At 41.0% G+C, this 139,530-nt stretch overlaps 16 protein-coding genes, 1 long non-coding RNA gene and 1 pseudogene across 56 annotated transcripts; 11 read left to right on the forward strand and 7 right to left on the reverse strand.

Annotated features, from left to right (window-relative positions):
- The first annotated feature begins 5,915 nt into the window (after window positions 1-5,915).
- Window positions 5,916-9,193, forward strand: LOC4342550 (heat stress transcription factor A-2b-like). Its single transcript, NM_001403026.1, has 2 exons — window positions 5,916-6,748; window positions 8,072-9,193. Exons 1-2 carry the CDS (start codon window positions 6,416-6,418, stop codon window positions 8,855-8,857), a joined length of 1,119 nt encoding a protein of 372 aa, NP_001389955.1. The 5' UTR covers window positions 5,916-6,415; the 3' UTR covers window positions 8,858-9,193.
- A 790-nt stretch (window positions 9,194-9,983) lies between these two features.
- On the forward strand, window positions 9,984-11,202 carry LOC4342551 (low molecular mass early light-inducible protein HV60, chloroplastic). Its single transcript, XM_015789635.3, has 2 exons — window positions 9,984-10,467; window positions 10,548-11,202. Exons 1-2 carry the CDS (start codon window positions 10,315-10,317, stop codon window positions 10,995-10,997), a joined length of 603 nt encoding a protein of 200 aa, XP_015645121.1. The 5' UTR covers window positions 9,984-10,314; the 3' UTR covers window positions 10,998-11,202.
- Window positions 11,203-12,500: 1,298 nt separating this feature from the next.
- On the forward strand, window positions 12,501-13,611 carry LOC4342552 (low molecular mass early light-inducible protein HV60, chloroplastic). Its single transcript, XM_015789636.3, has 2 exons — window positions 12,501-12,896; window positions 12,992-13,611. The coding sequence occupies exons 1-2, from the start codon at window positions 12,762-12,764 to the stop codon at window positions 13,433-13,435; spliced, it is 579 nt and encodes a 192-aa protein (XP_015645122.1). The 5' UTR covers window positions 12,501-12,761; the 3' UTR covers window positions 13,436-13,611.
- Window positions 13,612-17,734: 4,123 nt separating this feature from the next.
- On the reverse strand, window positions 17,735-22,813 carry LOC4342553 (ruvB-like protein 1). The gene is made up of 12 exons (XM_015792047.2): window positions 22,534-22,813; window positions 22,199-22,387; window positions 21,021-21,152; window positions 20,708-20,857; window positions 20,248-20,403; window positions 19,474-19,608; window positions 19,298-19,363; window positions 18,967-19,073; window positions 18,736-18,835; window positions 18,567-18,658; window positions 18,278-18,347; window positions 17,735-18,125 (listed from the first exon to the last, which is right to left on the reverse strand). The coding sequence occupies exons 1-12, from the start codon at window positions 22,612-22,614 to the stop codon at window positions 18,036-18,038; spliced, it is 1,368 nt and encodes a 455-aa protein (XP_015647533.1). The 5' UTR covers window positions 22,615-22,813; the 3' UTR covers window positions 17,735-18,035.
- Window positions 22,814-22,949: 136 nt separating this feature from the next.
- Window positions 22,950-29,083, forward strand: LOC4342554 (pentatricopeptide repeat-containing protein At4g20740). Of its 17 annotated transcripts, none has more exons than XM_066312445.1 (6): window positions 22,950-25,194; window positions 26,578-26,736; window positions 26,832-26,960; window positions 27,077-27,105; window positions 27,775-27,849; window positions 27,944-28,185. In XM_066312445.1, the coding sequence occupies exon 1, from the start codon at window positions 22,982-22,984 to the stop codon at window positions 25,163-25,165; it is 2,184 nt and encodes a 727-aa protein (XP_066168542.1). In that variant the 5' UTR covers window positions 22,950-22,981; the 3' UTR covers window positions 25,166-25,194; window positions 26,578-26,736; window positions 26,832-26,960; window positions 27,077-27,105; window positions 27,775-27,849; window positions 27,944-28,185. The 17 variants fall into 17 exon arrangements, with proteins under 17 accessions (XP_066168542.1, XP_066168549.1, XP_066168550.1 ...); XM_066312452.1 differs by having other exon boundaries at window positions 27,953-28,185; XM_066312453.1 differs by having other exon boundaries at window positions 27,975-28,185.
- Window positions 29,084-31,976: 2,893 nt separating this feature from the next.
- LOC112939621 (uncharacterized) lies at window positions 31,977-33,461 on the reverse strand. 2 transcript variants are annotated; one of them, XR_010742668.1, is made up of 3 exons: window positions 33,106-33,366; window positions 32,707-32,952; window positions 31,977-32,638 (listed from the first exon to the last, which is right to left on the reverse strand). It is a non-coding gene; the product is annotated as an uncharacterized lncRNA (long non-coding RNA). The 2 variants fall into 2 exon arrangements; XR_010742669.1 differs by having other exon boundaries at window positions 32,178-32,638; window positions 32,795-32,952; window positions 33,106-33,461.
- Window positions 33,462-42,135: 8,674 nt separating this feature from the next.
- On the forward strand, window positions 42,136-48,147 carry LOC4342555 (peptidyl-prolyl cis-trans isomerase CYP63). 8 transcript variants are annotated; one of them, XM_066312244.1, is made up of 14 exons: window positions 42,136-42,364; window positions 42,448-42,569; window positions 42,685-42,739; window positions 43,266-43,354; window positions 43,622-43,646; window positions 43,735-43,773; window positions 43,888-44,005; window positions 44,561-44,715; window positions 44,796-45,123; window positions 45,213-45,325; window positions 45,986-46,133; window positions 46,546-46,854; window positions 46,935-47,015; window positions 47,584-48,147. In XM_066312244.1, exons 1-14 carry the CDS (start codon window positions 42,178-42,180, stop codon window positions 47,942-47,944), a joined length of 2,130 nt encoding a protein of 709 aa, XP_066168341.1. In that variant the 5' UTR covers window positions 42,136-42,177; the 3' UTR covers window positions 47,945-48,147. The 8 variants fall into 8 exon arrangements, with proteins under 8 accessions (XP_066168341.1, XP_066168342.1, XP_025883068.1 ...); XM_066312245.1 differs by having other exon boundaries at window positions 45,989-46,133; XM_026027283.2 differs by having other exon boundaries at window positions 42,471-42,569.
- A 291-nt stretch (window positions 48,148-48,438) lies between these two features.
- On the reverse strand, window positions 48,439-51,826 carry LOC107277102 (2-methyl-6-phytyl-1,4-hydroquinone methyltransferase 1, chloroplastic-like). Its single transcript, NM_001425704.1, has 3 exons — window positions 50,266-51,826; window positions 49,134-49,440; window positions 48,439-48,946 (listed from the first exon to the last, which is right to left on the reverse strand). The coding sequence occupies exons 1-3, from the start codon at window positions 50,793-50,795 to the stop codon at window positions 48,791-48,793; spliced, it is 993 nt and encodes a 330-aa protein (NP_001412633.1). The 5' UTR covers window positions 50,796-51,826; the 3' UTR covers window positions 48,439-48,790.
- Window positions 51,827-51,951: 125 nt separating this feature from the next.
- LOC4342557 (phosphopantetheine adenylyltransferase 1-like) lies at window positions 51,952-54,782 on the reverse strand. Of its 4 annotated transcripts, none has more exons than NM_001422000.1 (8): window positions 54,588-54,782; window positions 54,271-54,452; window positions 54,071-54,142; window positions 53,915-53,974; window positions 53,147-53,241; window positions 52,840-52,909; window positions 52,621-52,735; window positions 51,952-52,430 (listed from the first exon to the last, which is right to left on the reverse strand). In NM_001422000.1, exons 2-8 carry the CDS (start codon window positions 54,412-54,414, stop codon window positions 52,387-52,389), a joined length of 600 nt encoding a protein of 199 aa, NP_001408929.1. In that variant the 5' UTR covers window positions 54,415-54,452; window positions 54,588-54,782; the 3' UTR covers window positions 51,952-52,386. The 4 variants fall into 4 exon arrangements, with proteins under 4 accessions (NP_001408929.1, NP_001408931.1, NP_001408930.1 ...); XM_066311957.1 differs by having other exon boundaries at window positions 51,979-52,448; window positions 54,588-54,751; NM_001422002.1 differs by having other exon boundaries at window positions 51,952-52,735.
- A 3,045-nt stretch (window positions 54,783-57,827) lies between these two features.
- On the reverse strand, window positions 57,828-61,908 carry LOC4342558 (uncharacterized). 3 transcript variants are annotated; one of them, XM_015789341.3, is made up of 4 exons: window positions 61,788-61,908; window positions 61,320-61,503; window positions 59,365-59,705; window positions 57,828-58,856 (listed from the first exon to the last, which is right to left on the reverse strand). In XM_015789341.3, exons 3-4 carry the CDS (start codon window positions 59,683-59,685, stop codon window positions 58,089-58,091), a joined length of 1,089 nt encoding a protein of 362 aa, XP_015644827.1. In that variant the 5' UTR covers window positions 59,686-59,705; window positions 61,320-61,503; window positions 61,788-61,908; the 3' UTR covers window positions 57,828-58,088. The 3 variants fall into 3 exon arrangements, with proteins under 3 accessions (XP_015644827.1, XP_015644828.1, XP_015644826.1); XM_015789342.3 differs by lacking the exon at window positions 61,320-61,503 and adding an exon at window positions 61,504-61,707; XM_015789340.3 differs by lacking the exon at window positions 61,320-61,503.
- Window positions 61,909-66,154: 4,246 nt separating this feature from the next.
- Window positions 66,155-68,171, forward strand: LOC9267926 (uncharacterized). The gene is made up of 6 exons (XM_015790880.3): window positions 66,155-66,292; window positions 66,411-66,506; window positions 66,821-66,994; window positions 67,185-67,235; window positions 67,353-67,496; window positions 67,730-68,171. The coding sequence occupies exons 1-6, from the start codon at window positions 66,200-66,202 to the stop codon at window positions 68,069-68,071; spliced, it is 900 nt and encodes a 299-aa protein (XP_015646366.1). The 5' UTR covers window positions 66,155-66,199; the 3' UTR covers window positions 68,072-68,171.
- Window positions 68,172-82,516: 14,345 nt separating this feature from the next.
- On the forward strand, window positions 82,517-88,930 carry LOC107275522 (uncharacterized). Its single transcript, XM_015790391.2, has 2 exons — window positions 82,517-82,774; window positions 86,810-88,930. Exon 2 carries the CDS (start codon window positions 86,838-86,840, stop codon window positions 88,722-88,724), a length of 1,887 nt encoding a protein of 628 aa, XP_015645877.1. The 5' UTR covers window positions 82,517-82,774; window positions 86,810-86,837; the 3' UTR covers window positions 88,725-88,930.
- A 4,640-nt stretch (window positions 88,931-93,570) lies between these two features.
- LOC4342561 (uncharacterized) lies at window positions 93,571-97,164 on the reverse strand. 2 transcript variants are annotated; one of them, XM_015792538.3, is made up of 2 exons: window positions 96,884-97,164; window positions 93,571-95,919 (listed from the first exon to the last, which is right to left on the reverse strand). In XM_015792538.3, exon 2 carries the CDS (start codon window positions 95,897-95,899, stop codon window positions 93,896-93,898), a length of 2,004 nt encoding a protein of 667 aa, XP_015648024.1. In that variant the 5' UTR covers window positions 95,900-95,919; window positions 96,884-97,164; the 3' UTR covers window positions 93,571-93,895. The 2 variants fall into 2 exon arrangements, with proteins under 2 accessions (XP_015648024.1, XP_066168681.1); XM_066312584.1 differs by having other exon boundaries at window positions 93,571-95,869; window positions 96,884-97,074.
- A 6,196-nt stretch (window positions 97,165-103,360) lies between these two features.
- LOC107281572 (uncharacterized) lies at window positions 103,361-103,848 on the forward strand (annotated as a pseudogene).
- Window positions 103,849-106,901: 3,053 nt separating this feature from the next.
- Window positions 106,902-119,711, forward strand: LOC112939608 (protein ZINC INDUCED FACILITATOR-LIKE 1). Of its 7 annotated transcripts, none has more exons than XM_066312274.1 (17): window positions 106,905-107,214; window positions 108,431-108,471; window positions 114,995-115,055; window positions 115,193-115,295; window positions 115,379-115,481; window positions 115,563-115,616; window positions 115,706-115,768; window positions 115,851-115,900; window positions 116,006-116,081; window positions 116,414-116,614; window positions 117,165-117,252; window positions 117,357-117,442; window positions 117,524-117,631; window positions 118,040-118,084; window positions 118,172-118,260; window positions 118,483-118,526; window positions 119,054-119,435. In XM_066312274.1, exons 1-17 carry the CDS (start codon window positions 106,986-106,988, stop codon window positions 119,083-119,085), a joined length of 1,473 nt encoding a protein of 490 aa, XP_066168371.1. In that variant the 5' UTR covers window positions 106,905-106,985; the 3' UTR covers window positions 119,086-119,435. The 7 variants fall into 7 exon arrangements, with proteins under 7 accessions (XP_066168374.1, XP_066168371.1, XP_066168376.1 ...); XM_066312273.1 differs by having other exon boundaries at window positions 106,907-107,214; window positions 118,970-119,711; XM_066312277.1 differs by lacking the exon at window positions 117,524-117,631 and having other exon boundaries at window positions 106,902-107,214.
- A 1,191-nt stretch (window positions 119,712-120,902) lies between these two features.
- LOC9270736 (heterogeneous nuclear ribonucleoprotein Q) lies at window positions 120,903-126,334 on the reverse strand. Of its 4 annotated transcripts, none has more exons than XR_010742489.1 (11): window positions 125,356-126,334; window positions 124,699-124,788; window positions 124,370-124,603; window positions 123,280-123,501; window positions 123,097-123,202; window positions 122,037-122,101; window positions 121,888-121,981; window positions 121,708-121,787; window positions 121,578-121,618; window positions 121,351-121,411; window positions 120,903-121,265 (listed from the first exon to the last, which is right to left on the reverse strand). XR_010742489.1 is itself a non-coding variant. In XM_026026883.2 (11 exons), exons 1-11 carry the CDS (start codon window positions 126,256-126,258, stop codon window positions 121,196-121,198), a joined length of 1,908 nt encoding a protein of 635 aa, XP_025882668.1. In that variant the 5' UTR covers window positions 126,259-126,334; the 3' UTR covers window positions 120,903-121,195. The 4 variants fall into 4 exon arrangements, 3 of the variants coding, with proteins under 3 accessions (XP_025882668.1, XP_025882669.1, XP_015647170.2); XM_026026883.2 differs by having other exon boundaries at window positions 120,903-121,224; window positions 121,888-121,964; XM_026026884.2 differs by having other exon boundaries at window positions 120,903-121,262; window positions 121,888-121,964.
- Window positions 126,335-130,075: 3,741 nt separating this feature from the next.
- LOC4342563 (large ribosomal subunit protein uL4z) lies at window positions 130,076-132,471 on the forward strand. Its single transcript, XM_015791525.3, has 2 exons — window positions 130,076-131,240; window positions 132,145-132,471. The coding sequence occupies exons 1-2, from the start codon at window positions 130,137-130,139 to the stop codon at window positions 132,256-132,258; spliced, it is 1,218 nt and encodes a 405-aa protein (XP_015647011.1). The 5' UTR covers window positions 130,076-130,136; the 3' UTR covers window positions 132,259-132,471.
- Window positions 132,472-133,744: 1,273 nt separating this feature from the next.
- LOC4342564 (pyruvate kinase isozyme A, chloroplastic) lies at window positions 133,745-138,387 on the forward strand. Its single transcript, XM_015792258.3, has 6 exons — window positions 133,745-134,403; window positions 135,596-135,686; window positions 135,769-135,962; window positions 136,252-136,373; window positions 137,129-137,607; window positions 137,784-138,387. The coding sequence occupies exons 1-6, from the start codon at window positions 133,855-133,857 to the stop codon at window positions 138,083-138,085; spliced, it is 1,737 nt and encodes a 578-aa protein (XP_015647744.1). The 5' UTR covers window positions 133,745-133,854; the 3' UTR covers window positions 138,086-138,387.
- Window positions 138,388-139,530: the final 1,143 nt, after the last annotated feature.

A 139,530-nucleotide genomic window follows, 5' to 3' on the forward strand; every position in this document is an offset into this window, starting at 1 on the left:
TTCATGCTCGGTATCCTTCAAGGAAACAAAGTCAATATGGATGTGATGAAAATAGTTCTTCATTTCTTCCCATAAAAAAATAGTTTCTTTATGTTTTATGTAGGCACGATTTGTTTATGGTGTTAAGCAATACTTCTTAATTTTTTATGGTACAGATCAATGTAATCTTTAGAAATAAGTGAGGTTGATCATTAAACATATATATAGCTAAGCAAACATGTGACTGTGACAATCTTCAGAGTTTGTATTTTGACAAAGATCTATATTTTAGCATCTGGTTTGTTTTTCTCACCTATTGTTCATAATTGCAAGAGACACCTTTACTAATTCTAAATGTATTTATTTTTTTCAAATTATTTATAATAACTAATTTGTTGAAGTGCAGTTATAGTTACATCAGTGGGATGTTTGACGTACATTTATCAATTATCACTTATGCCCAACATATTATAATTTCTCAATTGTAAGAAAATATATCATGAGTAGGTTTATGTACATGTTATAAGATTGTTCATTTGTTACCAAACCTATTTCACAAAATAACAAATGTAAATGACCATAATTTTTGTGATGGATTAAGGAGTTGTATTGTAGCAACATCATTGCCTAGGCATACCTATCAAATAACTCTGAAAAATACAATAAACAATTAAGAATCTTAATCTCACAAAAATTAAAATAAAGTCAGATATAATTGACAAAACATAACGTTGTTTCATTTTCATGCACGTAGATTTCAGTTAGTGTTATATAATTATCAAGTGATATTTGACCATAAAATATAATATGAAATTATTTCAAAGATTATCATAACATTAATTATTATATGTCACACAAATTATTTGAAAAAGTATTTTTATATTAAATTATTATGTCGGCTCCATGTGTTGTAATGTATTTAGCACTATAATATAACTATGATAAGTCATCAACATTTGATTACACCTTATTATAAGTTGACTATATAATTAAAAATAATTTTAAGAAAATGAGTGATTAAACACATTTAGTTTGTTTTTATATTAAAATAGTTTAACCTGCATATTTATCTTTGGAGTAATGAATTTTATTTTATAGTATAGAAAATCCTATTCTGAAGAACATCTATATTTTTTTAAGGTTCTACCAACTTATATATGTATTTTTTTAGGGCTTTATGGCTTCATTATCGTATGTACATATGTTTCTTTGTTTTTTTTTTCAATCGAATATCCGGTACATAGTTTCTCTCATATACACATGACATTAAGAGGAAGCGGGCTAATTATCTAATGATCTAAAATAATGGGTCCATTATTTCAAATGAAAGTTGACAGCAGAATTATAGACTGCCACGTGGCGGTCTAAGAGTGCTTGTAGAAACACCACATGATCATATTTGTGGAGTAATAAATTTTATTTTTATAGTATAGAAAATCCTATTTTAAAAAGACCGTCTATTTTTCTTTCTACTGACGTACATATATTTTTAAGATTTTATTGCTTTTCTTTTCACTCCTACATAAGTACGTACCTTTTTTTAAGTGAACAATATCTAAAGTTTTTTTGTTTGATGGTTTTTTTATCGTACTTACGTACTCTTATACATGTATTTTTTGGGCGTTATAGATTTATTATCGTATGCACATATATTTCTTTCTTTGTTTTGTTTCAATCGAACATCCGTAAACAATCTCTCGTATACACATGAAACTAAGAGTAAGCGGACTAATCTAATAATCTATAAAATGGGTCCATCATTTTAAATGAAAATTGGCATACCATGTGGCGGTAAGGGTACTTGTAAGATCGCCACATGATCATATCTATGGAATAAATTTTATTTTTATTGTACGGAAAATCCTTATTTTAAAAAGATCAATGTCTATTTTTTTCTACCTATGTACATAAATATGTGATAATAAATGAAAATATTATTAATAGGAAAACATCAATAAACATATTTAAAAAATATTCAAAGGCTCTTTTCTTTTTTTTTGTCTATATATATATATTTATATTTTTTCAAGTGAACAGTTTCTTTTTTTTTCTGTTTTATAGTTTTTTATCGTACGTAACTACAAAGTACGTTCGTTTTTTTTAAAGGAACATCAACTAAACGTACCTTTATTTTTTTTTCCAAGTACATACCGACGGTAATTTTTTTCCCGGTATAAATGGCATTATGCACAGGACAGAAAGCAAAGCAAATAGATCTAATCTAATCTAATGGTCTAAAATAACGGGTACACCAATTTAAATGAAAATCGACGGTAAGATTATAAAATGCCACGTGGCGATCTAGGAGCGTTTGTAGGAGCGCCACATGGTGGCTTAGGAGTGTTTATAGGAAGATTAATGGACTTTTAGTATATAATAGATAATAGAAGATAATAGATAGATAGATAGATAGATAGATAATAGATAATTAATTCCCATGGTAGCACAAATTAATAATTAATAATACATGTTGGAAATTAATCCCCATGATCACTAACCAGAGCTTTGTTGCAACTGGGGAGGCCAAAAACACGGTTCATATTACATCAACGTGCAAAGCAAATTATTTTTTCGAACGACTCGCATAAGTCGGTGTAAAGTTCTATTGATATAGCAGGAGAAAAATTACAAGGTTACAACCCGGAAAGGTCGTAACCAGGAAAAGAAAAGGTATACCATAAAAGATAAAAGAAACACGACTGAGATCACCCAAATCCTATACCTTACAAACAACACAAAGTATATTACGTGCAAAGCAAATTATTTATATTCAGGAAATTGAAGAGCAGAAGTACGTACTAGAGGTGTACGGTCGTCGATCTAGAGATGCAGCTCGAGGTCCAGCTGGTCGTCGCCGGCGCCCATGGAAGAGACGGCGGCGGCGAGCACCATCTGCATGCCCGCTGCCGAGAGCGGCCAGGAGCTGGATGCCCTCGGCTCTCGGTGAGGAATGGATCACCGGAAGGAGGTGGTGGCCTGCATAAACTCTAATAAGGTTATTGTTTAGGAAGTAGAGAGATGATACTACCAGTAGAACTAATCTGAACCGTTTATTTTTTTAGGTAGATTGGTGCTAAGACAGATTTGGGGTAGATTTGACACTTAATTTATTTCTCCATGTGGGTCTCATGGTTAGCGTCGCTCGGAATCCTCATCTATCGCAATCGAGCGGAGGTGGAGAGCGTGACTCCTTCCGCCGGTGCCTCGACTCCTTCTACCGGCGGCGCTTGTGCATCGCGTTCCCTTCCGCCAACGGCGGAACTCTCCGGCGCCCCTCTCCTTCCGTTCCCCTTCTCTGCTGGCGTCTAGCCGCTTCCCCACCGGCCTGCGCGCAGGAGCTTCTGCTGTGGGATGTTTTCCTGTTCATGATTTTGTATGGGTTGCGTTTTGCCTGAATTCTGGTGTGAACTGAACAGAGAAGGGAAAACGTTAGTTGGAAATTTATCTGAAATGCTGCAGTTCGTTTCATAGATATATGGACTAATCCATGTTAGTACTGAAGACCAACTGATCATCAATTGTTTGGTTTAGTTTTCAACAGTAACTGATCCTTCTGTTTGTCTCTGTCTGTTTGGTTAATTGACCCTACTCCCTGCATGTATCTGAATTCTTCTGGATATGAAGCAATTCGTTTCAGATATGGATGTGGATTTAATACCCTAGTATGTCACAATGTGTTGAATTCTTCTGCATCTGTGGCATTCCGTTTCAGAGATGAATGGGCTTATCTGAAGAATCATGCTTTTAACTTGCAGGGCTAGTTGAACTGTTGGATCGCTTGCATGAAGTAAATATTTTGCCCCCAAGCTGCCACTCTTATGCTTCCTCCATTTCTAAATATTTGACACCGTTGACTTTTTAATACATGTTTGACCGTTCGTCTTATTGAAAAACTTTTGTGAAATATGTAAAACTATATGTATACATATAAGTATATTTAACAATGAATCAAATGATAGGAAAAGAATTAATAATTACTTAAATTTTTTAAATAAGACAAACGGTCAAACATATTAAAAAAAGTCAACGGTGTTAAATATTTAGAAATTGAGGGAGTATATTTAAGTGAAATCCCAAGCTGCTAAGTTGTCATTCTTATATATTTAATTGAAATCCCACTCCTATGTACTCTTATATAGCAAAACCGTTTTACTGTAGACTTGTTCGATGGTCGCAAAATGCATTGACAGTGATATGCTATCAACCATAAACTCTGGACAGAAAGTTAATTAGGGTTGATCAAAGAATAGTTTGTCAGGTTTTGCTGCTATCATGCTTCTTCAGCAAGCTCTCCCTTGGTCTGTTCAATGGTATACGCAACCAACTTCGTATGTGTCAGAAAAGATGCAAAGCAAAATGCTCAATTCAGTAGATTGTCGACAAGATTTTTGACGACATCGAGCAATGGAGCAGCTGCGGGCAAATGTGCTGGTGCATTTCTCTCAGAGAGCTAGATAAACGTTGGAGGCGGCGGAGGCGAGTGCGTCGGGAGGCGGCAGACGAGGGCGAGGGTGGCGGAGCAGGCGAGGTCGGCTGAGGCGGCGGAAGGGAGGAGTCGCGAGGGAGGTTCTCTCGGCATGGGCTCCAGATGCAGGCGTCAGTTCCAGAACGAAAGAAGATAGGGTAGCTATTGTTATAAAGTGAAAGTGACGATTATATCCCTCCGTAAATAATTTTATATAGATAAAAGTACTCTCCACAATTCTACTACCACTAAGTGAGGTGGTAATAAAAATAGATCTGAACCCTTCGATCAAATAAGATCAACAGTTCAGATTTTTTTTCTACTACAAGTAGAAAGCATCGGAGTGAGGCTTTAGTAAGTATATACTGTATTAATTTGACTGGCCTGTGAATACCAATGTTATATGTAGTGTGCATGAACACCTGAAGTTATTATTTCCTTTTTTTTATGCTCCTTTAACATCATTCTTTTTTTTCCTGAAGAAACAGACAAGAAGTATAATACGTCCGCGCAAAAAGAAACACGCAAGGTTAGCCCCAAATTTCCAATCATTACACATTCGCCATTGCAAGACAGCTACAGTCCGCCCGCAAGGTGCGTTGGCGGCGGCGGCTGCTACTACGGCGGGCCATGGCGCCACGCAACACAATTGCAGCCTCCGGCGGCCGTGTCGCCGGAGCGAGATTACGTCGGCCAAGTGCCAGGTGCAGCCCAGCCGCCGCGCGTGTGTCACCCGCTGATTGCTGTTAGAAACGATTAAGACTTAGAATTTGGTTCTAAAGCAGAGATACTGATGTTTTAAGTGCTTCTCTTTTTTTTCCCGCCTTTGATTTGCTATACTAGAGCATTTTGTTTTTCTCCTTTCAGCTTTCATTTTATCCTGGAAATGTAGAACAAAAGGCAGACATGTTTGCAACACATCTACAAATACATATAAGTGCTTTGTATCATCATCCGATGTAACTATATTTTTTTTTCATGTCAATAAAGCTAATGGCCTGTTCACTTTGATGCTATTTTTAACCTTACCAAATTTTGGTAAAGTTGTCAAAACAAAAAAAAAAGTGGCTACATTTAGTTTGCTACTAAATTTTGGTAACTATATAAAAAATCCTGCCAAAATTTTGATAAGTTGTCAAAATTTTGACAACTATACCAAAATTTTAGCATTGTCCAAAATTTAGTAATTTTTTTTAACATAAAAGTGAACAGCTCCTAAGCCGAATGGCACTCCCCGTAGGCACCACCCCCAAAAAGAAGAAAAAAAAAACGAGCTACTGTTTGAGCGTTGGTTTTGGATCGGACGGTGCACAACCCATCCATTTCCTGTGCCAGCATATCCCCCTCCTGATCGATTCGGATTCCTCCAGCTACCGACACGCCGACACTTGTCACCCACACAAGGCCCATGTGCGGCCCAACTAGGCCCACCCTTCCGACACGTGTCCCTCCCCCACCCTCACCGACCGGCAGTAGCATTCACCTTCTCCGCCCTCCCCCCTCCGCCGCCTCCGCCGCTCCCCCACCTTCCAGAACCTTCCTTTCCCGAAATAGCCACCCCTACCCTACCCTACCCTACCCACCCCCGCCAAGATCCCCGCCGCCGGCGAGCTCGAGCCCTTGGTGGTGCTCCGGCGGGCGTTGTCGCGGTCGGATCAGCTGCTGCTGGTGCTGGTGATGCCGCTCTCTCTTTCTTGCGTGTACTTCCGGGTGGGAGGTTGATGGCGATGGTGAGGTGTTCTTTGGCGCGGTTGCCCTCGCCCCCACTCTTATCTCCTCTCCTCGCCCATGCTACCTACCTTCCTCCCCCGCCGGAGCTGCTCTGCTGCTCGTACTAGCGTGGGAGCTGCCTCTTCTTGTTGAGCCATTTCTTGCCTACAAGGACAGGGTGCCTCGCCGTCGCCATTGCCGGCGTCGGAGCCGGACAAGGAGGTTCAGTGTACTGTACCGTGGTTTTGGGCCTTCTGAGCTATGGATGATCCAATGCTGAATGCGGTGAAGGAGGAGGAGAGCCACGGGGACGGAGGAGGGTTGGAGGTGGTGGCGGGAGAGGATGGGGCGGCGGCGGTGGCGGCGGGGGTGGCGCCGAGGCCGATGGAGGGGCTGCACGACGCCGGGCCGCCGCCGTTCCTGACCAAGACGTACGACATGGTGGACGACGCCGGCACCGACGCCGCCGTGTCGTGGAGCGCGACGAGCAACAGCTTCGTGGTGTGGGATCCCCACGCCTTCGCCACCGTCTTGCTCCCCAGGTTCTTCAAGCACAACAACTTCTCCAGCTTCGTCAGGCAGCTCAACACCTATGTAAGCCCATAGCCACAGCTCCCTCCCCCTCCCTCTATATTTTGTCCTGCAATGCACTTGTTTGCAACCTGGTTCAGTTCTTGATGTTTCGCCGCTAGCGCCGATGAATGTAGCTGAAATTGTTCTTGTTCTTGGTTGTTGGAACAACCCCCACAATTGCAGTATAAACTATATGTTGTGGAGTAATAAGTTGGTGTAACCATCCAAATTGAATTGTCATTTGTGGTCATTCAAAGTTTAACAGAGGAAATTAGTTAGGCATTTAAGGTTGCCGGGTTCTTTTCAGTTGTTATGGTTGAATAGTAGGGATCTCAGATCTTTTTTGGTGATAAGGATATTTAATCTCTGGGAAACACTTACTATGTCTCATGATATTTCATCAGAGAAGCGAACTAACTTACACAAGCGCATATAAACATCTATTTAGAGTTTTTGTTTTTAAAAGCACAAAGAAATCCTAGATTTGACATACTTCTGTGGAATAACAAGCAACGTATGGACAAATGATAGTTGAATGGCAGTTGTCCTAGATCTGAAAATTTGGACTTTTCTCATTTTTGTTGGGCCACTGTCATAATTGTAAGAAAAAGGCTGTTAACAGAAACAAAAGTCGCTCAGGGGAAATGATTCGATGTTTGTTTGGATGGATGCAGCATTGCCCTACCTGCATGTGCTGTAGTACTGTATTTCAGGTCTTCATATCTGGACTCCATTTCCCAAAGTAATGGAGATCCATTTTCATGCTGTGCCTGGTGTCCCCATCCTTTGAACCTTTTTTTTGGGCATGTTACGGTTGTGTACCAACATCTTTTATGCTATGCGTCACCGTCAACTACTTGAACTTCATATAAGCATCACGTTGGGCTATTTTTAAATAGTGTAAATAAGATCAATATGTTTATGTTTTTTAATAAATATCCTCAATTCTTATGCTAGAGTTGATAGTTAACTTGTGCCCTCTGGAATGGGGCAACAGATGACTGAATTTGTAATTTGCCCCAACTTATGAAATCGATGAAGATTGAAGGAGAAACTTGATGAATTTAGTGCAGAAAGAACTGAAAACTGCACAAACTGAAACCTTGCAAATTGAACTGAAACGCATTCCAGAAAGGTACACAAAAGATACTTCTTGTAGCTTCATCTTTGTTGGTACTGCTGCAACTTGTGATCTTAACAAAAAAGCAAAAAAAAAAAAGTGAGAGAGAAGTATTAGTGTGTAATTCTCCCCCTACCAAGAAAGAAGTAGCATCCTGTTGCATACTTGTCTAAGATGTCTCTTGCAACTAACATTTCCCTGAAGAATTGTTTGTTTGTTTTCAGGGTTTCAGAAAGGTGGATCCTGATCGGTGGGAATTTGCAAATGAGAATTTTCTGCGGGGACAGAGACATCTTCTCAAGAACATCAAGCGTAGAAAACCACCTTCCCATACTGCTTCAAACCAGCAATCCCTTGGGCCATACCTTGAGGTGGGCCACTTTGGATATGATGCTGAGATAGACCGGCTGAAGAGAGACAAGCAATTATTGATGGCTGAGGTGGTGAAGCTAAGGCAGGAGCAGCAGAATACAAAGGCAAATCTGAAAGCCATGGAGGATAGGCTGCAAGGAACCGAGCAGAGGCAACAGCAGATGATGGCATTCTTGGCGCGTGTCATGAAAAATCCTGAGTTCTTAAAACAACTTATGTCCCAGAATGAGATGAGAAAGGAGCTCCAAGATGCCATTTCAAAGAAAAGAAGGCGTCGCATAGATCAGGGACCTGAAGTTGACGACGTCGGCACTAGCAGTAGCATAGAGCAAGAGTCACCGGCCTTGTTTGATCCCCAGGAGTCGGTGGAATTCCTCATCGATGGGATTCCCTCCGATCTTGAAAACTCAGCTATGGATGCTGGAGGTCTGGTGGAGCCACAGGATTTCGATGTCGGCGCCTCCGAACAGCAGCAGATCGGGCCCCAGGGGGAGTTGAACGACAATTTCTGGGAGGAGCTGCTGAACGAAGGGCTTGTTGGTGAGGAGAACGACAACCCGGTCGTCGAGGACGACATGAATGTGTTGTCGGAGAAGATGGGTTACCTCAACTCAAATGGCCCAACGGCTGGGGAATAGCTAATTTCATTCAAATTATACCACATTGCTGTCAGCTTTCGCCATGTGAATTTAACTGAATTTTAGTTGAATTTCTGCTTGCTACTGGCATGCCTCCCTCCCTGTGTTACTGACCGTAGTGATTTGTTCGTTGTTAGGCCATATAGCCTGCCAGTCATGTAAAATGAGTAAAGGTGTTGATGATCCACAAATGTTCTGTTCCGTGTTGTCAGATGGTCTGCCTGTATTTGTAGTCGTGCTTAGTGTGTGCAATGTTGTAATGATATCTAATATTAATCTGTACTTCTCGTAATGACATCTGATCTTAATCTGATTGCAGAAGTGCTTTGAATTGCATGAGAAAAGAGAGTATAGTTTCCATGAGGTGCATATATATGGTACTGAACTTTGATTTAAATAGGTTTAAACTTTTCAGATTTTGATCGGCAATTAGTCAAACTAAAAAGAGATTTCGAACTTAAAGACTATACCAATACATTCATATTTCAAAGTGAATCCATAACAGTTCAAAATTGTCACTATAAAATATTCATATTTTTAAAGAAATTGTATTGCTTCCGCTCCAAAATATAACAGTTCAATATTTGTTCCCAAACACAATAACTTTGGCATCTACTCCCTCATGTCAAACAATCACAAACTTCAGTAGTTCAATTATATATCTCTTCCTAGGCCATGTTTGCCACGACTCCGGATGCTAGATTTTGTAAAGCTGAGTATTCCTAGCTACAAAATCCATGAATTTGGATATGCGAATTTGTTGATAACATTTAAATGGATTGTTTTGTTCCTATTTTAGATGAAATATAAAATTTTATAACAATATAATTCAACATAAAAAATTTAAATGTAATATGTATATGGGATTTGGAGTTGTGCCAATTAATAGAACCTTAACCTCCATAAAAAAGCCCTAGAAGTCTCATTATCCTCTGAGACGAAAGAAATATAAATTTTACAATCAGCACAAATTTGATCACAAGTTCACAACCACATATCACCAATCACTGACACGTGGGCCCACAAACCGCCACCCTTTCCCGCGACTACTGGCGCGCGCCTTCTGGATTCTTCCTCAGCCCTTTTTGGCGGGAAGCCCACCCCACACCCCGACGATGCACGGTGCCCTGGACGTCCACGTCGACCGCCACCCGCAACCTCTGACCCCCTCGCCCTCCACGTCGCCGCCTCCCACTCCCCCCGCCGACGTGGCCGCTGCCGCCGCCACCACCACTCCCCGCCTCGCCGCGCGCCCCCGTGACCTCCTCCTCGATGATCCCCCCGCCTATTTATACTCGTCTCGCCACCCGCACCATCATCATCAGCAGCAGCAGCAACAGCAGCAGCAGAAAGAGTGATCTAGCTAGCTCGCCTGAGTTCTTTGCTTCTCCAGATCGATCGTTTCGCGCGCGTCTCCGCGTTCATCTGCTGTGTAATTTGAGTTATTATTAGCAACAATGGCGGTTGCTACCATGGCGCTGAGCTCCTCCTTCGCCGCCGCCGCCGCTGGTAGCGCGCCATGGCGTGGTGTCGTCGCCGCCGGCCGCGCCGCGGTTGGCTTCCCGCCTCGCCGTCGTGCTGCCGCGCTCGTCGTCAGGGCCCAGGCCGAGGTGAGCTGAGCGTTCTTGATTGGTTTCACTGTGTGTGTTCTGGTGATTTGCTTCGTGTGCTAACTTGGGGCGATCTGCAGCCGGAGGTGGAGCCGACGAAGGAGGAGGCGGCGACGTCGTCGTCACCGACTCCGACTCCGAGCCCCGCGGCGGCGGCGCCCAGGGCGAAGCCGGCGGCGAGCACGGGGCTGTGGGACGTGCTGGCGTTCAGCGGGCCGGCGCCGGAGCGGATCAACGGGCGGCTGGCGATGGTGGGGTTCGTGTCGGCGCTCGCCGTGGAGGCGTCGCGCGGCGGCGGGCTCCTGGAGCAGGCCGGCAGCGGGGGCGGGCTCGCGTGGTTCGCCGCCACCGCCGCCGTGCTCTCCGCGGCGTCGCTGGTGCCGCTGCTCCGCGGCGAGAGCGCGGAGGCGAGGAGCGGCGGCGTGATGAGCGCCGACGCTGAGCTCTGGAACGGCCGCTTCGCCATGCTCGGCCTCGTCGCGCTCGCCTTCACCGAGTTCCTCACCGGCTCGCCGCTCGTCAACGTCTAATTAATCAATTAAATTAAATTAAATTAATTAAGCTGCACTGTACACGTGTACGTACAATACATTCATGTACTTGCGTATGTACTGGGTAGCTAGCTAGGCCGGGTTGTGTGTGTGTATACACTGTAGCAAGTAGCAAGCTTGATAGTGCTTGGTGTACTACCTTGGAATTTGAGAAGGGATTCAAAATTTGGAACTCTTGCAAAAATTCTTGAGAAATTTGGATGTTCGACGCAGATCCATATCACATAGAGGGAACCACAACCATATTTATGGACACTATAATTTAAACTCCGGTGGATATATAAAAAGAAGTGTACATCGTCTCAATTATTAATAGGTTTGTACAGAGAAAATATGCATAATTAGAAAGAGATAAGTACACTTTCGACAGTTCTGACTGCTTACATGCAATTGTTTTCTTCTCTCCACTGCCTCCTCTCTTCTGTAGCCTCCACTCTTGCTAGTCTCTGTCCTCCTCCTCAGTACACTCCATTCATGCTTGTTCCTTCGTAACTACATATGTTCGTAACTACATATGTTGGTAAGCATATGTTTAACCACACCATATTTCACCGTTACTATATGAAATCTTATGTATGTGTACTACAAATAAAACTACCATTATTTCAGCCTTTTTTTTCATTTGTTAGATATAATATTGGCCATCTATATAAAAATAAAACATCGCATGAACAACTAATAAATTGCAACTTAAAATCACTACAAATTAATTATAACATTAATTAAATTTTTTACCATATAAATTAATTATGTCTATCTATTTTTTAAACCTAAATCGACTCTAAGTCATAGCACACAAACTACCTCCATTACCATTATCCTACTTAATAATAATATACTACATTATAAATATTTTATATTTATTAACTTCCTATGTTACTATTTTTGCATGCGACGTATAAAAATATAATGTAAAAACTAATATATACCTCTAATTTTCTCCGACATAATTAATAACAAATATTTACTATCACTAATATAAACCACATGAACTAATATTTTCTAAATCCTTCACCCTACAAATTTTTACTAATCAACTTACGTGTAATTTATTTCTTTTATCCACTGCCTCCTATCTTCTGTGGCTTCCTCTCCCCGTGGCTCCGACGCCTCGCCGCCCGCCCGACCCGCCACCCACCGCCAGGCTACCGCCTCCCCTGGCCATCCCTCTAAGCCGGCGAACTCCTCCCCTTCCCTCCCCCTCCCACCCCCACCCCACTCCGGGACCCTAACCCGTAGGGTGTCACTAGTGCCGGAGAAGAAGAGAAGGTCGCCGGAGTTGGAGAAGACCTGGAGCACGAATCTCAAAGCTCATCTGGTTGTCCAAAATCTGCAAGATTTGAGGATACAATTTCTATCGACAGGCGGTTAGCAAATCAGAAAAAAAAATACTGATTCCCGCGACTACTGGCGCACGCCATCTGGATTCTTCCTGAGCCCTTTTTTGGCGGGAACCCCACCCCGACGACGCACGGTGCCCTGGACGTCCACGTCGACAGCCACGCGCAACCTCTGACCCCCTCGCCCTCCACGTCGCCGCCTCCCCCTCCCCCGCCGACGTGGCCGCCGCCGCCGCCACTCCCCACCTCGCCGTCCTCCTCGATGATCCCCCGCCTATTTATACTCGTCTCGTCACCCGCATCATCATCAGCAGCAGAAAGAGTGATCTAGCATTCTAGCTTTGCTCGCCTGAGTTCTTTGCTTGTCCTCACTAGCGGTGTTTGACAGTTTGAGTTGTTAGCAATGGCGGCCGCTACCATGGCGCTGAGCAGCTCCTTCGCCGCCGTCGCAGCCGCCGCTGGTGGCGCGCCATGGCGCGCCGCGGTACGCTTCCCGCCTCGCCGGCGTGTTGCGCTCGTCGTCAGGGCCCAGGCCGAGGTGAGCTGAGCGTTCTTGATTGGTTTCACTGTGCGTGTTCTCTGGTGATTTGCTTCGCGTGCTAACTTGGGGCGACGTCGTCGTTCGATCTGCAGCCGGAGGTGGAGCCGACGAAGGAGGAGACGGCTACGTCGTCGTCACCGACTCCGAGCCCCGCGGCGGCGGCGCCCAGGGCGAAGCCGGCGGCGAGCACGGGGCTGTGGGACGTGCTGGCGTTCAGCGGGCCGGCGCCGGAGCGGATCAACGGGCGGCTGGCGATGGTGGGGTTCGTGTCGGCGCTCGCCGTGGAGGCGTCGCGGGGCGGCGGGCTCCTGGAGCAGGCCGGCAGCGGGGACGGGCTCGCGTGGTTCGCCGCCACCGCCACCGTGCTCTCCGCGGCGTCGCTGGTGCCGCTGCTCCGCGGCGAGAGCGCGGAGGCGAGGAGCGGCGGCGTGATGAGCGCCGACGCCGAGCTCTGGAACGGCCGCTTCGCCATGCTCGGCCTCGTCGCCCTCGCCTTCACCGAGTTCCTCACCGGCTCGCCCTTCGTCAACGTCTAATTAATCAATTCAATTAAATTAATTAAGCTGTGTACAAGTACAGTATGTATATACTGGGTAGCTAGCTAGGGTTGTGTTTGTGTGTGTATACATTGTAGCAAGTAGCAAGCTTATAGTGCTTGGTGTACTACCTTGGAATTTGAGAAGGGATTAAAATTTTAGAACTCTTACAAAAATTGGTGAGAAATTTGGATGTTCAGCACAGATCCATATCACATAGGGGGAACCACATGCAGTGGTAACCATATCTATGGACACTATGATTTGAACTCTAGTGGATATATATATATAGAGAGAGAGAAGTGCGCACCATCTCAATTATTAATGGGTTGTTCAGAGAAAATATGCATATTTAGAAAGAGACGAGGACACTTTCGGCGCGTCTGACTGCTTACGTGCAATTATTTTCTTCTCTCCACTGCCTCCTCTCTTATGCGGCTTCCTCTCCTCCTCAATGCACTCCGTTCTTTCTCTTTCTCTACTACTCAGTATTGTTAGTGAGGACCATCTCCTCTCCTTTCCTTTTATAAAACGGCAACATTGGATTTGTATGAAGAGAGTGGTTATTACGAGCTGAGTAATGGTGGCCGACATGAAATGACGGCACTAACGAAAATGATAAAAGAGTGCACAGAGGTATTTCACCCTGTGCAAAAAGAAAGAGATGGAAATAGTAGAGGGAAAGAGTGGTCATGTTACTCAAAAAAAAAGGTGTGATTGCATGGTTCAGGTGAGGCCGGTGTTGTCCTCGAGATATAAGAGCATGAGTGGAGGTGTTGGTGGCGTCGGTCTCGCACTTCCAAATAGCGATACCGTAGCCATCCTTAGCACCAACAAAAAAAATTCGCAAGACCCACAACTAAAGCCGGTAACGTGCTTTGAAAGAGTGATACCAACGATGTTTTCGCACTTTGAGTGTGCGATACCGCGGGCCCACTCTCCAATCTCCGTGCTCCTCGGTCTCGCGCATCGGGAGTGCAACACTGATACGGTATCGCGCTCTACGCGTGTGATACCGCAGGCCCACCCACCTCCCTCTGTGTCCCGGTAATGCGACAACGTGGATCCCAAAACTCTCTCGGTCTCGCGCTGCGAAACTATGAGACCGTTGGGCCCACCCGCCATACTACCCTCCCAAATCGCCAGAACGGGTCAGTTTTTCCACGTGGCGCTCTCGCTCTACGAAAGAGCGATACCGCAACGATCTCGCTTTTCCCACACACGATACCGCCAACTCAAATGCACCCTCGCTGATTGATAGAGCGATATCGTGGCGCTATCGCACTTTCCCGTTGCGAACCTCGGTATCGCTCTTCCATCCTGCAATACCGATGGTATATTTGTGCAAATGATTCGCCATCCGGTATATTTTTGAAAAAGAAAACGATGAACAGTATATTTTCAAATTTTTTTTCTGCAAACTAACAGCTAAGATAAACAAATTTCAAATGACACTACTTAGGCTTGCATCTTTGCCTTCGTTTTCTTCTAGAGCACAATACTTCCATGGACCTTTTTCTTTAAAAAAAAATTCAAACCTTCTATGGCTCCAAGAAATTAATTTTTATCTAAACGCTATAAGTTTCATGAAAAAATGGAAATAAAGAAGGTAGACTGTAGTTAGTCAGTTATAAGATGTTACGCTCATGAAAGGGCATATAGTCTAGTGGTTGCAGTGACCTGAGTAGCACCATAAGATCCTGAGTTCAAAGCTCCATAGGAGCGAATTTCAGATTGGGTTATAGATTGGGTTATTTGAAGGCTAAGTTTCCTGCTTAATAGGCTAAGTTCCTGATTTAAAAAGGCTGCATATATATATCCGGTTGGTTTACACTATGTGTAAAGCAGCAAAGCCCTGCGATTAATTAGTCTAATTATATACAAGGTGATTCCCCACGCTTTGCTGTGGGAATTACTAAGTAATTTTTAATATATATTTTTTCGTTACAATCAAGCTAGGGGCAAAAAGAAAACAAATGAAATATCAGGGCTTATCAATATTTATCATGAAACAGACAAATGAAACCCACACTTTAATGTGTAACATATATATATATATATATATATATATATATATATATATATATATATATATATATATATATATATATATATATATATCCGGCTGGTTGTATATATATAACTATGTGTAATGCAGCAAAGCCCTGTGATTAATTAGTCTAATTATATACAAGGTGATTCCCCACGCTTTGCTGTGGGAATTACTAAGTAATTTTTAATATATATTTTTTCGTTACAATCAAGCTAGGGGCAAAAAGAAAACAAATGAAATATCAGGGCTTATCAGTATTTATCATGAAACAGACAAATGAAACCCACACTTTAATGTGTAACATATTGATAAGTTTATGTTAAATATTATAAAATGGTAGATAGATTTGTAAAAATATTGTGAAAATGATGTGATGTGTGATTATTGGATATGTTTGCATGTTGATTTGTAGAATTAAATAGATTATAAATGATGTTGCATGTTTTCACGAGGTTGAATATATAATTATTGCTAGTGGGTGATGATATAGCATGGTTGTATGTTAAGCTTTACAGTTAGTGGGTTGTAACTTTATAGAAGTATAAATAAGATGACTTGTTTATACTCCCTCCAACCAAAAGTTTATAGCATATTTCTTGTTTCACCAAGACCAAATAAAAAATTAACTCATTCTATATATAACAAAGAAAAAAAATATGCATTCATGCAACCAGTGTTAAGATGCTAATTTAGCACTTCATTCAAATCTTATATGCATATGGAGACTACAAATATGCATATCTCATTTTCTTTTCAGAAAATAAATAAGCTTTAAGACTTTTGGGTGAAAGGAGCAACAAAAAAACTTTTACAAGAGTTTTAGACACTTAAATTGAAAAACAGTAAAAGATCTCATATATAACATTCCATCGTTATAAAGAGACCCCAGTTTTACACCCTAGTAGCTTAGGTTATCATAATCAAGTTAGTAGCATGCACGGCTGGTATTTGAATCTCCTGAAGATGAATATAAAGATAAATATTAAATGTTTCACGTAAAATGAGGTGGTAATAACGTGTGATTAATTGAGTTTTAATTATTATAAACTTGAAAAATGGAATAATCTGATATTTCAGAGAAACTTTTATATAGAAAGTTTTCAGACGAAATACACCGTTTAGTAGTTTGAAAAACGTGCCACGAGTATCTAAAATTTTATCCTATGCTTCTAGAAGAAACGAACAGGGCAGCTAAAGAAAAAAATGATGGAACAAAACGCCAAACGGTCACTAACATTGCTGTTTTCCCGTCTCATCTCGAATTGTCGTTCTTGCATGCTGAAAATGCTGCCACTTTGTTGGCCATGGAGATGGAGGCTGCTAACTAGCCACGCCGGGGGGCTGCCTGACCTCTTCACGGTGGCCTCGATGTCCACGTTGAGTATCCAATGAGCAATGACCCCAATCACCCAAGCTAGGCTCTATGGGCAGTTTTGGTTTGAAGCTTGTCATAATTTTGTTTCTTTAAAGATGATGGATAGAAATGAGATCTTCAAACTCATTTTGGTTTAAAGCACGTCATAATTTTGGTTGTGTCGCGAAGCGAGCGTAGCTCAATGGGCTATGTTCTTTTTTTTTAAATCTATCCACTCTAATTTAGTTTAAGTTCTAAACTTAGCACATATACTTGTATTTAGTGATAGATGTTAATTATAGTGTGTACGTTTATATGGTCAGTTTGAACAATTTTTTTTTAAAAAAGAATAGTTGTGTCAAATCTTAAGCAAACTTTTAGGTAGATTTGCCCCCAACTTCATAGTCATTCCAATCGAAATGACTAGTCTATGAAGTACAAGAACTGGCAAAAAAAATAAAATAGCCCGATGCGGCGTGACTGACCCAGCCTCACTCCACGTCGCTGGACACCACGTACGATAGTTGATTGTTCATTTGTTCTATCAACGATAGCTCGGTAAAATCGTATTACCACCACGACCAATAATTTGCACAAAACAATAATTTGAATTTCGATCGTTATTTCTGTTTAGAAACAACGACCATTATTGGCTTAAATACAAAACATTAGTAGACTCCACTCTATTATAAATCTTGTGATACAACTCTGATGCTACATAATCATATTACTTAGAAAATGTCATGAATAAGTGAAACCACTGTGTAGCTAGCCGTGATCAAGATAGGTAGTACCAGAGGGCATGACGCTATTCTGGGTATTGATATTTGATAAATATGCAGCGTCTCCTCACAATTCAAGTTTGAGAGCATTTCCCTCTATATGAACTGAATGATCAAGAACCGACATGAAAATGCTCATTAGATAAAACAGTATCAAACTACTGGTTAGCATGGACAATTAAGAAACACGATAATTCCATAGGAGATCTACTCAGCAAACAGTAGTTTGAACAAGCAATACTTCGAAAATGCTGCTATTCTCTAGAGGCTGCCTACAGTGCAGGGGTACATTGTTCAGTTTCTACATTTCTGCAAAAATCAATCAAGTGTGCTCCTGAAAGAGTCTTCGCACCTGTGTACAGCATGAATAGGGACAAATTCTCGAGTTTATCGTCATACTGCAAGAGAAATTTAAGTAATGTATCTTCCTTGCTGCTCCTGAAGGAGACGAGCCGATGATTTAGCGTCCAAATACAGAGCACTGACTTCCTCAAGATCGGCCTGATTAAAAACAAGGTCATGGGTTCAGCATACATAAAACTTGCAAGAACAATATCAGGCTAACAAGTGAATGTAGCAGCCAGCCATAGCCCATACGGCAAAAAAGACAACAAGAGGACGTTACAATATCCTGCTGGAATTTCAACACATACCTTGCTGATCTTCTCTCTCCCATTAGCCTTTGCAACTACACTGGCGGGTGATAGCAACTGAATAGCATGCCTACATGAGATTCAACATGTGTTACAATCGTTCATCTTCGCTAGCTGCCTCAGTAAGATGAGCTTGGTGGTTATAAAACTAAAACTACAAAATTTAAAATGCTTATAGAACACCGAAAGTGGGAAATAAGATCAGTCCACTTAACATAACTCCCTACTGCATAATTTCCATCTTAACTCTCTTTCTCAAACCTGTCGGTGTAACAACCAAGAATCGTACCTCAAAGATGTCTGTTGTCCAATCTCTCCTAAAAATGCGAGACTTTCTTCATCAATGTCAATCTCTTCCACCTGCGCTCTAATAGCAAGTATCTGTAGAGGACAATGAGCAAAGATCAAACACATTTCTAAACAGGAAAGCCTAAGTGATATAAGATCCAAAATCAAACCTGGATCATCTCAGTGGGACCATATGTTTCTGTTCGAATAATCACCAATCTGTCTAGAAGATCAACTGGTATACCATGTGGACTTGTCATATCAGTTCCTCTGGACACAAGCATAACAAGACTTTGTAAACTTTAAGGAGCATATGGTAATAAACAAACTGACAAACACATGATTAGTCTGGTATTATAATGTAGCGCAGAGTGCTTCGACTGGTAAATCAAACTGTTTACCTTACGTTACATATTCCTCTGTTCGTAGCAAGTATCACAATTGGTGATAATGGGCTCTCCAAAGCACGATTAAGATAAGAGAAGCATTCAATGTCTAACATGTGGACCTGCGATTAAAGTTCCTCACAAGTAACTAAATCAAACCACATCAAGATTTATACCATATAGTAGAGAAATAGCATGGCAGTATGGCACTGCCCCACAAGGACAACCCACTGTATGTTTGACAACAGACAAACACACCCTCATTTGTATTTATACCTTCTGACTCCAAAATGAGCCACTGAGAAAATTTCCAATCATAATTCGTAAGGATGAAATAATAAGATACCTCGTCAATGAACAGAACACCAGGTACAAGCTCAGCAATTCCTTCATCAATATATCTGTTAACCACCTAGCAACATACAGTATAGATGTTAAAGATCATATGCCAATCCTGACATGTTTATTAAATGTGGTCCACTTTTAAAAGCAGCAGTGCTGCTACATGGGAAATTTGAATACCTTATTGATTTCTTGTCGTAGCTTCTCAGTGATTTCAGTTTTCCGTGGCTTCATCATCTGTCCCATAAGGGACAAAATATCTTGGCCTCCTTGTGGTTGAGCATTTGCAGCATCAAGGTCATGAAGCGTAACATCCTGTACAAAATTGATAACTGAAGTTTCAGCTCTTTAACTAACATCCATATAACTTGAGAATCATAAACAGAGAGCCTGTATATAACACACTAATGCTGTATAAGGGAACCCATTTTTTTATGCCGGTAGACAGGAATATAACAGTTGAGGGATAAAATAGAAGATAAAAAGGACAAATCTTCCAGTGGGACCTAATTAATCAAACATAATGAACTCCAAGGGTTATAATAATGTAGACTGATGGTCATGAATTTATTATTTAGTAGTGTTTGATTTGTGAACTGTATAAACCATTTATCAAGGGAGGTGTATTTACAAATGTGGATAGAAAAGGGATTAAGACCAATCCTTTTGGCTTTGGTAGGGCGGTTAGTTCAATATCACCTACAGGCCTGAAAGAGTTGGTTCTAATCTGGTAATCCATATCTATTCAGACAAGGTGTGATGGTAACAAAATGTCCCATAGCTGACAGCTCTACTTTCAATCTTCAAGGCATGAATATTTGACACTATACTTCAAATTTGTAAAACACGATCCATTCATTTCTTTAATTATCACCAACATAAATTCATAGATAGTACAATGCAAAAAAGACTTGCCTGTGCAAAAATCTTTTAGGCTAAAATTCACCAAATTACCTGCACTATTTCCTTCTTCTTATGGACCTCCCCTTTGGGGATTGGAACATACTCCTCAGCTTCAAGATCGTATTCTGTAGCAAAAGCATCACATCTACCAACTCTTTTGACCGCACCACTATTAGCTTCAATGTATATAACATCACCCACTGACACCTGCATCCCATGTATCACTGATGTAATGAAACAACTAGTGCAAAAAATGGAAGTAACAGAAGTGAATCTCAGTATCAAGGCATCTAATCAGCTTCACGATGACAAGTTATGAATTTCCAATCATGCAATTTTTTTTTTACAATTAACATTCTCCAAAGTTTACTTTATAGATTAAATATTCACAACAAGACATTCTTCTGAATAAGAAATGAACAATCATCCAACTATTACTAAAATTTCAAAAAATGCACTTAGTGTATTCTAAAATATCCAGCACAAGATAGGAGGGCGAGGAGCAGGATACCTTTTCCTTTATTAAAGCATCATAAATTGTAGGATCTAGCTTCAGTTGCTTAGTCCCTTTTACAGTCTTCAGACCTATGATTACATGGCTAATGCTTTTTCCATATCCACCTGTTGTACTCTCAGCCTCTTCTGGGGAAAGTTCAGTAACCTAAAAGGCAATGAAGCACAAATATATATTATTTTAGAAACAGACAGTGAGAATATCATATCAGTTATAAATGTGCTAATATCAAGAGAAAATGAAATAATGCACAAATTCAAGAACAATATCTTAGTGCAAACTTAAAAATTAGCATATATGGTGTGCTTACCTCTCCTTCGTAGACCTCTTTATTTTCTTTTATACGCAAACCTATAGCTCTACGGAAATTCTCCATTAGCACCTCAGTTTTCTTGACCTCTGAGGAATACACTTCTGATCCTACCATAGGACAGAAAGGGACCTGTATAGTAAAATAATAAGATAACACATAAGATATTCTCCATCAACATGAATGAAACATTGGAAGTTTTACCAAAAATGAAGCAGATGTAAGACATTGAACGAAAAATCTTATAGTTAACACAAAGAATTTCTCATATAGATTGTGAGGTATAAAGTAAAAAAATGTACAGGTATCTAATAAATTGACATCAAATTCCAGTGATCCACCATTAGCAGAATTATTTTCAAGGAAGGGAAACAAATATATTGAACCAGCAAGCAACAGAATCCAAGCCTAAAAGAAATGTTGAAAGCCAAAAACATAGAAAAAAACATGCTAAGTCGACCATTTCTTTAGAATAGCAATTTAGTTAGGTGAATCTGAAATTTAATCCAACCATCCTCCCAACAGTTGAACTAAAAAATAATAAGGCATAGGTTCTCAAATACCAGAAGCTCAATATGAATGCCTTTCTGGAGCTAGATGAGCCCTTATAAATGTAGAATTACTTGTTTACACTAGCTAATGAACAAAAAGGATTCAAACTTACAAAGAAATGGCTTATTATGAACAATTGTCCACGGTGCCCTTATTGCACTTAAACACGATTCATCAGTTTTTATTGGCCACATGCTTTAACTCCATTCAATCTTCAGTAAAGAGAACTATGAAATAGAAGTAAGACCTCTTAAACTAAGTCTATGGTATGAAAGGCAGGAAACATAACCCCTCTATGTAGAAGTGAGGCTTGAACACACACATGTATAATATGTTGTTGAAATGAGGCTTAAAACCAAGGTATTCACAACCTTGTGCGGCCACCATTTCACCACGCTGAGGGCCATCGCATCGACCTCTTGACGAGCGGAAGAGCAAAAATCCCCAAAAGGCAAAACACTTTGTACAAGCTTACGGTGAGCATATGTTGCTAATAACATGGCTTGTTCATTATGAAGCCTAAAATCTAACCTCCAAATTTATTTACAGCAGAGTGTACAAATCATCTAGAGCAGTGCTCAAAGGGTGTTCGAGAGGAGAATGAGGGAGTGGAGGCACCAACCAACCTTACTACCGAGCTCCTGGGAGATGCCGAGAGCGAGAGCCGTCTTGCCGGTGGCGGGCGGGCCGGCGAGAAGCAGCGCGCGCCCGGCCATCTTCTTCTGGCGAATCATGTCGACCACCAGCCCGGCAGCCTCCCTCGCCGCCCCCTGCCCCACGAACCCCGCCGCCAACCCTATCGCCGCCCCATTCGCCTGCTCGAGACCACCAAACCAAGCCAAGCCATGAGAAAATTTTCTCTAAAACCCTAGGAGAAAAACCTTTCCCCACTGCAGCAGCAGCAGCAGCAGCAGCAAGGTGGGGGAGAGAGCGGAGGAGCAGGAGAAGCGCGGGGACGCACGTCGAGGCCGAGGCCCTTTATGTGGGTGTGCGTCGCGATCCTCTGCTTCTTCGTCGTCGACTGCACCTCCTCGATCCTCATCGCCGCCGCCGCCGCCGCCGCCGCTTCCTGTCTCTCCGCCTCCCTCCCTCTCCCCCACCGCAACGACGGTGGCCGGCCGGTGGCGCAGCGACGCACGTGCGGAGCTACGAGCGAGCGGCGGCGCGGCGGCGACCTGGGCGGCGGCTGGTGAGCTGCGACTGCGAGCGAGCCACCGGCGTCGAGAGGGAAGCAGAGGAAGAAGAAGAAGAGGAGGGAGGGGGCCGCGCAATCTAGGGTTCTTTTTTCTTTTCGGGCCCACCTGGTTCGGCCCATTAAAGCCCATATAGGCCCACGACTTAGGACTTAACCCGGCCTGCTAATCCTACGCTATAGCCAGTGCAGCGAGTGATCTCATCTCAAACTCACCATGGCCTCGCCGCCGCCGGAGCGGGCGCCGGCGGCGGAGGCTCGCCGGCGCAGGACGACGGTGTACCACGGCCACCGCCGACCGTCTCCGCACCGCCCCACCGTCCGAGGCGGCGTATTCTCCGACCTCCGCGCCACCACCGCCGCCTCCTCCCAACCGAGGCCTCCCTCCTCCTCCTCCTCCTCCGCCCCATTCCGCCTCGCCGACTGGGACCCCTCCTCCTCCTCCTCCTCCACGCCTTCTCCTTCCGCCACCGCGGCCGCCCGCCGCCTCTCCCCGCTCGCGCGGTTCCTCCTCGACGCGCTCCACCGCCACCAGCGCTGGGGCCCGCCCGTCGTCGCGGAACTCACCAAGCTCCGCCGCGTGGCCCCCGAGCTCGTCGCCGAGGTCCTCAGCGCTCGCCCGCCGCCGCCCCCGCCGCTCGCGCTCCCGTTCTTCCTGTGGGCGGGACGGCAGAAGGGCTTCCGCCACTGCTTCCCGGCGTTCCACGCGCTCGCCTCGCTCCTCTCCGCCGCTGGGCTCCCCGCCGCGGCCGACCAGCTTCCCGACCTCATGCGAGCCCATGGCAAGCCGGTCTCGCATTCCCAGCTCAACCTCCTCGTCAGGCTCCACACCGGCGCGCGTCGCCCGCTCCGCGCGCTCCACGCCCTCCGCCGCTTCCGCCACGAGTTCTCCGTGCAGCCTGAGGTCCACGCCTGCAACCGCGTGCTGGGAGCGCTGGCTGCGGCTGGGCATGTTGATGATACCCTCAAGCTGTTCGACGAAATGTCGCACTGCAGTGTGCGGCCTATGCCGGTGACATTCGCGATCATGGTGCGTGCGCTGGCGCGGGCGGGGATGACGGATAAACTCCTGGAGATGATTGGGAGGATGCGGGCTGAGGTGTGCAGACCGGATGTGTTTGTGTACACCGCACTGGTGAAGACGATGGTTCGCTGGGGGCATATGGAGGGTTGCATCAGGGTTTGGGAGGAGATAAGAAGGGATCATGTGGATCCAGATACAATGGCTTACACCACAATGATAGCTGGGCTATGCAATGCGGGAATGGTGGAGAAGGCAGAAGAATTGTTTGGGGAGATGAGGAGGAAGGGTTTGCTGGTGGACAGGATGGTGTATGCGTCTCTCATTGATGGGTATGTCTCCACAGGAAGGGTCAGCGATGGTTGTAGAGTGTTGAAAGAGATGGTGGATGCTGGTTACCGTGCAGACCTGGGGATCTATAACACACTGATTGGCGGGCTATGTGAGATAGAGCGGGAGGATAAAGCACACAAGATGTTTCAGATTGTCGTTCAGGAGGATCTAATACCAAGCTCCGAGACTGTTTCACCATTGCTGGCTCGTTATGCCGATAAGGGCGAGATGGTTAAGTTTTTTGGATTGGTTGATAAACTAGTGGAGCTAAGCTTGCCTATAGTTGAAATTTTAGTGGACTTCCTGAAGCTCTTTGCATGCAAGAGTGGCAATGAATTGAAGGCTGTGGAAGTTTTTAATGCTTTCAGAAGAAGGGGGCATTATAGTGTTGGCATTTATAACATTCTCATTGAGAATCTGCTGAAGATCAAGGAGAGGAAGAAAGCACTTGTGTTGTTCGAGGAAATGCAAAGTTCAGATGACTGCAAGCCGGACTCATGTACATATAGCCATATGATCCCATGTTTTGTGGACGAAGGAAATATTGAAGAGGCTTGCTCGTGCTACAACTTGATGATGAAGGCAGTTTGGATACCAAGCATTTCAGCCTATTGTGCTCTTGTGAAAGGGTTGTGCAAAAAAGGAGAGATAAATGCAGCTATTTCACTTGTTAAGGATTGTCTTGGGAATGTGGAAAATGGGCCAATGGAATTCAAGTACACCTTGACTATTCTTGAAGCTTGCCAATCAAAAAGCCCAGAGAAGGTCATCAAAGTGGTGGACGAAATGATTGAGTTAGGTTATTCCATAGAAGAAATTATATATTCTGCTATTATTTATGGTTTCTGCAAGTATGCAAGTTCAACTGAGGCAAGAAAAGTACTATCTACCATGAGAGATCGCAATATTATTTCAGAAGCCAATTATATTGTTTATGAGGATATGTTGAATGAGCATTTGAAGAATGTCACTGCAGATTTGGTGATATCTGGATTGAAATTTTTGGATCTTGAATCTAAATTAAAATGGAGAAGCAGAGATGATTGAGAAATCTTTGTACAGTTGCTACATACTAGGTACAACCTGCTTCACTTCACTTGTGATTTGTGCTATTTAGATATTGTATTATGTGTTACCTCTTGTGAGTTGAACATTGCATTATGTAATAAATAGTCCTAAACACTTCTAGGGATCTCATAACCTGGTTATTCCATGGTATGTTTAGCTAGAGTTGATATCCATGGGCCTCTGGTTTGTACCAAATTATGGATAATTCATACTTCATACTGATCCTGATCATTTTTCTCAAGTATTTTTTTTAAGAAAACACAAATCTGGTATTCCACCAAAAAAGTCAACATGTGGGAGTGGACGTGGATGAGTTTGGGAACCCTTGTTGTGCTTATCCCTCCATAGATTTATCATGAGAAAATTTAATGATACTGTAGTATGTAGAACATAAGTATGTATGTTACTTGACAGACAGTTATTTGGAAAATTCATGCCTGCATAATGTTGTGTAAATTCATGCCTGCATAATGTTGTGGGCATATAGGAGATATTGAGTAACCAATGATGGTTCTCACAGACTCACACAGTCACACTAACGAATGGGCCTGATCACTTTACATTATTGGTGACATTATGCAGAGAAAGTAGGTAAAGGTAGAAGTATACAAGTTCTCTAATGAGCAACGACGGCACTACAGATGAATGAGCCTTACAGCATAGGTGTTTTTTGTTTACACAATTTGGAGGAACAAGCAGTGTATACAACCAGTTCCTTCTGAGTTTGTAGTTTGAGCAGGCCAACTTGGTCTGAGGCATGTTAGAACTTAGAAAGATGTGAGTTGCAAGCTGAGAAAATATGATTTGAGTACTGATTAGCTAACCTCAAGCAGCTTGGTTCTTGCCCTCCCATATCAAGTCCCGATGCTTAATAAAAACAGAGTGCATGGTTTCCTGCCGTTTAACATTCATTGTTTATTTATCTTCAATTTACGAGCTGGTGTTGAGAGCCTGAACTAATGGACTAATTTTGTGAGTCAACTCTTCCATGATATGTCCTCCGTTTTAGTATTTAGGATTCGACTGGACCATTTATGCAAACACACAACACTGACACCTATGTCCCCAGTTGGCCAGTCACTTGGTTAATGGTTACATAAATCCATGCACACCCTTGCTTGTAGCTAAGTATTATTTCATTTTACTTTTAAATTCAAGATTGCCAATCTTTTGTGTAATTGCTAATAGCAGTACTGTATTTTGACATAGCAGAGATAATTAAAGCAATTTTCATCGTTTTGTTTTATCATGTCTCAATATTTTATGCATGTATGGTAAATGGTAATGTGCCTTCATCCCTGTATCCTACTACATATGTTGTACCATTAGCAAGTTAAAGAAACACGCACACCAAAAAAAAAAAACTGACTCGGTCCCTATATATGGGCAAGTGGTACTCAAATGAAGTAGTATATCAGTCCCAACTTCTTTCAGGACGGTAATGATAGCGTTTCATTTTACTGGGGAGCTGATTCTTATCAGTGACATGACACTGTTGAATCTTTAAAGGGTGTGGAATCTGGATCGCTTCCTCTCTACATTCCTTTAAGGTACACACTACCAATCGTGCAATAGGATCTGCAAGTATTGTTATAATTAGGTATCTGCTCCTTATTACCATGTTAAACCTCAGTAACTTGATCAGGTTTCTTCTTCACAACCACCCCTGGAGAACTAGCTTCCTTAGATGAGGTGAAAAAGCCAATCCAGCCAACTGGTCGTACAAGTGAGATCCATCTGGTGCAGCCTGGAAGGTTGATGGCTTGATACAGAGGTAAACTAGCATTAATTCTTATAGTTAATCTTTTCAGCAGTACTCCGTTATTCTGTCATCTACCCTATAGTTCACCAACACAGTGTTACATTCATCATTCCTCATTGATCGGTCAGGATCGTCTCCCACAGATCCGATGCCCCAGGTCGCTCCCACCTCCCTCACGGCCTCACCCCATCAATCATGCGTCACAAAATGTGCTCTAGCGAGAGATCATTAGACTAGAATAGTTCATTTCGGTCATGGAACTGTACTTCACCTTCTATGTTACAGTGGTACTTTGATTATCAATTCCATTTGGTACTCATGCCGATCCAGATTTGGTGCTTATCATTTTCATTTGGTACTCATGCTTCAATAATTCTTGCTTTGATGAATTGTTGCTGATCCACATCTTTCATGATTAATGTAACATAGTCTGTAGTAGCAGTTTAAAACTGAATCAGTAGCAGTTTAAAATTGGAACCAAGCGCATTCTCCATGGGATGCCTTAAATGACTGATTAGTGCATGAAGTAGGCTTAAATTGCAGTCAAAATCAGTATAATGCGTTAGAAGCAGATGATTTCTAGATACTTTATTTAAGGCCACTATTACAGTTTAAACCATATAAACTAATAGGAAACCATTTGCTCTGAGTTGCCATGTCTTATAAGAATGCGTTGCTGTGAGATGCTCCGGAAAAAAAATCTTTAACCTTTCGGCATAATATATTTTTAACTGAAATACTTTACACATGCATTAGTTATGTCCTCTAAGATCATGAAATTCAGTTTATTACTGTCCATTTATGAATATTCCAACTATTTTGCCAGATGATGAAAAGCAGCTTGAGGTTTTGAATCTATGCAAGTTTGTTCTTACTGTTCTGATGGTACACCTTATTTCAGGTACCTAAAATTGTCCTTTTATTCAGTAGTCCTTTCATTAGGTCAATAAGCTCCTTTTTTGTGTTGCCACTGAGTGTCCTTCATTTGTTGTTAGAGACTACAGTCCGAAATTTCTGATTATTTAGGCAGTTAGAAGTCCCGAGCAGCGGCAACCGGGTCTCGCCCAGCCTCCGCTCCCAAGCTTTGAGATTTGAGAATCCCGGGTAGGGGCAGTGGAAGCCGAGGGTGCCACCATCCATAAATTTCTGTCTGTAAATTATCACACTTTTTAGGACTAAAACTTCGGTATTGTGAAGGAAAACAAGAAATGATATTTATTTTATGCCATTCTTTAAATTTTGGTATCTAATATGAAGCTTAAAAAACACGTGCGTGATGTATTTTAAATTGTATAATCTATATTATCATATATTGTTGTCATAGCGTTAGCACGAGCATATTACTAGTCTTAATAAATTCATGACATGATCTTCCCTCTTCTGAATATGTAGTTTTTCTTTCTTTCTTTCCTTTTCTTTTTTCTTACTTCAAGAGATAAATTGTAGGAGTCAGCATTACATTGCGTCTCGTCATCAATGATATGTATTCAACCCGTAGATGCGCATGTCTTGTGTTTTTGCAATCCTATTCCAAGTCGATCAATAACTGCCTAATAAGAAACCAATAGATAGGCCAATCATAGTGCTATTTAGCCATCGCTGTGATATAATTATAAATTATGCTTTCTTGTTGCTTGTCTGCTTTGCACTGCAATTAAGATGTCATTGTTGGAACAGAAACTTGTTTGCCGGGGCACACAATAATTTAGATATGAAAAAAAAAACATGTGTCTTGTCTTGTTCTTTGCAGTGTGATTTCATTTCAATTCGCCGACTATATATTTCCTGAAGCCAAGAGGGGCAATCAGGCGCATGCCAGACATGGGCATAACTGTTGGCATATGGCGTTAGGTATAACCGTTAATGCATCCTGACGCCGACGGGTTGCTGTGGATGTCTGTGTACATTCCTCTTGATTGTCACCAATTATTTTCCAGCATGGGGCGTCCTGATGTGTAAGTGGCTGCATTGATCGTTGATGCATGCATGGACTTTGTTTTGTAGTGTTGGATAAATTTAGGGGCTATCTATGCATTTGTTTTCTTCTGCATTTTTTTTCTTCTTTTTATGTTTGTGTAGGCCTTTATGGTTGGAACTTTGAAATGTTGTGATTTATGTTGATGTGTTTTGGAGCACCTTTCAGAATTATAGGAGCGGTGACTGACAGGTGACGAAGAAAGTACTTTAGGTTCAGGTGGATGAGATGAACTGACCTTAAATAGATATGTAGACCCCAGTGCATTTTCTCTCCTCGTAGTTTCATTTTTCTCATCGAGGCTATATTTGGAACACAGGAACTCCATGGAAATTTTGGGGGGAATTGCATATATCAGCTCATTTCCTATAGGAAAATGGGATCAAAACCTCACAAACACATCATTCTAGTGGGTGATCCATAGTAAGCTGAAGTTTTATGCTTCTGAAAATTGGTAGAAATGCGACATCGATGCATTCTCAATAAGAATTTCTCGATTTTATTAGTTTCCTTAGTATATTGAGTGTATGTTAAAAAGGAGCCACTTTTGCTTGTGTGCGTGGTAGAGTGTGTGCATATGTATTTGTCTTTCATGCAATGAAGAAATGAGGGGAAATGGCCAATATTGTCCTTGAAGTTCCATTCCAAGGTTAGTCTAGTCCTTAGCGTTTTTATATTATCCATACAAGTGTTTAATATTTATCATATGACCTAATATCGTCCTTAGGCCCACATAAATGACCACTTGCGCGTACCATATATCCTCCCATGCGAAAAATGATGATGAAATGAAGTAAATTGGACCCATCATATATAGATTTTGTATGGGAGATGATAATGTGATATAACCGTGGTGATTTCGATGGCGCAAAGGGTTATATTATGTGTCATGATAAATTTATCGGTTCATTTGGATAATATAAAAGGCTAGCGACTAAATTAACCTGAGCTGGGACATGCTATTCTCCCAAGAAAAAAAAAAGAGTCGATGACAATACACTATTTTACTGCAGATTGACAAGATATCAACGTTAACTACAAATGCAGCTAAGGGTTCCTTTGGAACGTAGGAATACAAAAACACATGAATAGAAAAAAAATGTGGGAATCGAGGTGACATGTTAATTGAATCCTTTGGAATTGTAATCTATAGGGATTGTTAAAATTTGCTGTTTGGGTCCATAGGAAAAGTATAGGATTTTAGGAGAGAGGTTGACATAACAAAGTTCCCGATGAGGTCCAACCTTATTTTAGAAATCCTTCAAAATTCCAATGAATCAAGCCACTCCATATGAATTTTGTAGGATTCTCAAATACCCTTCCAAAGGAGCACAAAGGAAAATTTTCCAGGGGTTTCTAATCCTACAAAAATCCTCTATTTTTCCTTTGTTCCAAAGGAGCCCTAAACAAACGGCATGGCTGGTGAGCTGTATACACTTTAATCGTCCATGGATGTACGTACGTTTCACCGTATTTCTACTTATTTTTCTGACAGGACACATGTACGCATTCAGTAGAGTTATAAATATGTACTTGTACAATAACTCCATGAGTGCTATACTAGCTCACGAGAAAGCTCGAAATGGTTAGCTTGACCAGCTAGCTAGCCTTTTTGTCAGTTTTTTCTAGTATGTAGTCCCTCCGTCCTTTAAAAAGAAAAACCCAACTTAAAACTTGGATGAGATAAAATCTAGCATAACGAATCTAGACAGGCTTTTAGGTTGAGTTTTTTTTTTGGACGGAGTATATAGCTAGCTAGCTTTAAATTGTGCCAGCCCATGCTGCTGTACATACTGTTTGTATATTCAACACTCCTTGTGCATAAATTAAAAATGCAAAAAAAAAAAGCAATCTTGATTCCTGTGAGAAATAAACTGAAATTTGTAGATAGAACACATGAATTTCAAGGATGAGTTCTATTTATAAGGTTGGGGAAAAAATCATACGGCCTTAACCCTAAACCACATTATCCGTCGACCCATGTTCAGCGATGTAAATAGGTCAACCCATGTATCCGTAAACCACATTAGTATTTTTTTTCCTTAGTTATATACTAAGAATACATGATTTTATAAATATTCCTTTTGTAAGGTATTTTTGGGGCCATGGGTTATAAAAGCCAAAGACACATAACCAAAGCAATAAAAATAATTGTCAGGTAAGACTTCTATACTTCTACTCATAATGGTCTCAAAAGCCAGAGAATTGGATCACAAAAGTGATAAAAAAAATAAAATTAATTCTACAATTAGCCGTGATTTATAAGCTGAATTTGGAACCAGCATGACTACATTATTCATGACATAATAATACAACAATTAGTTTAAAATTGGAACATGTACTTCTTCCCCAACATGTTTCCATCCTAACACCATATGACGGTTAGGAACTCAACTTTTCGCTTATGATTATGCTTATCAACCAGAATTTAAATTCTTAACCTTAAATTTGAATTTGATTTTGAGGTTTTTTAATCGTAGTTTATTTTTCAGCTTTTACTTTTAGATCGTTTAGAACATTTATATAAAAATTTTATTCACAAATTATTTTTTATTTGCAAATATGTCGTTTGGCTTATTTCACCAAACATCCAAACGATGGGACTGTTAGTCTTTTTCCAGCTTAATTATTGTGTGAACCAACAATAATTACACGTTTTTACGGCACCACAATTTTTTCGATTAAGATGTATATAAACAACTGGATGTAGTCAATAGCCGTACCTGTACGTGAGCTACCCCTACCGCAATTAAATTATTCTCTTCTAGCCTTTTCTTTTACTATATCTTTTCTCCTCTCGTTAGTTATGGCTCTTATTGTTTTGCTTACGTTTTTACTTATAAGTTAAATTTTGAATTTTAAAATTGATTTTTTTTCATCGTAGTTTATTTTACAACATTTGCTAATATACGATTCGGATAATAATGTTTACTCATAAATAAATTTCTGTCTTTTAATATACGATTTGGATAAATATATGAATAAGCGAAAGCTCTATTTATTATATATAGTATATATGCGACGAGTAGTGGCACATCTCACACAGATCTTCACATGCAATTGAGTAGGACTGGCATAATGGGAAAAAAATTAAGAATGTACACCCAACTTTCGGCTGTAATAGACAGGGACATAGAATCTAATGTATTGTACACTCAAATCAAATGGTTAATCGATATTCAATCAATCATCGGTTAATCAATTAATTAATTAATTATCCCCTCTAGCTAGTTACTCCAAAAAATCTGCTGATGTGTATCGTCAAATCTGGTCATACATTAGTGTAATCTGGTCTCAAAAAATATATCTAAAGAGAGATAAAGTAATATAATTACACAATCATAATTTGCCCAACTAATACATCCGTAGTGACGACGATAGTGTGGACTGGTCCCACATGTCATTCAGGCGGTACTCGTAATAATTTCAGTAAGATAAAATATCTGCGGTTCACTTCGCCATGCATATCACAAACCTTGCAAGTTGCAATCTTGTATACTATAGTATGAGATAAAAACAAGAGAGAAATTTGCAAGATTAGTATTTATTTATGACTTTGTTACTTCTCATTATCCTGGCTAGCATCAAAAGCTTGCAGAGATCAGACCCAAGATTTGTCTAGCTGGCTGCTCCAGACTGATGATAATTAATTGGCTCCATATAGCTAGCTAGCTTCTCCTGAACATGCTAAGCTAGCAAGAACACCCTACAACACCTGGACAACTGGATATCAGATTTTATTGATTGAATTAAAGACAAATTAAGAAGTTGGAAGAAACTAACCATTCATTATATATATATTTTTAGATAATAACCATTCATTATATATGTTGATGATGCAAAGAAAGAACTCCTTATTAGTCTCTCACACCTGTTCATCTTCAGATCTTGGCTTGCTAGCTCATGTGATCTTCACACCTGTTTCATCCTCAGTTCTTGACTCTTGCTCATTTGATCTCCAATTAATTCATGGATGCTCAGCTCCCAAACAAAACATCTAAGATTTGATCGATCCTGCAAGATTAAAATCTGCACACAGAAGAATATATAAATTTGCATGTAAGCCTCACACCAACATATATATATGAATACAATCTGGCCCTTTAATTTTGTGCAGCCACAAGCAGATGAAACTGCACAGCATGATCTGATCTTTGTTTTGGCAGTCAATTCTGCCCTCACCTAATAAGCACTCATCAGATCATGCTGGCAGCTTCAGCTCCTAATGGTTGCACCTCAACAATCAAGGCTGTGTTTAGATCTAAAGTTTGGATCCAAACTTCAGTCCTTTTCCATTACATCAACCTGTCATACACACACAACTTTTCAGTCACATCATCTCTAATTTCAACCAAAATCCAAACTTTGTACTGAACTAAACACAGCCAAAATTCACACACACACACACACACACGAGAGAGAGAGAGAGAGAGAGAGAGAGAGAGAGAGAGAGAGAGATATGAGAGGAAGAAGAAGGCTCTGAGAGGCTTTATATAGCAGTGGCTCCAAATTACTCTGACCGACCAGTACACACTTTGATATAGGTGGTTATATATATGTGTATATATGTTTGAAGGATATATATATAATACGGCTTAGTTATCTCTAGCTAGATTGATGTAACAACTAACTAATGTGGTGGTCCCATTGCAAATTTGCAATACACTGTGTCACTGTCAAACACACACTAACCACCACCTTTCAGTTAGGGTTTCTAAAATATATTTTCTGTATACATGGATATAAATGCATATATATAAACAATATTGGCCACATGAGCTCTATGATTTTAGTCTATGCATTTAGGGCCATATTTAAATTTTTGGAAGTTTTTTTCGGGTCCCTAGTGCCAGCCAACCACCACTTGAGATCTTAATCATACATAGTACTTTCTAGTCTTTTGCTAAGCTATTCTCATTTTGTAATAATTTGTTGATGAGCTAGCTTTTGTACCATTTTGATAATTTTGATAATTAAGCCAGGGCCATGTGTAAATGGATGCTGCTCCCAAAGTATCAACAGGTCAAGCATTTGGATCTTGCATGGAAAGGTCTTGGTGATTTGATATAATGAAAATGTATTTAGTTTTTTATTTGTCTGATTCCTAAGAAATTGCTTTTGAATTATTATTAGCATTGTCTTGACCATATATATAATTAAGCAAACAATTTTAGCAACAAGCTAGGAAAGCGAGATGCATATGCCTGTGAAATGAATTCTATCACCTGTCTGGTAGCTGGCGTATTGTGTATCGTGTGATCATGCATTGCACACATACATTAGAAAATTTAATGAATACAGATTAATTAATTTGTAATATATAGCTGGCATGTAGTACACTAGTACCTTGCAGAAACAAAAATATGTATATTAGTATATAACATGTGTGTGCAGGAGATCTACACGTAGTACATGGCGTGCAAGGCTTGCACTACAGTTTTTATCTTAACTAAAAGGTATAAATTATTGGAGATGCATGCATGATTTAATAATTGATTAATTAGTGGAGTAGTTGATTGGATCACTCTTTAAAATTATACTGTATGTAGGATGTACTATACGTATATTAACAGTTGTTATGTTGTACTAATGTACTATATAATGGCACCAAATTTGGCACCTCAATTCTCATAGCATGTGCTTGTGTGAATGAGTTGTCTCTCGATCTAGCTAGCTAGGAGTACGAAAAATACTCCCATTAATTAACATCGACAAAATACTCCCGTTAATTCACCATCTACAGGTTATACTCCATCCATTCTAAATATAGGGTGTAGCTATATTTCTTCAATAGTAATATAAGATATGCATCCATGCATACAATTAATTAGTATTTCTCCTCTAAATTCATTTCTTTAAAAATTCTCTATGCTCTTGATCTCTAATCCCAGTGGGGACATGCATTATAGGACATGCATTATATTTAGAGAACTTTTACGGTACAACATACTACCAGTATATACTGGCAGTATATAGAAGGGCATGTTAAGAATTTGATAGAAAATAAAATAACACTTTAGTAATTTTTGGTTCAGATTGAATTTAATTGGGAGTAGCCGGTCCTGGATCTTATCGTGCACTAGGGGAGGAGCATCTTGAGCGCCATTTGATGATGAAGCACGTGACGATAGCACGATTTGATGATAGAATAACGAAGAAAAGATAAAATTACCCTTTCAAACTTTATACTGCTATCTAATTAACTAAAAAATCCAATCAATCTACACTGTTAGATCATATATACTAGCAGTATATTGTACCGTAAAAGTCCTCTATATTTATTGGGGTGATAATAATTATTTCTTGGTCTTTTAACTCTTTATGTTAGTAGTAACGTCATATATTTTGGAGTGGAGTGAGTATTAATTAAGTATGTATGTATGTACACTAGCATATATTCAACAAATATAATCAATCTTAATGCAAATGATAAACTAATCCGAAGCTGTTCAAGCTATTCTTAACTTTGATCAAACTACTATATCTTTTACATGCATATATACATGCAGACAAATATGTATATGGCTCAAATTCTACTACACAACAAATAATTAAGCATAAGTCTATGCTGACTGAGAACAAAGAGGACAAGTAATCCCTTGGCTGCATGTGTGGATCAAGAGTACACACTACAACAAAGTGAGGTAAAAAGAATAAATATACTGCAGCTTTGCAAGTATTGAAATATATACAGTGCAACAAAGTGAGGTAACATGTACTTCATCTATTCCAAAATATAATCATTTCTAGATTCAAATGTGTACACTTGTGGGGTGTTGATTAATTTCAATGCATGAAAACATATACATTTTCAGTCAGTAAGATGCTTGGGAAGGGAAGAATTAATCTAAGTAATCCAAAACTTAATAATTGTCCAAAGTGACTGAAAGAAAATATTTTCCCTCTGTTTATATTTTGGAAGTATATGCACATACCCCACCATTGGAAGAAGAATGCATGCAGCTAGCAAGCACAATCTGTGCCTGTCTTTCATGTGTATTTACACACGAATTAAATAGGTTAGCTGCAGCCAGCATGACCTAGCAACAAGGCATGCAATGCATATGATCCCCAAAAGAGGCCACATGACCATAAAATTCTTTTTTCTTGGTGATCATTTCATAGCTAGCTAGTACTCCCTCCGTCCCATAATATAAGGGATTTTGAGTTTTTGCTTGTAACGTTTAACCACTCATCTTATTCATTTTTTTAAAAATTATTATTTATTTTATTTGTGACTTACTTTATTATTTACAGTACTTTAAGCACAACTTTTTGTTTTTTATATTTGCAAAAGAATTTGAATAAGACGAGTGGTTAAACGTTGCAAACAAAAGCTCAAAATCCCTTATATTATAGGACGGATGGTGTAGATCATATCAATGCTGGCGGCAGGGCAGCTTCACCCATTCCTTTGGGCAGTTCCAAGATTGTATCACAAGATTAATAGATTAATTATACAGTATATACACAAGTACTAGGGAATCACATGTTCTCTTCTCACTGCTAACCAGCTAGCATCTGGGACCATTCATGCATGGGATCTCTAAGAAAGACACTGGTGACTAGCTAGCTAGCTCCTATGAATTAATGCCAAATTATTTCTAAGGTGATATATAGTTTAATTAATTTAGCACTGAAAGGTTAACCTGGGCGACTTCGATCTGGTTAAAAGAAAAGGTCGATAATTAAGCAAAACTGAAAGAAATGAGGGCAGGAGAGAGATTACATAGAACAAAAGTACAAGGAAGAAAGATTCCAAGAACAATGTTAAGAAAGGAAAAGGAACAAAATAAAGAAGGATCTACCTGCACTCAGTATGATGAGGGGTCATTTTGGTTTGATGCCAAAATTACCCTACCAGATTGTTGTCATTTTGAATAGTAGTTTAGTTAGTGTTTAGTTTGTTACCCAAATATACCAATAAGATACATAAGTTGCTAAAAAAATTAACACTACCAAAATTTACTTATGTTTTGGTATTGCTAATATTTTAGTATGGTAGCAACAAACTAAACAAGTCTGATATAAACATAGTGCTCCTACATGAGAGTACTCACTCCGGTTTCATTTTAATTGACGTTTTAGACAATGACATGGTTTACAAGATATATCTGTGACTTTGTTTTTCTATTATAATATATATAATAAATAAATACATGTTTATTTTTATTATAGTGCTTTAAAAGACAAATCTATATATGTTATTTTAGTTCCTTTAAACTAAATATTTTTAAAGTTATTGATAGTCAAAGTTATAAAAGTTTGACCTTAACTTTGTTCAAAATAATTAATATGGAAGAGAGAGTATGCAGCATCTTCAATTCATTAACCTGAGGTAGGTCTATCTAGATAGGGAGAAACTGCCAATGAAGAAGACTAGCAATAGAAGGGATCCGTAGTATAGCTAGCTAACCCTAGATGCCTAGCTAGCTATAGCTATGTCTAGACAGCAAGCATAGGCTGCTGCACCACAAGAGTGAAAGGCTGTGGATATGTGTTGAGCTGTTGAAGATACTACTACATCTCAAAATATAAGTGTTTAGAGTTTTAAAGAAGCTTAAATTGATCGATAATATAATAATTATGATTAGTTAATATGAGAAAACTATTATGTGAACATTTAACAATAGATGGTTGTTTAGTTGAGATGACAAAAGCATGCACTACTACAGAACCACATATCGGTGCCGGTTGGGACATTGAAAGCGGCAATGATTAGTCCGCCGACACCAATGTCAATCTTAAAAACCGGCACCAATATAAAATCAATGAGCCAAAAAAAAACGGCTCCTCGAGCCGACGCAGGAGCCGATACTTCGATCCGATGAACTCCACATGAATCCACATGATGAATAAGAACAACACATCAATTCTCATTAATAAATCTCAGATGAACTCACATCGGCACATCAATTTCAAGAACATCATCTCACATGAGCAACAAATGAACTCTAATAAGAACAAATCACAAATCACAAAGAGAGAGGGAGGGGGAGAGATGGATCCACCGACGCCGTCGCACCTCCTGCCGCCGCCACCGTCCGACCACCTCCCGCAGCTGAGGGGCGCGGGCCGCCTGCCTCCCACCGCTGAGGGGCGCAGGCTACCTCCATCCAACCGTCTCATGCCGCCTCCCGCAGCTGAGGGGGCATGGGCCACTTGCCTCCCACCGTCACCTAGAATAGGTGCTGGTTTTTGACATATTAAAGGTGTCAGTTTTTTATAAAAACCGGCACCTAATAGGTGCCGGTTTTTATTTAGAACCGACACTTATAATTGTTTAAAGATGTCAATTTTTTTTTGTGATTTCAATCCGCGGAGGTGGAAAAAAGCCTATAGTGGCGACACCTATTTGATATTTTGTAGTAGTGATGTCGAAAAGTTTGGTAGTAGTACATTTTAGGATACATTTGGAATGTTACATTATTGTTATACTTTAGATTACAATAATTTCTTTTAACTTTAACACAAAACATGGAAATATTTTCCATTGTGATTTTATGATAGCTATTGCCACCATATATGCTTGCCTACGCGATGGAGCTGGCCGCGTACGTATAGTAATAGTTTGCATGTTGGGAACCAAATTCCATCCGGTTGTAATCTCATGAATGGATGAAAAATATGGGGGGTATGTTTGTTAAAATTCTAAACGGTACAAGTTTCGTAAAAACTATTTTTTAAATAGCTATTAATTAACTTTATAATAGTTCATTCATACATTTCTATTCTCGGATATCTATATTCCTTTAAAAAGGAACAGTGATCGTGTATGCTTAATTTGACTCTCATACCATCATATCACCAACTCTCCAGTATTTTTTTTTCTATGGAAATGATATTATACGACCAAATGAACCACATGTTACCGTCCCCCATCGTCAACTTCCTACTTTTGTGATGAGAAAGAAAAGGATAATATAGGTTCAAACCTGAGGACTCATATTTTAGTAACAAATATATATGTAGAAATTAAGAGATGATATATAAAAAATGATGATAATTATTAATTAATGATTTTTTTCCTCTTTTAACTAAATCTTATTGCAACGCATGGGCAATGCTAGTCATCACAAAATCAGATAAACTATCATCTATTCGTCCATTTCAGCACTTTAATTTGAACGTGGTTACGACAAAAATATATATGTCGACTACACATATCTTTTATGGTGCCAAATTATTCTTCTAGTTGGTGGAAAGTGAGATGATGCTAATTTGGCTTTGGTTGAACCTGGCAATGATGAATTAAAATATGACCTAATTACCAAATGTAAATTCAATTTTGAGTTTGTATACTAGTAGCTTGTGGTAGCCTTTATTTGTGCATATTGGCCTATTGGCCACAAATTAAGCAGGACTTTTCTTCACTGATGAACTGGATGGTGGCTGTAATTTCATACTCGTATCTTCATGTGAGGTTTAATTGGTTGTTAATTACTGCATCAAGGAACGATGATTTGGCACGGATCGGTAGATCGATGCATGGTCAAATTGACCCTGGCCGACAAGAGGTTCAGATGAAATCCTGACAGAACATACTGTACTCCTAGAAATGACAAGATCTTGAGACTCGAAACAAAGGCCTCTCAAGTCAGATCAACAGCTATCGATCCTCCCAAGTCAGATCAACAGCTACTCCGTACTCCGTATCGATCATCGATGAGATACTTGGATTGCATTGGGAGCACAGCTAGCTGAAACATTTGACAGCTAGCTAAAAGGATCAGTACTCTTTTACTGTTAATTTCGCTAGATATGCAGGAGTAGCATTAGGTAGGTACAACAGTCTAGTATCACTTGTCTCGTCGACTATCTGCTGCCGTAGCTTCTTCCTTTTGTCCGGTCAATGGTGTGCATTCCCTGCATCGCATTGGTGTGCATCGCAATAGTGTTCATTGGAGTATGATTGCGCTTCCTCCTTCCCTCCCCAACTATAAATATGTTTATGTTGTTTACTTCCTCAATACTAAAATGGAGTAAGGTCGAGTTTAGTTCTAAACTTTTTTTAAAAATTTTTTAACTTTTTTATCATATCAAAGCTTTTCTACACACAAACTTCCAACTTTTCCGTCACATCGTTCTAAATTTCAACCAAAATTCTAAGTTTAACGTGAACTAAACACACCCTAAGTTCATTTTTCACTCTTCTCATACATATCAATGCAAAAACAAAAAATAATAGAATACCCTAATATAACTATTCATCACTTTATCTACTCCAAATATAACTATTCACTACTTTATCTATTCCCAATATAATTGTTTCATACTTTTACAAACTCTGATACAATTATTACTTAAAAGAACTTATTTTGGAATAAATAGATGGAGCTAAAAATAAATTTATTATGGGACGGAGGTAGTAACAATAAAGGGTTAGGAGAAAACATTTTGATGCTCCTTAATAAACTTAATAAAGAAGGGATAAGTATAGTGTGAGTGTGATCGGGGATAAGATGCAAAATATTTACAATTAAGTGCAAGGTGATTAATAAGATAAGCATTCACTCCATCCCAGAATAAAGCTCCTAGGAGTATTTTGAGGTAATTAAGGATTGTGGTGAAATTATTCTCATTACTAGATGGTGGGGTGATGGAAATTATAAATATTATGGGTGGAGGGCAGGTCTCAACGGTTGCTGGGATGATGAGCGCGCCAGGTAGCATGTGAAGTAATGGGGTAAAAATCACATTTTATATATTCTATAATTAGCTATATATGGGGTAAAATTTGAACTTAGTTATATTTTAAGATGGATGCGGTAGTATTTCGGAGTGTTTATATTTTTGTCAATAAATTTTAAACTCTTGATATGCTTGTGGTACAAATTATTTGGCTCAATCGGTGGAAGCACAGGCTAGAGGGCTATGCATGTACACCCTCCGTCCAAAAAAAAAAAAAGCTTAATCTAGGAAGGGATATGACCCCTTATAGGACAACGAACCTTTTGTTGTTCTAGGGGTCACATCTTATTGTCTTAGGAGGGAGTCACGTTCCTTTTTAGGTTAAGTTTTTTTTTTATGGATGGAGTAGGCTAGATGGCTATGCATGTACGAGTAGTATCCTAGCTACACTATCACTACTGTGCATGGAAGTATTGTCACATCGACGGCCAATTAAAGGTTGCATGGCTAAACTTTAGTACTCATTCCAAAATATAAGTCATAATCACCCATAATACAAAGACTAAGAAAATATTTAATCACTTTCTTGGTTGGAACACCTTGATACATGTAAGCAATATGATTGGAAGGTTTGATGATATAAGATTTAAAACAAAATAATTTTATAGGACTAAAGGATGATAGTTAATGTATGCATGCATGCACACCTTATATTATGAGAAATGAGAGAAAAGTGGTTGTGTCTTATATTTTGGGTTGGAGGGAGTGAATTTAAGAGCAAAATAACAGCACAAAACATAACACTACAAGTATTTGTGGCCATATGCATGTGTGTTTATTAGTACTTGGCAAGCAAATTTTTAAGGGCTCCTTCGACACGCATGGTTATCAAATACGGAAATAAGAAAAACATGTGATTAATAATTAAGATGTCATGCCACTCTATCCGTACTAAAATGTACGTAGCTGTTTCTGTTTTGCATTTTGTAGCTATTTCATGTTAAATACAATTTTGAGACCGAGGGAGCATAAAACTATATGAATTTCTCAAAAAGAGTACTACTCCATTAATTTAATTGGTTTATAACTCGAACATAGCGTTAGTGATAAGGTTTTAAACCCCCTAAATATGTACTTTTGTGGTAATCTTATTGCCAGCCATGTAGTTTTGCGATACTTAGCATTAAACATGTAGTTTTAATTTATTGTTAAATCCGTAGTTTTATAATACACCATCTTAAATATATAATCCTTCCATATTTTAATGTATGACGCCGTTGACTTTTTAATCAACGTTTGACCACTCGTCTTATTCAAAATTTTTATGTAAATATAAAAATACTTATGTCATGCTTAAAGAACATTTGATGATAAATCAAGTCACAATAAAATAAATTATAATTACATAAATTTTTTGAATAAAACAAAAGGTCAAACGTTTGTCAAAAAGTCAACGGCGTCGTACATTAAAATATTAAAATATGGAGGTGGTATATTTTGCGATAATTCATTAATTTGACTGAAATTTCGTGAAATTTACTCAAACAAAATTATCACATCCTACCTAGGCCCATCCCATCTGGCCCGGCCCACTCCACCTCCCTCACGGCCTCACCTCGATACATGCGCGAATACCACCACTCCCCGACCTTAGCCCTAGCCGCCGCCGCCGCGCGCTCCCCTCCCCATCCCCTCGCCGCGCCGCGCCGCCGGCGAACCCCCCTAGCGCTAGGCCAGCCGTCGCCGCGCGCCCCGCACCCTCTCCTCCGCCGCCGGGCCTGCCGCCACCACCGCCGCGAGGCCTCGGTTGGTATCCATCTATCTATACTATCTATATCTTCTTGGATGGCAGTTTTTTTTTATCGAGATGTGTTGCTAATGGTGCTGCGTTAGCACGCCCACTCGCGCGCCCGCAGGTGGTGGTCGAGGACGCCATGCCCAAGGCGAAGAAGAACCCTCATGTCTTCTTTGACATAGCGATCGGCGGACGCGCCGCTGAGAGGATCACATTTGAGGTTGGTTGGTTGGTTGAGGAGCTAGTTTGTTCCAGCATGGCTAGTTGCCTACCTGGTGTTATTGTTTGAGTAATCGTTGCTGCCTGGGCTAACTTTCTTTGCCTTCGATTTGCAGCTGTTTGCGGATGTCGTTCCGAAGACCACGGAGAATTTCCGGGCTCTCTGCACGGGTAAATTTTTACTCGTTTGATGGGATATAAGTTGCGTGTAGCGGATCAGTTGTCGCTAGGAAATTTATTTGCGCTATGCGACTTGTAATAAACCTTAGGTGATGAACAATGTTTTATGATAAGGATGCGCGTGAGCTTTTCTGCTCCGCAGCTCTGTTGGGTGAATTTACATGAGTGATGAGGCACATGCCAGTTCTGAATGTAGTATATTACAATGCTAACAAGTCATACTCAGTTTTATTATCTGCATGCTCGTGTATGGTAATTAATATTGTTATCTAAAGTAGAATAGTGGGAAAAAAGTCTCACTATGTTCCTTTCAATGGTTCTGGCATGATTTGTTCTGTTATAAAGATACATTATTCTTTCAATGAGCAATTGGCATTTAGTTTGGTCAGGTTTCTTGTAAGTCATAGGCTTATCATTTCAGTACTATGATAGTTTGTATTTAAATGATGTATTAGCACTGATTTGCAACCTGTGTGACCTTTTATATCCACATGCTCACTTTTTGGTTGATATGTAGGTGAGAGAGGCCTTGGAGTATCTACACAAAAGCCACTTTATTTTAAGGGAACAAACATGCATCGCATTCTGAAAGGTTTTATGGCTCAGGTACTGAAAATTAAACCAAATGATCCAAGTCCTCTGGCCACTGCATATTTCTTTGTATCAACTCACAGTATGTTTTTGTTCTTTTATGGGATTTCAAATGCTGAACTCTACATAATTCTAGAATGTAGATATGAATGGCTTGCTAGTTATACAGCATAATCCCAGATTTTTTTTTGTTCCATTTGCAGGATATATCTACTCTAGATTGCATTCTAGCATCCATTTTTTCCCTAACTATACTCATCTTATCAAAATTTTCAACTGCAGGGTGGTGATTTTTCAAGAGGAGATGGTATTGATTCATTATCCCAGGCATCTTCTTTCAACTGACTTCTTGCTGTTGTACACTTTATAAGCTCAACGTTACATGCTGTTTCCAGGACGTGGTGGAGAGAGCATATATGGTGCAAAATTTAAAGGTTAATGACTAATGAAATTTGTGGCTGCCATAGAATTTTTTTAATCCAATTAGTGTCAAATGCATTAGTATGCTTTCGCTAAAGTTTTTGTATGTACTTTCTGGTGTTCTACAGATGAAAACTTCAAGTTAAAGCATGACCAACCTGGTGTTCTTTCCATGGCAAATGCTGGACCAGACAGTAATGGATCCCAGTTTTTTATAACATTCATGCCAACACCACATCTTGATGGGTATTGCTTCTTTCTGTTAGTCAGTTGGCAATTTTCTCTGTTAATCTCTCTTCTAGTTCCTTGTGCATATTAAGTTATGCCTTTCTTTCTTTCCTTACTGCACAAAGATATAGTACTTGATATCTACCAATACCAAAATTTAACATTCTAGAGAGATTTAGTCTATTAAAAAACCTTGAATCTAAAAATTCTGTACAACCATGAAAGATCAATTAGCCTCATGCATACACACATAAAAGTTGCCATTTGTTAAATAATATCTTATAAACAGCACATTTATGTCTATGTATATACAACCATAGAAAACTCTCTGGAGTGGGTGTGTGTGTAGAACACATCATTAAGCCCTACTCCTTTCTTAAATGTGTCTACAAGTTGTGTCAGGTAATGGTTGAGAGTATGTGGTGGCTCCAACACAGTGTATGTTGCCCACAGAAGTAATCAATTTCCTAATTTCTATGGTGTTTTCCTGTGGATAAGAAGTCATATAACTTCCTTTTACCAATGGCTCCAAAATCTATCAACTTCAAATGACTTAAAATTATAATCGTGTAGCAAACATGTGGTCTTTGGGAAGGTGGTCACTGGAATGCCCTTGCTGAAGAAGCTTGAAGCGGTAGGTTCTGATACCGGAAAGCCTACTTGTGAAGTGAAAATCGTGGACTGTGGTGAAGTCTCTGATTCCCAGAATCAGCTAAAGGGAGAGAAAGGTAAAAAGCAACATAAACAGATAATACCAAACAGTCCATGTGTTGTCTGGTTAGCTTTCTCACTACTTGTTCTTTTGCAGAAAAGAAGCTCAGAAGAACAGAAGACAATTCTGCTGCTGAAAAAAGGGTCAAAACCCAAAAACCACCTACTCATGATAAACAAAAGAAAAAGAGAAAGCATTATTCTTCTGATTCCTATAGCTCAGATTATTCTGACACACAGTCCTCAGATAGTGGCTCGGAATCAGAATCATACTCTTCGTCATCATTGGATACTAGCTCATCCAGCGACCACAGACACAAGAGAAGAAAAAGTTCGAAGAAGGATAAACACAGGTCTGCAAAGGGGAAAAGCAAACACAAGAAGACTAAGAGAAAGAGTAGAGGAACAAAAAGGAAATCCAAACGGTACGTTGATGACCTGTATGATCTTGGTAGTGTTATTAGCTTATAATGATGTATTTGCTGAAAGATCCCCTGTCTGGAGCTTTTTACAGAAGCTACAGGAGCTCAAGTGATGATTCAGATAGCTCAAAGACAGGCGGCAGCAGTTCTGACAGTGAAAGTGAAGGCCGTCGTACGACTCGTACCAAGCATTCCTCGAAGAAAGGTAGGACAATAGAAGAGTCAATTCACATTCATTTGCTATGAAAATCCTGAGTAGTCTAAAATATGCTGCTTTGATTGAACTGCACAGATTTCTGTTCTGCTTGTTAATACTTTGGACTCGCTGTGATTGTCCGTGTTACTTTAAATTTTCTCTGCCTGTTAAATTTTCTGTTTTGTGGTTCAAAAGGCTGACTTTGTCCACTGCACTTGCTAATCCCTGCTTGCGACCTGTCCATATCTACTTTTTTTCTGCAACTAAACTATCTATTCTATTCTGATACACAGAACAACTTATGTCTGCAACTATTTTTTTGATTCTGTTTACCACTCAAATTCTTTAAGCATCCACATAATTGACGATACTCTTGGCCAACCTTTTGTTTATTATCATTTCTTGCCGACCTTAATTACAAAATCATTCTAGAATACTTTGAACTGATTCTGAATATGGTAAATGTAGAGTTTCATCATTTATATTTTTTAAATTGCTAACAAGGTAACATCTTTCTAATTTATGACAGAAGTTACCATCTTTGACCTTGAAGTTTTGCCTGCTGTGTTTGGTTATGACGTATGTTTCATGGAATGTGTTGCATTTAATTGTTTGAATGTACTGAGATTGTCTACACAATTTTGAACTAATAAGCAGCTTTGTTCATAGCAGATCCAGATAACACCAAAACTATAAGTTTGGAGAAAGATAGTACTTTGGAAGATGCAGATAAAGGCAAACAAACAGCTACCCTTGACAACATATCAAATGAAGGAAGCAAACCCTCAAACACAGATGGAAATGGGGCTGGTATCAGGTACGAAAATCAGAACTCAGAAGATAAAGCTAGTAAATTAAGGTTTGATTACTTAAAACAAATTACTTACTGTCAGGTTCCTTTCAGTACTACTCCCTCCAGTCACAAATATGTGACTTTTGGAATGCGTGCACCGTGCAGTCAACATGTTTAAACTTTGACCATCAATATTGCTTTGAATATTTTGAATTCAACTTTTAAAAATGTTATGATTATATTTGTCTTAAAAATAGTATCAAAATATTATACCAGTAATTCCTAATAAAATAATTGTCTTGATGACTGTGTCATTGTGCAAAACGTCACTTTTTTGTGACTGGAGGGTATTTAGCAGGGATAAAAATGTCCTGTTCAACATTGAGATAACCTTATCCTTTGAGTACCCAATTGAGATGTTTGTTTGTATTTGCAGGGATGATCCTGGTGCGAGAGCTAGGAGCAGTCCTATTAGGGCTGATGCAAGTTTAACAAAAGTGGATGGCAACAATGGTGCTGATACTGCAGAGGCTGGTATATCTAGAGCTGAACCTGTGCCAACCAATGGTAAAGATTTAGCAATGGGCTCTACAGACAACGGACAGCCTCAACGTGTCAGGAAGGGGCGTGGTTTTACTCAACAATATGCATTTGCACGTCGATACAGGACACCATCTCCAGAGCGTTCCCCTGTTCGGTCTCGCTACAATGATGGAAGAAATGATAGGTGGAATCATTTTAATAGGTACTGCAGTTAGATTATTTACCACATTTTTTTAAAAAAAAATGATGATTAATTTAATGTTTGGATGCCATCATGTGCAGGTATGGAAGAAATGGTCCCTACGGTGCACGCTCACCAGTAAGAAGATATCGTGGTTCCCCAAGAGCCAGTAGTCCGTCCAGGTTGGTATTCTTCTGATTATCCTTGGAATCTCCTAGTGGTCAGTACCAATTGATTGGGTAGAGTGGATGAACTATTTTGAATATAGTTGTGTACTCTTCATGAGTTCATGCCTTCTTTGGGGTTAACAGTGTAGTTTGTTATTATTTAGTACCATAATACCCGGGGTTATGTGCAACGTGCCGAAACATCTGATTTTGTTCAACTTGGACCATAATAGTGGGGTTTTATAAAAACTTTATAAAATTTACTCATAACTATATTATGATGCCTTCAAGAGTTTAGTTAATCTGAATATTACCCAAGTTCATAACTTGCTTTCATTGCCTTATATTTCATGCCAATTCTTCTCTTAGGTAGATAGCAGAGGCTATGCATGGACAAACCTCAAACTGGGTTACATGTTAACATAGATACAGTATATTTTGCTTAGATCAATCAGCTTTCTTGCGTGATTCAAATTCACCAAACATTTCCTTTTTATCCGCTTCCCTTTTTTACCATTGCAAGGCCATGTTACTTTAGCAATGAGCTATACATTTTTTTAAGAAACTCTGAACCATTGCCCAGATACCCAAGGAGAGACCGTAGCAGGAGCAGGTCACGCAGTCCATTGAGGTACCGTGAGCGTGGAGGATATCGCCGCCCCAGTCCAAGGCACAGCCGCAGCCGCAGCCCAGCGGAGCACCAGAGGCGAGATGTAAGAAACAGGCTTCGATCAGGTCGGGATGGTGGTGGCCCTGATCACCGTAATAGCAGCCCTCCTGTCAATAGAGGAAGGTCAAGATCCAGGTCGAAGAGCCGTGATCCCTCGAAGTCCAGATCACCAGATGCTCCTGCCAAAAAGGGGAGCTCAAAATATAACCGCAGGCGCAGCAGCAGTTCAAGATCCAGTAGCCCTGCTGGAAGTAAAGGCTTGGTTTCATACTGAGATGTGATATCAGAAGTTGAGGTGATATCAGGAGTTGAAAACCCTATGTTCCATGGTAGCTTGGTATTGAGTACTACCCTTTAAGAATGATGATGTAGTTAATGGCTTAATGTACTCTTCTTTTGTAACGTTTCTCATTCAGAGATTGTTGTTTTTATGCATCTTCTATTTGGATATGATATTTAGACTTCTAAGTTCTAAAATGCTTCGCATCATAACCTAAGCATAATTTATAGGTAAATCTACCCTTTGTCGTCTTTTTATGATTGGAAGTTTGTAGTCTCTTGTCCTATTAAAGCCTGTCGGTAACTTTGTTTAGATAGTCTCTTGTCCTATTAAAGTCTGTTGGTAACTTTGTTTAGATATTTGTATTGGCACGTTTCTTGTTTTCAACACGAGTTTTTCCTCTGTTGACAAGAAAAAAATGAGCTGTGAATCTGTTAACTGTTATATTCATATTCCTGCATTCCAGTCGAGTCCATGTTTGTTTTTCAGATCCCTTAAATATTGCCTCATTTTTATTTTTGACGGTTCATAAAACCAACAAGGGAACAAATGAAGCAAGCTAGAGAACAAAGCATGCCATCAGCACCCACAACACAACATGAACACGAACATTAGACCATTGGAGTGTTCAGTGCCTAACATGTAACAGAAGCTTAACACAACACAACTTTCCCTGTCATTTTGTCTGACATTGCTTGGCAACTTGGCATCAGGTAACAGTTAAATGGGCTTGGTCCTTTGGGACAATCTGTTCTTTGATCCACATGGAGACAGGTACCAGCACAAGTAAGAAGCACAGATCATTTCGTTTTGTTGGCATTGCTTGGCATCAGGAAACAGTTAAATTGGTTGGTCCTTGGGGACAATCTGATCTTTCATCCACATGTAGATAGGTACCAGCACATAATAAGAAGCGCAAATCGTCCCCATGACGAAGCGGAAGATGAAGGTGAAAGGATTCACTGGTTTCTCAACATCTTCAGCCTTTGGACCAAGCTGCAACAAGAACAAAAGGTGAAAAACCAGATAACAAAGCACATCAGTGTGAGCTAGCATGACACAGAACTCAGGTGTGTTAGACTCACTGTTAACAAATTTAGGTGCTCTTAACATTTGATGTTTGTAACAAGAAAGCAATTCTGAGTTAATATGAAGCTAGAACACATTGAGATGCAAAGAATACCTGCAAAGGGGAATCGCCAGACGATCGCTTCACGCCTGTCACAGAGCACCCCATGATCAGGCCATGGCGTCGAACACCGCGGTACCATTTGGGCCCAATTCTCTTGATCTTGACATCCTGGAACCCTGCCTTCTGGAACCATTCTATGTACTCTTCTTCCTTGGGGAAGAGCATCCACATGTCGGCGAAGAAGCGTGACAGCCAAAAGGTTGGGTGAACCGGGCCAATCAAACAGGCAACTCCACCTAGCTTCAGGACCCTGTAGGCTTCCCTGATTCCTCGTTGTGGATCAGGCCAGTACTCAATGCTGACAAAACAACACCATTGGTAAGTATGGCATCAAAACTGATCAATGACCACATATGACTAAGCTTAAAAGTAAATGAAACACAGGTCACTGATGACCACATGCATATTGCTTTCACATTTCAGGTAATAGATTCATTGGATAGGAGTGATACTTAACATCTTCACATGGACAATATAAGTCAAAACAATCATAAGAGCCAGTATTATCATATTAACAGAAATCTGATCCAACAAATATATAAACATCTCATCATGGACACTTGAATCACTGATAACATTAACCATTTACTAGAAACCACACTACTGCAAATATATCCAAACAGATGGTTTTGTCATGGTGTCAACGCTAGATCACATAGAATTTAACAGGTATTTTCTTTCATTGATACAGAAATCTATACATCAATATCAATTCAAGGATATGCAATGACAAAATAATGGCATTAGTTGATGATAGATGAAAAAAAATGTTATTGTACAGTTCACATGTGAAGTGTAACACATTCACATTAGCAAAGAGAAAATTCTTGACCAAACTTAAGTTGTGCCCACACATACCGTATATTGGTTTATCCTAGTAAACACAACCAAGAATGAATTAACTTCACAATCCTGAACACATATCTATACAAGACAGCACATAAAATGTTTTATATTTATTTTAATAAATCCTGCATCTTCTTATAGCCAAATTATAAGAATGATTCTGTGTTGCTATATGTCCTATTAAACACGACAGAATAAACCTTCATGGGTTGCTCATGGGAAACACAATTGAGAAAATACCGTAAACTGCAATGCAAAGAGGACATTAGAGAATCACCTCCCAGCAGAGACATAGCGATCAAATGTGTCAGTCGGGTAGGGGAGGTCCTCAGCGTCACCCTCAATGATGTTCACCCCATTCAGTGCCACCTTCTGCCTGGCCTTCTCAAGCTGGTGTGGAGACTGGTCTAGCAGTGTGACATTCTCATTGTCCACATGCTTGACAATCCCCAATGTGGTGAACCCAGTGCCACCACCAACATCGACAACCTTGAGCCCATGGTGGTAGAGTTCAGCAGGCTCCAATGCATCATCCCTCATGTCCTCGGTCCAATGCCCCGGGTTTATGACATGGTCATACACAATGGAAAGGAACCTATAGAACCAGAATGCTTCCTTCTTGTGTTGTATGAACCTAGGTTGTGATGCTGGCCTAGCAGAGGAGACCGCGCACTTTGGTGCGATATACTTTACCCTTGATCTCACACCACTTCTATTTCTCAAAGGAATCAAACCTATTTTGGAAGGCCCCAAGAATCCTAATCCACCGGGAGCTCTAAATGTAGAGGAAGAAACCATTTCCTTCATTGTTGTTTGAAAACTTGGATCAAATCACGTATGGCTTAGTGTATCGTTGGGCAAGAGAATACTGGTTTTATGTACGAAAGAATCAACAAACAGGAATGGACTAGGTAGCTCCTATGCTTCATTTGTGAGGTTTCTTGGTAGATTTACAATGCAAATAAATAGAAGATCAGTAGATCACATATGAGTGCCTGTACGATGCAGGAGAGAGGGAGCTAGTTCTTGGCCATGGTAACCTCAGCTGCCAAGCCACAGGAACTTGAGAACATGCAACAGCCATGTATGTAAGCATGTGTGTGTGTGTAGTCGTGTACAGTATAGACCTTTTTTGTGATGCAACAAAAGGCTTAAGCTTCTATTCCATCAGGAATTCAGGATGCTGATGGCTTTATTTGTCTTCATCTCCTCTAGTTGCTCCATTGATGGGGACATGTGGGTTGGGGATTGTAAACCTATGGATGACAATTCTGGACAGGAATGTATGGGGGACTTGCTACTTGGCATCTTGCAGTCCTTTTAGTTCTCATCCAAACATTACACCTAATTTGTTTGGTTTATGCTACATAAACAGCTTTTTTTTTGGAATAACACAAATTCAAAATGAAAGTTACAAGAGCTGCCCATAACAGTCTAAAATACAAGTATCATTTAAAGTACCCATAATTTTCAGTTCTAAGGAAGATTAACAGCATATGTGTGATTACACAATTACTTCTGCAAGTGAAAATATTTTATTGTGTAAACTTATGGATTTCTTTAAGTTCACAAACTAAAATGGGTGCAAATGTTACCAACTTACCATAGACAAAACCCATATTTTGGTAATCCTAATCCACATAATCCAAATTGATAGGTATACACCTCTCAACTCTAATGTGGACAAATAAAACATGTTTATAGATCTTGCTAGTTAAGTAAAAAGAAAAGGCTAACAGTGACACCTTTCTGCTTTTAATGATCTGTAAATGACTATATATCTTTAGTGCCATAAAAAATTCTCTATGAGATAAATATATAGGTCTACGACCAAGGAGAACTCATGATCAACCAAAGTAAATTGAGCATACCTGGTCAATGTGAAGAGGACCATGAACAACACTGGAGCAGAAATCAAGCAAAGAATTATATCGCATGAGCTCTGATGAAGATATACATCACATGGGTACATCACAGAAGGGGCAGCAAATTCATTTATAATTGATTTACCATTACTCCAAAGAACGTCAAGGTGACTTCCTTTTTTACATTCACATGGCAAAGGTAGGAAATAAAAAAATGTGTAAAATTGGTTAGTGCGGAAGTTCCCAGGAGCTAAGATTGAATTTGTACAACTATATCATTCAGAGTGAAGTAATACTTTTACAGGGCCCTGGAAGCTGGGACAAGTTTCAAACATAATTCCTCAAAAAGGTAACTAAAATACCACTTTCAGATTACTTGTTGAGACTATGGAGGATCATTCAGGATTTAGTAGAGTGAATTGCAGCTTGGACTGTCTCTTGTTACCATAGTTTCACTTTGAATCCGCTTTACCTTTTGCTTCACTTTGAACCCCCTTTTTCTTCTTCTCCAGCTCTGGAAATAGCATTATCTCCTAGGTCACACCACTTCCGCGGTTCTGCAGCCGCTGCCATAATACTGGCAGTGGATATGTGCCTGAGTTTGAGGAGAAGGGCAAAAAAAAAGGGGGGGGGGTGCAAAATGAAGCAAAAGGAAATAATAGGGGTCCAAAGTGAAATTATAGTAAGAAAAGGGGTCCAAAATGCAATTCACTCGATTTTAGTATACAGCCAACCAGAATCACTTTACTCCCTAAACAGCTAAACACCTTTAGATGCTGCTCCTTCTTGCTGATTAGCTTTCTCTGCTTCAAGCTTCCTTAAAGCAGATGAACTCAATTTCTCACCCTCTGCTCCTCCGGATAGAAGATCAACAACCTCAACCTGCAATTGAGCTCATCAATATTTGGATCACTATGAAGCATATCTTGTACTTGTACCAGGTTTTTTTTAAAAAAAAATAATTCTAGGGAGTATGAACACCACACCTTCAGCAAAGGTAGTCCTTTCTCTTCTCTTTTCCTATTTACGGCAAATCCACCATTTAATGTCTCCTTACTGAACATAAGCAGCATCACTAGGTTAAATGAGGAAAAACAAAAAGGAGAAAATTTAAAGTAAGCACGAACAACTCTACATTATTTAAGCATGGCATATTTCATACATTTTTAATATAGTTCCGTAGCTGTTTGATGAATGAATTTCAATTTTGGTCAGAACACATGCATGAAGTAATAAAGGGAAAAAAATTACAGAGACTTAATATCAGATAAGAGATGATCAAATTGTCCATACCTGACAATAATGGCATCCAACTTATCATCAATAATGGATGGGCCATAAGGATCCTCAATAGGCTCCACTTGTACTACCAGTTCTGGTTTAACAGACTGCATTTTATACAAAACCAATCATGAGCTTTCAACAAACATCATAATTGAGCATCCCAGAAGCAGCAGTTTCACTTTTGGCAGCTCCTCCTAAGTATGAACATGCTTAATTGGGTATGTACTTATGTGAAACTGATAACCCTTACAAGTTTTTTTTTCTTTTTTTTGCGGGGAATAACCCTTACAAGTTAAGAAGCATGCAATTCCAAAATTCTATATTTTTCTAAAATGTAGACGACTAGGAACAGGTCTTCAGTACAAGGAAGTTATGGAACAAATTTCGCAGCAAGTTGGTCCTAAATTGCCACATAACTCTTCACCAAACCAATTCACTGTATAACTTCTTATTACTCACCTAAAGTAATGTGCCACATGAGAGAAGCTAATTCTCATGCGCGAAATCTAAGGTTTACTGAATTGTCTTTGTACCAGAATAAATTATACACCGCCTCCCAAATCAACTGAAAATTACACCTTTGATTTCCTTCATTTTTGGAAGAGAAAAGATTCATCTTGTCACAACGTCTCACAAACAGCAATAAAAAGCAGCTCAGTAACTTAATTCATGCAAACTGCTTCCACTAGTCATCACCCAATGTTCCAATCCTTTGTAGGAGTATTTACTAACAGAAACTATATACTACATAATAAAGTAGGCAAGATTATCCCCCACCTTGATGTAATCCTCCACAGCCTTCATGCGCTTTTCGACGGGCTCGATCAACTCAGCGTACTGCAGGCACACACACAGAGGGTGGAAATCAAGAACACAACCAGCAGCTAGCATCACAGCTCCAATAACCGGTGAAAAATGGTGTGTCATTTCTACCTCTTTCTTGGCGAGCATGGGGCCTGTGCAGACGCCCACCACGATCCGATCCCTCGCCAAATCCGCCGAGGCCTACACACCCAACAAATCGAAAAATTCGTTATTCCTCAAAGAGGATTAATACTAAGCTCGGTTCTTTAGGAGGAAAATAAAAATAGAAATCCTCTTCTTTTTTTTTTCTCAAGCTCGCAGCACCGCACCTTGAGGAGGCGACGGTGGCCGTCGTGGAGGCGGTCGAAGGTGCCGCCGAGGACAACCGAGCCGTACGGCGGAGCATCCTCCTCCTGACTCGGCGGCGGCGGCGCTCCGGCGAAGGTGTCACCGGCGACGGGAGGAGTGATCATTTTCTTTTCCTACTTCAATCTGTCCACCTCTGCATGCTCTGTCCGGTGGAGTAAAGGTGGTCACCGGTGAATACGGGATCAGAGAGAGGCCCGGGGAGGAGGCGGCGGCGGCGGATCCGGCAGCGGGAGGCGCCGGAGACGAGGGAGAAGGGCGGTTTTGCGGGGGAACTGACCTCGCTGGAGGAAGAAATGGATGCGGGGCGGTGGGAAGGAGGAGGCCGGCAAGGGGAGCGGCGACGGCGAGCCGACGGGGTCTCTCCGGTGATGTGGGCTGAGGTTGCCGGCGATTGGCCGGCGGCGCGAGAGGAGGAAGAGGCGAAGAGCACTTTCTACTTTTGACTTTTACCCTTTATTTCGTTTGTTTATTTGTTTCTGTTTTTTTTCTCTTGCGAGGAAAAGAGGAGAAAACGTACACGTGGACGGTCCAGATTGACTGATTGACTTCTTTAGAAAGAGAACGTATACGCACGGCTTCCAACTTCTTCTGCCGTGGACGGTCCAGATTGACTGATTGACTTTGTTTCCTAGAACTCCATCCGTCCCATTTTAAACGCAACCATAAATTTTCGCGTCCAACTTTGATCGTCCGTCTTATTTGAAATTTTTATAGTATTTTTATTGTTATTATATGATAAAACATAAATAGTACTTAATATGTAACTTATGTTTTTTAATTTTTTTAAATAAGACGGCGATTAAAATTAAGCACGAAAACTTGGACGGAGGGAGTACCACGTAGTCCAAGAATTTCTTTATTCCACATGAAATGAAATTCTTTATCTCACGCTTGGTGTTAAATTTTTTGAAGAGGAATCATATTTTTCCATCTTTTTTCTCGGTGTAGCTCTATTTTTTTTCTAATTCTTTCAGTAGTAGGTGATAAATCCTTCCACAGCGAAGCACCTGTAATAACTTCATCAATCTCAAGACATATTGGTCAATCTTTAAAAGTGCTAATAGGGATAGGTTGTAAGTGTGTGCATGGATAGCGGTGGCCGGTGGGTCTGCGCGCATATGGACACCTATATCTATATTATGTTTAGAAAAGAAAAAAGAAGAATCTCCCACCTAAACTCCGCTTGATTCTCATCTCTATAACCAAACAAGGGGTGTGTTCGCTACCAGGGGATGGGAACGGTGTACAGTGCACACGAAAAACGGGGCGGTACATTAGCACGCGATTAATTAAGTATTTATTTTTTTTAAAAAAAATAGATTAATTTGATTTTTTAAGCAACTTTTATATAAAAACTATTTAAAAAAACACACCGTTTAGCAGTTTGAAAAACGTGTGCGCGGAAAACGAGTGAGAGAGGTTAGGAAAAGTAGCATCCGAACACACCCAAGGTCATCAACTTTTCTCTTAATCTCCCAATCCCCTTTCCCAAACACGATTCTCAATCTCTATAGCAAGCACATCAACTTCCTCTAATAAACTCCTAATCCCCCTTCCTCGAAGTTGAAAAATCGAACATGAATTTTTCATCAGAAAAATAATTTGAAAATTTATTTTGAACGCATTACTATTGACGTGAAATTCGTCGCACACGAAGACATGGGAGATCCGCTTAGCTCTAGTGCAGGTCATATCAATCGGGTTTAGGGCGTGCCAGTAAGTTTGATACCACAACTGACAGAATAGATAAACAAAATTGTACCAATAAACCAATCGACCGATGTTGATATAGAGTAGTAAATACAAGATTACGGCATACATCGGGCTAGTGGTCCGATGTAAATCAGATGAAGCCAATATCTGTCAAAGCACTTATATATCGGCTAGAAAACCGATGCTAGTAAGGTACATGCAGATAAACATAAATAATGATATCAGCTCTATCCAGCTTTCCGAAGGGACGAAACCTACGAGCTATCAACTTTCGTTCGGTTACTTGATAGATCGGTCTGAACCGAGTTGAAGTTAACAAACTAAACCGATAGAAAATAGATCAGTCGTACTACGGTCGTAGATCGACTAGATGTAATATAAAGATAACTTATCGGTTAGCCCTCCAATAAAACGTAGCACAAAACCTATCAACTTAGCAAGACTTGATTATCAGCAACAATCTAGAGGATCAGACCTAACCGAGACAGTACGAGATCACATCTAATAAATAAACTATATAAACCGATAGATCTACACAAACGTGATGTATATAACAAATCAATTTAAAACAACGTACGCTTAGAGAAATATCAACTTATCCAGAATATCAGACCTATCCGAGAAAGTCATAATTAAGCTGATACGACTGTAAATAGCGATGCAGTTAAAGATAGAATTAATATATCTAATATGCAACGCTTGCATCAACTTGGATAGACTATCAGACTTAATCAAGAAAGTTCTAGCCACACCGATACAGGCGAAGTTGATAGAACTTACTTCCTCACTGGAGATCGAACTTAACCGATGTAGCCCTACTCGAAACTAAGAACTCGTTGGAATAAGGGTGGCAATGCATTGAAAGTATTTGTATTGATATGTGGAGATAGACTAAAAAAACCCGGGTGTACATATTTATACTCTCAGGTTGATACTAGTCCTGATCGAATACGATCATGCTTAATTAATTGATAGAATTAAACTGCCATGCCATGGTTTCACGATTCCTTCATGAACTCGGTCTCTTCTAGATAGGCTTCTCTCAGCTGATCGACTTTTTTGGTGTTAACAATTACACATAGGCCCTCTAAACTTCGCCGAAGCTCACATGCAAAATTTGAACTTCAGGATATGTGGATACGTCTACTCTCTCTCTCAAAGGAAGCCCTCAATCTTTTTGTCATGAATAGTGACAATAACAATGACAATGGACCACCACTTGATAGTTGAACACAAAATCCAAACATTTTTTTTCTCATTGAGAGGGAGAGAAAAGGACACAAGCATATATGTTTTCAGCCTTCAGTGCACTGTCACTTGCAGTTCCTTTTTTTAATTCTGTCACTCTTTTAAATTCTGTCACTTGCAGCCCACAACTCTCTTATAAAGACAAAACTGATGTTTATCCATTGTTCAGATAAGAGTATCTGTGTACTGATTATTGCCTTTGTGGAGTCATTTTATACCTGTGGCTGAAAAGACCATACATATGGCAATGAAATTCTGTACATTCTCTATCATCCAAGAAATTTTCATCTTCCAGGTAGGTTCTAGATCAGATTTTAATCTGTCAAGATTTTTCATCAGGTACATATATGAAACATAACTATCACTAGAATCACCAAGTACAGCCATGGACAGAGTAATAAACAAGTGAAGAGTGTATGCACCTCTTGTACCAAATATTCAGATCTGGACAAATAACACAATGGACCAGTATTCAAGTAGGATAATTTCGCGGTAGCTTTTCATTGTCCTGAAAGTAAAACCATAATTTTGCTGTAGCTTTTCATGCTCCTGGAAGTAAAAACCATCAAATTCTCATTTACTTCTAACAACAAAAGTTTGGTGAAATACAATAAACTACCAGTAAAATTTCCACAACTGTTTTTATATTTACAACACCATCAAAGGTGGAAAAAGGAGGAAGTAAGCTCCAGAGATATCTACAAGATGGAGACGAAGAGATACACCGAGCTCAGAACAGCACACTGTTCTTGCGAAAACCGTTAGATGTATAGCCTTCAGTTCTCAACTTATCTGATATTGGAGAAGATTCAATGGTTCAAGAAGATAATAGGTGTCTCAACTGAAGCAAGTGTTCCTCATTTGTGATGTTAAGCGAAAGGCGCAGATTTGTCAGAAGTGACTCTTGCTCCCATGTCAGTGGTCCCAATGCATAGAAAGCTCTCACTGTTGATTGATATGCTTGTAGCTCCAGCTCATGGACATCCATTTTGAAATCACAGCCATGGACATTGTCACTCTCCTGCCTAAGCATGGATGGACATGAAGACATGGCATCATCAGGGAAGCTGTTCCTGACTCCGACAGATTGTGTGTCAGTGTTCATAGAGTGTTCTGAGAAATTCACACTACAACTAGCCACAGAACACTCGTTTTCTTCTCTAACTTGAAGAGGCATTTGGGATGGAGGACGAACTATGCTGTCTGGTTTTCTCTTTGTTAAGTTGTTCTTGGCAAGATCATTGTATCTTTCACTAGAAGGTCTACAAAAGAGATCTCTGTGGATGTCATTCTTTGCAGACACTTTCAGAGGCTGTGGTTTCCTGGTTTGCCGATGAACTTCATGTGCATCTACTCTCCTTTTCTTGCTTGCTCCTGGAATTGAATCATCTGGTGGCATCCTAGTCAGTTCTAATTTTTTCTTCACATTTCTTGCACTAGAGGAAGGACAGAGATTGATCGCTTTGTGCCTCTTAGTGATGTGATCATTAGCTTCATTGGAGTGATGATCATCTTCCATCACCATTTTTGAGTGATGAAATGTTTGATCAACATGTTGGGTCTGTTTTTCACTCTGCTTTCTGACCTGAAAAGGGGGCAATGACTTTTTAATTACCATGTCAATGAAATGCTTGCTGAAAAACCTGAGTGAAACTAGAGAGGTGAACAAAATTTCAGTCATTTCACAAAATTTGCAATAATTACACCCAACTAGTAATGAAATATAGTACTTGAGCATGCCATGTCATACTACTGATGTCAAATAAATTCGTCTGCTGTCGTATCAATCTTGTAGCCAAATGCTTATTGGAAACAAATCACACTAGCGGAAGCAATAACAAGCTTTACAGATTTTCAATAAAGAATCTAAATCATCAGTTGAAGTTCAAATACACTCAATGGAGTCTTTTGCAAATTCGACAAACATACTAACATAATCTCTTCCTAAGAAGTCCAAAGAATCCACTAATAATCATATATGCACTACTACAAAGCACAAACATGGAAGAACATGAGCTAACCACACAACGAATTGAAGTACTGAAACGACTAGCTACTGTAATAAAGAGTAACGCGTGGGAATCAGTACTCACTTTGTCTATTACAGCTGACTGCTTGCCATGATAGGCATGTGGAAACCTCAAGCAAGATATGTGGAATTCTCTCATTTGCATGCAACCTGTTACCCTGATGACGAAATAGTCATCCTTCAGCACCTTTGCGATCTTCCCAAGCCTCCACGAATTACGATCCAAAACCTCAGTTATGTCACCAAGAACCCATCTGCCTTTTCTCATACCAACTGGCCGATGCGTCCTAACATCATCCTTCTTCACTGCAGGCATCCCTTCAGCAGCAAAGTTTAGATTGCTATCCCTAAAGTTATGTAGCGTTGTACCTTTTAGTTTCATCATCTCTCACTAAGAACCTGACCCTGCTTACAAAAGGCAGACCATTAGGAAAGTAAAAGTAAGCACTTGCACTACTGAAAGAATAACAAAACATGAATGGATAAGAAAACAAAGATGTCATTTTGTCAAAGTATATATAACTGTATTTCTAGGTAAAGCATACAAGTGGGATAAAGACACTGTCATTGATTAAATCACTCCAAAGATCTGCTAAATTTTATTTAAAGAAGAAATCTAGGAGACCTTACAGTCACCGAATAAAAGAACTACCCTGGAGGTATAGTGCTGAGTCCAATCAGATTAGTTTGCAAGGTACCCCACTAACTTGTAACATCATTTGTTGAGGCCATAGAACAACGACGGAAGCAACGCAGCGCTCATTGAATCAGGCAACACAATATAGAACAAAAGGTATGGGTGCACAGTTCTAGCATCTTGATGTGAAAGTACGCAAGTAAATTGACCAAACTCCAACAAAATGCACCAGATTCTCAGTTGGGGTTGTGTTAAACATTCAAGAGTTGACATGAACTACAAAAGTATTTCATTAAGTATGGTTCGTGGACAACTGGTACACTATCAGAAGCAAGATATTGTCCCTTATTCGGAGATGCGTTCACAAAACTACTTAATGAACAGAGCAAATCCAGAATGAACAATATCAGAATCTGGACCGACTTCTTTTTCCCTTCCATTTTTAGCAATCAAACGGAATCGGACCAACTTCTACAGCTCAAAGTTGGAAGCTGAACAAAGGGGGAGCAGATGACTAAACTGCAGGACTGTCACTTATGCATCATTTAAGCTTCACAAGTCCAGGACTCCAGGTACAATCTATACTATAAGAGCTTCCAGTTTCCATGCTCTGAGCAGCCATGGCTTGTTTCCTTAGTACAAAAGGAGGCCTAAGAAAAGCCCCTAAATCAACTAGACATTCTACCTAAGCCGTTAATTAACCGTGTGAAAGGATTCACTCCCTATGACCCTATCTACTGCATTTTAACCAAAATTACCTAGACCATGATTCAGACAAATCGGCTATCCTTCTGAATTCTGATTTTGAGCCAAGAACTAGGAACATCTTATGATATCCGGAAGTACATTCATGGAAGAATCCCCAGAAAATGGTAGTAACTTTTTTCCTAGGAAAAGTCAAACCTCTTCTAATCTTTTTTTTTCTGAAACTGAAAACCTCTTCTTATCTGTCAGATGGGGTAGACCAATCAACCAATCTGGATCAGATGGCACACAACTTCACCTAAAAAGCATCCCTTGATTCCATAACATTGAAAAGCCCAATCAAGATTTCAAGGAGCAATAATAGTACAGTACAGCAGCTCAGATCGGAACCATGTACTCAAAGATCTAATTTGGACCACACTAAATATGCAAAAACAGGAGCTTTAACGTAAGAATCAATTAAAAAACTAGTTGGATTGATTGAATCTGTGATCCCAAAATTTGTAGCAGCGAAGTACAAATTTCATCTCAGCCCAATTTCCCTTGTAAAATACTAAGCTTCAGAGTGGAAAGAAATCAGGGCAGATTTTGATCCTTTTTTGAAACTAAGGGCAGAGTTCTAGACTATGAATAACAAAACATTAGGATCTTAGTACACCCAAAAACTCCTTTTTTACCTCAGTTTGGTGAAAAACCAAATCAGAAGGCATCATCGAGTTGGAATCACGAACAACAGCAGCTCAAGTCGGAATCACCAACACAAGAAACTCCAAGATGGGATTTTTAACGCGCAATCTAGGCCAAAATGTAAGAGTTGGAGTACAAGAAATCCAAAGAAACCAGCATCAAACCACTCCTCACCTGCAACAAGAAGCCAACCAACGGATAAACTCGCCTCGCCGATCCAAGATTCTCAAAATGAAAACAGTTTTCCCCTCTCCAGATTAAACAAGCAACTCCTAAATCGGGATTAACCCCCAACTCGTCTGTTCCTCCAATCCAATTCACGCAAGAAACAGAAAGAAATAAAGAAGCTAGCAAAAAATTTCGCCACCTCCAAACGCCCTAAAATAGAAACCCAACCCAAAAATTATGCGAAAAAGAAAAAAGAAGATCAGAAATTTGGTGCATCGAAGGTGACCAACCTCGAGAGGAGATGGGAGGATTAATCCGGCGGCCAGGAAGAAATCGGAGCGCCTAATTCCGTGCCTAACCGTAGGAGAAAACGGTGTGCTGGCTTTGCCCTGTGGATTGGCTGTTTCTTTCAGTTCTTGCTTTCCTGTTCCTTGCGTTTTTGTCATGGGAATTATTGTTTTTTTCTTTTTAAACATTTCCGATGTGTTTGTAAAGTATATAAAAAATTTTATCACTGGTAATTGTAATTTCTGAAAAAGATTGATCTGATGGTACCATGGTAATGTTCACGCTTCTGCTAAATTGATTATATATATTTTTTATTTTTTTTGTCTTTTGTTTGGGAGACGAGAGCAAGTGAATATAGTTTTGTGTCACTCCTTGGTCTCTCCCCCTGCCTTATTTGATTGTTCATATCTCCTTATTTTTATTTTATTTTTTTGCATAAAAAAAGAGAAAAAAGCTAAGTTCCATGAAGATATAATTATACTTTTTGGGTGAGGAAACCCGGGCAAATATTTATGGATCTATTCTCAAAAGATTATGAGTAACCATTTGGCTACTCTTTTGTAGCTATAAAAATTGATACGAAGATTTGTGGCTGACCTATCTTCTTGCAAGGCTCATATGTTCATGGAATTCTATATTAAGATTTATAATAAAATAGATAAAAAATACATATTGATTGTCCTAAACTGCTAATTTCTTATTTGTTCTGTCATAAAATATAGCAACGTAGAACTGGATGAAACACATTCTAGTACAGCGAATCTGGATATATACTAGTCACTAATATCATTATTATTATATATGTGTGCTTAGCAGTTATATTAAGAATTAGATTAGGATTAGGATTGTGTCAATGTTCCATAAGAGACTTCGAATCCTATACGAATCTCAATTTTGCAGTTATACCAATTTATACCCTCCCCTCCGTGGGAGAATGTTCCTCTATAGCAACCTGTACACCTGTGGGTAGACGTACGTTTCTTGGCGAAAGTAGCGCCGCCGTCGTTGCAGCCGCCATCGCCGCGGAGCAGATCGATCTACTGGCAGCGTTCGGACTGATGGTTGCAGACTCATTTCCATTGACATCGTCGACTAATGCTGCTGATCCGTCGCATGTCACGCCGCCACCAAGACCCACCGCTGCTACTGAGCAGATTGATTTGTTTCTGAATCTAGGAAAGATGGCTCCTACTACGCTGCCGCACCTCTATCCACGATGAAGTTCATCGCCTCTCCGACGTATACCACGTCGCCGCCACCGCCTCCGTAGTCGGATAGACCCACGATTTCCTAGTCATCGGATATCAACCATCATCAGGGCCAAGAGAACCGAGGTGACTCCAGCGAGCACCTTCGTCTCGGCGAGGGAGGCCACCATGGTGGCCGCCCTGGGCCGGGACACGGCTATATATGGAAGTGGACACCGTGGTGTCTATGGCTTCCATAGGCATTATCGTGACGGTTGGAGAGGTGATCACCATGGTGGGCATGGACAGGAACACATCATCTCTCACATTGGTTTCCTCCCGCCGCTGCCGCCACCACATTATCCTTTGTCGGAGTTTCTGCCGCCGCCGTACTTCGGCGCATACCATGAACCAACTATCGGATACGCACCCCACAGCGAATACTATGGATCAATGGTCAGCCATGCACACCCAGGTATGTGAGATAAGGAACACATCCTCTACCTTAAAAGATAGGTGACTGAGTCGCTTACATGTGAGACCACTCTACTATAGGATCACATGTCAGTGACTCAAAGTCATGTGACCTAATAGCAGAGGATCCAATTTGGTTAGATATACTAAAAGTTAAGTTTGGTGAATTGTTATTTAAAAAAATATATATTGATATTCAGTTATACATACCCTATATGGGACACACCATAAGTTTGGTGCATTCTTTCTTTTATTTATTTATACTGATTTTCTTTGTTATATGTAGGAGAAGTTTGGTGTATTTTTTTTTAAAAAAAATTATACTGACTTTCTTTGTGATATGCAGGATTTGCCTCTCCAGATTAAACAAGCAACTTCTAGATTGGGATTAAGCCCCAACTCATCTGTTCGTCCAATCCAATTCACGCAAGAAATCTATACCTACTTAAAAAATACTTAAGGCTTCCGATCGTCCGCTTCGTCCGTCGTCGTCGTTTGAGTCTGAGCCCGTCTTTAAAAAAAATCCCCTTGCAGATCAGCCGATTGCTCCCAACCCCTTTGCCCCCAATTCCCAAAATACATGAATGACAAAATCACTCAATTGCAATCCCAAATCCAAACCAAGAATCCCCACAAAATCAACATCCCAAATCAAAAATAAAATCCAAACCCTAACCCTAGCCGTCTCCCGGAGCAGCCCTCCTCGTGGTCGCCATCGTCGCCGTCGTCGTCACCGCCTTCCACCGTGAATTATCACTGGTAATTGTAATTTCTGAAAAAGATTGATCTGATGGTATCATGGTAATGCTCATGCTTCTGCTAAATTGATTTGTTTGTTTATCTTTTGTTTTGTTTTATTTTTTAATTTTTTTTTGTCTTTTGTTTGAGAGACAAGAGGAAGTGAATACAGTCTGTGTGTCACTCCTTGGTCTCTCTCCCCCTGCCTTATTCGGTCGTTCATATCTCCTTATTTTTATTTTTTGGCAGAAAAAAAGAGAAATAAGTTAAGTTCCATGAAGATATAATTATACCTTTTGGGTGAGGAAACCCGGGCAAATATTCATGGATTTGTTCTCAAAAGATTATGAGTAACCATTTGGCTACTTTTTTTATAGTTATGAAAATTGATATGAAGACTTGTGGTTGACCTATCTTAGTTCTTGCAAGGCTCATATGTTCAAGGTATTCTATATTAAGATTTGTAATAAAATACATAAAAAAATACACATTACTTGTGCTAGTCTGCTAATTTCTTACTTCCTCCATCCCAAATATAGCAACGAAGGACTAGATGTGATATATTATAGTACAACGAATCTGGATATATCTGTCCAAATTCGAATATTGATATATATATATATATATATATATATATATATATATATATATATATATATATATATATATATATATATATATATATATATATATATATATATATATATATATATATATATATATATATATATATATATATATATATATATATGTATGTATGTCCAAATTCATTGTATTAGGATGAGTCACACCCAGTCATAGGTTGCTATATTTTGAACCGAGAGTACAAATTAGTACTTTCTCCATCCTAAAAATTTTAGTACTAATTAGTACTAAATATATCCTAATTACTACTTCCTTCATATTCTTATAAGTTATATCAAATATGATATTATTTGATACTATGTTGCTATATTTCAGGACGGATAGAGTATTTGATTTATTGGAAAAGCCAAAAACAAAATTATACCAAATGGCCATAGATTTTATCCCTTTGCAAGCCAAAGCGAGCTGAGTTTATCCATGTCATGATAACTTTGCTGAGTTGGAGATGATGTGTTCTATACGGTCTTCTACGGTTGCACGTGCATACACACTTATTTGTCGTATTTTAGGACATACACTAGAGCAAAGCATATCTTTCGAATGTTCGTGTGTTTTATCAGATTTAGCATCAACAGTTATCTACAAGATTTTTTTTATATAAAATTACGTCTTTTACAATATTAATTTAAAGAAAAATACTTACAGTGCATGCGTAAGACTAATCGATCCAATGGGGTCATGCGCTCATTTATATTGATATTATTTTATTGTACCTGTTTTGGTATTAGAGTTTACTTATTCCAAATCTAGCCAAATGTGGGGCCTCCGTTCTGATAAAGTAAATGTAATGCACCTGGGTGTTTCCTAACATCCTGATCATTGGTAGTATAAATTTTACAATATTATTTTTTTTTTCAAAAGAAGATTCAACTCCAATAATAAAATTTTAGGGTTAATATGTTAGTATAAATTTCATGATTTTGAAATATATCATTACTATTCAACTATTTGAAACCATGTCATTATACCCCTTCACTTTTTTTTTTAATTTTCAGTACCAAATTGCAGCTGTCTTCTTATTTTATCCCCTTCTTCCTTCCTAGTCTATTTTCTATAAATGTACTGTAATAAATAAATAAATAAATAATATATATATATATATATATATATATATATATATATATATATATATATATATATATATATATATATATATATATATATATATATATATATATATATATATATATCTTCATTAATGTTCATTGAATTAAAGATTTGGTTTTGTTTTCTCATTGAATTTGAAGATTTCGTTCAGATTTCGGATTTAATAAGTTGAAGATCTTTCTGACTCATCTATATAAAGCGGATGAAACAGGCTAGCAAAAGACACACAAAACACGATACCTCTTCCCTTCCCCACTTCTAACATGGAGAACGTTTTTACTCAATCTGCACTACTCTGTGTGTTGTTTCTTAGTAGTTCAATAGTTGGAGGTTGCTCTCCTACAATGGAAGAAGAGGTACTTCTCTTGAGCTATATATATTGTTATAATTCAAATTCGATTTTATTCAACTGAAACATAGAAGTAATAGCTAGTCTATATTGATTTGTTCCCCTTTTCCCAAACAATTAACCAGGTCCAAAAGAATTGGCGAACATTGATGGCCCCTCTACTTCATGTGAATTTCTCTTCATCGGATCATATATCAACTCAAGCTGACCCAGTATATTATGTGAGTGTCATATACTCCTTCCGTCCAAATATAAAACATAGTTAGAAATTTGTTCCAAAATAATGCAACTCATATCTTCTTACCTATCATCGATGAATAAATCGATAAATTTCTTTCAATATCCCATCACCGTACCTACTAATATAACTTTCCTATTAATTTGGGGCATTTTGGTTCTTTGTCTCCTTTCTTAACTCCACCATAGGAAGCTAAAATTTGAGTTTTTTTGGGGAGTATGTTTTTTTTCCCTAGATCTAAAAGATGCACTTGTACTCATGATCATGATTTTCATGACCAAATACGTACTTTGGCAGTTTGCAGCATATGGATCGATTCCTTCAGACGACGCTATCAAGTATTACGGATTAGAGGCCACCATGGACATTTATGGCTTTAATCTAGAGCATGGACAACAAACCGGAGGTTTCATTTGGATTTACAATACGGATGAAGCATCTGCCGTGAATAAAGTTATAGCTGGATGGAATGTAAGTTAAACTTATCTGCTTGATTTGGAATTGTAATTTCAAGCCTACATTAGCTTAGCTGGTTGATGCTCAACAGGTTCATGAGCTTCTCACTGTCAATCGAAGATGTGTCACTAAACAAGTTACTTTGATTAATCATTTGCTCCATGTCTTTTAGTTTTAACATTTAGTTGTATTGTACCTCATACAGGTTGAGCCTGAATCGTACAATGATTCACAGACGCACTTCAGTACTTGGTTTGTAAGTTTCTTCATAAACACTGCAGTTTCCTATCCATCAATTTTTATTTTTATTTTTTTTGCCATAATAAAGATTTTGTATTTATTATGTCATAACTCATTCTCCAATTAATGCCAGATTGAAGGTTCTAATGTTTGTCCTGATATGCGTTGTCCTGGATTCGAAAGTGTATTTAGCTCAGAAATCGTTCCTGGAATGGTGATTAGCCCTGTTTCCACCACCTCTGGCAAGAAACAATACATTACAGTCAGAGTATCCAAGGTTTAATTATTGTCTAATTAATAACAGAACAATCTTACATTCCTTTTTTTTATCCCTTCATATATAAAATGGAAATAGTATAATGAATCTGGACATACCCATGTCTAGCACAACGAATCTAGATATACCTATGTCCGGATTCGTTATACTAGGATATGTCACATTCCATGCTGGTTGAGATATTTTAGCACGGAGGGAGTATGCGTCATGACACTATATTTTGATGATTTCAGGATCAAAATTCCGGTGATTGGCAAATCTACTATGGCTTTAATGGGGATGCCAAGCTTGCAGGTTACTATCCAAGATCTCTGTTTACAAGCTTGTCAGATAAACCAGTGACAATATTGTTTGGTGGCTATGCCTTGAGAAAGGATCAAAAGCCAAGTCCTCCAATGGGCAGCGGGAATGCCCCGTTTAAAAACGCCGCATCATTTCGTAGTATCAAGTTTTTTGATGCCGGTGGCAACGCCCATCCAATCGATTTTCGTCTCGGATTTATATCAAATTGTTACACTATTTCTGTTATTGAAAATGATGGGTTCTTTTATGGGGGACCTGGCAATATTTGCTAGTAGTTTGTAATCGAGCTTCAACTTAGTGTAATGAATATCCTGGGGACTGCACCCACAGAGAAATTGAGCTTCAATAGAGTTCATCACAACTGTTGTGCCACTCTTAGTTGATAAGTATTTAGCCTCATCGTTTGACGTATTGGAGGAAAAAACGAAATGGCATATTTGCAAATGAAAAATAATTTGTGAATAAAACTTTTATATACATGTTCTTAACGATCTAAGAGTAAAGACTGAAAAATAAACTATGGAATGAAAAAAAAAACTCAAAATCAGCTCCAAATTCCAAATTTAAGATTAAAAAATTAAATTTTGGCTGATAAGCATAAGTGGAAAGATCAAGATACAAGATTCTAATATACTCCCTCCATTTCGAAAATATAAGCAGATAAGGAGAGGAAAGGGAAAAAGAAAAAGAAGCCGAAGAGGAATTACATATGCGTCATGGTTCCTTGCTTTTAGTTTCACTTTCACTTTTACCCAGGGTATTTACATACTCACTCCGATTTGATAATTCATGTCATATAGACAGCGACACATTCTCCAAAACCTATCTTTGAATATAATTTTCTATTATAATATAAAAACCTTAATAAGTACTCCCTCTATTTTATATTATAAGTTGTTTAACTTTTTTCTTAGTCAAACTTCTTAGAGTTTGACCAAGTTTGTAGAAAAATATACTAATATTTTTAATATAAAACAAATATATTATTAAAATATATTCAATGTTCAATTTAATGAAACTAATTTGGTGTTATAGATGTTGCTAATTTTTTTATAAATGTGGTCAAACCTAAAGAACTTTAACTAAGAAAAATTAAACGACTTATAATATAAAACGGAGGGAGTATCTAATTTAATTTGATTTTTTAAGTCTCATCTACACATGTTGTCCCAGTGCCTTAAAATTAATATTTCAAAAGTTGCTAATTGTCAAAGTTATAAAAGTTTGACATCACCCTTATAAAAGAATGATAGGAATTATAAAAACAAAAGGAGTATGTGACATTATCTTTCGGATACTTTCATCGTAAGTGATCCCTCGGAGTGGATACTTTCATCAGAAGTGATCTCTCAAAAAGAGAGAAGAGGAGGTGTACACTTGGCATGGTTGCATAAGGTAAAATTCATATCTTGCCTTTTGCTTGGTCGAGCTAGCTAGCCCATGTCAAGCCAGCTCGTATCACACCGTAGAAAATTAAACCCTACTGTCACATAGATTATGAGAAAATATATATAGAGAGCTATAGAAATATAGAATCTAGAAAATAAATAAAAACCATATTTTTTTTTATAGATTCTCACAAGCTATTTCTCATAATCCATAGTTTCCTAAACAATACCAAAACATCTAGGTACTTCAACGCGCAATATATATGCAAAGGAAACTACTCCTTCGTGATGATTAAAAAAAAATAGGGTCATCGAGGCCAATGTCATGGGCTCACGGCGACATTAGGATGGAGTGCCGCCGCAACCTTCTTCCGGCCCTACGCAAGGAGGCAGGTGCCACTGTCGCCGTCGTCCGCCTTAACCTCGAGAAGCAATTTCCTCCTTCTGCCTCTACCCCGGGAGGCTGCCGTCATCATCGACTTGGATGCCGGGAGGCCACCATCACCATCCACCTCAACTTCGTGAGGCCGTAGCCGTCGTCTGCCCCCAGGAGGCACCCACCACTGCCCCCATCTACTAACTCCAAAGAGAACACCGCCGTCGGCTGCTTCTAGCATTTCAGGTGCCTACTACTCCTATGTATCTTTTTAGTTCATATATTGGTTACTTAAGGACAGTGGCGGATCCAAGAAGATATAATTAGATAAAGCTATAGCTTCCCTTCAAATGCATATATGATAAAAAAAATTTAGTCGAGGCTTCGTAGGGCTCCCATGGTCCTATTGCAAGTACTCTATCTGGAATGGTCGGAGCCATTGTATTTTTTTTGAACCTGGAACGGTAGCATGCATGACATGTGACTTGTATAAGAACACTAGCTATCAGGTGCTAATGAAATATTTTACTCTAAACTTTATGTCATTCCTATGCTTGTGAATAGCGACAGACAATCAGGTATGAGATATGTGCCATTCACTTGGAAAAAAAATATATATGACATTTTACATTCAAACATCAAACATTATATTGATCAAACAATTAATATACTAGCTGAGCTCGTTTGGCCCCTTTTCGAATTACTATAATGTAACCATACATTGCTGATGAGCATACCTGTTTTTCATCGTACCGCCAACAATTACCTGAATTTTGTTCGATCGGATAGTACCAGTAAATTACTTTTACTCCATCCATCAAATCAGAAAGATGACAAGGAATCTCATATAGGAAGCGTACATGAACATATATAAGACCATGATCCCAAATAAAAATAAGCCAGGGAAAGAAATATTTTTATTTGGGATATTTTTACTTATCTTTAAATAAAAATAAGTTGGACATATAAAAGGTTCAACGAAAGAAATATTGATTTAAAGATAGGTAAACATATTCAATGTGCAACTTATGTAGAATCTGAACATTCCAACTAAATCTAGAAGTACGACACAGTCAAACGAACGAAAGCTTCACACAATACTTAGGGTGTGGTGTGTTTGAGAGCAGTGGAAAGGAGAAGATTGAGAAGACAAGTAAAACGAGATAAGTCATTAGCATATGATTAGTTGAATGTTAATTATTTTAAACCAAAAAATAGATTAATATGATTTTCTAAAGTAACTTTGCTATAGAATGTTTTTTCAAATAACACACTATTAAAGTTCAGGAAATGTGCGCATGAAAAACTACACAATTTTCTTCTTTGTTTTGGCTAAAGCAGCCATGCGTCAAGCACGGCGTGGATGTGGATCACAGGATCGTGGGAATAATTAACTATTTACCACTCTTACAAATGGTCATAGAGGATTTGTCACTATACCCACATATCATAGATACATGAGGACCCATATGTTATAGACAACAAGTGGCAAATCCTTAATTACCATATTTAGAAGTAGCAAATAGTTAAATGGCCCATTCTCTTTTTTTTTTCATCTCCTTCGATACATGGAATGTGCTTGCTATTGAGAGAATCTGTTTAATGAGAAGACGAACCACATCGCCACTGAGCCGTACCAGAGTATGGACGCTGTTTGCGAGGCACATCCACACATCGGCGCTAATCTCCACAGCGTCCATCCTAGTTTCGTGAATCTAATCTATGATTTACAATTTATTTAACTAAACAATTATTAATTACCGTATATAAAAAAATCAGGAGAATATCACAGTTCCAAAATGGAGCTTAAACATTGGCATCCTTAATATCCATGCTTCCTTCTGAATCATTCTCTAAATTCGTAAATGCCACCAAACAAGATATAGGGCCTTTCGGCTAGCACTACAAGATGCCAGCACGGTTCGAGCCTCACTTCTGGGTCTGTTCGGTGGCACTGGCTGCAGCAGCTGCGCAGCAGCATCAGCTACAGTGGCTGCAGCAGCCAGCCAACAGCTGTTGTACCCTGTAGGGCTTGTAGGGGAGTAGTTTTTTCTGTAGGGGCTACAGCAGTTTCTACAGTCGAACAGCTGGGCTGTGCAGCACAGCCCAAACAGCTGTGAAAATGGGCTACCGAACAAGCCCTCTCTCACTACGAGAGATCAGAAGGAGCGTGTTTAACGTTCAAAAACACACAAGATCTTTCCCATGTGTGATAATGTCTTAACAAATTCTGATCGAGAGCCCCTCCTCACATATCAAGTGTTTTTTTTGCACACTCTATCAGCACTTAAGTATTAGTTTCCTATGATCACCTACTTGTATTTCATACTTTTAAATAGACTAGAAAAAATGTCTATGCGTTGCAACGGGTAAAGACTATTTTAATCTTATTATTGTTATATGTTTTAGTTAAGATAAAATCTCCTGTGGGAACTTATTTGGTTATATATATTTTTTAAGAAAATCGTGAGCTGCAATTAGGAGTCCGATCGTCTCAACTTAGCATGCAAGTTTTTTAAAGAGAATTATTGTACGATTCCTTTTATATTTACTAAAGCAAACGAACTTAAAACCTACATATTTCTAAAAGCGAACAAACTTAAAAACCGACTCATGCCCGGATGAGTACCAAAATACCAGCAAAAACATCTTCAATTTTTATAATAACAGAGATTAGACCTATGCATTAGTTTCCAGATCACCTATATGCATTTCACATCTTTAAATATATCAGACGGCCAACTAAAGAGACTAGCTTTCTCAAATGCACGGTTCTTTATGAAGATATACAAGGAAACCCTACATGTAATGTGATTTGAGGCTAGCTTTCTCCAATGAACGGTTCTTTATGAAGGTATACAAGGACTTAACCCTATATGTAATGTGATTTGATTTCAAATTATTTTTGTTTAATAGATATTCATCAACAAATAGGAAGAACATCATACTTCATGGGCATACCAGTGATTGACTTACTGAAATCACTATCATGTCATAAACTCATCCAGATGGCACACACACTGAAAATGTGACCCAAACTTCTCCAAGGGTTGAATATTACCATCAGCATTAATATTATAGTGATATAAATTGTTTTCCGCGGTCCGATTTGTACCATGATGAAAGACATACCACACAAATTTAATAAATGATTCTAAAATACGATGATAGCTAACACACATTAGTTGTGTTTCAATCTGGCCCCGTCGTGCTAATTTTTTTGTCGTGTTTCAATCTGGCCCTGTCGTGCTAACTTTTTTTGTCGTAGCTTCTCCTCTTCCTCCTCTAATAATAATTTACTAAACTTTTAAAACCGTAACGTATTTAACATACTAGGACTTAATTAAAGTAAGTAGAGAGATAAAGTAAGAAACTAACAAAGTATAAGTAGAGGGATCAAAGTAGGACATTGAGAAACAAGTTAGAACTCGAGTATTTGTAGACTTAACTACTTGAGGTTAAAATATAATGTTTTCATTTTGTTATCAGCTTGTTATACTGTATATATTAATCTAACATTGATTGTGCAGTGCACAAATAAAATCTCCCTCAACTGTTAAATGGGGGCTAATTTATCTTCCTTGATGGTTGTTTAGATTAAATTTTCGATACATTGATTTGGTTATCATTTTATATGGTGGCCACATAGCGTTTACATATTATTACCGTAAGTTAAAAGATATCCATGTAGTTATTTTAATTAATCTAAAAGTAGACCATACCGCTTTCAAAAGTGTTTCTTCTCATTAAAAAACTTAAAAAAAACAAAAGAATCAACAGTGCATTAATCCTCTTCCCCCTTAAAAAAATTATTCATGCCTCTTAAAAACTATGTCCTAAAATATATCTCTAAAAAATATAAAAACCTAATACATCATAAAAAATCATTTTAGAAATAAACTAAATCATATTTTTATATCTAGATCCCATTGTAATGCATAGCCATTTAACTATTAAATTGTGAACCGCAACACACTTGAATAGTATACATAGTGCACTATGATCATTGGATTCATAACAATTGTTAATCTCTAATTTATCCATAAAAAATATCATTTTATATCGTTCAACATTATTAATCTTTATAGCATTCTAAATTATGTTTAGCAAAAATATGTTTCCAGTTGTTAAAAAACTAGTCAAATACCTTATATAAATAAAATATCATTAACAAAGATAATATTGATTATTTATTGATGTAGAAACATAGATAATATATATTACAGAGCGCACACACACATGAGCAGCTGCTAGAAACTCCCCCAAACAGACCCTTTCGTATGAGCCCTCACCGGCGGATCCTGATCCCCTTCATGCTTCCTTAATGGCCCCACCTCCTATACTTCCCCCTCCCCTTCTTTGGCTCGCCTCCATCTGCAACATCGGGCTCCTCCGCCTCGGTCTCTGCCTAGCGGCGCAGGGGGCTCGCCCTCAACCAGTCGCTCGACCACACCGCTGTGGCAAGCCTGGAAGCAGCAGAGGGAGGCGGGTCTTCGTTGATAACATGGTAAGGAGGAGGTGGAGGTGGATGTGGATGGAAGGAGTAGGGGGGAGGAAGCTTGACATGCAAACCCTACATTTTTTTTACTTGCAATTGGCATGTTAACTCTACAACTTTTCTTTTATTTTTTAGAGAATTGCTACGTAAGCCCCATGTGTGGACCAATTACTCACGATAAAGGCATGCAAGCACCATATAGGACAAAGCACCATCAAAACTATTGAAGGAAACAAAATGAACCGGTTTTATTACTTGAGGAAGTCACACTATCTATAATTGGGGATGCAAACTTCGGCCAATAGTTTTGGGAGGTAAAATATATTTCTTTCATTGATTTTTTTCAGCCAATTCGGTTAAAGGCACCCTTATTTTATTTATTTTCTTTTTGTTGTTTTTGCAAATCTCCTTGTTTTTATTTTAATTATGGAAACATATATATTACACCTCAACTATCTTGTTTATCTATAACTAGGGATGAAAACGGATCGGATACGGACGGAAACTAGCTTTATCATATTCGTTTTCATATTTTTTTTCGGAATCGGAATCGGAATCGAAAACTCGGATACGGAAATGAAATCGAATATTATCGAATACAGATACAGAGCGAATACGAGACGGAACGAATACGGTAGCGGATATTTACCGGTATATAAAAAACCCCTCAAATTGAGTTTCTTGATCAAGGAAGAGATATCGCTTATTATTTTAGTTCAACATCTCCAACATTTGTATCGTCAATTTTATAGACGGTCCCACAACCCTATGTGAGAATCGATTTTCATGGCTATTCCTCTTAGAGATCCATATGCAAATATGATTATCATTTTCTATTCCCAAGACCTTTTACTAGATGTATAACTTACTTACCATTGTATAAATTGGAGATGTTATTTATTTTACTTTACATCTTCAAAACTTGTAATGTTTGTTTTATACTTTAAATGCTTTCAAATACAAATGTTATAAACTACAAAGTGGTAGATCCCGTTGAGCTCTATAACTTTGATATGGAACACATCTCCATCAGATGTCGTTTGAATTGTAGATATGAGATTTTATAAAAATTAATATGGTATATTATAATGAATATTTAGACTCATTAAATGACCTCAAATAATAAAATAGTCAATAAGAAAATTGTAGGTCTCATCAAGCTCTACAATGTTGATATAAAGTTTGTCTCCATCTGATTCCGTATGAAAAAGTTATGTATATATACATGTTTTTTCTAAACTTTGCTCAATGTCTGCGGATATCCGAAAAAAAATCCGGATAGTTTCCGACCGTTTTCCGATTCCGACGGATAGTACCCTTACTGTATTCGTTTTCGTTTCCGAGAAAAAAAAATCCGAATTCGTTTCCGAATCCGAGAATTTCCGGATAGTTCCGACCGAAACTATCCGAATCCGAAAAATGGTCCGGACGGATGGAAACTATCCGAACCACTTTCACCCCTATCTATAACAACTTTCAACTCCCATACTATATATTATTTAACTTGCTATCACTACTTTAAAAATAATTTTTCATGGCGGCCAAAATAGGTTTTCATAAGTAGCCAGTGGAACCGCCAGAGACCAAAGGCCAATGATAATACAATATTTTCATTGGTGTTCGCCAACCGCCAACGCCGATCCATTTTCATTGGTGGTTTTCGTAAGGTAGCCACCTACGAAAATAAATTTGCACAGGCGGCTATATTATATCGTCCGCCTGCGATAATCTAGCCAGCACTAAAAAAATGACGGAGCGACGTCGCTCCGTCTGCCTCCATTAGCGCCAAGAATCCCAAAATCCGCAGAAATTATTCCCAAATCCTCATTCCCTAATTTCCATCACAGTTAACAAATCCACAAATCATCACAATTTATAGTCATGAATTTCCATTCACATGTTTTCAACTGTATCAATTCCCATCTCCAAATAAACTAACCAGATAGGATCGTCAATTCATCATCGCTCCCGGTCATCGTCGCTGTCGCTGAGAGACGAATACCAAACACTAGTTGAGCACCGCCACCGCACAACGGATCTGGGAGAGGGGAGGGGGTTGGAGGAGCCGCCTGGAACCTTCTCGAGGACCAGCCGTCATCATCGTTGCCGTGGCAACCATCGTCATCGTCGTGGCAGCCGTCGTCGGATCCACCTTCCGGCCACGGGTCCGCCGCCAACGCCCCTCCCTGCCGCCGGATCCACCTCCTCCACCGCAACCACCCCTCTCCTTTGCCTCCTGCAGGCCGAATCTGTCATCCTCCCCGCCGCCCGCAGCCCAACCCTCCCCGCACCGCCGCAGCTCCCCTTGCCGCCGCCACCACCCACGATTGAGGGAGAGTTGGGAGGGGAAGGGAGAGGAGAGGTGGTCGGTGTATCTCGGAGGTAGGGAGAGGTGGGAGAGATGCGGCGGAGAGGAAATGGACGACTTGGACGTAGTCTCCACGTGATTTATGCCTCCCACAATTTTTTTATGGTGATCGCTCATAGACCCCGCCAGTAAAATCGATTTTTACTAGCGGGGTGCTCATAAGACATTTTTATTAGCGGGGCTAGGTTTTTAGTATCTCCTGTGATTTTTACAAGTGAGGTTTTTTAGATCCATTAGTAAAAATAAAACCCTTGTATCACGAAAATAAATCGTTTTTTAAGTAGTGTATGTATAGCTAGCTAATTAAGGAGTCACTTTCCTCGCTTCTTGCTAGCTGGGGACCGGTCTGCCATTTTCTCTGGTCAGTTTTTAGATTTTTATTTGGCATTTTTAGGAGTTTTGCGTGAGGTAGATTAGGGTTTATCGTTTAATATTCTTATGGAGGTAGATTTGTTTAGAATCTTTTGTCTCTCTTACCTATTTGTCGATTGCCACTACATTTACGAGGTCCTCAATGAAGATCCATCCATGAAAGTTTGTTTGTTGGTTGCCGATGATCCAATTGACAGAACAGGGTTTAAGGCCTAGACCATCAATTTGTTTGGTGATGCTGTCTTATAGGTTTGTCAAATGATCGAATATGGGGGTAGATACTTGTTCAAATACTCTTCCATTCTTCTTTATATATATCACGTCAGTTAGTTCATATATTTAGGGATGGAGGTAATATCTTTTACGCATACCCGAAGTCTCGGTGAATTGATGCGTTATGTCTGAACACGTCTAGCTACTCATGACTTTTACTTGACTTTTACTAGGATGTTACTAGGGCCCTATTTAGATCCCACCCCAAAATTTTACGCCCTGTCACATCGAACGTTTAAACACTTGTATAAAGTATTAAATATAGGCTTAAAAAAGTTGCACATATTACGACTAATTTGCGAGACGAATCTTTTGAGCCTAATTGCTTCATAATTTGACAATGTGGTGCTACAGCAAACATTTGCTAATGACGGATTAATTAGGCTTAATAAATTCATCTCGTGGTTTACTGACGGATTCTGTAATTAGTTTTTTTTACTAGTGCCCGAACACCCCATACAACACCCTATATAATATCTGATGTGACACGCCAAAACTTTACATCGCTGGATCTAAAACCCCCTAGATACGGATCATCTTTGTGCTGGCAAGTACTTTTTTTTTCTTATAACAAAGGGCTTGTTTAGTTGGTGAAATGAAAATTTTTGGATGTTACATCGGACGTTTGACCAGATATCGGAATGGGGTTTTGGTCAAGAATGAAAAAACTAATTTCATAACTCGTCTAGAAACCGCATGACGAATTTTTTGAGCCTAATTAAACCGTCATTAGCACATGTGGGTTACTGAGATTCGTCTCGCGATTTACATGCAAAGTGTGTAATTAGTTTTTCTTTTTATCTATATTTAATGCTCTATACATGTGTCCAAATATTTGATGTGATGTTTTTGCGAAAAGTTTTTGGGGGAACTAAACAGGGTGGAGTTTATTTTTTTTCACTACATTTGGTGGAGTTTTTTTTTTCCGTTATAACAAATTTGTTCAAACTAGTGCGGTTTTCAACTATTTGGCACATTTTATTTGACGCTGATGGGAGTCGAGAGTCAGCAAACAAAATGAAATTAAAAAAAAAATCCGTGTCCTATCTCATACTCCTACCTTTCTTCTAGACTTGATCACCGCATGCTAGCCAACTCAACTACATACAAGTCGACTACCAAGTCACCCGGTATTTGAAACGTATTCCAAGTAGTTGTGTATAGTACGCATCGTGAACCTTTTAGATAAACCCCTAATGAAATTGGAGTGCCAAGTGCCAACTTTCTGACCATCACGAGGTGTACTTAATAACCATAAAATTTCTCCAGTTCTTTTCTTGCAAAAATAATCACCTCCTTTTTCATATTTTACTTGGCGCGCGCGGGGTATCATATTCTCTGGTTAAATAGGACTCCCTCCGTTTCTAAATATTTGACACCGTTGACTTTTTAGCACTTATTTGACCATTCGTCTTATTCAAAAACTTTTGCGAAATATGCAAAACTATGTGTATACATATAAGTATATTTAACCATAAATTAAATGATAGGAAAATAATTAATAATTACTTAAATTTTTTTAAATAAGACGACCGGTCAAACATATTTTAAAAAGCCAACAGCGTTAAATATTTAGAAATGGAGGGAGTAGAAAATTTCGCGCGCGAGTATTTAACCCTGAACGTCTGGCGCCGCGCCGCCAGCCACCGTTGACGACACACCGACGCCGGCCTTTGCTCTGCAGCCAATCTTCGCACCTTCTTGGTCTCTTCGTCGTCATCGCCGCCGGAGGAAGGCGAGCAGCAGCGTCGTCGCCCCGACGAGGCCAACGTACAGGGTCGCGGTTTCTTGGCTTTTCTTTTTTAAAACTTACTTTTGAATAACGGGGTTTCGATCTTGGTTTGATTTTGAGCGCTGATTTGGGGCTCTACAACTAGACCCATAGATCTTCACAGGCCGACCCAATTTTTGGCTGTGATTACCTGTCTGCATAGTTGTGTGAGGAGGGGTCCGGTTTCCGACCACATGCGAGACTGCAAAGATCCATTTTCGCGGACGAACAACTTAAAAGGGTCGTCTGCGATAATGTTTTTAATTTTGTAGGCGAACCTTAAGCCGTCCACTTGTAAAAAAACTAATTTTTATAGGTGAACCGCTAGGAGTGCCACCTGCCAAAATCGCCGATGGAACAACTCCCTAAAAAAATCTATGTCGTCCCCGTGTAATTCTTATCCCAATATAATAACTCTATCGACTACCCCAACCTTAGATATCCTCTCCCTCTCAAAGTGCGCAGCGGCGGCTCAGTGCTGAGAGGAGGAGCAGCGGCAGTGAGGTAGGGGTGCCAGCGGCAGGAGCTCGGCTCCTCCCTCCCCTCTTCTTCTCCTCCCCGCTTCTCCCCTCCAATCCTGGCAACAGCGGTGGCTCGGTGATGAGAGGAGGAGCGGCGGCAGCGATGACGATGGCGAACGCCACTCTTCCCCCACTCCCAGCAACGGTGGCCGGTGGGTGCTACTTTCTTGGCCTCTCTCCTGTCTCTACCTCTCCCTTTCTCTCTCGATCTCTCCAGTCTCTACTCTGCCACTGAAGCGCAGCAGCCAGCGGGGCGTGGGAGTAGAGCAGCTGGCTGGGCACGGGATCCGCCGTCGCCGCGAAGGAGTTGGGGGTGGCGCGGTGGAGGGCAACCACGATGACGGACGACCAAATCCAGCAAAGACAGGAGGTGGTGGATCCGGCCGTGGCGGATCCAGTGGTGGCTGTGGCATCCGTGATGACGATGATGACCTTGACGGCGATGGCATCCATGACCACAACCTGCTTGCTGCGACGATGGCTGGCGGCGGTGGGCGACCTTGGCCCGGGTGGATCCAGCAGGCTTTGGACGGTTGTGATCAAGTTGTGGCGGATCTGGCTAGGGTTTCGATTTTAGGAATTTTTATTTTTTTTAACAAATTTTTCTTTTCACAGTCACCCTAATTTTCGCATGTGGTTGCTACCTGCATGTAAAAATTTGATTTTCGCAGACATCTGAGTGTAGGCAGTGCTACTACAAAACACCTGATAGGTTACGGCTCATAGGTGCCGGTTTAGAAATATGGTACCTATTTACAGTTTCCCACCTCTATCAGACAAAAATCCAAGATAAAAACCGACATATAGTATATGTGTTGGTTTTTTTATACTATAATTGCCAGTTCTAGATAAAAAATAATACCTATACTATAATTGCCAGTTCTCGCTTGCGGGACGAGAGATTGTTTTAGCCACCTTCCCACTCCTGCCATTATCCATTCGCCCGTTCTCTCTCTCGCCTACGCCTTCCTCTCTTTTTCTTCTCTCACCTGTGCCGTTTCCTCTCCTTTAGCTCTCTGTCTTCTTTTCGTCTCTCCCCAGCTTTTCCTCTCCACCGGAGCCTCTCCCTGGCGGCTCGCCTTGCCACGGCCGACGCCCAGTAGCTAGCGGCCAGCGGATTCATCGGCGACGGCAAGGGCGGTGGTACGGATGCCAGATCCGGCAGGCTTGAGCTTGAGGGCCTCTGGATCTGCCCCCCCCCTCCCCGTGCGGCGCCCTCTAGTAGATCCGTGGTGGCGATGGCGGTGGGCTGTAGCATTCCCTCAACGTCGTCAAGTGCACGGGCGACGATTTTTGCTGATTTGTGGATGTTTTTGTCGTTGATTTTGTGTATGTTCACGATTTTGTGATGACAATCGATCAGTGTGGCGATCTAATTTTGATTTGGGGATTTGGGGCAACGGGTAGCAACTCGATGCATCGACTTGAATCGAGCCGATTTTTTTTTTTTTGCCTAGCGAGCGCCTCGAAGGTGCTGGTTGCGAAACCAACACCAATGGCTCGGAGTCATCTGTGCCGCGTCTGTTGTGTCGGTGCCCCCATGTGTTTTTCCAACCGGCACCGATGACACTTTCTGTAGTAGGGCAGGTTATCCACCCGCCTGCGAAAATCGATTTTGACCGCATGGAAAAAATCGATTCCATAGTAGTGAACTATACTATTAGATATGGTGCATCTTTGTGCTGGCAAGGTTGTTTTTCTTATAGCAAAGCTGTAATCTTTTCCGATCCTAAGTATAATAATTCACTCTTTTATGTATTTGGCACCTTTCATCCATTTGACGCTGATGGGAGTCAAAGACAGCAAACGAAATAAATAAAAGCTGAGCCCTACCCTACCTTCTCTTCTTCCTCTCGGTTCCGGCTTCATAATCATACTCCTCTTCCTCTCTCTAGCCGGCTGCGTGGCGGTGGGTAATTCCTATTGAGTATTCGTGGGTGGGTTTAGTCTCTCTTGTATGCTATAGCCTACTTCTCTATTTTAAAAAAGGGATAATTACATTCTTGCACCTACTTTAAAAAGCAATTGTGTTGAATCTATCATGAAAAGACATATATGCCCATGCAAATTTATCTTACTTATCTGAAAACTTTGTGGTTTTGGCCATGTTTTGGTATCAAGCTTTTTGGTAGCATTTTGACAACAAGGGTTTATATGATTTGCATGAATTCTGAAATGCGAACTTTGAGTATTGGCTTCCAATGAGCCAATAAATCTCCCAATCACAATTGGTGATGCATTTTTTTCCAAATTTCACTAGTACTCCTAATTAAAAAGAATATATCAGATATACTAAGGCTGTGTTCGGGAGGAGGGGTTGGGAACCCCTCCTCTCCGGCACGCAAAACGAAGCTAGTATTATTGCATGATTAATTAAGTATTAACTAATTTTTTTTGAAATACGGATTAATATGATTTTTTTTAAAAACAACTTTCATATAGAAAGTTTTTGCATAAATTACACCGTTTAGTAGTTTGAAAAGTGCGTGCGCAGAAAACGAGAGAGGGGGTTGGGAAAATGGGGGAAAGAACACAACCTAAGCAATGGTTGGTAACTGTCTAACAACACCAGTACTCCCTCTGTCCTATAAAAAACGTTTATGTCCAGATTCATTTTATTGGAAAACGTCACATCATGTCCTAGGTTAGCACTCAAAGTTTATCCCGTTCCCATTTTTAACACTTCTATCAATTCTCATATCATTTTCCGTCCGCTTTGATTGCTATTGACTCAAACACGCACACGATATAACATTTCTACCCCTCATTGCCATGCATTCTACGAGTACTTTTTAAGGTTGATTCCATAAAAATTGTTTTCTTTTTGGGAGGAAGTACTAAAGTACGGAACCATGATCGAGTACCAACTACCAAGTCACTGAGTATTTGAAAGGTATTCCAAGTTGTATCGTCAGGAATCTCTTGAACAAACCCCTATTGAAATCCGAGGCCTAACAACTCTCTCACGATCACGAGGCCAGGCCCATAAAATCTGCACGGTTCAATTCGTTTCCTTAAAAAAATCACCTCCTTTTTCGTATTTTCTTCTGACTCAAGTCAACAGTAGAAAACTCTTGGCGCGCGAATATACTACATAATTAACCTCAGACGTCCGCCTCGCAACGACACCTTTTCGCCCTGCAGATGAGATCGCTCTTCGTGTCTCGGTCCTCGATCGCCCAATCGAATCCGCTGCAACTTCAAGCAGCCACTGCCCACTGATCCACTCGAGCGGATCATATCGTCCGGAGCTCTAGCTAGCCTCATTATTGCCGCCGTCGAAGTGGCTGAGGCAAAGAGCCACCGCCGCCGGCTGCCGGAGCGGCTCGCCGGAGAGGAGGAAGGCGATCGAGCGAGGAGAGACTGCAGCAGCAGCGTCGACGACTAAACGAGGCCAACACGGACAGGGTGGGTTTCGTTTCTTGGCCTTTTATTTTTCTTTTATTTTTTTTGGTTTTCAAGATATAATGGGGTTTTTCTTGGCTTGATTTGAGGTGGTCGCCGTTCTTGAGCTGATTTGTCAGGATTTTTGACTGGTTTGGGAATTGGGATGTAGGGATTCGAGATTTTGTGGTTTTCTTAGGAGGGTAGTGCGGCTCTGCCCCCTTCCTTTGGGGTCTTCTTGGGAGGGTAGTGTAGCTCTGCCCCTTTCCCGCTGACTGGAGTTGCGTTTGGCCGTTGAAGTAGTCTCTTTGTTTTTCTGCTTTCTTTTTGTTTGTGTTTTTTTCTTCCTTCCCATGGCATAAGCCGGTTTGGCTAATTGCTTGTATAAACAAACTCTTATTTCTTTTAATATATTGACGTGCAATTCTTTTGCGCGTTCGTGAAAAAAAAAGATTTTGTGGTTTTGTGGACAAAGTTTGGATCTTTGTTTCTTTCGTAATATTTGTTGCTGCCTCAGATTACCCCTTTGTTGATAATTGGATTTCATTTAACTTGTTGTTTCTCCATCCTAAAATATAGTAAAACACAACCATCACTAACACGATAGACCAATAAAATTTATTGTGACCCCCTTCCCCCCTCCTCCCCAACCCAAAATCACCCTAACAAATATAATGCATGCATCAATGGGTTAGAAATCACGAGTGTAAGAGACACGGTATCTAGGTACCCAATGTTATGCCTTTGGGCCATGTTACACAAGATGGGCCAGGTGGCCTAAAGCCCATGCAGTGTGGTGGATCAAAGGTAAGGTGTAAATCTTATTCCATGTAAATAGGATTTTTAGAAAACAAATTTAGAAAAGGGAGAGGTGGTTGTTAATTGCATATATGCATCTGCGCCTTGTATTTTGAAACATGAAACAAAGTAGTGTTCTGTATTTTGTAATTGAAGATTTCCAAAGATCATTTCAGCAGTAGTAATGCATGATTTTCAAAACTTCTTTTCTTCCCGGACTGCCATGTCAACACCGTCAAAACCACGTTTACAGATGCGACGTTCGGGTATTTATAACAATTTTTAATAATAGCACACTAATAGAGTTACTCGCTCTGTCCACAAATAAGTGGTCCTAATACAAGATGTAACATATTCCAGTAATACAAATTTAGACAGACTGTCTAGATTTGTAGTACTAAGATATGTCACATCATATAATAGGTGTATTTATTTTGGAACGGAGAAATCACCAACTACCAGTAGTAAAATTTGCTGACATACGAGAGGGATAGGTGAGGAGAGAGAAATATCAATGTTAAGCTTAATATCATCTTTTAGCCCATGATAAAAGTAAGTTTTATAGCATGAAGGTGGGAAAAAGGAAGGATGGATAATATAAGAAAAATATTTAAGCGACTATTGTCTCAACCATTATAAGGTACACCCTTCGTTTCATATTTGTTTTGACTTTTTCTTAGTCAAACTTTTTTTAAGTTTGATTAAGTTTGTAAGAAAATATAGTAACATCTTCAACACAAAATAAATATATTTAATGTTAAATGTAGCAAAACTAATTTGGTATTGTGGATGTTACTAAATTTTTTACACACTTAGTTAAACCTAAATAAATTTGACTAAAAAAAGCCAAACGATTTATGGATGATGTGTATTGTCTCAAAGCCTCGTGGAGGCTCAAAGTATTGTGCATGCCTTTATCAAGGCGATATATATTTAGAAATTTTTTTCGTCAAATTTTGTTTAAATTCCACTGGGTTCGTCTATGACTGCTCGATTATATATTACAGTTATCTAGAAAACCGTCAGGGCCGGAGAGGTTTTCGATAACAAATTACATTCTTAAACCATAAACAAATTCACCTTAATTCGTTTGAACCTAAGGATAAATTGGAACGGTTTTAGAAATGGAAGGGTGGATAATGTCCAGTAGAACAGTTGAGGGATTCTTTTTCTACAAGCGTGCGGATAGTTTAGGCATAATATGGATCTGTTCATTTAATTTTCTAATTGGACTATGTTTGGCAGCGGCACAAGGAAAAAAACTCACTCGTTTTCTTCAATATGTATTTTTGCAAAATCTTCGGTGACATGAGGAAGGGGGAGAATAGGGGAAAGAGAGAGGAGGCTGACGTGGCCACGCTGACATATGGGGTTCACGTGGGTCCCACGCTGACTTAGCCACCACGTAGGATAAAATCGGGGTCAAAACCACTGAATAGGGGTGAAAACGGTACGGAAACTTTCCGGATTGCATACTTATTTTCGAAAACGGAATCTGTCGGTCGGAATTTTTTCGGAATTTTTCGGAAACGGAAACAAATTCGGAAATATTTTCTCGGAAACAGAATCGGAAATGATAAGGGCGGTTTCCGTCGGAACTCGGAATCGGTCGGAAACTTTCCGAAAATTTTCTCGAAATTTTCAAATATTTTCTCGGAATTACCAGAAATTTTGTGACTAAAATACCCTGGATTCTTTTTTTAAGCACTAAATAGTGAATACCATGGTGTTTGGCTGGTATTTTTTAAAAAAATATTTGTTATGCAAATCTAAAATTACATAAGAATATTTTTTCCTACATTGGGATTATTCAACAACATTACTCTTTTAAACATAGATAATTTATTCAATTGGATTTATCAGTTTGAGGGGTTTTTTATTCCGATAAATTTTCGTTACCGTATTCGCGCCGGTTTGTTTTCGCTCCGTTTTCGGTTTCGATAATATTCGATTCTGTTTTCGTATCCGGGGTTTCCGATTCCGATTCCCAAAAAAATATGAAAACGAAAACGATAAAGATGGTTTCCGTCCGTTTTCGTACCGTTTTCACCCCTACCACTGAAGGACCTATTGTGACCGGTTTTGATTAGTTAAGGGACGTCAGATATCTGGTTTTGTGATTGGGGGACGATTTTGTAACTTGATGACAAGTTGAGGGACCTTCGGTGTACTTTTTCCCTAATAGGTTGACAAATTTCTTTCCCCTTTGTTCCTGTCCCAAATATAGATGGCCAAAAGGCTAGGGACCCGATGGCTCGGCCCAGGAACGGCATGACCCGACTGGTGTGGGGCCCGTGCTAGACCAACCCGACTGTTGGGCCGTGCCTGGGCCTCTGCCTCAGCATGGTCCAATGATCAGGTAGGAAAAATAGACTTATTTGAGCCATATAAGGCATGACCAAAGAGATGAGCGATGCAAAATAGACTTATTCCATCCATATAAAACACAGCTCAAAGAGATAAGGAAGGCAAAATAGACTTACTCCAAGGAGGAGCACGGGGGATTTCGTGCCTCCGGACCGGCCAGCACAGCCTGGGTCTTATTGGGCCATGCCTAAGCCATTGGTGTAGTTCGTGGGCAGGCCCGACCCGGCCCAGTGTGTAGGTCGGGCCGTGCTGGCCCGACTGATCTTGGGCTCAGGCCTGGTCGTGCCCGGGCCAGACCGGGCGGCCCATTTGACCATCTATAGACCCAAACTATATGAGATTCTTATATACCTTTTGTTTTTAGATCGAAGCAATGGTTTCTATGGGTTTCTTCCTACAGTTAGGATTCGTAATTCTTCTAGAAATATAATATGGAGTAATTATAATTACCATGGTAAAAATTGTCACAAACTATGGGGCATTGATTATGTTCCCTTTTTTTTTTTTACTTTTGTGTTACCTGGAAGATGTCCATGCGTAAACACACACCACTATATACGCAGGCACATGCTACAAGAGATAGAATGTTTTGTAACAGTTGATTCTTTTGTTGTTACAAGTTTTTTGTGCCAAATTAAGTTTCATAGCCATGGACCTCACACGTCATGCTCTTATTCCCCTGGGGGCTAAGGCAAGATGGAGTAAACAAATTCTTGGCCACATCTTAGCGAACATTAGCAAGGTGGTGTCACAATGTAAATTCTTATTGAAATTGCATATGTGTAGTGCAGCCAGTGCTTCTCCGACTGTTTTCTTTCTTGAACATGCATAAAGCTAAAACAACTTTATCTCACAAAAAAAGTGCTAATCTATATAACTAATTGTATACAACAGGTGGCTTGGTGTCAATAATATTTATGCGATGAAGAATTTGGTGGAACTATATTATGAGAGGGAAATCCAGCTGTTTGTCCTCGTCAGCTTCGCACTCCAAGTGTTCCTCTTTTTCACTGGCAGCCTTCGGCGGCGCAGCACCAACATATTCCTCAGTGTTTCTATTTGGACAGCTTATTTAGGAGCAGATTGGGTAGCAGTTTATGCTCTTGGCAACCTCTCAGGAGTACAGGAGAGCATCATATCAAGGAGAAGTCAGCTGCCACTGTCTTTTTTTTGGGCACCGTTTTTCCTCATCCATCTCGGTGGTCAGGACACAATCACTGCTTTTGCCATGGAGGACAATGACTTGTGGCTGAGGCATTTCTTGAATTTGGTCGTGCAAGTAGTCCTCGCCGTGTACGTTTTCTGGAAGTCAGCTAGAAGGCAGAGTGCGGAGCTTATAGTTTCGGGTGTGTTCGTGTTCATCGTTGGAGTTATCAAGTATGGAGAAAGGACATGGTCACTCAAGTGTGGGAGCTCAAAAAGCCTTGAGAGCTCACCTGGGCATCACTACAAGCAACGGTTTCCGGAACTAAGAGACTCTGATTGCGACTATCGAAATATGGTTTCCAATGCTCTATGTTCAATGTTCAATGTCCTCAATGTCTTTGCAGCGCGCAACTTGTTCGGTTATAGCTTCCCAAGTGTTGGTCCAGATGATACTCAAGTCGACGCCAAAAAAATGTTCAAGTTGGTGGAGCTTGAGCTCGCCATGATGTACGATGACCTCTACACAAAGGCTCTTGTGCTGAGAACAAGGACAGGCATTATACTCCGATGCATCTCTCACGCATGCTCCTTCGTTGCTTTTGCACTCTTCCTTGCGAGTGATAAAGATCGGTACATTGGAGTTGATATTGCAATTACGTATTCACTGTTTATCGGAGGCTTTTTCCTAGATTTTTGTGCGATGTTTATTGTCATAACATCTCCATGGACTTGGGTCTGGTTGAAGGCTGCACAGAAGAGAGACTGGCTAGCCAACTTGTCCTGGTTCCTCTTTTCCAGTGATATTGGGTGGCCCGAGAGAAGGCCACTGTGGTCTAGTTCCATTGGACAGTACAGCTTACTCAGCTGGGACTCTGGATCAGACCAACCAACAAGATCATGCAACCAGAAAGTGATGGCTCTGGTGAGAAGATCGGCGAGGTTAGTCGGCGTTGGAAAGAAAAAATTGTTTTGGATGAGCAAGCTGCTGGACACTAAGTTCCTAGAGGTAGATGAGAAGACGATGGAGTTTGTGGTGGAGGGGATCAATCGCATCCGCGACGAATTCTCCGATGTCGCGTCCCGGGCATGGCCAAAGCTTGGCCCATTCCTCGAAACCATAAGAGTTCATTTCACCGCGGACTTTGGTGCTGCCATTGTCGTGATTCACTCATTCACAGAGGAGTACCTGATGAATGCTGCTGCTGCAGCAGAAGAAGAAGAAGAAGAAGCAGGTCAGGGAGGAGAAGCAAATGATATGATGGAGGTGTGCCGGAAGCTGTCCAACTACATGATGTACCTCTTGGTGAACCACCCTTCCATGCTGCCGCTCAACGTCAGCTCCGAGGCTACGCTGGCTGAGGCTGCGCAGCTGATGAAGGTGGTGAGAGGGCGAGCACTGGAGGAGATGGTGGATCCATGCGACGAAACGTTGAGGGAGATGGTGGACATGTGGACGAGGCTCCTCATCTACACCGCCGGCAAGTCCCGGGGGCCGATGCACGCGGCGGAGCTGGCCTGTGGAGGGGAGCTCATCACCTTCGTCTGGCTGCTCATGGTCAAGGCCGGCCTCGGGGATTCCGAGGCGAAAAGGATCCTCATTGCAAATTCTGCTTGCGCCGACACTAATACGAAGGAAGCCTATGCCTTTTATTTCGCTTCGTGACGTGTATCTATGTAATAACCATGAGCCGCCGGTCAGACCGACCAAACACCTACGGTGTCAGACCGGCTCCGTGAAGGAATAACAGTTATTTCCAAATTTTAGTAATGTTTTTCTATTTTGAATATGATATATGTGTTGAATTTGGATGTTAACACCGTCATTCCTGTATTCAAATCTTTGGATTCACAAATGTACATTATTCCTGATTTAATTGAGGCATGTAGCTTGGCAGTGAATGCCCATGATGGGCTTGCAAAGGCATCTGCCATTTGTCCAGAGATATAGCACGATCTAATAACTGACTCCCTGGACAAGCTTCCCTTGAGATGTGCTTCTATGCTCTCCCACTAAAAAAAAAGCATGGATTTCAAAGAAGACGAGAGGCTAAGATTAGAAGGTGCTTAACCGTCTGAAAATCAATTAGAAAGGGTACTTTCGTCCATGGAGAGAATTAATCTCGCATCTGATGTTGGCTCCTTCGGCGCCGGAGGCCAATACGCTACTACAGCTACTCGATCATTGCCCAGATCATGAATGCAGAACAGAAGATAACTGGAAGAAAAATTAACAACGAATAGGATCATCGATGGTATAGCTTGATGGAGCATTCAACCTGATATATCCATCTCACAGTTCCTACTCTTCGTCTGAATGCGGTTGCACACTTGCACTGGATGGCCATGAAAGAAAAAGGTTCTCTAGGACAGCCAATTGACGCAACCCCCTAAAAAGACGCTCCACGTCGCCCACGCGCAGGCAGCTCGTGGCGAACCCTAGCTGCCAGCCGCCCCCTCCCCTCCTCATCTCTTCGTCTCGCCACCGCATTGGAGTGCGCCGCTGGGAGAATCGGGCGGCAAGCGAGGATGACAGTGGCGGGGCTAAACCTCGGTGACATTCCGCCTCCGGCGTGGGGGAGGAGGCGCGGAGCTTGGAAGCTAGAGGACGACGACGGCTTATCTGGCGTGAGGCAGCGGATTCGGCACCGCCCCAACCGGATCCGGTCCCCACATAGCCAGATTCAACGTCCCTACTTGGATCTGGCCGGGGAGCAACCGAAGTGGGTGGTGGCGTGCGGGGACAATCTGCGGCGAGAGGTTGTGGACGACGTGGTGAGGCTGGAGGCCATGGACAGCACGGCGGGAGGCAGTGGTCGGTGCGGCGAAACCGGTGGTGTCAACAACAACAGGACGATGTGGGCGGTGCCGATGGTAACAAGAGGCTGGCACGGTGGCACCAGCGGCTGCAGGGAAGCAGTGAAGGAGCGACAGAGCTGGCGGCTGCGCGGGGATGGAGCCAACGGCAGTGGGAAGCTGGCACGAGTGGCCAGTAGTGGAGGTGTCGGCGACGCTGGGACAAGAGCGGCCAGCAAGCACGACATGGAGGCTCGCACCTGATGAGTGCGGCGTAGAGGCGACGGGGCTAGTAGGAGCGGTGTGGTGGAGAGGCCGCCTGGGCAGCAAAGACGGCAGCGATGTGACCAGGTAGCTCGTTGTGGACGACACAGGCAACCGGGCCAAGGCAGCGATGATGTTAGTGCCATGAGGTCGGCGTTGATGACTGCAGTTAGTTCCTCTCCAAGCGTTTGCCCCCTTGCAGATGGCCACGTTGGGTGGGCTAGTGCGGGGGAGAGGGGATCCATCCTTCTCTCTCACCCTCTCTCTCTCCAACCTGTCCACGTGGATGGATCTGGAGTGCGTCGGAGGCTGAGATCCTGCTTTGATGGCTAGCCGACAGCGAGGTGTTGGTGCAGTGGCTGCGTGTTGAAGGGATTTGGCTGGTGGTGGCTGCTGAACCTAATAGGCACTCAATGACGCGGGAGTGTTGTCCAATCCCATCTTTTTTTTCATCTCTTTTTTTTTGGGTTTGTGTGGAGGTTACCCCTTGTATTGCATGAGGGGTGGCTCACCTTCTCTTTTCTCACTTATTTCTTCTACCTCATCATTCAATTCTATATATGTGACATTTTCAGGTGCAACACATCAAGTATTATAGTACTTGCCCTAACACGTAGGTGCTTTGCTACCATCCTCACTCCTCATATGCCTCCCTAGGGTGTGTTTGGTAGTACAGGTTTCCAACCGGGAACAATACGCGCGAAAAATGGAGCAGTCCATTAGCGCGTGGTTAATTAAGTATTAGCTAATTTTTTTTCCAAAAATGGATTAATTTATTTTATAAACAACTTTCGTGTAGAAACTTTTTTTAAGAAAACACCGTTTAGTAGTTTGAAAAGCGTGCGCGTGGAAAACGAGAGAGATGAGTTGGGAAAAGGAGGTGCCGAACACACCCCTAGGGGGTCCCTCCCTGTGTGAGCAGCCATCGACGCGACAAATGCCTCCATCCATTGTGTGAACAGGCCACGTGATGCCACCTCTTCTTCCCAGCTCTCAAAGCTATAGGGGTTCTATCTCACATGACCTCTCCTCTCCATATCATGGCCTTAGGGTGTGTTCAGTTCGTGAAAAGAAAATTTTTTGGTGTCACATCGGATGTTTGACCGGGTGTCAGAAGGGGTTTTTGGATACGAATGGAAAAACTAATTTCATAACTCGGCTAGAAACCGCGAGACGAAACTTTTGAGCCTAATTAAGCCATCATTAGCATATGTGGGTTACTATAACATTTATGGCTAATCATGGACTAAGTAGGCTTTAAAGATTCGTCTCGCGATTTCCATGCAAACTGTACAGTTAGTTTTGTTTTTATCTATATTTAATGCTCCATCATGTGTTCAAAGATTCGATGTGATGTTTTTGGGAAAGAAAATTTGGGAACTAAACTAGTCGAGTGGATCTGGTGGAATTTGACCATTGGTAGCTTCTCGTCCTTCCGGTAGTAGTGTAAAATAGCAAAGGGGTTCTCGCTGGTTAGCCTACTTATCCACCATCTTCGTTCTCCTCCCTTTCATTTCATTCTAGGACTTCGTCCTTGCGATATTCATTCTCCTGTTTTCCTTTAGTTTGCCTATAATACTTGTGTAGTTATGGATATTGTGCATATCACAAGTTGCGATAAATTTTGAGGGTTCAATGAAATTGAGGGTAAAGCCTGTACAATATATCCATGTTCCTAATTTTGATACATGAGCATGCCATCTTTCATTTTTTTAATATAAACTAGCCACATGTCTTATTCACGTGTTTAAGGATTGGCATTGAATAATATTTTTTCTCTTTTTTTACATTGATTAGCTATAGTTGCCACACGATTTAATGCCCCTCGAAAGTACCTCTACTTTCTTATAGAGACATTTTATAAAATGCATCTTCACTTCTAGAGATAATTCACCAAAAGGTATTTTGAAAAATGCCTCCATTGCATTGTAGAGGCATTTTAAAAATGTTTCTATAGTATTAAAAAGATGTCTCTACAGTGCATTTTTGTTGTAGTGTTTGCTGGATCGATAAACAAGCAATTCGTGTGGATCAAATAGCAGTGCCCAATTCCATTTAAATTTTTATGATTGTTGTTTTATAGGTGCCTTTCTAGTGAACCGAGGTTAATAGTTGGTCAGCCATATATTCTTGATGTCATGTTATTACAGCACAGCAGATACCTGTAAACTTTTCATTGTGATATTTTGCATATGAAATTTACAATAAATATCCTTGTAACTTGTGAATTTCACAGAGATAATATATGGCTGGAATTCTGATTGTTTGCTAATGAAAATTTTTTGACATAAATGTAGAAGGTCCCTTTATTTTTTGCCAAAAATAAATAAATTGTTTGCAGATGTGATTTGGGTGGAACAAATAGATAATTTGGTGGAGTGCACATACAACTTGACAATTCTTACATGCCAATCTATTGCAGCAACCTTTCCCGTCTAGATTATATTATGTGTAGTTTTGACCTCATTAATTTGGCGGTAAAGTTCATTTTTCATCCTGAACTATAAAACTCAAATGCTTTTCAGTGGTTGTGTTTGAAATGGATGTGGTTTTCCTATTTTATACTCTTACTGTGCATATTTTTATGCAAATATCACTTACTTAGATCCAGAGTCGTGAAACATACCTGATTGAAGTTCATACTATATCAAATTGATCAAAACCACCATGAATTATGAAATAGGGAGTAGAGGTGAAAAATAATTGGTTTCGTAGTTTAGGGTGGAAAATAGATTCCAAGCAAAGTTAAGGGCAAAAAATAGAGTTTACACTTAATTTGGTTTCCATGTCCTGTTCTTTTGATGGACTGGCCTCATCTTTCCGAGAAATCAACTCAACCACTTACCAAATGGTACTGATTTTGTAAAGGTTACTGAATTGTTAGTTGCACTGAAATTGTTGTAAGTTTTGTTGATGTTTTCTTAAACATGCATTTCATCAAGGATAGGAATTACCTGATGAGTACTTAGTATTGTAACCATATCGATAAGTAGAATTAACTACAGAAGGAATAGTTGAACAGAAATCTCTGAATTTAGATTTACAAAATCGCTACGGTGCTATGTTACATTTGTAATATCTACAAATGTTTTCCCAAAAAATGGGAGAAGATAGATTGTTAGTTATTAATATGACAGTGTAACTCAATTTAGTATAATTATTATGGTATGGCCTGTGATTGATGTTTTGTTTTCAAGCTTTGGTTCTATGCAAATTTTAATGTTACGGGGTATGCTTATGTGTCGCAAATGTAGACTTTTATGTTCAATAAAACTAGTCATCTTGTTATGTTAGCTTTTTTGTGTTATTGATTTTGATTTAAGTTGCACATATAAACAAGCACCACTGTCTTTTTTTTTTACAAAGTTACAGGGTGTTCATGGTCTATTTGTTGCCCACTGGAATGTTTTCTTAAAAGAGAGAATTCTTAGAGACTTCTTGAATCATATCACTTCAACTGCAATATGATATTCCAGCTTCGATTAGTATAAATGACAATCTTGTTCAACTTCTTACAACTGTATATATGGCGAAGTATTACACAGATACGGTTACAGTCAAGAGAAAAGGAAGGAGAAAATCTGGGATATATATAGGGGCTGGCAGCTATAGAAAGCCCAAATCATATCAGCCATGCATTATCTCTTATCACAGGAAGATTGCTGGTTATTAATCCTAACTCTACTTCATACATAGCTTTAGATTATAAAGATGTAGGGAACAACAAACAAAGCTACTCAAATCAGCTAAAGTACTAATCAAACTTTCAAACTTTAATCAGTTGAAAAAGAACGCATATGCTTCCTTCAAATCAGCTGCAGCACCAGCAGAATCAGCAGACGAAATGGACGATATGGTGGACGTCAGCCGGACCCTTCTCCTCTCGGATTCGCCGAGCCCTTCCCGGGCCATGAGCAGCCAGGCGAAGGTGATGAGCTCCCCTCCGCTGGCCAGCTCCGCCGCGTGCACCTTACCATTGGACCTGCCGGCGGCGAAGATGAGGAACCGCAGCCACATTGCTGCCATCTCCTCCACTGCACCCCAGCTTGGTTGGACATCCTCTTCTAGTATCATCTTGTACATTTCCTCCATTGTTCCTTGCCTTGACACACCATCCTTATTCTGCTGTATAATGTTGTATAGCTCATCCAGGGTCATCTTGCTTCCTTGTTGTGTCCTAGACAGTTCCTCTCTCGATTTCGCAAACTCAACCACGGTGGCTTCGGAGCTGGCATTGAGCGGAAGCATGGAAGGGTGGTTGACAAAGAGGTACATCATGTAGTTGGACAGTTTTCGGCACACCTCCACCATATCATCTGCATCTCCCCCTCCTTCGTCTCCCGCTGCCGCGGCTTCTACTGCATTCAAATATACTTGAGTGAATATGTGCATCACCACAATAGCACATCCCATATCTGCGACAAAACAGACCCGTATCTTTTTCAGCAATGGGCCAAGATGCTGCCATTGTTGTTGCTCGGAGACTTCATCGCTCAAGCTACTAATCCCCTTTACGACAAACTCCATCGTCTTTTCATCGGCCTCCACATGCTCAGTGTCCAACGTCTTGCTCAGCCAGAACAAATCTTCTTTTCCAACACCGACTAAACTCGACAATCTTCTCACTAGAGCCACCACTTTCTGGTTGTATGATCTTGGCTGGTCTCCACCAGAAACCCAGTTCAGCAAGTTGTACTGTCCGATGGAATTCGACCACCGTGGCCTTTTCTCTGGCCAGCCAATATCACTGGAAAAAAGGAACCAGGACAAGCTAGCCAGCCGGTCGCATTTCTGAGCCTTCAACCACGCCCAAGTCCATGGAGACATTATGAAGATAAACACTGCAGAAAGATCAAGGAAAAAGCCTCCGATAAACAGCGAATAGGTGATCGCAACATCAACTCCGTTGTACCTCCGTTTGTCACATGTAAGGAACAGTGCAAAAGCAAGGAGGGAACATGCGTGAGAGGTGCATCGGAGAATCATGCCTATCCTTGTTCTCAGCACAAGAGCCTTTGTGTAGAGGTCATCGTACATGATTGCAAGCTCAAGCTCCACCACCTTGAGCATTTTTTTGGTTCCCTGTACCGTGTCTCGAGCAATAACAACTGGGGAATTAGATTCTGGACCATTAACAAATGGGTTACGCGCTGCAAAGACATTGTGGACATTTAGCATTGAACATAGAGCATCCAAAACTACCTTAGAATAGCCATGATCCGAATCGTTTAATTCCGGAAACCGTTTCTTGTAGTGATCTCCAGTTGAGCTCTCGAGACTTTTAAACCTTCCATACTTGAGAGACAGTGTCCTTTCTCCATACTTGGTAACTCCGGCAATGAACACAAGGACACCTGAAACTAGAAGCTCTGCACTGTGCCTTGCTGGCGATTTCCAGAAAACATATGCAGCTAGGACTACTTGCACCACCAAGTTCAAGAGATGCCTCAGCCACAAGTTGTTGTCTGCCATTGAAAATGCGGTGATGCTGTCCTGCCCACCAAGATGGATGAGGAGGAATGATGCCCAAAAGAAAGCTAGTGGCTGGGTTCCCCCTGACATTTGCCTCTGAATATCATCGTGTCGTGAGAGGTAACCAAGAGCATAAACTGCTGTGAAGTCTGCTCCCAAATAAGCTGTCCAGATAGAAACCCTGAGGAACACATTGGTGTTGCGCCTCCGAAGACTGCCGGTGAAAAAGAGGAACATTTGGAGTGTGAAGCTGAGGAGCACAAGCAGCTGGATTTCCCGCTGATGATAAAGTTTCATAAAATCCTTCATTATTATAAATTTAAGAGCACCTGTGTTGGATATTCCAGTAATCATTTAGTACAAGTTTTAAAAAGAAGATTACATTTTCGACGTACTACAACCCAGAAACGTAAAGAAAAAGAAGTCAGAGTAAATTCTTTAAAATTCTAGGTATATATTATGATCTAAATTGCATAAATCCAGAAGTTTTGGCACGTGGCATATAACACTGGATATATTATAGTCCTACAGTTTCATATAACCGCACTGTTTATTAATTTTACTTGCTACTATTGTGTCAAAACAAAAACAAAAAAAAAATGCTTAACTTAATGGCTATCAAACTTTTTATACAATAGATCAAATAATTCTTCATATATTTCAGAATTAATTTAGAACCCACAAATATGGTCAATCAAATAACAATTTATTAACAGCATGATTTTATGAAACTATAAAACCATAGCACCAAGAATAATCATATGCTCCGTGCTAAAATTCCATTTTTTTTTGCAAACAGCAACAAATCGATTCACAATATTAAAGCTCGATGCATGTATGTACAACAAGAAAATAGTAAATACCCCGGTTGTTTGTGACAGTTTTTGCCCAGTGTAATTAATTAGTTATACCTATAATATATCCTATCTACAATTCCCTCCGTTTCGTTCCGTTCCACGATATAAGACGTTTTTTATCTAAATATACTAGCATACATATGAATTTATACACATCTATAAACATATATATGGATCCATATATGAATCTATAAAATCCCAAAACGTCCTATAATGTGAAAAAGAGAAAAATACATCTATTTAAAAATATAGCAATCGAAAGAGATACAACCTAATACTACGAATCTGAACAGATATATTGGTACCATGATTGTATTCCCATCTAATCCTAGATTTACTATATTTTGCAACTAAGAGAATACTATTCTAAACTCATTTCTCTCTCTCTCCTATGTCGGCCGGCTTTGCTGCCATGGAAAGGAAGGAGGAGACCGACCTCTGCACGACCGGCGTCTCCCGCCAGGAACCCCAGCCACCGGACGACGGATCAGCCGTACGTCGCCGTGTCCAGGAGGTAGCAGATCGAGTGGAGGAGGGACACGGGAGGAAGGATCGGATCGAGTGGACGACAGAGAGACTTGTTGTTGACGAGGAAGTGATCAGATCGTCAGGGACGAGGAAAACTCTGTGAAAGACCGTAGCTAGGCTTTGCCGATTTTTTCTCAAGTCAATTCTACTATGGAGTTTGGACCACATGACACTCACAGCCTAGCTACCACGGAAACCCCAAAATCCTACTCACTCCCTAGGATTTTTTTTTAAAGAAACATGGTAGTACACTTGTCCCTATAAACACACGTACACTTTATTCATATTTATAACAATTAATGTATTGAAGTTGGTTGATACGAAGAAGAGAACGCGGAAAAATTAAATAAAAGATAGTTGTGATTGATTGAGATAATAGTATAGATACTAGAGAGTCTATATTTTTACAATAAAATTTAAAAGTATGGAGAGTATCAAGCATATATCACAAGTACTAGATGGAGAGCGGTAAGAGGCCAGCCGGTTGCTTCCCTGGCCACGTGATATAATGATATAACGTACGGTAACCTTTTCAGTTTTTGGAAACCACGGTAATCCTCACGATAACAGCATGGTTCACGATAACCACACAGTTTCTGCACATGATAACCACCTTACTGTGGGTTAAAGGTAATCTCACCAAGACGGTTTGGCGAATCCTGATACTCACCAGGAAATTCTATTGTGTAGTGTCATCCAATTGTGCAACCATGGTGATAGTATAGGTGGTTTCAAAGTGAGGTTGTTTTTTTAATAAAGATGCAGTACCCACCATGAGTTGGTACGGTTATTAATCATTGGCTGTATTAGTTTTGCTTTTCATAGGGCTGCATATGACTAGATACTTTAAAAAAAGTACAATGGCACTCCAAATACTATAGCGATAAGCATTCCACGTTGGATTGCATGCTGAGCTGAAAAGAGATTAGTGAAGAGAGAAGGCAAACAAGTGACTAAGGGTATGTTTAGCAGAGCTTCAACTTCGAAGTTTATCTTCAAGAGCTCGATTTGAAGTGAAGTTGTAGAGCAGTTTAAACCGAGCTTCACCTTCTTAATTTATTTTATGAGAGCATTCTAGTCAGTTTCACTCTAGCTCCCTTTTTAGGTGGAGTTGAAACTGTTTGGTTGGGCCTTAGCTCCAGAAGACATGTAGTTGGAGCTAGAGCTCTGCCAAACATACCCTAAATAGTCGCTCGCTCCATGCGCACTCCAAGAGCGTTGTATAGTAGCTTTCCTATCGCTTGCTCGTAGCCGATGCCGACAACACCCCCATGTGGTAATGTGGGGCCGTATAATTAGCGACATCCAACGCCAGGGAGATCATGGAGAAACAGCAGCGCGGCCACCTCCAGGGACTACGAGGGGGAATAGGCACCAGAGAAAGACGGTGGCGCGATATAGAGCGACGGCGACATGTCAGTTACCATGACGACAAGAAAAAGAACAGAAAGGAGTTGATATAGAAAAAATAACTAGTGAAAAAAAGGTAGGGAAATTTCTGACCATACCGATATTGTTTTCATAAAGAAAAGTAAGATATTGTTTTTAGCTTTATGTAAAATTTGGTTTTTTTAATTTATGTATGAATTATATTGAAGTCATCACTAAAATGTTAGTTAGATTTATAAATATAAAAAGTTCCCAACCATAGTGATACCATTTTCATAAAATTTTAGTTATTAATATCGTTTCCAACAATTTTCATCCTAAAAAATCCAATCAGAGAAAGGAATAGGAGCTCCCAATGGCAGTGGTAGTGTCCTGGTCAGCAACAGCGGCGGCATTCCGGGCTCCGCGACACATAGTTCACTGTTAGCTTTTTTGGCTCCCAGGGCTCCCTTAGAGCAAGTTTAATAATATAGTCCAACTACTAGCTCCAAAAATTAAGGCACCATCTATAGCTAACCTAATAATTCACTCATATAATAGTTAGTTGTTAGTTGTATATATATTGCATCATTAATACTTATTCACATATATCTCTTATATTGTTTATTGGAACCCATGCTTTAGTTGGCTATAAATTTATAGCCCATTTTTTCTCTCTCGTCTTCTCTCTCCTCCATATAAACACAAATATGATGTGACAAATCGTACATCCCGCTTACATCATTCTATTATACTCGGTTTTATGGCAGCAATTCTAAAGGAAAGGGTAGGTAGAGGGAGAAGATGCTGGAATCTTAACATTTCAGCTGATGTCGTGGCAGATGAGCGAATTGGACTCTCAACTTTATCGCAACCAGCAAAACCAATTAATTTTACAGAAAAACTAGAAAACGGGATTCTGTTCAACGGGATAACCTAGCCTTCACAACATAAGCATACATGTAGCGGCTTGCCGGCTTACATGGAGAGATCAACCAAACTCTATACAAAAGGCAAGGGCCCACATGCATGTACTATCCTTTTTTCTTGTCCATCCATGCAGCTAGCTTATGGGCCAACGTGCATGTGCGTACATGCTCGACATTTTACTCCTGCATGTACGGTGCCCACATGACTTTGGCAGAGAGGTCGATCAGTTCTATGCGGTAGTTAATCATCAATAATGAATACACTTATTAGATCACTAGTACAGAAATATAATCCCTCATACCTAATATGTATTATAACTGAAAAAATATAGTGCAAAAAATGGTTCCTTGGATCCAATACCTACATATATCGTAACTGATATCTCACAAGTATCATCACTAGTACCCATGTATCATCACCAATACCTGATAGGTATCATCACTAGTACCTACGTATCATCACTGATACCTCATAGGTATTATCACTAGTACCAGACAGGTATCGTCATTGGTACCCATGTATCATCACCGATACCTAACATGTATCATCAATTGGCACCTATATGTATCTTCACCGATACCTCACAAGTATCATCACCAGTACCTACATGTATCATCACCGGTACCTACATGTATTATCTTCGATACTGGGTATCGACCAACCCAGATTGTTCCAACTGATATCATAGGTACCATCGAGATACTTGGTACCTAGATCAACATGATTCCCATATGTACCAGATCTAGTACTGGGTATCGGGTATTTGGGTATCAAGTACCTGGTACCTAGATCGGTCTGATACCTATAGGTACCATACCTAGTGCTGGTATCAAGGTACATGAGGTATCATATACCTGATACCACCTGAGTATCGGGTACTAGGTGTACCTGAATTGATGTTGAACGATACCTGTTGGTATTGGGCCTGGTATCAGATACTAGTTTTAGTATCAGGTATCAACTCACATGCCACGTCACATGCATGCATGCAGCTAGCAACACAGCCACGTCACATGTATGCATGTAGCTAGAAACACAGCCATGAGTAATCAGTAGAATGCTACGTGAGAGGAAGCAGGTGGGGGGGGGGGCTAGCGACGCGGAACGGAAGGGTATCCCGTTCCCACGGGATCCTACGGTCTAGCTATCCTCTTAATTTTATGTTATTTGAGACCATTCAACAACTTTATTTTGTTAACGTACAATAGAGTTAGTTGTTGGCTCAAGGCTGAGAGCAGGAGCATGGCGGTGGCGCACAGTATGAGGGATGGCTCTTGGAGGATAAGGAAGGAGAGGATCATTGTAAAAGCATTATAGGTGTTAAAAAATTACAAAGATGAGGGTTTTTTTTTCTTTTCTTAAGGGAAAAAAGAAGTTTGAATTACCCCAAACTATTACAGTTGCTCGAATTACCTCCTTAAACTCAAATACTAGATATTTAACACCCCAAATTCTTTGAACCGGATGAATTACCCTCTCATTCAATCTGAAGCGGTTTTTTACAACATGGCGTACACATGGCAGTCCAATCAGCAAAACAATAATTAAAAAATTGTGTGGTCCCAACTGTCCAATATTTCTCTCTTCTCCAGCTCAACTCTAGCAGGCAGACATGGTGAGGAGGGCGCTACCGTTGCTGCCCCTATTCCTCTCTTCCCTCTCTTACCAGTATCTCAGCAGGCGAGGCTGGCTCCAGCGAGGCAAGCGGCATCCACTGCCACCCCTCTTCCTCTCTTTCCCCAGATCGACCTCGGGAGGTGATGCGGACTCCGGGTATCGACCTAAGGAGGCAATAAGGAATCCGGCGAGGCGGGCCTCGACCACCTATTGACGAAAAATCTGCGCTCAGTCGATGGTGCCAGAACTGTGTTGGCGCGAACTAAGTCAACGAACACAACAGACTGGGAGATTAGCTTAGCTCCAGTGAAGGTCCAAAGGTTGATGAGATGTGGGCGTGTCAATCAGTTTGATCCTGCAACTGACAAGATATACAAATAGCATATCAATGAGCCGATCGGCTGACAAGCCGATGGAATAATTCCAGCCGATGTCGATAGGGTTTTGAACAATCGACTAATGGTAATGTAATTAAACCATAATAATATCCAGTAGAAATCAATCGGCTAACAATGATATGATAGAATAATCACCGATCCGAAGGTTAAAACATACATCGGCTGAATATCCGATGTCATCAAATCCACAAGATTAGACAATGAAACATTTGTTGTGATCGGCTAAATCCAACATGTATGCAATCCTTGTAAGCCGATGCAACGTCCAGATACCTCATTGGCTGAAACTCTGATGAAACCCTTATTGGCAATCAAGAAGCGGGCTAGAGATTATGATTCTAAGCACGACTTAGTAGATCAAACTTAACTGATGCTGCACTAAGTATGAAAAGAAACATAATATCTAGACAATCAAGCCTTTGACTGATTTTCAGGGTGGTAGATACCTTAGCTAATCTAATATGGTAAGCGATTTAGCCGATACCAATATAAACCCTAAAGCGAATGTCAGCCGATACAAGTAAATCGAGCTACCAAACTAGATTATCTAAGATGTATGATAGATAGGTGCTTAGATTGACAATATCAGAGTGTCGAAACCCTAGCCCCGCCGATGCAAATAGCCATGACAAGTATAAACTCGTCGAAAAATTAGAAAAGTAAAAAGGTGGCGATGCGCCGAAGTTGTATTGATCGTGGAGATAGTTTACAAAAAAAAACCTCGGGTGTACATATTTATACCCATGGGTAGATACTAGTCGTTGTTGGATAAGAAAGAAACTTTTCTAAAGATAGAAGGAAAACATAAAGTCTTTATGGGACACTAAACACACTTTCCTAAAGATAAAAGAAAACTAACAAACTCTTCCTAATTAATAGATAATTTGACATGCCGCATCCTCTTTGAATTCAGTCACTTCTGGATAAGCTTCCCTTAATATATTAATTTCCTTAACCGAATCCTCCAAGAATCCGACTGCTAGCGACTTGATAACTCCCATTGGCCGATTCCAGAACTCTGAAGCCGATACTGATTTTAGGTCGATAATGTCTTCAGGGCTTACCAAATTTCACTGTTAACACCACCGCAGCCCTCTTTCCCAGGATCGACCTCAGGAGGCAATGCAGGCTTCGGCGAGGTAGGGCCTCAGACGCCACCAACGCCCCTCTTCTTCGGCACCGACGAGCTGAGCACTGGCACATGGTCCTCGCAGAGTGCATGCTACCTCCATGGTTCCAGGTGACAGAGCTCAAGGTTGTGAAGAGGCGGCGACCAAAAGAGGAGCTTGTGCGGAGGCGGCGGTGAGCTCCTGGCCAACGAGCGTCGCTGCGCCCCTCCCCCCTCCCCCCTCCCCCCTCCTCGAGCCCTCGCCTTTTGCATCACCCTCCCACCAGCCGCCGTTTGCATCATCTTCCTGAGCGAATCCTGCAAGGCTGCAACTCTGTCGCCAACCCTGCCTCCAACGCCCTTCCCTAGGAAAGCTTGAGCTCTGCCCGTAGCCACAGCTCCCCGCCGTCGACCAGAGATTCTTCCCCGCCACGCCCGCCGTTGACTAGAGGCCCTTCTCCTTAGTTTTACATCACTAGAAGCATTGTTATTTATTTCAACTTGATCTGTTGTAGATGTGTTGGAGGCACCGACAGAGCCAAGCTCGCTCGGGGAGGAAATTAATGGGAAGAGGAAATTTATCTTTTTCTCCCTTCATGTGCCGGCCTTTTGCTTTTATAGTTAATTGGATCCATGCCAAAAATATATCAATTCAGAAAAATGCCACTACTATATATTCAACACATCTGTTACGTGCCACTGGAAATTGGGAAAACTAGAACCGTGCCACTCCATCATGTTATCCGTCAAAAAATTTGTTAGCCTCAATTGCAAGTGGGACCTAGCTGCCAGTTCCTCTCTTTTCTTTCCCCTTCCTCTCTCTCCACCACCGTAGACGGTGGTCTCGAGCTAACGGAGGAGGACAAGATCGAGTGCTCTGACGACGGGGGCGGCATCCCGGCAGCCGCCTCGGGCTCCCGTGACAGCTGCTTCGGACTCCGATGACAACTACGAGGAGGACAAGATGCAGTCGCCGTCATCAACCCCCTCCGCAGTGGGAGGCCTCGGGACTTCCTCTCTCTCCACCACCGTTGCAGCCGCCGTCGTTGACCACCTCCACGGTGGGAGGCCTCAGGAGCCACTGCCGTCGACGCCGTCGTCTTCGACCCCATCTGCGGCGGGAGGCTCGGGAGCCACCGATGTCACCGTCGTCAACCTCATCTACGGGGGAGAGCTCAGGAGTAGCCGCCGCCGTCGCTGTCCTCGTCGTGGTCATCAGCGAGCCGCACCGCCTCCGCCCAGATCAGGCGAGGAGGGCCGCCGGCGTTGTCTATGGCGATAGAGGAGGATGGAAGAACAGCTCCGCACTGCTGATGGAGGAAGCGTCGGTCCTCGAGCTCCGCCGCGTCGGCCTTGAGCTTCATCACCAATGCTGCCGACGCCCAACGCCCATCTCGTCTCTCCACCGGGATTGAGGAAGAAGAGAGATGGAAGGGGAAGGGGCAAAAGTGACATTTAACAGGGGGCTTAGACATAGGTTGAGAGATAATTGGACGGCAGTGGCGTGGTTCTAATTTTCCCAAATTTTAGTGGCACATAGCCGATATCGTGAATAGTATCGGTATTTTTCTAATATGCCATATTTGCAGTGGCATGGATCAATTAACCCTAAAAATAATAGGTTTATCAATATGTTTTCTTTTAAGGTTGTTAACATAAACTAAGTTCTTGGAGGCTTAAATGTAACAAATACTGAATATTTGGGAGATGAATCAGATAAATCTGGAAAATGTGTCATGCATCCAAAATATATTTTTTTTCATGTAAAGTCGGAACGTAATTCATCATTTTACATGAAATCTGAGAATTCACTTTTAGGCATAGTAGTGTAGAATTTTAAGTGAACTAAAATTAATTTAGAATAATTTCAATCTGATGAATTTGCTCATGCGTAAAAATATATTGAGACTGGTTTCTGGCCGGGCCAAACAAATACGGGGAGCTACAGTTAGCCGACCATAGATAAGCCAAAAAATAAAAAACTGACTCTATAGGTTAGATTAACTAGGTGATTCCCCGTGCTTTGCTGCGGAAATTCTTAATATATTTTTTCGACAATCAAACTAGGAGTGCAAAGGAAAAAATGATGAAACCTCACATATATGCCGTACTTATCAAGAAATAAACAAATGATACTCGCACTTTAATGTGAAACATATTGATAAGTATGTATTAAATATTATAAAAATAATAGATTTGTTAAAGTATTGTGCAAATGATGTGAATGTGATGATTGGATATGTTTGCATGTTGATTTGTGGAATTAAATAAATTGTAGATAATGTAATATGCTTGCGTGAGATTAAATATGTAATTATTGCTAGTGGGTGATGATAACGCATGGTTGTATGTTGAGCTTTAGATTTAGTAGGCTATAACTTTTATAGAAAGTCAAATTAGGAGTACAAAGGAAACAATAATGAAACCTTAGATATATGCAGTACTTATCATAAAATAAACAAATGATACTCGCGTTTTAATGTGAAACATATTGATAAGTATGTGTTAAATATTATAAAAATAATAGATAGATTTGTTAGAGTATTGTGCAAATGATGTGAAGGTGATGATTGGATATGTTTGCATGTTGAGTTGTGGAATTAAATAAATTGTAGATAATGTAATATGCTTGCATGAGATGGAATATGTAATTATTGCTAGTGGGTGATGATGTGGTATGGTTGCATGTTGAGCGCTTAGTAGGCTATAACTTTATAGAAAGTATAGATTAGTCATAGAAGCCCGAAATCAAAGGTCATTTATATTTATATTGTGTGACTACATGAGTCTAGAATTGATGAGGATAGGGGCACATTTATAATTTTTTATTTAGTGGATCGAAGAATGAAAAATATTTAAGGATGAAAATGCAATAGTGCTTGACAAATGGTCTGGCAGAGCCAGGGTTTACGATTTCGAGATGGCCTTCTGTTTCGGGCTCTAGCGGAATGACGGTTTTCACGAAATCTGGTGGACAACCTGTAGATTCCGAACAAATTTCACAAACCAAAATTTGAATACAAATTTTCTGAGATTACCAATAAGCTCGCAAAAACCGGTCAGATTTGGCAAAATTCCGAGCAAAATCATCGAAATTTCAATCGGTAACTAGAAAAAGAGGTAAGTATTTTTTTAATTTCATTATTCTTTTCTTTCCTACTGTAAATTAATACATTATTTTTTAAAAAAAAATTATCCCAATAGGTTCTATGAAGATCATACTATTTATAAGATTTTTTTCTCTTTTTTATCAATTCAAATTTAAATTTGGATGAAACTCATTCAAATCTCAAATGGTTTCTACTTTTGAGCCTCGTCGAAACGTCGAAATTTCGTGAAATTCGACTGGTTTTCGTCGGAATTATGAACCTGGGCAGAGCCGTTCCATCTATTCTCCATGGAGACGTTTTCAGAACTTTTCCCGTCCTTAATTCAACATTTATCTGTGATGTGATGTACGCCACGTGGTCCAATCAGACCCAATACAATCCGCCGGCTTGAGAAGGAGGGATGATGATATGTTTAGTTGACCGAAAGCTAAACAATGCAAAAAAAAATTCTAAAACTATATTTTATAAGTTAAAATTGACCGCAGCTCAAACAAACGAGTCCAACAAATTAAATAATCCACGAGTTCATTATCATCATGTAATGAATCATCATGAATCCAAAAATCTATAAAGTTTATCCTCACTATACTAATGTTATTTTTCTCTTCTATTGTAAAGCCATATCAACTTAGTTGTTCTTAGTGTTAAATGATTCATCAAAGATGCAAATTAATTCTCTTCTAAAAAAACATATCATGCATCCTAACCGTTTATAACATTCAAATATTTTTTTAAATAAGCAAATAAATTTTATAACTCACATATACTATTTATCATGTAGTTTTTTTTTAATAACGCGTGTGATTTCTATCTAGTAACAATAATTCGCTCATTCGCTGTGCCCTCGAGAAAATATAATAATAATTCAATGTGCGACGGTGACGACATGAGTGATAGGACTATTTCATCCCCCTCATTTCTCTGACCAAATAAAAACATGATTCACTCCATCCATCTAACCAAACATCCTATCACAAAATTTAGAGAATAATCCAATCCATCTCAGCTCGATCTCACACCAAACACGTACTAAGATAAGAAGTGGGTAGATGCTGGCAGAACAAGTTGACAAAAGAAGAGGACAAGATCGATTTAGGCCATGTTCAGTTCTCAAAACAAAATTTTTCACGCTGTCACATTGAAATGTTTGGACACATGTAAAGTATTAAATGTAAAAAAAAATAACTACACAGATTGCATGTAAATTACGGGACGAACCTTTTAAGCCTAATTACAGCATAATTTGACAATATTGTGCTACAGTAAACATTTGCTAATGACAAATTAATTAGGCTTAATAAATTCGCCTCGCAATTTTCTGGCGGAATCTGTCATTTGTTTCGTTATTAGACTACGTTTAATAATTCAAATGTGTGTCCGTGTATCCAAAACCCAAAAATTTTCCCCAACTGGACGAGGCCTTTACACCCCATAATTCTCGAGTGGCAGAGTGAAGAACAAGCTAGACAGGATCGATCGATGGCCGGCGGCAGCGAGTTTGATATCCAGGAAGCCGCGGCGTCGGCGTCGGCGTCGGCATCGGCGTCGGCGTCGGCGTCGGCGACGGCGGCGGCGGCGCCGTTGCTGGAGAAGAAGATCACGTACTGGGAAGGTTGCCCTGGCTGCGCCGTCGAGCGGAGGAAGGCGGAGAATCCCGGCGTCCCCTACCTGCAGTTCTTCCACATCTGGATCATCATCCTCGTCTCCTGTACGTAATTTCATATGTACTAGCTCAGTTAGCTTAATTAGGACACTAATTTAAGTAATTAGGATTGTTTTTTTTTGTCCTGGAAAAGATTCCTCCTCAGAATTTGTTGATTAGCACGCCTTCTTACTTAATTAGCTTAGGTGGAAGTTGCTTAAGAGCAAGTTTAATAGTATAGCCAACTACTAGCTCCAATTCATCTATAGCCAATCTAATAGCTCATTCATACAATAGTTACATACTACACTATTAATATATAGTCCCACCTGTCATACACACATTACGTCTTGGAGTTCGTACTACAGCTGGCTACAAATCTGTAGTCCGCTGCTCTTCTCTCTCCTCATTTATCTTCTTAAAATATGTTTGCAGCTGGCTTATAGCTTGCTATTGTACCTGCTCTAACCGATGAGGTTCCAGCTGGTTTCATTCGGCAGTTTATTATTATTAATTACTTTCTCTTTTCCTGAATAATTATCATCGTTGACTAAGGTTGTTTTTACTTTGATTATAAATTAATTTTAAATTATTATATTACGATAAATGAAAGTTGTATGGTTATATTTGTATCGCTACACTACAATAATATAACATATGTTTAAAAAAAATATCTGTATTTTAAAAGAAAACTAGTTAAAATTTAAACTTGAACAATGATCGGGTCAATTATTCGATAACGGAGAAGAGCACTGCAGAGCAGAGTGAGTGATGCCTAACTGTTATCCGTCCGGGTCAGTAGATATATAACGTGCGCGCTAACATTATCTAATATTCCCTCCATTACAAAAATCCTAGGCTGTTTAGCAAATACTATGATCAGATCAAAATTAAGATTACTTTTTACTCAATTTTTTGAACTTTTAAGTGTTTAGATTATGTTTCCAAGCATGGCTTTAGAATCATTGAAATGACGAGAATAATGCAAATTAGTCTAGGAATGCTTATATAGTGGTACAAAATTTAAATACAAGAAGCCCTTATAATTAGGAACGGGGGGAGTATCACAGTGTCGTTTCTAGTAGTACATCAGTACATTAGTAGTCTACACGAAGATGTTCAAGTGTTAACAGATACATCAATGTGATATTGTTTCTTTTTGCTGCCCTTTATTTCAGTCTTTTTTTTTCCATATGTTCAGTTTAGTTGTTTTGTAATTGTAGCACGTTTGCCGTCTGCTATAAAAGGTGGATTTCTAATATTTTTTTTCTTTTTATTCTAGGTTTGCCAATAACATTTATATATCCCTTCCTGTATTTCATGGTAAGTGCTTCTCATTTTAAAAGATCAATAGAAACAATAATTTTCTTATCCACGGGATTGCATTGCAATGTAGTTAGGAGCTTAGGTATCATAGTGGCTCTGACAGCCAGCTAACAGCCCTACTCACTTCTTCCCATAAAAAATAAACCTTGTACGAGATGTGAAATATCATAATACTACAAATTTGAACATAAGGTTATCTAGATTTGTAATACTAGATTTGTAATACTAGGATATATAACATCTCGTACTATGTGTAATTTTTATAGGACGGAGGAAGTGCTTGTCTCAGTCTCACTGACTAAAGAACGTAGTAGAGGGCAAAGAGGACAGTGGCAGCAGCATATATGCAAAGGGAGGCTAGGGTGGGGTGATAGGGAGGCGAAGTAGAGTGTAGAAGAAAAGAGCCCAAGGAGATAAGGGAGAGGGTTCTGGCTGGTGGAGACTAGAGACAAATTAGGGTTTAAGGGTGGAAAGTATGTTATATAAACTTTTGGACAACAAATATGATAACACTTAAATGGGGACAAAATGGAAAAGATTATTATGGATACGATTTTTGCTTAGAACCTTATGTGATAATATTAATTATGGTTTTCAATAAAAACCATCTAAAAATTATATTTTTAATTATGTTTTTTGAATAGCTCATGTGGGAAATCCCATTGCATATGATGTTTAAGTAGAACCATCTATAATAAGTTTGTGTGACAGTGTTAAGAAACCATTTGCAATAAGGTGTCCCTACGACTTCTTTTTAGGTAGTGGATGTTACTCGATTCTCTTTTTTAATGTTGTCACAACCCACTAAACAACTAAAACTCAACATGCAAGCATATTAATTATTATTAGTGCATCCTAAAGACTAACATGCAAGAATGCCACGTCAACTCAATAGGTACCTAAAGCTCAACATGCAACTATAGCTATTACATATACAATTTTATTACATCCTAAACCTCAACATACTAGGATGCTAAATTATCATTCCTCACATAATTTTTGTAATATTAATTTCAATCCAAACCAAATCTATCCATGTCATTGTCATGTGGGGCACGGCCTATACACGGCGTCGCCGGGCGCGAGATGTGCGGAGAGCTGCGGAGCGAGCCGCAGCGCGTGTCGCGGCGCAGAGCGCGATCACCATGACCGTGGATGGCAAGGACGGGCTCAGTGGCTAGGATCGGAGTAGCCTTGATTCTAGGAGGGTTTGTTTCCAAGTTGTTAGCGTTTATTTCCAAGTTAGTTAGCCGGAGGGCTATATACTCTTGTACCGAAACATTTGAGAGGAAAGCATGAAAGTTATCGTCTAATCTCCCTCTTATTCTGTTAAGCCACTAGCTGAGGGGTATAACCTCGCAGGTGAGGACTGGAGCGCGACTACGAGTTACGTAGTCGCGGCCCGCCGTCGTTGAGCGCCCAGGCGCTTGACAACCTGGTATCGGGATCTCGTCGATCCTCGGCGTCCGCCGCCGCCGCGCCTTTCCCTACCACCGCCGCACCCGCGTCTCCCGACCCCGCACCCATCAACCCTAGTCCACCACCCATCACTGCCAACACCAGTCCACCTTCCCCGTCATCCTCGTCATCCGTCGCCTCCAACTCCGGTGACATGGGTGACAACGGCGACCTCAAGGCCGCGATCGACGCCCTCACCAAGAACGTCGCCGCCATGCAGTCGTCTATCCAGGCCAACGCCAAGGCGATCGAGAACATCACCGCATCATCCTCAGGCTCCGGCCCACGGCACCACTCCGGCGAGCAACCCCCAGATCGCCCCCCCAAGCATTGGCGCCCGGAGATGCCGCGCTACGATGGCAAGACTGATCCTCTCACCTTCATCAACAAGTGCGAATCCTTTTTCTTGCAGCAGCGGATTATGCCGGAGGAGCGCGTCTGGATGGCTTCGTACAACCTCCACGACGACGCCCAGCTGTGGTTCATGCAAATTCAGGAGGATGAGGGCACTCCGACATGGCCATGCTTCAAGGACCTCATCAATCTGCGGTTCGGGCCACCGCTCCGCTCGACTCCGCTCTTCGAGCTCTCGGCCTGCCGCCGGACCGGGACGGTCGCGGAGTACTCGTCGCAGTGGCAGGCGCTGCTGCCCCGCGCGGGCAAACTGGAGGAGGCCCAGAAGATCCAGCTCTACACCGGCGGGCTCCTGCCACCGCTTAGCCTCCAAGTCCAGATGCAGAACCCCCAGTCCGTGGCGTCCGCCATGAGTCTGGCACGGCAGTTCAAGCTCATGGCCGAATACACGACCGCGCCGGCCAAGGCTCCGGGCCGCGGCGTCCTGGGCGCCCCACAAGCGCGTCCGGCTCTGCCGGCACCCCCGCCGCACCCTGACAAGACACCGGCGGTCACCAACCAGGGCGAGGGCCGCCAGGCGAAGCGCCTCACCAAGGAGGAACAGGCGGAACGCCGCCGCCTTGGCCTCTGCTACAACTGCAACGAGAGCTACACCCGGGGGCACAACCGTGTTTGCCGGCGCATCTTCCACATTGCCGGGGTGGAGCTCGACGACGACGCCGCCGCCGACGCTCATGAGGAGCCGACCACGGAATCGCCGGTCTTCTCCCTGCACGCGGTGGCCGGCGTACCGCGCGGCGGGACGCTGCAGATCGCAGTCACCATCGGCGGTGCGCCACTCGTCGCCCTCCTCGACAGTGGGTCGACCCACAACTTCATCTCTGCCAGCGCCGCGCCACGCACGAGGCTTCCGGTGGAGTCCAGACCGCGGCTCACGGCGGTCGTCGCCAACGGCGAGCGCGTCGCGTGTCCGGGCGTCATCCGCGCCGCGCCAGTCGTCATCGACGGCACCAACTTCGACATCGACTTGTTTGTAATGCCTCTTGCAGGGTACGATTTGGTGCTGGGCACCCAGTGGATGGCCACCCTTGGCGAGATAGTCTGGGACTTCGCCACGCCGTCTATGGCGTTCCACCTCCACGGGCACGCCTTCCGCTGGACCGGGGTGACGTCTGCTGCTGCACCATCGCTCCTCTCTACGGTGGCCAGCGCGTCCCTCCTCGACGAGCTGCTGGCGTCGTTCGCGGACGTCTTCGCCGAACCCGTGGGCCTACCACCCCCCCGCGGCCGCGATCACGGCATAGTCCTCAAGCCGGACGCGGCGCCGGTGGCCGTCCGACCATACCGGTACCCGGCGGCCCACAAGGACGAGCTGGAGCGGCAATGTGCCGCCATGATCCACCAGGGCATCGTTCGCCGCAGCGACTCCGCGTTCTCATCGCCGGTCCTCCTCGTCAAGAAAGCCGACGGCACCTGGCGCTTCTGCGTTGACTACCGCGCCCTGAACGCCCTCACCGTCAAGGACGCGTTCCCCATCCCCGTCGTCGACGAGCTCCTGGACGAGCTTCATGGGGCGCGCTTCTTCACCAAGCTCGACCTTCGGTCGGGGTACCACCAGGTGCGGATGCGACCGGAGGACATCCACAAGACGGCGTTCCGCACCCATGACGGCCTCTATGAGTTCCTGGTCATGCCGTTTGGGTTGTGCAACGCCCCGGCAACCTTCCAGGCGCTCATGAACGACGTCCTCCGCGATCACCTCCGCCGGTTTGTACTTGTCTTCTTCGATGACATATTGATTTACAGCAATACTTGGGCCGATCACCTTCGCCACCTCCGCGTCGTCCTCACCATCCTGCGCCAGCATCGCCTGTTCGTGAAGAAGACCAAGTGCTCGTTCGGAGTCAACTCCGTCGGGTACCTGGGCCACACCATCTCGGCGTCGGGTGTGGCATTGGACCCCGCTAAGGTCCAGGCCATCCACGAGTGGCCACAGCCCCGCTCCGCGCGTGCCGTGCGCGGCTTCCTCGGCCTGGCGGGCTATTACCGGAAGTTCGTCCACAACTTCGGCTCCATCGCCGCTCCCCTCACCGCGCTCCTGAAGAAGGACGGGTTCACATGGACTGCCGACGCCGCGGCAGCCTTCCTCGCCCTCAAGGAGGCCGTGACGACCGCGCCTGTGCTGGCGCTCCCGGACTTCGCCAAGCCCTTCATCGTGGAATGTGACGCGTCCACGTATGGCTTCGGGGCGGTCCTCATCCAGGACGGCCACCCGATCGCGTTCTTCAGTCGGCCGGTGGCGCCCCGCCATCGCTCCTTGGCAGCCTATGAGCGCGAGCTCATTGGTCTCGTTCTCGCCGTCCGCCACTGGCGGCCATACTTGTGGGGGCGCCGCTTCTACGTCAAGACGGACCACTACAGCCTAAAATACCTCCTCGACCAGCGCCTCGCCACGATTCCCCAGCACCACTGGGTGGGCAAGCTGCTGGGATTTGATTTCACCGTGGAGTACAAGTCCGGCGCGACGAACACGGTGGCTGACGCCCTGTCCCGCCGGGACACCGAGGAGGCTTCCCTGAGCACGATCATGGCGGTCTCGGGACCCCGCTTCGACTTCATCGACCGCCTCCGCCAAGCTCAAGCCAGGGACCCGGCTCTGGTGGCGATCCACGACGAAATCGTCGCTGGCACACGGGCGGCGCCGTGGGCGATCACGGACGGCCTCATCACCTACGACGGCCGCCTCTACATACCGCCAACATCTCCGCTGTTGCCAGAGATCGTGGCAGCGGTCCACGACGATGGGCATGAAGGGGTCCAGCGCACACTACATCGCCTCCACCGCGATTTCCATTTTCCAAACATGCGTCGATGTGTGCAGGACTTCGTTCGGGAGTGCATCACGTGCCAGAGATATAAGACGGAGCACCTCCACCCCGCCGGACTACTGCTGCCGCTGCCCGTTCCCACCGTCGTCTGGGCTGACATCGGGCTCGACTTCGTGGAGGCGCTGCCCAGGGTAAACGGGAAGTCGGTGATCCTCTCCGTCGTCGACCGCTTCAGCAAATATTGCCACTTCATCCCGCTGGCGCACCCGTACACTGCCGAGACCGTGGCGTAGGCGTTCTTCAACGACATCGTGCGCCTCCATGGTATGCCGCAGTCCATGGTCTCGGACCGTGACCCGGTGTTCACCTCGCTGTTTTGGCGCGAGTTGATGAGGCTGATGGGCGCCAAGTTGCACATGACGTCCGCCTTCCACCCTCAAGCAGACGGCCAGACGGAATCGGCAAACCGCGTCATCGTCATGTACTTACGGTGTTTCACCGGCGACCGCCCCCGGCAGTGGCTCCGGTGGCTTCCCTGGGCCGAGTACGTCTACAACACGGCGTACCAGACTTCACTCCGGGAGACTCCGTTCCGCGTCGTCTACGGCCGCGACCCACCCACCCTCCGTTCATACGAGCCGGGCGAAACCCGGGTGGCTGCCGTGGCACGTGACATGGAGGAACGAGAAGCCTTCCTCGCCGACGTCCGATATCGCCTGGAGCAGGCGCAGTTGGTGCACAAGCGCCACTATGACCGTCAGCATCGCCACGTTTCGTACCAGGTGGGTGATTGGGCGTTGCTGCGTCTTCGCCAGCGCACCATGTCTTCACTGCCACAAGCTACCTCCGGCAAGCTCAAGCCGCGCTTCATCGGGCCGTACCTCGTCACGGAGTTGATCAATGACGTCGCCGTCCGGTTGGCTCTTCCTCCCCAGGCGCGCATCCACGACGTTTTCCATATCAGCGTTCTCAAGAAGTTCGTCGGCGTCCCTCCAGCAGCGCTGCCAGAGCTGCCCCCCATCCACCACGGCGTGGTCACGCCGGAGCCGGCTCGCGTGGAACGGGCCCATCTAGCGCGCGGCGTTCGTCAACTTCTCGTGCACTGGCGTGGCGAACCGGCCGAATCAGCTACTTGGGAAGACCTCGACGCCTTCCGCGAGCAGTATCCTCAGTTCCAGCTCGAGGACGAGCTGATTCGCGAGGAGGGGAGAGATGTCATGTGGGGCACGGCCTATACACGGCGTCGCCGGGCGCGAGATGTGCGGAGAGCTGCGGAGCGAGCCGCAGCGCGTGTCGCGGCGCAGAGCGCGATCACCGTGACCGTGGATGGCAAGGACGGGCTCAGTGGCTAGGATCGGAGTAGCCTTGATTCTAGGAGGGTTTGTTTCCAAGTTGTTAGCGTTTATTTCCAAGTTAGTTAGCCGGAGGGCTATATACTCTTGTACCGAAATATTTGAGAGGAAAGCATGAAAGTTATCGTCTAATCTCCCTCTTATTCTGTTAAGCCACTAGCTGAGGGGTATAACCTCGCAGGTGAGGACTGGAGCGCGACTACGAGTTACGTAGTCACGGCCCGCCGTCGTTGAGCGCCCAGGCGCTTGACAGTCATCATTTCTATTGCATTTAACATGTATCCATACATCCCACAGCAAAGCATGGGACGTCATCTAGTTTACAATATGGTTTGACCATTCGTTAGTGATTAATGATAATAATCGTATTTGTGACATTATATTTTGGTAAATTGTCTTGAAATTAATTAAGTCGATATATTTTTCTTGAACACATTGAAGTCAATATAATAAACTATAGTGCAGTTACTCTTCTTTTATAAACCATTGACAATTTTGCTAAGTATTGTAAAATTTTGTCCTCAATAGATAAGAGATTTGCATGTTGCCAAAACAATAGAAGACATTGGATTTTACGGAGGCTTTGTAGGTAAGAACCCCTCCAAACAATTTCAATATGGTTATATCCAATGATTAGATGTGTCAAGCTCCAGTTGTTATATAAGTAATAATCATTCTTTTGTACTCAGTCATCCAGCATCGATGTCATGTTCTTAATATTTGTAGGTGCTTCATATATGCTTGGTAGAGCTTTAACTTCAACTATTTGGGGGATGGTAGCAGATCGTATCGGCAGGAAGCCGGTTATTGTGTTTGGAATTTTCTTCACGTTAGAAATTTTTTTCTCTATTTGTATTGCACCTATTCTTTGTTACCTTCATTTGATTCATTGTATTGCACTAAATATCTTAGGCTGGTATTTAATACTTTGTTTGGGCTAAGCACGCAGTACTGGATGGCAATAACTACACGTTTTCTTGTTGGATCATTGAATGGTTTACTTGGCCCAATAAGAGTATGATTACTGACTGAATCAGAACTCTATTAGATATTTAAGGATGTTAAGTTTAGTAACTTGGGTCTTTGATCTTTATAGGCTTACACTACTGAAGTTTGTCGGCCTGAGCATCAAGCTATTGGATTGTCACTTGTAAGCATACAATATTTTATAGAAATATGTTTTCACTACTCGCTAATGCAACAACTCAATTTATGATGTTTGTTCCTCTCCATTATTAGGATAGCACATCATGGGCAATGGGTCTTATTATTGGATCAGTTATTGGTGGATATCTTGCACAGGTATAAAAAATATTAGTGATATAGGAATTTAATATGCACTTATCCACTAATATTATTATGACACTGTTATTTTGTCTGATAGCCAACGGAAAAATATCCAAAGTTATTTCCTGGCAACTCACTATTCGGAAGGTATTTAGTATCACATATGAATACGGTTATAATACATTTATTAAAAAAAACAGTTACAATAGACAAGTGGCTTCAACTTACTGTTTTTAAAAATTCTTTTCATAGGTACCCGTACTTATTACCTTCCTTATGTATATCGGTCTTCTGCTTTATTATCTTTATAAGCTGCATGTGGCTCCCGGTATGTGCAACCTTTCTATGTTATTTTGCTAAATATTCGATGTGATGCACACTTATGTATGTTTTTGCAAATATATAAAATAGTATTACTTTTTCTACTTGAAAATCCATAAGAAGATATATAGAATTACAATGGAAAACAAATGTTTGAATATTTAAGCACGAATTTTGCAATTAACAGGAGCTGTTGGGTGATTAAGCAATGAAATGTCACATGTGGAGTGGTTGTTTGAGTATGGCATATTTTTAACTTGTATGCTTTCATCGAAGATTGGAAGCATAAACAATATATGGATTAGTTATTAAAAGAAATTGCATGACATAATATTTCAGGAGACACTGCATGATCTCAAAGTCCACAAAAAGGACGATGGACCAATTGAATCTCCGGTTGCACATTTTGCCAAATCTGAAGAACTTCTTGAGCAACATATTACTCCAACTATAAATAAGAATTTGTTTAAGAATTGGCCATTGATGTCATCTATCATTCTCTACTGTATCATCTGCTTTGATGATATGGCATATACAGAGGTGTGTATTTAACTACTTTTTAGCAATAATATCTATGGTGGTGCTTTTAAAATATATGGATTTTTAATAGAAACAATGTAATATAGTGTTTATCATCTACCAGCAAACACAAGCATTGACAAAAGGCATAACTAAACATCCATACTTCTTTGATTATGGTAATACAAAAGCTGAGACCAACTAAAAATATATATTGGTTGCCTAAATCAATACATATAGTAGGAGCTTCCCCTATGGTTTCTAGGTCGAAAAAAGAACTTCCATATAGTTATATATTCCAATGCCTTTACTGCAATTAATAATACTTATAGTTCTTGTTACCTGATCCAAATAGCTACATTTTTTCTCAGTATTTATTTTTCTAGTCATTATTGCATTTAATCATTTCATTTAAATTCAACTTTATATGGGTACAATAAAATGAAATAGAGAGATATGTATAGCCTTTAGGCTGTCTCCACTAAGTTGATGAGTTGATTATAGATATTTCTTTATGCAAAGAATGTTTTGTTTCTATGGAATTTCTCTAACGTTTCAAGTCACATTTTAGATATTTTCTCTATGGTCTGAAAGTGATAAAAAGTATGGTGGGCTAAGTTTCTCCCCTGAGGATGTTGGTCAAGTACTTGCAATTTCAGGTAAATTCTATTCATAATTGCACTTTCCATGTCAACTTTTTAATTACATATCACCAATACCAATTGTCTTAAACGATTTCATCTTATATTTTCTCTTTCTATAGGTGTGAGTGTTATGTTGTATCAAACATTTATTTATCCTAATATTGAGAAAATTCTTGGACCAATCAATACTTCTCGTGTTGCAGCGGTGAGTTCAATATTGCAAGTTAGCATGATTTTTTTTACATATGTTTAAAAAAATTGTACATATCATGATTAAATTTTGCAGGTTCTATCTATGGTTTTGCTTTTTACTTACTCACCTATGACGCACCTCCCAAGACCTTGGGTTCAAATAGTACTAAATATTGTTTCGGTACTTAAAAGTAATCTTGTTGTGAGTATCAACATGCTTGAAATATTTATTGATATTGCAACATATATTTGTTTTGTTTCTCTATGTATTAGAGCAAGAAAAAATTTAAATATCAACAACAATATAGGTATATATTTCTTGCTTTTGTTGAACATATTTCATAACAACATTTCATGTTTTTTGATTCTCTAGAAAAAGAAAATGTTTGTTTATAAAGAATGTTTCTATAATAATTAGAAAAATACATGAAATTATCAATGTCACATAGCCAAATTTTAATTTATGAGTTCACCTAAAGAGTTTTTCATAGGATTATTGCAATTGGATGTTATATCTGATTTCTTTTCAATATCTGAAAGAAGCACAAAAATATAGCATGGGTCAATATCTTAATTACTAACATATTTTTCCTATTGTTATGGTTATTAGGTCACCATTGTTACTTGCACGTACATACTTCAAAATGATTCTGTGGTATGTGCCACTATATCATAGTTTAATTCCTTCAGTTTTATTATAATATCTTCTTTTTAAGACATTGTCCCTCAATGGAACCATAAGACCCAAGATCAAAGAGGAACGGCAAATGGTTTAGCCACCACTCTAATGTCCTTTTTCAAGGCATTTGCTCCAGCAGGAGCTGGTATTGTGTAAGTATTATTTTATTTCTAGTGTTTATGTTTGTAGGAAAATAAGCATCAATTCTAACTTACGAATTTCAAATGGCATGAAGCTTTCATTCCAAAAATGTGCACTAGATATGTTCCCTTTTGGAGGCTGTTAAGTAATTTACATTTTTTTTTATTCAACTTGGTATACATTTGGAATGTACAAGTGCCAATCTGGTATAAAATAGTCATCTGTTAATGCAGGTTTTCATGGGCGCAAAAGCGTCAACATGCTTTCTTCTTTCCAGGTATTGTGAACTAGTACTATTTGTGGAAATAACTTTAAAACTTCACATTCTTAAATAAATAATATTATGAATCTTGTAATATGACTAAAATTTAGGGGGTATTTGACACAGCTTCAGATCTAAGACTTTTTAGAGCTGGGTATTCCTAGCTCCATAAATCCATGGATTTGTATCTACAATATATTTATAACATTTGGACGAATCATTTTATTTAAATTTTAGATGAAATATAAAATTTTAAACCAATATAATTTAACATACAAACTTCAAATCAAGTGTGGATCTGAGATCTGGAGTTGTGCCCAATAGGACCTTAGACACTGGTACACACTGTCTGGTTTGTTCTCAAATTCTTTCCTTCGCCATATGATAATTTCATATCATGTAGTCTATTTGATCTTCTCTACCCATTTTATTGTTAACTTTCTTTTTTGGGTATGTAGGTGATCAAATGGTGTTCTTCCTTTTGTTCATTGTCGAGTTTGTTGGGCTGGTTTGGACATTCAAGCCTTTTCTTGTTATGCCAGAAAAACTTTCTTTAAACTATTCCTCCAACTGAGATAGAGTTTCTTGAGAAGTTCTGTGACATGGACTACAAAGAGTTTGTATCTCCTAGGTAATTAAGGCAGCCTTTGTCCACCTTCTTCTGCAATTTGGGGAGCTACCGATAGTTGACAACAAAGGGTGGACCCAAACCTTGGGCCACCCAAGCAGTGGCCTGGGGCCTGGAAGTGAAGACCCATATAAGCTCATCTGATTTCACCATGTAAAAGGATCTGAGCTAAAGTTGGAGCGGCCCAGGGCCTGTCTAAAGTATGGGTCCGCTCCCAACCATATAAATTCTTGTTGAAGAATTCGAAATATTCAGCAAGAAAGAAAAATGGAAGTACAAGACGATGAACATAAAAATTGCGTAGTTCTAAGCACGCATCCAAAAACTGTTTCTGAAAGTGGAAACCATGTGTTTTTTTAAAAAAAAATAATTTAAATTGATAGTGTTGACACTAGGAAACTGGTGGAAAGCCTGCCGCCGGCTAGTAACCTAATGGACTTTGGACGATCACTTATGATTGTTTTTCTTCTTGGTCATTGATCTCATAAAGTTTGTTTCAATCAATGAGATCAGAATAGTTTGTTTCAATCAATGAGATCAGAATATTAATTTCCAATCAGATATTTCCTTTACCAAATTTGTCCATAGAATAGTTTGTCATGTTCGCGTAATTGTAAACACGCATCAATTTCGGTCAGCAATTTTAAATAGGTCGGTTCACCAAAGAGGCTTGTGCAATTAGGATTGTATATATCATACCATTACATATAGATGCTTGAAGATCTGACTTTAAAGGTATATACTAGAAAATAGATGCTTTAAACCCATACACTCAATCAAGCGGCTACTCTCGGGGCATTGATTCCAGGGGTGCCAAGGTGCAAGATCGACGGATCCGGAGATGGCTACCAAACTCCAGCATCTGCCATGGTAAAGGTGGAAGCATGGAGGTCTCGGCATAGCCGTCACGTCTGACCAGCGAGATGGTTGCGGTGGTGTGAGCTTGGCAAGCAGGGCGTTCACCGCCATTGAGGAGTCCAATTGATCAACAAGTCTTCGATAGCACTCCAATATTCACGGAAGAGCCATTTAGTGCGAGTGCCATCGCTTATACAATCAAGTATTGCAGTCACTGCCACCACCATTGCTCCTATTTAATCTCATTGCGTAGCTCAATTCTTCTTTCGATTGTCAACTCCTTATTTGATTTAATCAGGTAAATGATTCCCCTATAAATGTTGTTTGAAACTTTTTTTCCTTCATTAGTTTGACTACAATATTGTCTTGTTTAGTGCTAAATCATTTGAAATGAGACCAGAATTGAAGATACTGGAGTTCTAGAATTGTGTGGAAATAGTTCTTTCTAAATACTTACTCTTGGTCTCTTGGGGAAAGAAAGAGAGACACGTGTCAACATATAATTGTGCATCATCTTAACCAATCAGCGAGCAGCAACCTTGCCGGCTTGAGATATATAAAGATATTGCTGAAACTGCCCGTTATATAGTATAACTACCTAGAATATATAAAAAATGTGACTTTTATCCCAACACTTCCCAATTCTCATGCTACCTCTATCATCTACTAACCCTTAAACCGCACCACACCATCCATTAATGAGGGCATTGCAGATCTTTTACCCTAATCGTTAATTTCTCCAAAACATAGAAAGCTATATTTTAGGACAGACCAAGTATCTAAAGCATATTGTGATTTTCTCTAGGTCAGGAGTGATGTACGTGTGCCCTTGAAGGTACTGCTAGGATCGTTCAACAGTTCTTCACAATTCAGGAATACCAAGAAAACATCACAACAGGCAGATATACGAGGATAATTTTCAGAAGCACTTTCCAGTTTCCTTTGTACAATGGCCATATATCAGTTTAAGACAAACGCAACACCTCCTGCTACATAAGAAGGCCTATTTTGGAACACGGGAATTCCATGGATCCCTACAGGGAAATATACAGCTAAAGCAAAACTCCAACTGAAATTCCCATGTTCCAAACTAAGACTATCATCCCCAAAGAGCATTCACTAAACTGTATAATGTACCAATAGTGATGCCATTAGCTTTAAGTTTTCAGTCTTCTGCCATGGTTTAACTACGGACTTCTCACGCAGCGAATCCACAAAAACCATCATCTGTGTTGGAAAATATTCGTCATTATCATGTGGTCAACCTGCTGTAGTACATGAATCAACACAAAGATAAGATGTTGAGATTTAAGTGTGCTCAATACCAATTTGATATATGGAAGTTACCCTTACATTTTTTGCCATGCCTGCTTCGATAGGACTGCGCTGGTTGGCGAGAACTTGATTGCCTCACCTGAACAGAGTGAAATACAAATGGTCAAGTTATATGTTGGATTGTAACAACAAAATTAAATATCAGAAATCAGGAAACATTTAACAAGTTAGAGGTGTATCCACAGGTTCCACCCAGGTTTAAGGGTGGGAGGAAGATCTAGAGAATTTGCCATAGGAAATCATACCTGACTACTGATTGGTGTTCCTGTTAGTCCATAATAAAAAGCTGAAAATGCGTGATACATTACATATATTATAGTCCATATGGAGGAGTCCTTTATTAATTGTTAGCACCAGACACACTGTATAACATACCTAGGTGTGGAGGATATCTATTGCTGTCATGATAATGTGGCAGAGAAGATTCAGCAGTAGCAGGGGGCAGCGCACCATAGCTGACATAAGAGGATGCAAAATGATTAAGTGAGAAAGAATCCGCTACTCTATTCTGATAAATAATATGACATATGGGGATAGTTTAGAATTTCAGATCACCTTGATGCTGCTGTAGTATAGGTGCTACCCTCATGACGACGACAAGAATGACCTCTCAATGGATAATAAGGATCACCCTGGATTAAAATCAAAACTACGAGATTAAAAGATCAGTATGCAGTTTTTCAAGACGATATGGTTTAACCTACCAGTGTTGAAAAGGGACGCTTCTCTCCAGAATAAATGTGGGTATAATCTTGAACAGGGTATCTTACTGTTTAGAGGACGAAAACATCAGCTGATAGGGATTTTAAAGAGAAAACAATATGGCAAAACTTCAAAAATATATTGTATTGGACGACATGTTAATTGTAGGAGGGGAGCAAACACAATATAATAGGAGCGCACATAGCCAGAGTGGCAGCATGAAACAGCTAGCAGATTTTGCAGCCTAGTGAAAACTAAGACAACACCATCCAACTATGGCTTGATTTTATCAAACAGCTGGTAGGGGCTTCACATGCATTCAGATGGTTTATTTGTTCAGGGGAAACGGTTTACGAAAGACATCTATCTAATTTACACAGGTGAAGTAGATATTAGAGAATATGCTATAAACCAGTCATTACACAGATAAAAAATGTCAGGCATCAGACATCATGAAACCAGCTTCTTTTCCACATAAGAGCAATTGTTTCTGAAAATAAATCTGAGAACTGTTATACAACCTGTCCATTTTGAGAACAAATGCAACATGCATACAATTCACCCAATCAATTAATCAGTTAATAAATAATCATCCACCTTATATTCATTTGCATTTTGCACTAGTTTTATTTTTCGATCTAAGGAAAAGGTCAAGAACATGCAAATGGAGGCAATTGCTTGGTTTCTTGGTCAAGGGTCTGTCGGCCTATTAAATATGGAGGATTATGAATTCATGATTTGACCACTCTCAGTTGGGCCTTCGGTATGTATTGACTTTGGTTGCAGAAAAATGAGCCTCATGACCATGGAACGGTTTGCAAATTCAGATTCACTCAAATGCTAAAGATAAGTTTGATATGGCACTTGTTATGACAATTGGGGTATATCTTGCTCTTTCATTAAAATCTGAAGATTTATGTGTCTTGAGCTATCAATCTTCAGATTATAATGAAGTTGGTTGATTAATGTAGTTAATATTTACATAGGAGAAAGCTGGCAGCCACAGATGGGTCAAACAATTGGAAATAGACGACAAGATGGATGGAATTGGGAATGACTAACTTTTAGAAGTCTTCATTTTGCCTTCCCCAGTAATACTAGATTTATGGTCTTCCTTGGTCTGCTTGCTCTGTTGGGCAGGTTTAGCCAATGAAACTTTAATATTCACCTGGGACACGCCAAAAGATGTAAAAATCCTATCAATTGTAAACTAATACTCTGAATTAATCCAAGTCGAGAAAAGACCTTTGAGCCGTTCTTACTGAACTCTTCCTTGTCAAAAGATTCAAGACACGAGATTGCAGCCTCACGAGTAATGTAATTAATAAAGGCAAAGTCCCTCCTTTTAGCTGACGGCATATCGCGTGACAGAACCACACTTTCAATCTTCCCATGTTTCTTGAAGATTTCTTTTAGCTGAGCATGATCCCAGGACGTTGGTATCCCATCCACAAAAATCGATTTAACCTAGATGGAACAAACAGTGCATCAGAGTACTTAGACTTCCCAGGGAAGCGAAATCAAATATGTTGTTAAGTGTTCAGAACTTCAGATATGATTAAAGGACTTGAACGGGGATATGAATAAAGCCAGGTATGTTAACAAGTGGAAACAAATGGTCGTTAACTTATTTATGTAATAAGGAGGACGACGATGCACTTCGAACCAAGGGCCAAACATATGAAGGTCCAAGAAACATTGTTCATAAAGGACATGGACATACTAGTCAAACTGATTTTTCCATCCAACAGAGTTATGAAACAATTAAGACAGAACAGAAGGAAAGAAATCTCTCCCAAGGTTTGGATAAAGCAACATCATGAATAATATGTCCAGGTCGAAATAGAACAGTTGACATCTGTAAGAACCAATGGTATAAGGACCATAGGATAAAAGGTTGATAGCGAAAAAACTGAACTCTACGATCATCAATGAGGCCAAATCATCAGCAATACAGAGATACAGGGATGCCCTTAAAAGAACAGAAAATTCATTTCGTGTCAGAACTTAAGCATAAACAGTTACAGCTAGTATACCGATGTATATCCAGGATATAATTGTGATAGCAACAGAACCAGTAAGACACAACCTGTGCCTTATGCCAAATGATAGGATAAGTGACAAGAATGCCAAACGTATGACTAGACTGAAAGAAAGTGGAGGTTGTCTTCAAAAGAAAAGGTTAAAACAAATAAGATCATCTGATTTGACATTCATTTGCAGTTTCAGTCTTATTAGAGTCACAAAACCACCATATGCATATGATATGATCTCTATAAAAGCTAAGTGGATGACACACATAGGCAGTATGTTGGAGAGAGAGGGAGAGAGAGACCTGCATATCTTTCTCATCTGGATCATTCAATGGTTCAGCCCATGCAACTCTTATATTCAGGCCTTTGCCAAAAGCATTTTTCTGTGAAAGCTTTTTGTATGCCATCCGTGCATCTCTACTAGTTTCCAGTTCAAGAAATGCAAAACCACGATTACAGACTGGATTATTTGAATCAGACTTAAGTGTTACAGAATCAATGTTCTCAATTCCAATTTTCTTTAGCTGCTTGATGACCTGCTTTGAAGAGCAACATATGAGAATATAAAAATGAAATTCAGGCTAACACCCAATCAAGTCAATCAGAACACAAAAATGAAAATGTTACTCACATCTTCTTTTTTCCATTTCTTGTTGATGTTTCCAAGAAAAATTCTGTCATTCCCAACTGGAACTGCAGCTCGACAGAGCTTCCCACAAATCTGTAGCAGAGTTTCCATAAACAAAATTGGAGAAAGAGGTGTAATAAGTACTATTCATTACAGCAATATGTGGGACTAGAAGACCTGGTCTATCCAAAATTTTCACAAGAAACCATTTTTATCACAGAAAATTGGCACTGCATAATAATAAAGCAACCAAATATATACGAAATACATGTAGAAGTTTATGGATTTGTGCTATGATGAGTCAACCATAACAAATGGTAAACAGGATAGGAATTAAGATCAATGTGGCATATCCCATTAGGGGATGCTGGATCAACTAGTACGACCTGACTCAATAAAATCAATCATGGCATCGTAGAGAGAAGTCACTGGTCCATTTGACAGTGGAAAATTTTTAAGCTCTTGCAGTAAGCTTACATGGTCATTCCATCCGATACTTAACTGAAAAAAGTATCTGTGTACCGGTTGCGATATTATGAAACAAATATGCAGCATTGTCCCGCATTTGATGATTGCACTAATGCACAGGTCATACAGCAATCAGCACTGGTGCGGGATTACAATGATGATAAAATCAAACCAAAAGTGTGATGGCACTACCTTCACATTGCCGAATTCCGCGATGGCCTTCTTCGCCTGCGCGGCGTGGCGGTAGCGCACGAAGCAGTACCCCTTGTTCTTCCCTGCAAGAGGATTCATTATCATCCGGACCTCGGTGATTTCCCCGGCCTTGGCGAACACCGCCCTCACATCATCCTCCTTGGCGTCCCGGTGAAGCCCACCAACAAACACCTCCATGGTCATCCTCTTCCGCCGCTCCGACATCCCCGCCTCCTCCTCCTCCACTCCCTTACCCACCACTAAGGCCACCTCCTCCTCCTCCTTACACACCGATTCTTCCACCACCGCAACGGCATTGCAATCCGTGGCAGGTTTGGATTCATCCAATTTTTGCTCATTCCCAACTCCGCCGTCCTGATCACTTGCTGGCTCGTCGGTTGGGGCTTCTCCCCCTGCCTCCGATGATGCTGCTGCTCCGGAGACCGCCGCAGCAGCAGCAACCGCCGCCGCCGCGGCCTTCCGAGCGGCGAACGTGCCCTTGGGGACGACCTTCTTGACGATGACCTTCTTAACCACTTTCCGAACCTTCCGCGCCGCCGCCGCCGACGCCGGCGACGACGACGACGACGACCTCGCCGCCGCGTCGTCGACAGCGGGAGGCGGCGCCGTCGAGGGCTCCGTGGAGGCGGAGGGCTGAGGCGGCGTCGGCGGTGTCGAGGCGGGGGGGATTGGTAGGGTGGGCTCGACGGCGGGGGTGGGGGGAGGTGGTGGTGGTGGCGGGGTGGCGGCGTGGCGAGGGGCGGGCGTGAAGAGGCGGCGCTTCTTGGGGGGCATGAGCGCGGACGGCAGCGGCAGCGACGGCGGCGGGGAGAACGGCGAGGCGGCGGCGGCGGCGGCGGCGGTGGCGAGATGGCCGGGGACGCAACGGCGCGTCGGTTCCATCGCGTCGCGTCGCGCCGCGCCGCGCGGGGGAGGACGAGTTTTTGTGTGCTTTGGTGGAGGGGTTTCCGAACGAGGCGTCGCTGTCCCGTCTCCTGGTGCGTGTTTATGCGCTGACACATGTCCATGTGCATTTTCTTTCACTTAAAAAAAATCTTTTTTCTTGTTATATTACTCTCTCTATCCGAAATACAAAGAAATGAGAGAGAGGGGTGCATATCCCAATACCATGAATCTGAACCGTACTGATACTCATCATGATATGTTACATCCCTCCAAAATCTTTTATATTAAGGGACGAAGAGATTATGAACCAAATGAGTTTCGGATTTGCTAAAATGATGTCGCCATATTTTATGGCTAATTATAGTTGAATTTCTGACTATCTGATGTTGTTCGGTCCACCTCGGCATCTCTCGGCTATCATAACATGACTAATTAAAACTTAATATGATTCATTAGTTCAAGCTTTTGATGTTTTAACCCACAAGTATCTAATATAGTAGATATTATATCAATATGTGTAATTTACAATGCAAAATATAGAAGTTGCATTGCACTTACATTATAATTACATTGGACTTACATATATAATTTTAGAACTTACATTATGAATACACTAAAATTACATATGTAATTTAGATACTTACAATGTAAATACATATTGATTTTTTTTTAAAAAATATGGCACCATAAATATAGCTACTCCCATGAGTTTTCTTCCCAAAATTCAAAACTATGAACACATTTAGTATTTAGAGTATATTTTACTGTGTCACCTTTTTATTATCAATGTTTCGCTTTGGATCACACTTTAACCATTGTTTTCACTTCAGGTAATCTTACCTTTGTTTCATTTTGGATCACCTCGATACTCTTCTAATGCATATAAACGATTTCGAGTATGCCAGCTTTTATTCGTCAATGAACTTACGTAGCTATATTTACACTATTGTTTGATATACGATAGGTTGATGTAGATAGTTAAAGGTAGTTAAAGTGCCACAAAAGGTAGATTTACAATGTTTAAAGTGAAAAAAAAATTGTGAAAAGGTGGTACAAAACGAAACAACAGTAATAAAAGTAAATTTTACTGTAGTATTTATTAAAAATTAGATCAAAATATAAACACTCGTAGAGTACTACTCAAATAATTCGAAGTACTTCGTATTAGTAGCAGATCATTTAATTTTCTTTTCATATTAGCTCCAACTACCTTCTCACCCACCATACCTCATTTAACCTCATTCTTTTGCTAAAATTTCTAAAGGAGATTTATAGATGATGTACATAGATACATCTATATTGAATTATTGAGACGAAAGGAGTATATTGGAATGGATGTAGTTATGTATGTATTCATCTTTGTTGCGAATATAAACCACTTGTATGATTTTTCTTTTTTTTTTTGGAAATGACACATTTGGCAGAGATAGCCATGCTTGATAACAAGTTTGTTGAGGTGTTAATGCTAGTGACATCGTAGTATCATAAGTAGAGTGAGTAATGAATTACACCTATCATATCATATCATGCATGACGTGTCAACTGTCTAGAGATAACAATTTATAGCACATAAGTTGATGTACGCTTTGTTTAGTTTCCACATAAAAAATTTACACCCTATCACATCGAACGTTTGAACACATGCAAGAAGTACTAAATATATGCTAAAAATAACTAATTGCACAAATTGCGACTAATTTGCGAGACGAATCTTTTAAGCCTAATTGCTCCATGATTTGATAATGCGGTGCTACAGTAAACATTTGCTAATAACGGATTAATTAGGCTTAATAAATTCGTCTGACTGAATAACTGAATAATTTAAGGTACAAACAAATTAATTAACTATTATAGAATTGAAAATAAATTTAAAACAATGTTTTAAGAAATTTATATATATAAGGTTTCTTTTAAAGTGAACCATTTAGAAGTCTAGGAAGCTTGTATATTATTATTCTATTTATTTTTCCCATAGTTGCTTATTGGTTTGCTATCACAAACTCTGCTTAAGTGCTTAGTATTTGCTCTCCCTCCCGGTTTCTCACTTAATCACAAATCAAATGACATCGAGTTTCGTTTTGCTTTATACTCTTTCTTTTTACTATAACACTAATATGTCAATAATATACATAAATTAGTGGTTGAAGGATTCTTAATTGTAGAATTATCTTTTTATTAGGGAAGGTTAGTTTCAAAACTGCAATTATGTAGAAACTTCAGGTGGTGAAAATGATATGGTGTCCTATTTGGTGATGGATGGATGAGTTAGCCAAGTCCTCATGTATATACGTTAATATTTTTGTCCTCTTTGGTATAACTCTGGATCCAATATTCTTTGGAGCTAGGTATTTTTAGCTCTACAAATCCATAGATCTAGATTAATGATTACAGTGGTACTATTTTGATAAATTATTTTGTTCCCAGTTTATATGAATTTTAAAATTTTAGATCACAATTTTACATATAAACTACAAATCTATGGTGGATCTGAGATCTGTAGTTATGCCAAAGAATACCTCATATTGCTGATCCTTTCTCGTATGCTTTCTAATGGAGCTAGTATCTGCAGCTGTATTATCAGAAATACATTTAAATGAGATATGTTTTGTATGACCCAGTTGACGGCCTCACAAACCCTAAACAGGAGGGAACCAAGCCTGAGCTCTAGGCTTGGCTCCTAAATCCCATTCAAATATTCTTAAAAAAATCACATATTTCTTTTTTTTAAAAAAAATAGTAGGATGATTAGGCCGAATATGTCAGTTGAGCCTTAGGCGTGGAGAATTTTAATTTGGCTCTGTCACCACCATCAGGAATTGAAGCAGGGAAATGAGAGCTATAACCGTTGAATAACCTCTCAAAAAATCCCTGAATTTTAGCTGCATGAGCAGCTTAAATGTGGGATCAATATTCATTAAGCTCAAGTTACTAACTTGAAAAATATACAGCATGTGTGTGTTGTTTTGAACTCTAAAAATACCTAGACGGAGTTATGCATTATTGAAAACATAACATATGAATGCAAACTTATACTAGAAAAACCCATGAATTCTAACCTTAGTGGTTTTTCACCAATATTTCTAATAAGGGGTCAACCTTTGGAAGATGAGAACTCTACCATTTGAACACATGAATAGTGAAAAATCAAACTATTAAAGCTTGACGGGCTAGGGCCATAACTGAGCATTGCCACGTCAGATTATTGTACAATTATACTACTCTAGCAGTACATACACTCTTGGCTGTGTACTGTTGTACGAAACGGAGAGTCCAAAGTAGTAGACTGTCCATATAGTTCAGTTTGATGGATTTCACCCGGAGATACACCGTACGATTTAATTGTAATAATACATAGAACCATTTGTTTTTTTTTTGAACTGAAGAACCATTTGTTTTTCATTTACTTTTACTTTAAAACATGGACAATGAATTTGTTTTTGAACAGGGCTTGAAACTCTTAACTCCGAGCAAATGAAAATTCAAACAGCAGTGGATTCAATATTCAACTCGAAACCCCTCCTTTTTTTCAACTAAAAAGTCCGCAAAACTTCCCAATAATTAAACCGTGAAATTTCAGCGAGACCTGTATTTAAAAATATGGGCCAAATTCAAAATCCAAAGCAATAAACAACTGGGCTACACACAACATGCGACGGCCCATCTCATCAAGCAACAAGGCCCAGCCCACTCGACACCCACCGAATCCACGCCGCTCAATCGAAACCGACGGTCCAGATCTCGCCGCGCCAACCCCATCACACAAACCCTAGCAACCCCCCACCTATATAACCTCTCTCCCTCACGCCCCGCCTCCATTCGCACGCCCGCGCCACCACAAAACCCTAGCCGCCGCCGCCGCCGCCGCCGCCGCCGCCATGGCCACCCAAACCCGCCCCCTCGTCTCCGTCAAGGCCCTGGAGGGCGACATGGCCACCGACAACAGCAGCAGCCTCGCCCTCGCCGAGGTGTTCCGCGCGCCGCTCCGCCCCGACGTGGTCCGCTTCGTCCACAGGCTGCTCTCCTGCAACAAGCGCCAGCCCTACGCCGTGTCCCGCCGCGCCGGCCACCAGACCTCGGCGGAGTCGTGGGGCACGGGGCGCGCCGTGTCGCGTATCCCCCGCGTCCCCGGCGGCGGGACGCACCGCGCCGGGCAGGGAGCCTTCGGCAACATGTGCCGCGGCGGGCGCATGTTCGCGCCGACCAAGACATGGCGCAAGTGGCACCGCCGCGTCAACGTCCACCTCCGCCGCGTCGCCGTCGCCTCCGCCCTCGCCGCCACCTCCGTCCCGTCCCTCGTCCTCGCCCGCGGCCACCGCATCGAGACCGTCCCCGAGCTCCCCCTCGTCATTTCCGACTCCGCCGAGTCCATCGAGAAGACCTCCCAGGCCATCAAGATCCTGAAGCAGGTCGGCGCCTACGCCGACGCCGAGAAGGCCAAGGACTCCGTCGGCATCCGCCCCGGCAAGGGTAAGATGCGCAACCGCCGCTACATCAACCGCAAGGGCCCCCTCATCGTCTACGGCACCGAGGGATCCAAGATCGTCAAGGCCTTCCGCAACCTCCCCGGCGTGGATGTCGCCAACGTCGAGCGCCTCAACCTGCTCGACCTCGCACCCGGTGGTCACCTCGGGCGCTTCGTGATCTGGACCGAGAGCGCCTTCAAGAAGCTTGAGGAGGTGTATGGCACCTTCGAGGCGCCGTCGCTGAAGAAGAAGGGGTTCATCCTGCCGAGGCCCAAGATGGCCAATGCTGATCTTGGCAGGATCATCAACTCTGATGAGGTGCAGTCTGTGGTGAAGCCGCTCAACAAGGAGGTCAAGCGCAGGGAGAAGAGGAAGAACCCGCTCAAGAATGTCGCCGCTGTGCTCAAGCTCAACCCCTACTTCGGCACTGCACGCAAGATGGCCACCCTTGCTGAGGCTGCCCGCATCAAGGCCAGGAAGGAGAAGCTTGACTCCAAGAGGACCAAGCTTAGCCCGGTATAACTTACTCTCCTCTCAATTTTGTTGATTCAGTTATTATAAAATGATGACTAGGTTGTAGAATAATCCGATTAGCTATGTAGATCTATAGTTGACTCTCATGGTAACAAGAACAACCATTTGGATGCTTGTCTAATGTGTTAGCTGGTACTGCTTTGGATGATCTATTTGTTTAGATGACATTCTAGTTTACTTAGTTAGCCTGCACTTGCTGTTTGTGCTGCTATGTTGCTTCATGGGCTGTTAATTTGTTAGTATTGCTCGGAATTGATACTACCTGGTGTTAATTCTTGCTGTTATTAGGTACATTCGTTTCTATATTCATGCTTCTAATGTGCCATTTTCTCCATGTTTAGTTGAGTAGTATTTTGTTCTATGATCTCTCTGGTAAGCCAAGGTTGTATTACTTGTTATAAGTTATTGACCTCATTGTTGTAGCTCAGTGTCTGTCTTATTTCTACATTGTGTTCCTAGAAGCCTTTGAATGTGTTAATTGATTCATGATAACATACAGTTGTGCAAGGTCATTTAGTTATTTTTCTTAAATTATGTCTCTATGCATTCAAGTTTAGGTTTCATGTAATGTTAATATTCTAGATTGGCTCCTTGTCCTTGGTGAAATGGTGGCTGAGTTCTTGGCATTAGAAGGTCATTTATTTGGCTGTGTTTTATATTTATCATAGCATGTGTGGTTTGTTGTTGACTTGTCGTAGCTGTTTATTTACACTGATCTTAGGTTCTACTATCATTTTTTGTCTGGTTTATTCTGCCATTGATATTTCATTTGCTGTATTGCCCTTAGTGTTTTTAGTGGGATACTTGTTTAGTCCTCAACCATTTGGAGACTTCAATCTCTTGGTGCCTTTTGTTCTAACTGAAAATTCCTGTTGATTCATTGTAGGAGGAGGCTGCTAAGGTTAAGGCTGCAGGAAAGGCATGGTACAAGACCATGATCTCAGACAGTGACTATGCTGAGTTCGACAACTTCTCGAAGTGGCTCGGAGTGACGCAGTGAGCGTTGTCTTGTTTTAAGTTTTGAGTAGCAGCGTTACCGGATCTTATCTCAAGGATTTATCAATCTGTTTTTACCTGAACATCTCCATAAGAAGTTATCTGTGGGATTTTGAGACTAGTTTCTCTGTTTTGTTAATGTGCTGTCGTGAGAACATAGAGTATGTGGTTTGGACCAGCTATCTAAATTATGTATGCACTTCCATGTTCTCTGTGATGTCCTGTATTTTGATGCTGTGATCTTGTATCGCTGTATCATATTGTTCTAGGGCTCATGGCTTACTCGGTCACCATGGCGCTGATTCCATTCACAGTGTTCAGCCTACTTAAACATATTTGCAATTTTGGTTAGATGAGTTTGTTGTGAAATCTGGTCAGTGGGCATGCCTAGCAAGCCTAAATCAAGTTGAGCGAGCCTCAATCTTATCTTGCTTTTGGTGAGGAAAATGTTGTCTGTTTTGTGGTTGTGTTAGTTGAGGAAAATATGGTCGTGCCATTGCTTTAATCCTGGAATCACTGTGATGACTGACTGAAACGAGTTTGCTAGTTAACCAAACTCTGTTACCGTCAATGATTGAGGAAGAAGTCTTGGCTCGTGCTGTTGCAGAAATTGCACGGGATTGAATCAGTGGCAACTTGAGTTCTGGATGAATTTTCTTCCAAACAAAACCTCGACAGTTCGACTGTGCTGGCAACCACTGTTCCTTGGTTTGCATTCTGTTTTGCGGGACCGCTTAGCGTTACGACAAATTTAGGGCCTGTTCACTTTGATGACATTTTCAACCTTACCAAATTTTGGTAAAGTTGCCAAAAAAGTGGCTACATTTAGTTTGCTACCAAATTTTGGTAACTAATGAAATCTTGCCAAAATTTTGGCATAGTTGTCAAAATTTCAGCAATACCAAAATTTAGTAAGGATTTTTTTTAAGTATCAAAGTGAACATGCCCTTAGCAAAACACTGAAACTTTGTCCGAAATTTGATCCAAAACGAACGGTTTGAGGAAGCTTCGGACGGAATTCGAACTAACGCCGTGTTTAGTTCCAAATAATTCTTCAAACTTTCAACTTTTCCATCACATGAAAACTTTCCTACACACATAAACTTCCAACTTTTCATCACATCGTTCTAATTTTAACCAAACTTCTAATTTTAGTGTGAACTAAACACAACTAAGACTGTTTAGTTCAACGCAAAGTTTAGATTTTGGTTGAAATTAGAGATGATGTGATTAAAAAGTTGTGTGTGTATGACAGGTTGATGTGATGAAAAAGGACTGAAGTTTGGATCCAAACCTTGCATCTAAACAGTAAACACAGCCCAAATTCGTAAACCGTCGGGTTCATTCACTTCACCCCGCGTCAAACACGCAACGGACCGGAGCGCGCCGCGAAGCCAGCTCACTCGGTCAGTCGCGCACGTGGCCCCACTCCACCGGCCACGTCACCCTCCACGTCATCAAAAGCATCCTCTCCCTCCTACTCTCCCCTCGTCTACTACTACTTCACCTCGCAATCTCCGCCCAAATCCAACGCCTCGTCTGAACACAAAACCCCGTAAAAATCTCCGCCTCCGCCACCGCCACCGCCGCCGACGCCGCCATGGCCGCCACCGCCGCCGCGGCCCACACCCTCCTCCACCTCGCGGCCCCGAGGAAGCCCTCCGCGGGGCCCCCACTCCCGCCCGCCACCCTCCGCCTCCCCAGCCGCCGCCTCGCCCGTCTCACGGCCAGCTGCAGCAGCGGCTCCGGGAACAACAGCGCCGCCGACTTCCCCAACCCCAACGGGATCCTCGTCGCGCCCCCGTCCGCCGCGGCGGTGGCGGCGGCGTCGTCGCATATCGATGTTGACGTGGCGACGGAGGCCGACCTGAGGGAGAACGGGTTCCGGAGCACGCGGCGCACCAAGCTCGTCTGCACCGTGGGGCCCGCCACCTGCGGCGCCGACGAGCTGGAGGCGCTCGCCGTCGGCGGGATGAACGTCGCGCGCGTCAACATGTGCCACGGGGACCGGGAGTGGCACCGGGGCGTCATCCGCGCGGTGCGGAGGCTCAACGAGGAGAAGGGGTTCGCCGTCGCCGTCATGATGGACACCGAGGGGAGCGAGATCCACATGGGGGACCTCGGCGGCGCCGCCGCCGCCAAGGCGGAGGTGAGCTTAGCTGCCGCTGGATTCTGCCTTTGGCATTGCCGCCTTGCTAATTTGCTTTCATGCGTTCGATGGAATTCGGCGAGTACCGCGTGCGTGGTGCTAGCAAGTACGTGAATTCATACTACTAGTGAGTAGGAATGCGTGCTTTATTCGACTTGGAATTCGGATAAAGAAGATGTCCTGACACCGTGACTCGGTAGATCTAGATTTGAGCTCAGGTTCATGTTTGCACAGTGAAGGGGAACACTAGTATTGTTATGGAATATTCTTCCATGAAATGCTACTAGCACCCAACATTCCCTGGAGTGGGGATACCAGTTTGGATTTTGCGCAACTTTATCGCAAGTTGGGTGATAACATGAATCCAGATTCTACTGCAGAGAATATAAGAGATGCTCAGGTAGATGCAAAAGAGAGAGCCACATCATAATCTCACTTGAGCAAGTGCTCCAGCCCCTTCTGGGACTACCATGTTATAGACCTGTCAACAAGCTAAATTAACCACCTATTTAAGCGTGTAACCATTCCAAGTGCTGGCCTCCTTGTTAACTATTGAATACTCTGCAACTTTTCATGCTATTGTCCACGCTGGTAGAGAAACACAGTTAGTTTGGCCTAATTGTCAGCTATGTATGTGTTTTGTACATGGCCCAACAGGCTCTTGTTCCTGTAATGTCAGCCTATAGTGTAAATCTTGCTTTCCAGCTGAAAAAGGAACACCGCATCTGAATTTTGTTTATTAGATTCAGCAGAAGCATGCAGGCATCTGTAGTTTGAGTTTTATTGACTTGGTTTGGCAGTCATAAGCTCTGTTCTTGCTCTAGTAAAGAATTGAAGTTTCACATTAAAAAAAGGGTAAAGAAATTGAAGTTAACAATATCTGATGCTCCAAAGTTTCTGTATCACCTATGTCAATGAACCATGACATAATCTTAGAGATTAATGAATTCTCTCATATGACTGGCTCACCACTCTCAAAAATAAGATTCTTGCATAATTTTTTTCATTTGAAACATATTACAAGTGGCTTGACCGCTATCTAGCACTCCCTCCTAGTCATATCCAATGATAACTACTTTACTTTTTCTAGCCATGCCTTTTATTGGTTCTTTTTGGGTTTTCCTAGTGGCAATATGCCCCTCTAATAGTTATTTATTTTAATCCTTTTTTTTTCTTTTGTTGGATTTCACAGGATGGAGAAATATGGACATTTAGCGTAAGATCCTTTGAGGCACCTCCCCCAGAACGAACTATTCATGTGAACTACGAAGGCTTCGCTGAAGGTTATTTTCAAGCAGATCTCTTCTGTTGGTCTTATTTATATTTCTATTCCCCTCTGTAATGTGTTTTTTGAACACTACACAGATGTGAGAGTTGGTGATGAGCTTCTTGTTGATGGTGGCATGGCTCGGTTTGAGGTGGTTGAGAAATTAGGACCAGATGTCAAGTGCCGTTGCACAGATCCTGGTTTGTTGCTGCCACGTGCCAATCTTACATTTTGGCGGGATGGTAGTATTGTCCGTGAGAGGAACGCTATGCTACCTACCATTTCATCAAAGGTAAATTCACTAGCATGGCAAATTTGTTGCTGCAAGCCTGTAATCAAAAAGTAGGCTGAATGGTTATGTCATTTTGTTGCACAAACAGTTCATGTTTTACATGTTACTACTGAGGTCAGCCCAAATGAATTACCTGGTTTACTCAAACCATTGTGTTGTAATAGTGAATAATATCTGCATATATTCGAAAAAGTCCACCATCCATTTCTTAGAAAGCTTTATGTGGACTGTTACCAAGAGTTATTGTTGTTGAGAAATGATGATTCTTATTTCTGTGCAACTTCTGCAGGATTGGCTTGACATAGACTTTGGAATTTCTGAAGGCGTAGATTTTATTGCAGTTTCGTTTGTCAAATCTGCAGAAGTAATTAACCATCTGAAAAGCTATATAGCTGCAAGGAGCCGTGGCAGGTAAGATGAGTATAAATACTCTCTTCTTGATTGAGCTCATACCTCCATGAAGCTAAGTACATGGTTTGATGGTTGAACTGATGGCACCATATGTATGACTAATACTGTAACTATCCAACTCTTGTGCATTTGCTGCTTTTGGTTCTTGTCCAATTCTGTGGTACCAGTTGGGTAAGCTTTTCAGTCAGCTACCCCTCAGATGATCAGCTTAGTATGAACGCACTGTTTTTAACTAGTTATTACTTAAATGTTGAGTTAGCCATAACTTGCTATAGTGTCAACTCTTTTGCACCAACAATCTTGGTTTTTATTAGGACATGGTCTCTTTGTTGTTAGTTTCTCCAATCAATTTTTTCGATTTGTAGTAGAGCCAAGTGGACTATGGCAGTAAGTTCTGATGTGTTGAAGATTGTCTTGGTTGCTCCATACCTGTTCAAACAAAAAAACTGATCAATATATTATTTTGTACTGTTTCTAGTTTAGATTTGCAGTAGTGTAGTAATTCACTTTTAGGTTGCTTTACGTGTATTCTTTTATTTCTAGAAGAGTGAACATGATTAATAAAATGCATGAATTTAGATGGCTTAAGAAAATGGACCATACAAATATATCGGTATAGTGTATAGTGTTTATATGTCCCAAAGAACCAAGAAATATTACATATATTTCTATTAAAAAAGCTAGGCATTGCATTCCCGAAATATTAGTTTCCTTTTTGCTAACCTTTATGGTTATTGTATATTGTCACTCATCAGCGATATAGCAGTCATTGCCAAGATCGAGAGCATTGACTCTTTGAAGAACTTGGAGGAGATAATCCGTGCTTCAGATGGTGCCATGGTAGCCCGAGGGGATATGGGTGCACAAATTCCCTTGGAGCAAGTCCCCTCAGTACAACAAAAGATAGTTAAACTGTGCAGGCAGCTCAACAAGCCAGTCATTGTTGCGTCGCAGCTTCTTGAATCGATGATTGAGTATCCTACGCCCACCAGGGCCGAGGTTGCTGATGTTTCTGAAGCAGTTCGTCAGCGTGCAGATGCGCTTATGCTTTCAGGTGAGTCAGCAATGGGGAGATATCCAGAGAAAGCTCTTAGTGTCCTCCGGAGTGTTAGCCTAAGGATTGAGAAGTGGTGGAGAGAGGAGAAGCGCCATGAGGAACTGGAACTTAAAGATGTTTCATCTTCCTTCTCTGACAAAATATCAGAAGAAATCTGCATTTCGGCCGCTAAAATGGGTAACCACTGCCAACTCTACTTCTATTGTTGGACTGCTGCTGTATATATGAATCGTTTTTTCGCTGTTACTTCTTTTTGTTATTGTGCATTGCCATGGTTATTATCAACTCAGACTACTGAATTTTGCCATTTGCATATCTGGGCAAGGCCTAACCACAGCTAATTTGAGTTGCAGCCAACAAATTGGAGGTAGATGCCGTTTTCGTCTACACAAACACTGGCCACATGGCCTCACTGCTCTCGCGGTGCCGTCCTGACTGCCCGATCTTCGCCTTCACGACCTCGACATCTGTGAGGAGACGATTGAACCTCCAATGGGGCCTCATCCCCTTCCGCCTCAGCTTCTCGGACGACATGGAGAGCAACCTGAACCGTACCTTCTCGCTGCTCAAGGCCAGGGGCATGATCCAGTCCGGCGACCTTGTCATCGCGCTCTCCGACATGCTGCAGTCCATCCAGGTCATGAACGTACCTTGAGAATCATCATGCTCCCCTCTCGTGTTTGTTTGTTCTGCCCAAAACGGAACACGGCTTTAGTTGACATCATCTTAAGGGCGGTTTTCTGGTTTGAAATTTATTCGTTTGTTCTCCATTGTGTTAGACGACAGAACCAGAGAATGTTACAACAATAATGCTGCAACTTCCAGCGCGTTGTAAACTCTATGCTATTTAGCCTGATGTATAAGGCCATGAACTGTTTTGTCGCTTACTATGATAGGCTATGTATTTACCAATAAACCCTTCTATTTAAGCTATGTAAGAATTTTCCTCATCAGAAATTACTCCTTGCTAGAGCCCAGTAAAGATTCTTTAAAAACTCCTTGCACATCAAATTAGAACTGAGTAGTTTTACTTTCATATGGACTTTGGCCAAACTAGTCACTAACCTTTTGAGTGAAATTTTTACCTTTTTTTTTTGGACATGTATGTATGCAGGGTATTAGTTGACCTGATGTAGCCATGAATAGTTTTTGCATTGGTACGTTTGTTTGAATAGTTTTTGCATTGGTACGTTTGTTTGGCATCTGTCACAACCCACAAGTAGGACGCTAGCAACGACATAAAAATATTTTATTGGGGCGTGAAAAATGGGAGAATTATGTTCGCAAGAGGGTTTGACCAGGTAGTCATGACATTCTTATGCTAATCTCAAGTCTCAGCCATATATCAAACATCTTAATGCACACTGCAACGTGTTACGTGAGTCTCCTGCTACCGCTAGTCTCCCAAGTCTACCAAATACTTGACCCGTTTTTAAATACACTCAGTTTGAAACCCTCCGTTCTAAATTAAGATGTTTTTGTTTTTTTACCAAGTCAAGCTTTTTTTAGTTTGACCATATTTATAGAAAACATAACTGCGTTTTTAGCACAAAAACAAGTGTACTATAAATATAGCCAGTAATGGATTTAATGAATTTGGTGTGTTACTACGTATTTCTATGAGCTTGCTGAAGAAATCTGACTTAGAACAAAAGACTAAAACATCTTACAACCTAGAAAGTAGAAAGAGTACTTATTAGCATATTCTTTCCAAAATCAAAATTTAACACCGCCGCAAATTTTGAACATGATATTCTGTCAAAATATTGTATTTCCAATTTTTTTTTCATGGCCAAATTCAAAATAACATTGAAGGTACTAACAAGTAAATGAGAACGAGATAGTAAATATATTATTAGGGGCGTGAATAAAAAAGTTGAACACAGGGTTACCCTACTGTTGTTTGGGGGTTACCGCTACCCCGTGGTTGGCGGTTACCGTAGTAACCACAAAAAACCGTGTAAAATTTACCTCAAAAAATTTGAATTAAAAAATCGGTTGTTTTGGCACAGTTACTGCATGGTTTCTAGCGATAACCACAATATTCACATGGTTATTGCCGGTTGTATAGCAGAACACATCTTAACTAGTGAAAACTAA

This window comes from Oryza sativa, chromosome 7 (assembly GCF_034140825.1).
Source record: "Oryza sativa Japonica Group chromosome 7, ASM3414082v1".
NCBI classification, from domain to species: Eukaryota; Viridiplantae; Streptophyta; class Magnoliopsida; order Poales; family Poaceae; genus Oryza; species Oryza sativa.

Coding starts and splice junctions, on each gene's coding strand:
- LOC4342561 (XM_015792538.3), bottom strand. CDS start 95,899: ATGAAGGATTTTATGAAACTTTATCATCAGCGGGAAATCCAGCTGCTT.
- LOC9267926 (XM_015790880.3), top strand. CDS start 66,200: ATGGAGAACGTTTTTACTCAATCTGCACTACTCTGTGTGTTGTTTCTT. Junction 66,293..66,410: donor CTCCTACAATGGAAGAAGAG/GTACTTCTCTTG, acceptor ACAATTAACCAG/GTCCAAAAGAATTGGCGAAC. Junction 66,507..66,820: donor AAGCTGACCCAGTATATTAT/GTGAGTGTCATA, acceptor GTACTTTGGCAG/TTTGCAGCATATGGATCGAT.
- LOC4342553 (XM_015792047.2), bottom strand. CDS start 22,614: ATGAGGATCGAGGAGGTGCAGTCGACGACGAAGAAGCAGAGGATCGCG. Junction 19,364..19,473: donor TACGACAAGAAATCAATAAG/GTATTCAAATTT, acceptor GTATGTTGCTAG/GTGGTTAACAGATATATTGA. Junction 18,126..18,277: donor GGAGAGAGAAGATCAGCAAG/GTATGTGTTGAA, acceptor GTTTTTAATCAG/GCCGATCTTGAGGAAGTCAG.
- LOC107275522 (XM_015790391.2), top strand. CDS start 86,838: ATGAAGAATTTGGTGGAACTATATTATGAGAGGGAAATCCAGCTGTTT.
- LOC4342558 (XM_015789340.3), bottom strand. CDS start 59,685: ATGATGAAACTAAAAGGTACAACGCTACATAACTTTAGGGATAGCAAT. Junction 58,857..59,364: donor AGTCAGCTGTAATAGACAAA/GTGAGTACTGAT, acceptor CCCCCTTTTCAG/GTCAGAAAGCAGAGTGAAAA.
- LOC107277102 (NM_001425704.1), bottom strand. CDS start 50,795: ATGAAGGAAATGGTTTCTTCCTCTACATTTAGAGCTCCCGGTGGATTA. Junction 49,441..50,265: donor CGCTATGTCTCTGCTGGGAG/GTGATTCTCTAA, acceptor TTGTTTTGTCAG/CATTGAGTACTGGCCTGATC. Junction 48,947..49,133: donor CTGGCGATTCCCCTTTGCAG/GTATTCTTTGCA, acceptor TTCTTGTTGCAG/CTTGGTCCAAAGGCTGAAGA.
- LOC4342564 (XM_015792258.3), top strand. CDS start 133,855: ATGGCCGCCACCGCCGCCGCGGCCCACACCCTCCTCCACCTCGCGGCC. Junction 135,687..135,768: donor CTACGAAGGCTTCGCTGAAG/GTTATTTTCAAG, acceptor AACACTACACAG/ATGTGAGAGTTGGTGATGAG. Junction 135,963..136,251: donor TACCTACCATTTCATCAAAG/GTAAATTCACTA, acceptor CAACTTCTGCAG/GATTGGCTTGACATAGACTT.
- LOC4342550 (NM_001403026.1), top strand. CDS start 6,416: ATGGATGATCCAATGCTGAATGCGGTGAAGGAGGAGGAGAGCCACGGG. Junction 6,749..8,071: donor TCAGGCAGCTCAACACCTAT/GTAAGCCCATAG, acceptor GTTTGTTTTCAG/GGTTTCAGAAAGGTGGATCC.
- LOC4342557 (XM_066311957.1), bottom strand. CDS start 54,414: ATGATCACTCCTCCCGTCGCCGGTGACACCTTCGCCGGAGCGCCGCCG. Junction 52,736..52,839: donor AAGGACTACCTTTGCTGAAG/GTGTGGTGTTCA, acceptor GCTCAATTGCAG/GTTGAGGTTGTTGATCTTCT. Junction 52,449..52,620: donor AGAAGGAGCAGCATCTAAAG/GTGTTTAGCTGT, acceptor CCTCAAACTCAG/GCACATATCCACTGCCAGTA.
- LOC4342554 (XM_066312444.1), top strand. CDS start 22,982: ATGGCCTCGCCGCCGCCGGAGCGGGCGCCGGCGGCGGAGGCTCGCCGG.
- LOC4342552 (XM_015789636.3), top strand. CDS start 12,762: ATGGCGGCCGCTACCATGGCGCTGAGCAGCTCCTTCGCCGCCGTCGCA. Junction 12,897..12,991: donor TCGTCAGGGCCCAGGCCGAG/GTGAGCTGAGCG, acceptor TTCGATCTGCAG/CCGGAGGTGGAGCCGACGAA.
- LOC9270736 (XM_026026883.2), bottom strand. CDS start 126,258: ATGGAACCGACGCGCCGTTGCGTCCCCGGCCATCTCGCCACCGCCGCC. Junction 121,412..121,577: donor GAACACCAATCAGTAGTCAG/GTATGATTTCCT, acceptor CACTCTGTTCAG/GTGAGGCAATCAAGTTCTCG. Junction 121,225..121,350: donor AAGCAGGCATGGCAAAAAAT/GTAAGGGTAACT, acceptor TTTCCAACACAG/ATGATGGTTTTTGTGGATTC.
- LOC4342551 (XM_015789635.3), top strand. CDS start 10,315: ATGGCGGTTGCTACCATGGCGCTGAGCTCCTCCTTCGCCGCCGCCGCC. Junction 10,468..10,547: donor TCGTCAGGGCCCAGGCCGAG/GTGAGCTGAGCG, acceptor GGCGATCTGCAG/CCGGAGGTGGAGCCGACGAA.
- LOC4342555 (XM_066312244.1), top strand. CDS start 42,178: ATGCGCGAATACCACCACTCCCCGACCTTAGCCCTAGCCGCCGCCGCC. Junction 43,355..43,621: donor TGAAAGGTTTTATGGCTCAG/GTACTGAAAATT, acceptor TTTCAACTGCAG/GGTGGTGATTTTTCAAGAGG. Junction 43,774..43,887: donor ATATGGTGCAAAATTTAAAG/GTTAATGACTAA, acceptor GGTGTTCTACAG/ATGAAAACTTCAAGTTAAAG.
- LOC112939608 (XM_066312273.1), top strand. CDS start 106,986: ATGGCCGGCGGCAGCGAGTTTGATATCCAGGAAGCCGCGGCGTCGGCG. Junction 117,632..118,039: donor TACTTAAAAGTAATCTTGTT/GTGAGTATCAAC, acceptor TATGGTTATTAG/GTCACCATTGTTACTTGCAC. Junction 118,261..118,482: donor CCAGCAGGAGCTGGTATTGT/GTAAGTATTATT, acceptor CTGTTAATGCAG/GTTTTCATGGGCGCAAAAGC.
- LOC4342563 (XM_015791525.3), top strand. CDS start 130,137: ATGGCCACCCAAACCCGCCCCCTCGTCTCCGTCAAGGCCCTGGAGGGC. Junction 131,241..132,144: donor AGAGGACCAAGCTTAGCCCG/GTATAACTTACT, acceptor GATTCATTGTAG/GAGGAGGCTGCTAAGGTTAA.